The sequence below is a fragment of the Cololabis saira genome, chromosome 3 (genome assembly GCF_033807715.1).
Source record: "Cololabis saira isolate AMF1-May2022 chromosome 3, fColSai1.1, whole genome shotgun sequence".
Lineage (NCBI taxonomy): Eukaryota > Metazoa > Chordata > Actinopteri > Beloniformes > Belonidae > Cololabis > Cololabis saira.
Genome location: NC_084589.1, coordinates 24630181 through 24774359, shown reverse-complemented (window position 1 = coordinate 24774359; position 144179 = coordinate 24630181). Strand labels below are relative to the sequence as shown.

The 144179-nt window shown below is 40.3% G+C and overlaps 7 protein-coding genes across 14 annotated transcripts in view; 6 read left to right on the top strand and 1 right to left on the bottom strand.

Moving 5' to 3' along the window:
• Positions 1-17534, top strand: part of dgat1b (diacylglycerol O-acyltransferase 1b) — a 21090-nt gene extending 3556 nt beyond the window's left edge. For both annotated transcript variants that reach the window (XM_061716762.1, XM_061716761.1), the window contains 15 exons: positions 2222-2262; positions 2647-2732; positions 9195-9247; positions 9738-9843; positions 12712-12840; positions 13241-13309; positions 13417-13520; positions 13974-14012; positions 14210-14251; positions 14327-14371; positions 14867-14979; positions 15438-15503; positions 16002-16089; positions 16249-16311; positions 16680-17534. In XM_061716762.1, coding sequence (XP_061572746.1) covers positions 2222-2262; positions 2647-2732; positions 9195-9247; positions 9738-9843; positions 12712-12840; positions 13241-13309; positions 13417-13520; positions 13974-14012; positions 14210-14251; positions 14327-14371; positions 14867-14979; positions 15438-15503; positions 16002-16089; positions 16249-16311; positions 16680-16829 — 1194 coding nt within the window. In that variant the 3' untranslated portion in view covers positions 16830-17534. The remainder of the gene's footprint in view (positions 1-2221; positions 2263-2646; positions 2733-9194; positions 9248-9737; positions 9844-12711; positions 12841-13240; positions 13310-13416; positions 13521-13973; positions 14013-14209; positions 14252-14326; positions 14372-14866; positions 14980-15437; positions 15504-16001; positions 16090-16248; positions 16312-16679) is intronic.
• A 9365-nt stretch (positions 17535-26899) lies between these two features.
• LOC133440995 (G-protein coupled receptor 20-like) lies at positions 26900-40339 on the top strand. 2 transcript variants are annotated; one of them, XM_061718357.1, is made up of 7 exons: positions 26900-27345; positions 32411-32695; positions 32810-33076; positions 33166-33206; positions 34642-34726; positions 39180-39305; positions 39471-40339. In XM_061718357.1, the coding sequence occupies exons 2-7, from the start codon at positions 32498-32500 to the stop codon at positions 39654-39656; spliced, it is 903 nt and encodes a 300-aa protein (XP_061574341.1). In that variant the 5' UTR covers positions 26900-27345; positions 32411-32497; the 3' UTR covers positions 39657-40339. The 2 variants fall into 2 exon arrangements, with proteins under 2 accessions (XP_061574341.1, XP_061574340.1); XM_061718356.1 differs by having other exon boundaries at positions 33166-33410.
• Positions 40340-43835: 3496 nt separating this feature from the next.
• On the top strand, positions 43836-57342 carry LOC133430858 (solute carrier family 45 member 4-like). Of its 2 annotated transcripts, none has more exons than XM_061716759.1 (14): positions 43836-43985; positions 45150-45169; positions 45657-45949; positions 49396-49584; positions 49672-49851; positions 50748-51388; positions 51558-51701; positions 51840-52079; positions 52288-52407; positions 52599-52698; positions 52811-52891; positions 54239-54369; positions 54770-54838; positions 55018-57342. In XM_061716759.1, the coding sequence occupies exons 3-14, from the start codon at positions 45724-45726 to the stop codon at positions 55315-55317; spliced, it is 2421 nt and encodes an 806-aa protein (XP_061572743.1). In that variant the 5' UTR covers positions 43836-43985; positions 45150-45169; positions 45657-45723; the 3' UTR covers positions 55318-57342. The 2 variants fall into 2 exon arrangements, with proteins under 2 accessions (XP_061572743.1, XP_061572744.1); XM_061716760.1 differs by having other exon boundaries at positions 43859-43923.
• A 3143-nt stretch (positions 57343-60485) lies between these two features.
• LOC133430812 (DENN domain-containing protein 3-like) lies at positions 60486-82113 on the top strand. Of its 4 annotated transcripts, none has more exons than XM_061716757.1 (28): positions 60486-60620; positions 63414-63562; positions 63746-63926; positions 64116-64208; positions 65073-65188; positions 65346-65467; positions 65656-65767; positions 65901-66020; positions 66615-66713; positions 67926-68045; positions 68258-68373; positions 68538-68693; positions 68790-68886; positions 69001-69104; positions 69317-69504; positions 70438-70597; positions 70749-70944; positions 71049-71217; positions 72993-73252; positions 73335-73505; positions 74403-74532; positions 75026-75133; positions 77436-77575; positions 78224-78384; positions 78498-78634; positions 78917-79035; positions 79875-80012; positions 80253-82113. In XM_061716757.1, the coding sequence occupies exons 2-28, from the start codon at positions 63479-63481 to the stop codon at positions 80469-80471; spliced, it is 3816 nt and encodes a 1271-aa protein (XP_061572741.1). In that variant the 5' UTR covers positions 60486-60620; positions 63414-63478; the 3' UTR covers positions 80472-82113. The 4 variants fall into 4 exon arrangements, with proteins under 4 accessions (XP_061572741.1, XP_061572739.1, XP_061572742.1 ...); XM_061716755.1 differs by having other exon boundaries at positions 60514-60604; XM_061716756.1 differs by having other exon boundaries at positions 60516-60620; positions 63477-63562.
• A 2526-nt stretch (positions 82114-84639) lies between these two features.
• Positions 84640-92845, top strand: tbrg4 (transforming growth factor beta regulator 4). Of its 2 annotated transcripts, none has more exons than XM_061716754.1 (11): positions 84640-84692; positions 85772-86261; positions 86369-86689; positions 87060-87234; positions 87432-87589; positions 87850-87960; positions 88713-88857; positions 90917-91156; positions 91264-91375; positions 91503-91617; positions 92181-92845. In XM_061716754.1, the coding sequence occupies exons 2-11, from the start codon at positions 85842-85844 to the stop codon at positions 92280-92282; spliced, it is 1899 nt and encodes a 632-aa protein (XP_061572738.1). In that variant the 5' UTR covers positions 84640-84692; positions 85772-85841; the 3' UTR covers positions 92283-92845. The 2 variants fall into 2 exon arrangements, with proteins under 2 accessions (XP_061572738.1, XP_061572737.1); XM_061716753.1 differs by having other exon boundaries at positions 84640-84705.
• Positions 92846-99965: 7120 nt separating this feature from the next.
• nacad (NAC alpha domain containing) lies at positions 99966-114130 on the top strand. Its single transcript, XM_061716751.1, has 10 exons — positions 99966-100189; positions 103967-104250; positions 104369-111158; positions 111239-111487; positions 111971-112062; positions 112543-112611; positions 112748-112894; positions 112982-113116; positions 113246-113368; positions 113989-114130. Exons 1-10 carry the CDS (start codon positions 100105-100107, stop codon positions 114001-114003), a joined length of 7989 nt encoding a protein of 2662 aa, XP_061572735.1. The 5' UTR covers positions 99966-100104; the 3' UTR covers positions 114004-114130.
• A 335-nt stretch (positions 114131-114465) lies between these two features.
• glipr2l (GLI pathogenesis-related 2, like) lies at positions 114466-120096 on the bottom strand. Its single transcript, XM_061718355.1, has 5 exons — positions 119701-120096; positions 119032-119140; positions 117444-117547; positions 116103-116180; positions 114466-115476 (listed from the first exon to the last, which is right to left on the bottom strand). The coding sequence occupies exons 1-5, from the start codon at positions 119711-119713 to the stop codon at positions 115310-115312; spliced, it is 471 nt and encodes a 156-aa protein (XP_061574339.1). The 5' UTR covers positions 119714-120096; the 3' UTR covers positions 114466-115309.
• Between the last annotated feature and the right edge of the window lie 24083 nt (positions 120097-144179).

Genomic DNA, 144179 nt, shown 5'->3' with positions numbered 1-144179 from the left:
CTTACAGTTCTGTCACTATGTCCAAATATTTCCGAGCCTCTGAAAAGATGGAGGCACTTCCTAAAAGGGCTGCAATTCCTAAATGGTTCATGTAATAATGTTATGAAGCCTCTTAGATTAAAGCTGACAGTCTACAGTTTGATCAGATCTTGATTGTTTTATCCATTGTGGTGTATCAAAACAAAATCATGAAAAACTAATGATCCACTTATTCTGGAGCTAACGGTAGTCGTCACTGAAATACCGTTTACTGGAACAAGTAGGTATGTAAAGTATTGCATCACCGATGTCTTACTCCAAGATGTGGTAATAAAACCTTTGGCCTTGCCCTGACCTATGACTAAGCTGTGGTTGTAAAAAGCCTTCAGTATCTTTGTTTTTATGCCGTGCTTGCTTGTACCAGTTGTATTAGTTTCCAGTGGTTCATGATGACGTGTCTTTCTTAAGACATTACATTGGTTGGTTTTTCTTAAATTGCATAAGCATTAGTAGTTGAACAGGTTTATTTGTTTATTTATTTTTAACCTCACCGGCAACAACAGTATAGGCATGTAAGCCTTTTTCACTGCTTCTATTCCCACTGTAAAAACTGTGTTTTGATACTGATTCTGCTCATTCAGTCCGCTGGTGTGCGCCGACATAGTAAAAGTGTAAACACACTTCTTCATTACTCTGACAGAAACCTCACATAAACTCTGACTGCATCCAAACCTAGTCAACTGACTCCTGTGTACCCGCACATATCAGCAACCTGCTGATCCGTGTTGCTTCATCTTTACCTCAGTAACTGACTTCTTTTCACCTGACAGTAGGTGTAGATATTGTTTAATTATTCAATCTAATTTGAAATTCTTTGAGCTTTTACCTTCAGCTTAATACAAGCAACACAAAGTTAGTGTTGTCAAGGTCCTTTTAGTTCCAGTTGTCAGTAAACTTGTAAGTGAGTAAATGTTTCTCTTTACGTCGGACATTTACCTCATTTACATTTACCTTCCTGTTTCTGAGCCTTTCTGCGATGATATGTTTTATGCCACATTACGGGCAGTTTACGTTTTGCTCAAAAGTATCTGATGCTGGAGTTTCCCTCAACCTTTTGTAATGTAGCTGCAAAAAGTTAACATTAATGCTAATAGACACCTAAATGATATACGGTAATTCTATTTATGGCACTGCACTTTTTATTTTTACTTTTTCATTTCTATTTTTATTTTTATCTTTTTATCTTTGTATGGGTGTTTGGTTTTTGGGGTGTTTGATTTGTACATGACAGTGCTGTGTGAGTGAAATGGGGATGTAAATTTCCCAGAGGGAGCCTCCCAAAGGGATCAATAAAGTCGTCTGAATCTGAATCTGAAATGACCATAGTGTTACTATAGAGTTTTATTTGGGTTTAGTTGATTAATGACTCATGAGTAGTTAATGACTGTTACGGGCATTTTGAGAGAAATAAATACCTAAATGCCAGCTACTGGTTTTCAAGACACTCACTCCGATTTATTCTCACAATTTATTCTCATATACAGTATATATATATATATATATATATATATATATATATATATATATATATATATATATATATATATATATATATATATATAGTTTTAGCATACAGATCTATTCAAGAGTGTAATAACAACGTGATGGTCATGAATCGTGATTGTTCAATTAGAGATTAAAGCTCAACATTGAAGATACTATTGTAGTGTCCATTTTCCCAAAATAGCAGAGCGTATTTTGAAGTATAGTAAACCAGTTTTAATATTCTTGCTTCATTTGTGGAAAGCGTGATATGATTTCCAGCCCTTCCTCATCTGTCTTGAGGGGAAGGGACCGAATATAAAGCAAGATCAGAGAAGATGTAGCTGCTGAGGCCTTCTTGTAATTCAGTCTTTGATCACAGGAGGTTTAAATTCATTCCAAATGACTGAACTCTTGTACATCGCTCAGACCTTTGTCTTTGCTAACGACACATTGTAATCCAATTTGAAAGAGCGGCAATGAGAAGGAGAGAAAACGATTGAAGGGTTGTGGATGAGACGAAAGGCATTGGACACGGGGAGAAGTGGGAAAGGGGAGCTACAAGAATAGAGAGGGGATGACATGGAAGGAGTTGAATTATATTTGCAAAAATGAAAGTGATGTTGGTAAGATTAAGGAAGGAGCATCACTGCGAAGTAAACGGAAAAACATCAGTTTCATCATTGCTTTTTTGTTACAGGTGCTGAGTAATTCTCGTCTCTTCTTGGAAAACTTATTAAGGTGAGTTAATTTTGAAGTGAGTTTATTACACTTATATTTACATGTATTCCTGTCCTGCATTTTCCAGTGTTGTCTGAGAATAAATAAATAAATAACAAAGACAGGAAATTCCTGTTTTTACAATCTGTTTGCAAAAATCTTAAATGTTATTTTTTTAATACAACAGTGACGACTGCATTAAGAGTGTGTCAGTTCAGGGCCATGGTGGTGCGCAGAGTTACTTATTTCGATAGCTTACTGGAACATTTCATGAAATTAGGACTTTTGATAATGTTATTCATCACTCGTGTATCTCTGATTTTCTGAAAAATAACTGCTTTGAAAAAGCTCATATAGGAGATTTTTCAGTCATAAACTACAAGATTTCTCTGTACAAATTGTCAGGTATGGCATTCTTGTGGACCCCATCCAGGTGATTTCCTTGTTTCTGAAAGATCCCTACAGCTGGCCAGCAGCATGCCTGGTGATTGGTACGTAGACCTTTTAGTGCAACATTTCACAGAGGAAAACATCACAAAGTCATGAGGAAAATGTGTACCGTACTCTCCGCACTAAAAGGTGCACTTAAAATCCTTAATTTTTCTTGGTTGGATACGGGTTGCGATGTCAGACAACGTTAGATAACTAATTATGTAGTGCTGACAAGCAACCTTCATCCAATATCTAGTCAATGTTTCCTTACTATAATTAGACGTCAATCCAACATTAGCTTTTTAGCGTAAACCCAATTTTCAAATCTGTATCATAATCCAATTATAATCTAATTTTGGAATACAACATTGTTCCAACTTCACACTAACTTCAGCTATCGCTGGCAACGATGAACCAATCAGAGATCAGTACTTACCTCCAGCACCATTTATTTGTGGATTTGTGGAAGACGAACGATTTAAAGTGTGAGCGCATTTTTCTGTATTAGTTAGTTTTTCACACGACAGGGTGGGGCTTCTCTGGCCGGACGTACAACGTGGAAGTATCACGTTATTCCAGCCAGATCCTGGCCAGAGGGGTCAGTGTGTAGCCCAGGACTTCTGCATGTTTTTGTGAGCTTTTTGGTAGGTCACATTAGCTACCCAAGGGAACCCGCCCAGTGGTGTGGGTGCTGAAGTCATGGGGGGGAGTAAACACGCCCTCAGCACCCACAGCATCTAGCTGTGAGGCGGCTGCACTACCAGCTACGCCACCGTGCCCCATTCTGGGAGGTTTTCATGCGTGAATGGCCTGTTTGCATTACCCAAGCATGCTTGAGTTTAAGGTCATGAGCTGATAGCAGGGCATTCTCCTTCAGCAGTAAAGCAGCCCCAGAGCATCACACTACCACCACCATGGTTGACAGTCAGCATGATGTTCGTTTTCTGATGTTACAGGTCGCACATCTTCCAAAAAGCTCTACTTTTGTCTCTTCAGTTGACAGAATATTTTCCCAACTGTGGGGATCATCAAGATGTTTTTTGGGAAAATGTGAGTTGGGCTTTGTGTTCTTTTTGGTCAGCAGTAGTCTTCACCTTGGAACCATGAATGCCATCCCTGCGTAGTCTCTTTCTTAATTATGAACAATGAACACTGACCTTAACTAGGCTAGGTTAATATTGTCTGATAATAGAATTGGTTTGATGAGCTGAAACATGAAAATCTGTAAGGGGGAAAATACGATTTCACCGCACTGTGATTGTAGGTGGGTAACAAACTGAGAGAGGTGGATAGATAGACGTAAACACACCTTGTGATGGGGAGGACATGGAACTAAGCAGTGATTGACAGGAAAGATCAGAAGAGGTAAAGGAAACATGCCACATAACAAAAACAGTACATGACCACAGCCAAGCTAAAAACCATGCAACAGTCAGTAATATTAGAAACCATGACTGGTAAGAGATGTATGAGTATTATGAGCAGCTTTGAATACCAGTATATACTGATGTGGAAATGAATTTGTCCTCATCCCCAAACAAATGTGTTGAACCACATCAAACATTACACTCAAAACTTCTAAGGACCCAGAGGTGATTTTTTTTTTTTTTTTACCAAAAATTGAAAATAATTAGGTTCAGTAACTTTATATTTCCCATGAGTTGTGTGATCTGCTTCATGTAAGACTCGCCTTGTTTGGTGACGCTCACAGGTGCATGCTTTATTTTTATGCTACATTGCAGTAAAAGTCTGCAGTGGTGCAGCTTGCAGTGTCTCTAGAGGAACAATCACCTGCCCTATATACTCCACACTGGTACTCTCCTGCAGAGAGGGTGAGAGAAAAATGGAGAGCAACAGAGAGAGAAAGATGCGAAGTAGAGGAGTCGGGGAACCATTAAATGCAAGATTAAATTAAGTGAGTGAGTGTGTCTAGTGGGTTGGGGAAAAGTAGAAAAAAAGGAGGGTAGGAGAAGACAGCGCTGAGGTAAAGTGCTGCATCAAGACGGTAGCAGAAAAAGAAGAGGGGAAGTAAAGGAAAAGTGGATTAAGTTAAGGTAAATGACTGCAGAGACAATGATGAAGAGACAGGTGAGAATGGGGGTCTGTTTGCAGGAGCATAGATGTTGCTCATTCCCAAGTGGACACTAAGAACAACTGCAGTATCTGCAGTTGTAACTCTTTTTAACCCTCAAATACCCAGGCTCAGAGTAAATGAGGACCAAGGAAAGTTTGGAAGGCCAGTATAGAAAGTTTTACATTCAGGGAAAAAAACCAATGAGTGTTTTTTAGCACACTGCATTTGTCTCCCTAAAGCGACATGATGAGATATATATGTACAACTGATCAGTGTAAGCAGGAGAATCTTGTCTATGTCCGGAAGTCTTTATTATTTAAATGGTTGAGCCCTAATGATGAACAATAGCCATTCCTGTCCCTGTAGTTTGTCCACTCATTCATTTTGTTAAAGATTCGGACCGAAGTGGTCTGGTTGGTCAGTGGGTCTGAAAGATTTTGGACAAATATCGAATTGAAATTAGTCAATTTATTCATACCTAATATTGAGGCATTCCCAAGTCAGCTGAGAAATAAAATCTCTTGCGTTTCCTGCGCCTGCTGTGGCGACTGCCCCCAGTACAGTTGAACATGCACGAAACACCTCTCCAGGGAGACATCCAAGAGACATCTGATCCAGGTGGCTGCTCTCGATGTGAGCGGGGAGCGACTCCCCTCCGAGTCTCCCTCAAGTGACAGAACTTCTCACCCCATCCCTCAGGCTGAGTCAAGCCACCCTTCGGAGGAAACTCATTTCAGCCATTTATACCTGCAGTTTCGTTCTTTCAACCACTACCGACAGTTCATGACCGTAGATGAGGGAAGGAGCATGAATTGACCGGTAAAGAGTCTCCCCTTTTTGCTCACCTGACTCTTTAATGCAGCAGACTGTTGCAGAACTGACCCGCCTGTCAGTCCCTTTGATCTTTTCAAAGAAATTTATTTTGGGATCTCAATGATTTGGGATGTAATCTTCAGTCAAGTCACAATATACATTTAAAACATGATGAAGAATTAACACTAATAACAACACTGAAATATTAACTGCTAAACTAATACAAAAAGGGACTGATTATAAAATGTATTTGTCCTAAGAGACATACAGAACATACACATAATAAACTAGAACAATCCTCACAAAACATTAAATAAAATAACTAGAAAGAAAGTAATAACTGCATATATTAAGAATAAAAAAATGACTACATAAAGAAACTATGGCGCTGAAATTATTGGGCAGTTATCCTCCCTGTAAAATGGAAGTGGTTACTTCAAATCACATAGAAACAGAAATGAAATGACCCCCGGGAGTTGATTCGGCCAGATGGTCTCTGCAGTGTGCGTGCTTGTATTCACCCTTCTGCATGGTTTGTTCCAATTTCACCATCTCATTATTACATCTGTATAACAAGTAAAAAGTCCTTGTATCTCAGATCCCTCCCCAGACTCTGAAGAAACGAATCCCAGCACTAGGTCTGGTGCCCGCATTAGGGCCATCGAGGACGTGCATATCATTTACATAAGTTATTGATTTATTCAAAACGGGACATCTTTCCTGTATATTACAGCATCCACAAATGTCACTGCCAGCTTTAAGCTTCCTGCTCGAGCTGTTGGCATGTTAGCGGTACTGTCAGAGTTGGAGCGCTCTGCCCGCCAGTTGACTCACCCGAGTCTGTGGATTCCCATGAATCACTGGACTCCGTGGGGCTACAGCTCCTACACTATTGAATGAAATGGCGTGGATTCAGAATGACTGTTCTCCAGGATTCCAGTAATTTCTAGTAACTGCATCTTTGAGCACTCCTTTTTTTATGGCCATATGCTTTATATGTTAATAAATGTTAATAAAATGAATGCAGGTTTCCAGCTGTTTTGGACTACAGATGGAGAGCTTCATTCAGGTCGAGTCTGTGTTTACGTTTGTGTTGGGAAATAAAGTGAAACCACATGAATCTCTCTTTTTATAAAAAGGCTTTATAAAAAGATAACACATTCTTTGCTGCAAAATACTGTTTAGGGTTCCCATCAACTTCAGATGTATTTGTGTTTTCAGTAAAACACAACAGACCAGTTTATTTTTCTAAATGTTATTATAGTTCTTAAAGCAGAACAAAGGAACTTAGCTCAGAGTGCGGATGTTAAAGGGGACCTATTATGAAAAACAAGTTTTTTCTTGCTTTAACATATACAGTATAAAGTGGTCTCCCCTCACCCTGCCAACACAGAGAAGGAGGAAGGCCCAGTCCCAATACACCCACTACCCCTACTTTTCAGCCCTACCCCTACATTTTCCGTGTTCCCGTGAGGGTAGTGGTGTCCCAATTCCTATTTTCATCTAAGGGGAGTGGGGAAAACAAGAATTAGTGGTTATCAATCTAGCCCTACAGAGTGAGGGTTTTCAGATGCACACTAGCTGACCGAGGGCCAGAAAAATTTCCCAGAATGCTTTTCGTCATCATTTGCGGACTGAATAAAAAAAAAAAACATGGCGGACATTTCTTATTTTTTAGTGAATAAAATCAATATTTTGAGTTAGTTTCTGCATAAAAATGCATTTTGATTACATTTCTAGCGAGAAATATATATTTTACTTTCATAATATTCACTCAGTGAATGTATATAATCACTCGCTTGCCCGTTGTTGCAAAGTCTTTTTCAAACCTCGCCAGAATAAAGGCTGATTTATGGTTCCGCGTTACACCAACGCAGAGCCTACGGCGTAACCTACGCATGTTTCCGGTCACAGTGATTCAAAGAGATAAGGACAACTATTGTGCAAAAAAAACAAAACAAAAAAAATCACACATACATGAAGAAAAGAACGCTGACATGAGAGTTCATGACTGCTTCAAACCGGAAACCGGAAATGCGTTGCTACCAAGCGAACCAATCACAACCCTCTCGTTCTGCGTTTGGTCTGCGTCGCCTCGACGCGTAATTACAATTTTTGGGAGGTACGCGTCAGTGATGGCGTCGTTTTGACGCAGAACCATAATTCAGCCTTAACGCGGAAACATAAATCAGCCTGTAGGGTACGCGTCGATTTAACGCAGAACTGTAAATCCGGCTTTAAGATCCCAGGGAGTCGTTTACACCGTGTCTTACTGCATGCGAGTGTCCGACTATCGCGTCGAGCTGCTTGACATCGGACGCTCTCTGTTCACACTGAAACCGTTAAACTCGCGGCCAGTTAGGATAGTCCAATAGAAAATAAAACAATGGAATTGATTTTGTCACCGAAGCTCGCTCGCATCGCATCGGAAACGCTTTAATAGTGTACGGAGCCGCTGCTCTTCTGCCAGAGCGAGGCTTTGTTCCCTCCCCTGCTACACGTCATTCAGGCAGCCAATCAGCACAGAGCCTCATTATCATAGCCTCCCCTCAGAATCCCGCATAGAGAAGGTTAGGAGCGGTAAAAATAGAGACATGGCCCAGAGGCTGAATTTCTGATTTATGTAGAAAAAACAAGCTTTTGATTGTTTTTAAGACATTCAAGGCCTGTTTAAAATATACATTAAATGCCAAAATAGGTCTCCTTTAAGTCACTTCTACGACCTTGTCCACGATTTACTCTTGTTCAGTCACTTCCTCATTTTCTTTTTTGTCCCAGCCACTTTACTTCACTTTAGTCTCCTGGTTGCCTCGGCTGTGATGCCGATTGTAGCTCTGTGAGGTAGTTTTATCGTTGTTGATGTGTGATGTAGTGTCATGACGAGATACGTAATCATTCCAAGAGATGAGATGGACGGGATTCAAAGTGGACTTTTTCCTTTTTGGTTGTTTTTTGCTAATAGTAGCATTGGGGAAACACCTCAAGAGATAGACAGCGTTTCCCAAAAGTAATGAAATATTCTTTCCAGTGAAACTGAAACTGGATGGATTACATGTGAGGTGCTTCAGGTGGATAAGAACCGTTTCATTTTGAAGATAAAAGCTTCCTTTCGTATGAACTTCAGCCTTTGGAACTTTGCAAACCTTTTAAATACACAAGATGTTAAGAGATCACTGAGGAAACGGGATGAAGTAAAAGAAGACATTGTATGATGTCTTTAGGATGAAAAACTCCTTTGAAGTGATATATGATATTCTCCTCTTCTATCACTCTTTTTATCTTTACTCTGTTATTGATGATTACTTTCATCGGGCTTTTCTTTTTTTTCTTTTTTTTTCAATAAATCAACGTATTTCTAAATAAGGATAGCTACACAGGCTATTGTATGTGTTGTTTAGGAGGGAAAAAAGCTGGAAAAAGTCTTAAACTTAACTATGATGCCAAAGCTGAGTATTTGAAAAATGTTGATTAATGTCCTGAATAAAATTATTAACCCTGCTGAATTCCAGTGTTTATGAAACGCTGTCACTGCAAAATATAACCAATTCCTGAGCTTCCTGAACAGCAGGAGAAAAAAAATCTCACATGAATTGTTTAAGAAGAACTGACAGCAGTCTGTCATTTTGTTTTACAGTGTCCAACGTGTTCATCCTGGTGGCCCTGCACACCGAGAGACATCTGTCGAAGGTTAGTGGGGAAACCCTGTTTGCATTTAAACACCAGAGCTCTGTGGATTTTAACTGCTGTGTTTGAATTCAGGGCACTTTGCTGTTCTCAAGAGGGATTATTTTTCTAAAACCAACTGACTAGCCAACCCTCCTCAGTTGCATCTGCACATGTTAAATCGTAAAATGCGAAATTAGTTTCACCATGTGCATTTAGGGCATATTCAGTTATGCTCTGTCTGCTTGGCATGAATATTGAACATTAGGAGCTTTTTCAAACGTAATTAGGCCACCATAACTGAAAGTGTGATCTCTTCAAAAGCAGACACGACAAATGCGTAAAATATTCATTTTTAGTTGTCTTGTACTTGGGTTGTAGAATTAGGTCAACAATGAATGTTAAAAGTTAAAGGCAGCTTATCTGGAGAAGGCGGTGGTTTAAAATGAGGCGACACACTCCCAGGATTTGACGTCAAAACTTCTGCTTCTCTATTATTTCTATTTCTCCCCAGGGTTCAGTCAGTGAACTCGTGGGATTTCTGGTCCACTGCATTAACATGGCAATCATGCTAACCTTCCCAGCTGCAGTGGTGCTTTTGGTTCCCTCCATGACCCCAGGTAAAACGCTGCTCCTTATTTTTTTTTATTTTTTTGTACATAACTGAGACAAATTGTTGACTTAGATATCTGTTTTGCAGTCAAGCAATTATCTATTTAAGATGAAGTCATACAGTATGCATGACATATAAAGTGTACGTGTAAGATTACGAGGACATTCACATCCTCACCCTTCAGAGAAATACTCGACCAGTTTGACGGTGCAGTAAATTATACATTTCTTATACAAAGCCATTAATTGGAGTTGGTTAGCAGTAATGGACCAGTTGGTCATGACTGGGCTGTTTCCAACTGGCTCTGAGGAGAGGAGGAGGTCGAGGAAGGACAGAGGAAAGGAAGCTAAACGAAAGGACAGGACACAAGAGGAGGGGAGAAGAGTAGAGCGATGCCAGAGTGGGTGTGGTTGGAAGCGTAGGGTCATCCAAGGGTCGTCTTCTTCTGTCTTCATCAGGCTGTCTGACAGAAACCATGGCTCCCTTCCATAAAACAAACAGTGCTCTCATGATCTATTGGGTGTACTGTACCACATGAGTCACAAGCACTCAACGTTCCTCCTGAAACACCAACAATGTCAATTCTTTTTTTTTTTTTTTTTGTGCAACTAAATTATTCAAGATTACCAGTTTGTAGCTCATTTGTATTAAGCAGTGAACCTTAACTCTGATCTTAGATGGTAAAAGAAGTAGTTAACACAGTATTCATCTTCTAGGAGTAATAGCGTGTACATGCTTGGAGTGAGACTGGTAGTTATCCAGCCTTCACTGTTTACCCACGCTAACTCTTGTACAGTATGCAGTGTTGTAGAAACATTTCCAGGCTCATTTGTTGCGTAGCTCACAAATGCTCCACAGTGGGAGTGTTTCTAGTCGTCCACATTTCACATGTAGCTCTAACTGCTGTTGCAGCTGCAGTGTAAGGTTTTATGAAGATTTCGTCGATACACCTGCAGCTTTACCTCACTCAGCAAACTGACAGACGTGGAGTTGGTTACCTGTGTAGGCAGCAGTTCTTTGTTTTTTTAACCAACCATTATCTTAAGGCTTTGTTTTCACCCCGCCCCCCCATTTTGGGTGACGTCCTTGTCTCCTCCTCTCATCTGTTCGCTCACTGGGAGGTGAAGAAGTGAGCGAGTCTGTCCATCTGTCTGTCTGTTCTCCTCTCCGCACTGCTGTGCACGCAGGAAGGGCAGTGACAGAGGGCAGGTGTGTGTGTGTGTGTGTGTGTGTGTGTGTGTGTGTGTACAGATATGCATGTGTTTACTGCTCTTGAATTGTGCTGTATGGTGAATCATCTTCTTACACAATCACATCACGGGGGTCCTACTTTCCTTCAGGGGAGAAGCGGCAACACTTCATAATGTACAGTAAATAATTACTGTATTTTATGGGCTGTTTTAATGAGAAGACATTAACTTTTAAACGATCAGTTAGGATTGTGCAAGAAGTGGTTGGGCTAAGTCTCCAGGAAATGGATGCAAGTCTGTAGTTTCCTCTGAAGTGTGTGTGTGAAGGGAGCTATTGCATTACTGGACTCTTAATGCAACCAAAGTACATGTTACTATGATATCAGGCTTCATTTCACATTTTATTACATTTCTTTTGAGGAATACTGTAGCAAGGAGGAGAGACTTTTCCCTACCAGCTGCTGCCAGGATTTCATTACTACCACAGCTTTTGAATGGGTCCTTTTAATGTGCCCTGGTATGGGAGAAAAGATTTCCGTAATTGGAATAATTGTGTATGTCTGGGTCGGATTTTGTGCATATCTCAACATAGGAGCAAGTCAGAAAATCGTGGGAGAAAAGGAAACATTAGCTAATCGTACTAAGTTATACGACCACATTCTGTATGATCTAAACCGTCGCAGTTTCAGTGGGTGTCTTTTCAGATAAGCGATCCACAGATTTAAACGCAGTATTTTCAGTGATTCCGGGGAAAGGAATGCTGAAAAGAACTCGGCAAAGTACAAAGTGAGCACTACCAGGAACATCAGAAGATACACATCCTAGAACCAAAAATGAACTGTTATGAGCTTTGTGGGGGGAAAAAGTCATCACCAACCCTCACAAAAGACTTTAATTCAACAATTTTGGTGGAGAAGTGTGAGGATGTAAGCATTGGTTCCATGTGTGAGGTTTTCCACTCAAGCTCAGTCTCCAGTTATCTGTCTGCGATCTGACACTGAGCAGGAAAGACAGATGGTTAATGGATAGGATCTGCTGTGGTTTCATGCCAGGTGTGGGGTGAACCTCACCCTGCTGGCACAACAGGAAGACTTTACTTCTGCGTTTTAAGAGTGCATAGAAGTGTGTTTGTGTGTATATGTTTGCTCTTTGTTCAGCACCGTCTCTGTTTATTGAGCATATGGTGACTATTGATGAAACTCTGGTGGACAAGCTGCTCAGCTGGTCTGTGTGCTTAAATCTGGAAAATATGTTTATTGATCTCCTTTACAATCAGTTTTACCTAAATGGCGAGTAAACACGGAGACTGGTACAGTTTTATGAGTGATAACACAAATGCACACTCATGAAACCACATGGTTGTACATTACGACCGCTGTAAAAACGTCCTCGGTGTAGCACGATTACTCTCATGCTTTGAGTTGAGATGGTTTGTTTTGATGGATTTGCTTTATTTAAGATCAAATAACAGCCTCTTGTCACTCGACTCCCAGATTTCCCACGCTGCTTTCTTTTTTTCATTTCTTGTTCTCCACACTGTCTCAGTCCTGTTTCAGTTTCATCTTCTCTCCTACATCACATTTTCCTCTTATACCTTACCGTAAATAAGTAGATTGTATGTTCTGGTTTTGTCGGCATGATGAAGATGTTAACCATCACCTCTTCTTGGCTTTCCTTCCCATCAGCTGGTGGTGTGTTCGTACTCGGTATTTACACCATTCTTTCCCTTAAGCTGTACTCCTACAAGGATGTCAACTTGTGGTGCAGGGAGCTGAGCACTGCCAAGGCCAAGAAACTGTCCAGATCACTGTCTTGTAAGTCATTCACAGACTTTCATAATCAATATGGCCTCAAGTTTGGACTGTACTGAAGGGTCAAGTGAAATAAAATTACTCCTAAGCAGCTCTGTTTCTGTGAAAGTTATTTAGTCTCTTCCCAAAGGACCTAGTCTGCACAACGCTCGTGCTGTTGCAGTGACATCCACTGGCAGACACTGTACACCGCAGCTCTTAGATTAAATGCAATTATTTTGTAGCATATCAGGAATTGTCACAATGCTGCAAGCAAACATTGATTAATTGGCAGGAATGTTGTATATCAGCATTTTTCTCCATTTGTTTTCTATGTTTTATGAAAATCAACATCCCATGGCAGTGTGAGGATGACAAACTTGTGTGTTTTGTACAGTATATAAAGTCTGAATTTGTGCCACAGGTCCATCAGCACAGTACTTCAAAGGAGACAACAGCAAAGTGTGTTATCCTGGCAACCTCACCATGAGAGGTACTCAAATGCATCTTGCACTTCTTTCTTGCCAATTGAGTCATGTTTCTGTCTTTTTGTCTTTGTTATTTTTGTCACGTTTTCAGACTTCTTCTCCATCTCTGCAGATATGTACTACTTTGCGTTTGCCCCAACTCTTTGCTACGAGCTGAATTTCCCTCGTTCTGCTGAAATACGCATGAGCTTCTTGCTGAGGAGACTAGTTGAGATGGTGAGGAAATTGCTCATATCAGCATCATTTAGGTGAAATTAAGATCCATAGGACGATTCAAGATTTTCCTTTAATTTAAGTAGCCTAGAAATCTAGACGCACCCTTGGCAAATTTTTATTTGCTTTGGGGGTACCTACATCTTTCTAGATATGGGTCTGATCATTTTAGAGTTTAAGTTAAAAAAAAACAAGAATAAGGAGTGGAGGGTTCCTCAAATCCTCACCTCCTACCTGAAATTTCCTATATATGAATATTCCTATAGTGATTGTGTTCAGATAACATTAACAACACCAGCTGTGAAAAGAACAAACAAATACATCCTTAAATAAGTCTATAGACACATTATAGACACATAACATTAAAAGATGCAGAAGAAAACTTCTGTAGTTAATTCTGCTGATCTTTAAGAGTGATATCTGTCTGAAATAATTCCAATTTCTGTCTCTCTCCAGCTGTTTTTTATCCAGCTGTTAGTTGGACTCACCCAACAGGTACAGTCAACCTATTTAATTGTTTTGATCAAACTTAAATCTTTGTACCAGACCGTAGTTTGATCTGGGTTCATTGCTCTGCAGCTTAAATGTTTGAGGAGAAAGGTACTTGTGTCTCCTACAAATGTACATGACAGCACCGCTCTGAGTGAACGCTTAAGTGTATTTCTTTCCTCCTCCTCTGCTCTCTCTGTTAGTGGATGATTCCCATCATTCAAAGCTCCATGAAACCACTAGAAGTAAGACAGCAAAATGACCGTGAAAAGCCCCCTGTAAATGTGATAATGTGTTAATGGTTTTCTCTTCTCCTCGAGGACATGGATTTGTCCAGGATGACTGAGCGACTCTTAAGATTAGCTGTAAGTAAAAAATACAACAACTTAAAGGAAGTGAGGAAGGTGATGGCTTTATAATGGCAAGGAAGTATATCAAGTGTAGAGGATGACTCATTTTTCCCTTATTTGCTTGTCGTGTTTTGGACGAGCATTCGACACTATGTAATAGTTACCGCTCCTTTACAAAGGAGAAGGCTTGTAAAGCTCTCATAAATGCATCATGTTAATTTCCTAAATCTTGGGGAAACATGCAACATATAAACATTTCAAGCTGCTTAGAGCACTCAGATAGAAACTACAGAATTATGGCATGTAAGCATCTTAAATCAAGATTCACCTCAGTGTTAGGGTTATCTGTAAGTGTGAATCGTTAGTTTTCATTATTAACATGGCATGTTAGAGAAATGAGTATGTGCAGAGACACTGGAAAAGACTGGTCAAAATATTGTATGTGGAAGACCATCAGTTTGTGTTTATTTTAATTTCTTCTCCATGTGGGTTTTAAATGCGTCTCTCCAGGTTCCCAATCACTTGCTGTGGCTGATGTTTTTCTACTCGTTCTTCCACTCGTCTTTGAACTTCACAGCCGAGCTCCTGCGCTTCGGAGACAGACAGTTCTACAAGGACTGGTGGTGAGTGTGTGTGTCGGGAGCCGGATTGTTTTCATGAGTTCTTACCGGGTGGCGTGGACTGTGAGGATGTGGTCGCTGCACGAACTGGTATCTGCATGTGTCCGCATTTCATTTACATACATGCATACCTGTGAAAATTCAGCAAATGTTGAGAATACATTCAGTACTTTTCCAAAGAAGAGATATAAGTTTGCTTTCCAGAGAGATAGAGAGAGAGAGAGTTTGGAAACTAGTTTCACAGTGCGTTGTAAAAGTTTAAAGCCAATGGGGGCTTTTTGTGTATTAATCAATTCATGTGTTGCTGGTACAATTTTGACTAAATCCAGTGTGGAATTGCTACAATTATGACCTATTTTACTGTATAACAGCATAGATTTTAGAGTTTTAGTTTATAATGTTCAGCAGTATTGATCAACCTGCTCATTTCGGGCTCATAATGCTTCTGTGTCTCTTTTCAGGAATTCCGAGACGGTGACATATTTCTGGCAGAACTGGAACATCCCTGTACACAAGTGGTGTCTACGGTGAATCATCTGCTCACTTACGCTTCATCAAGGGGAAATGAACAACTCAACACACGAGGGCTACAATAGATGTGATGCTGGGAGACAGACTTAACAAGACACACTGATGTATTCAGGAAATTGATCCATCTGGCTGTGATTGAATAAGTGGTGGTGAATATAGCGGGCTCAGTGAGCTCCACAAGGGCCGACGCAGAAACGGGAGCAGAGACAGCAATGTTATGTTAAACAAGGCAAAGTTAACATGGTCGGAGGAGAATGACATTTTCACCACATAACAGATTAAAGATATCATCCAGACGTTTCTTCGGTATTTATGAGGATAGTTCTATCTGCTTTGTGAGCACAGTGAACTCGCTTCTGTGAACAGGGTTTTTTCCTGTTAATAGGAAATTCTTCACCCAGTCTCTGCTTCTTGTTTTTTAAGCATTGTCATTCCAGCTATTCATTGATGCATTTACTCACTTTTGCATCTATTTTCACGTTTTTTTTTTTCAGTCACTTTTACAAGCCGATGCTGAGGAGAGGAGTCAGTAAAATAGTCAGCCAATCAGCCGTCTTCTTCTTGTCAGCTTTCTTTCATGAGGTAGGACTGACCTGGCTGACAAAACAGCTTTTTTTTCTGCTCATGGTGTCATAGCAGACAAAAAACATTTTACCAGATGTTCACATCATATTTCATTCACAACGCAACTCATGTTATGATGCATTTATATTTATTTTCCTCTGCCATCTTCTGGGTCAGTACTTGGTGAGTGTTCCTCTGAGGATGTTCAGGCTTTGGGCTTTCGCAGGCATGATGGCACAGGTGAGACCCAGCACGCTGTATATGACCGATAACATTGGTCTCTACTGATATGTTAGAACATATGTATCTCTATCAGCACAGAATTGTAGAATTTGTAATGTGATTTAAAAGAAAGAATAACTTCATTTATGTTAAAATATTTTTTTGTAATTCAGATGTAATGTGGCTATTTCTAATTAACTAATACAAAATGTCTTTATAAATGCAAGTATGATCCTTATCACTTCTCGGAATCTAGAGATATTGTATATATTATCATTCAACTGTGTGCAGCCACAAAACAGACTGCAGAAGTCAGGAAAATGTGAGAATGAAGTTAGTCTTTAATACACAATGACCCACTGTGTTTATTTTTATGGACCTCTCAGCTTCCATTAGCCTGGTTTGTTGGACGTTTTCTGCGTGGTAACTACGGCAACGCTGCAGTGTGGCTCTCCATCATCATCGGTCAGCCGTTCGCTGTCCTGATGTACGTCCACGACTACTACGTGATGAACTACAGTCACAAGGCTGACTAACACGCACACGCACGCACGCACACAAAACCGACAGCTTGGATTGTGTTTGTCTGATTTAATCACATTCTTCCGTTTTTAAACATGTCACAATGAGATGATCACATCAGCTGTGGTACAGTTATATCTTGTTTACATTGCAAAGTTGCATTAATGTGTCTCCCTGATGGAGAAGGTACTGTAAGAATACTTTCCAGATGAACTAACCACACTACTGTAATTTAAGGGAAATAATCAATCCAGTGTTATACTCAGGTATACCCAGAATCCCTGTTGGTCAGTCTTGGCTGATATTATCAGTTGGATCATATCTTATATTTGGGACTAAAAGAAAATCAGTTTTATTCCTGCCTTGCCTTGCTGTAGATGATTTATTCTTCCTAGGTAGCTGAATTTGATCAAGTTCTTGAACAACGTGATTCGCGTCACAAATTATGCAATGTATTTATGATTCTATATGTTCTTTGTAACTAAAGTGTCCGTAGTCTGCCAGGCATAAATGTGAGGTGGAGCGAGAAGACATGTATGCACGTAGGATTTTGTTGATTATTGTCCAAATTTTGCTTTTATTGTGAAAAGTTTATCAATTTTAAAAACGGCAGCATTACTGTAAGTTTAAGTGTATGTTTTTCTTTTGTTTGGATTTTTAATCACCTAAAGTGCCATTGCAATAATAGATACATGTTAATTGTTATCGGATCATGTATATAAATACAATATATATTTATTTTGGTATTTCTTGTCTTTGTGCGAGTGAACATCCATCCACCTCCATTTTCAACACTTGCTTCCTTCTATTCAGGGTTGTGACCGCAGGGTGATTGGAGCCTACGACTATGACCTTTCTGATTTTAATACAGTCCATAAATACACTTTTAAACTAAATATCACACATGGTTTGGATTAGAACTTAAAAGACAGAAATGTCTTTGCTCTCACACAATATGCAAACAATCATCCAGTTACAGAGAAAAGAGTTAACCTTCTTAATCGGTGCAGGGTGAAGTTGATATGTTCAGATGTAATGATACATTTTTTGTAATAGCTTTAAGCGCACGCCATCCCTCATGGCTCAACCGCTGAGTTACAGCGTCAAAGCATCACCTCTTAAGAGTGTTCAGTTCAGTTTTCATTTTGTGCCATGGGTTATTTTCTAGAAGAGGAGGGAATCCCTGACCCTCAACAGGGTTAGCGGGTTCAAATTGGTAAGACGCGTTTTATTTCAGCTTGAGGAAATCTTTGTGGGTTTTTTTGTTTGTTTATTTCTTCTCAAGTCACTGAGCTGCAGGAGTAAATATCAGAGTGCTCGTCCAACAGTCGAACTGCAATGTGCTTAAAATCAGCCATTTTCTCCTCCATTTGAATTTAATGAGCTAAAGTTGTGAACTGAACAGTCTGGGAATAACCCACCCAACAGTTAAGTCTGGCAGCATGTTTTATGTGCAGGTTACAGCTAGGAGACGATACCTGCCACTGCCAAATTAAATCTGCTGGATACCACAGGCACGTAAAATGCAGGAAACAGTAGTACCTTTTGCGAACTCGGGTGAAACTGAAGATGAGCCCGTGTTGTGCGTCGCCCATGTGAAATCTGGACTTATAAATGTATGAATATTTTGTGATTTTGAGGACCTGTAAAACCAGACTTTGCCCCTTCTTCCTGAAGTCCTGCGACCCCCTGCTGCTAACTCCTGGTTATCTCGGCCTGGGTTGAGATAGCCCGTTTACGACCCCCACGGCATGGCCGGAGATCAAAACAAGGACCCAGCAGGGTTTCTGCCAGGGAAAACAGACTTCCTTGGGGGTTTTATGACACCTAAGCAGGGGTCGGGATGCAGCGGAGCCAAAACCAGACCTCAAAATGGTACTGCTTCTTTGAACCCCCCCTTTTCCGCTTTAATGTGCCTCATAAAATGGCGCCGTGCCATGAACCACAATCCCAGCATGCCTTGCGGGATGGGGCGGCGCCTGAAAGCGCGTTCATCCAATCGCAATGAGGCACCGATGACGTCACCGCAGCGCGCGTAGGATCAAAACCCCTGCCGCTGCTCCTCTTCTCTTCCGATCAACCTCTCTTCCTGAGCAGCAGGACCAAAGATCCCACCTCCCTTCTCTCCCCCCGGCTGGGGGGAGGCGGAAGGCCCGCAACGGACCGGGCCTGCGGAGCTCCGGCTCCCATTGACTCTCTTCTTCTCCTCTTCTACCCTTCTCAACTTCATCTCATCGGCGCTGGATCTTTGGCCAGGCCAAAGCATCCCATCTCCTCTCTCTCCCCCCGGGCTGGGGGGAGGCAGGAGGCCCGCACTGGACCGGGCCCTGCGGGTCCGGCCGTTGAAGCCGCGGTCCCCCGGGAGGCTCCGATTTCTCACTAAACTCTGTTCCTCTTTAAGTTCACAGATCCAAGCTTCCGACGCCCACGCGCTCCCGGCAACCAGATCGGGACACAGCTGCGATTGAGTTCTCTGACTGAACCCCCCCTCCCCGCTCCGAGCCCCTGTCTGCGAACCGGCGCAGGGATCGGGGACGGACGGCCGGCGTCTCGCCCGGCGTGAGCTCTCCCGGGGCCCGGACGGCCGCGCGTCGGCGACCGGCGCAGAGGGGAAGCACGGCGGAGAGACCGGTCCCCCCGCCGCGCCTAGGAATGCGTGTGAGCCTCCGTTTTGGTCCGGAACCACGGCCCGGCACGAGGCGGCCCCGCCGCTGTCTAATCCGTTTCAGGGGAAGGGACGGGACGCGATAGCCTGACTGCGAAACCCCAGCAGGACCGCGAACCCAGTCGACGAAACCCGCAGACACCCGATTCCGGATCCCAGAGGAGACGTGAGCCCGCGTAGCAGTGATCAGTAGGATTTAAGAGTGTTCAGAACTGTGTGTGAGATTGTGAGACCTGGGTTATCAGTAACTTAAGAGTGTTACAGAGCTAAATCTGTGTTCAGAACTGAGATTACATCATCATTGTTATCATTATCATCATTGTTATCATTATCATGGTTGATTAATTTGTAGTCACTACTTTCTGCTAGTCATTTCATGTTTTAAAGCGCTGTTTTCTGCAGTTGATCACGGTTTAACACCGGGATCACCATCCGGTCCAATTACACGTGGCCCAGAGGGCGCGCCCATCTTTAAAAGACCACAGGAGCCTCGTTTGAACTGTAGATGTTCTGTATCTTCATTATTATTACATTTGATTCTTTTCTTTTCATTCCATGCATTTAATGTTTATGTTTCATTTTATTGATTGTTGTTTTTCTAGTTAATTAATTGTTTTATGGATACTTAAGCCATTTCTGCCATCAGGTTTATTTGGGTGTTGCGTTTATCATCTTTTGACACCCGTATGTAAATAAATTCTGATTGATTTCTTTATGAGTGGTTGTGTTATTTCATGCAAGATTTGGTCACAAGTTGATTTGTTTAAGCAGAGCCTAGTGTTCGGATATCACGCCTTCACTGTTATTCTGTAAGATTTGCTGTTCTGCAGGATAATTCAAATCATAATGAGACTGATTTTCTGTTGTTAGTTATCGAATTCCACCGGAAGTAAGGCCCCGGCGGTGGTGCCCCTACGAGAATTATCATTTTTGATAATACAATTTGATAAATAGTCAACTTTATTAATTATTAATAATTCTTTAATAGAATTATCATTAGCCTTGATAACTGGACAGCCAAGCTACCTTGAGTTGCACAACATAAATGGTGCCCCGTGTGAGGCTCTCGAAACGATATTTGTGACCAGTTTGTATGAAATAACAGAACATTAATTTTGATCGGGAAAGAAAATATTTTTATTTTTCTTCCCCCCTCATTATCTGATTCCTACGGTTATTTTAAAACATCACTGTTCTAATGGCAACCTCGCCTCACTAAAGGGTGATTGCTTTGTTAAGTTCTTTTATTTTATTAATTTGAACTTTTATTTTTCATCACACGATTATTAATCTTGTGATTGATTTCCTCTGCAACCTTACTTCACTGAAGGTAATGGTTGGGTTTGCTTTAAGTTCTGTTAATTTTATTAACCTGAACTTTTTCTATCACTCAATTTTTGTGAATCTGTTTGAGTAATTTCCTCTTGCAACCAGGTTCCATGGAAACTAATGGTTGGCTCGCTGTAAATTCCTGATTTTTATTAATCTGAACTTTTATTGAGGGATCACTATTTTATTAATCTCTGATTAATTCCCTTTTGCAACCATACTTAACTGAATGTAATGGTTGACTTAATTTCTTTAATTCTATTAATTGAACTGTTGCTGATTACCCCATGTGAGTTATTAATCTTCTCAGATTAATCTCTACTGTGTTTTAAATTGAATCTTTAATTTAAAGTTATTTAAAGATTCCTCCCTGTTAACTCACTTTAATAATTCCTTTCAGTTGGTTCTTGCTTCTAAGGTTATAACCAATACCCCAGTCTCTCAGGGTTTGTTATCGGTTTAATTTCTTCTAATCTGGGTGATAACGTGAGCTGACTTCGTTAATAAGTGTAATCTCTTGCCAGAATCCCAAGCGAAGCGCTGGGGCCTGGATCGTGAGCTGAGGTGTGGTTATTAATGGCAGAGAGCTCATCGCAGTGGACGGAGAACCAGCAGAGGTGACCAGGCTGATGGAGATGGACCGACAGGCAAGTCCGTTCTTAGGCTGGACCCAAAAGTGGTGAGCCCGGTCATCTCATCCCCTGAGCCCCCTGGTCAGACACCACCGTGAGTAAGCCAAAAATTAATTACCCGAAAGGAGCTGCGGCCCTTCCCAGTTTTCACTGTTACTGACGCTGAAGAAGCAGCTCAGCGTTTTCTTAAAGTAAACCAGAGGAGAACAGATCACGATTAACAACCAAGGCGCAGACGCCGTACCTTAGAGCAAGGGGGGTCCCACGTTTGACTTTTTTTAGCCAAAGAACACTGAACAGCTGCATTACCTTGTATGCAGCGGCCCCCTCACAATTTTTCTGACCCAGAAGTGGAAGTCCGCTCCACACCTGAAAGGGGGGTAGGATACTTTGGGGCGTTAAAAAAAAAAATTCACGCCTACACACAATTTCCAGGCTTCCATAGCCGACATAAGTTAATTTGTGTGTTTTTGTCGCCTAGCAATTAATCAAAGAGTGGTTAAATTGTTGGTTTTTGATTTTAGGTACAGTGTACATACTGAAACCTAACTAACCCCTCCTTTTATCTTTCATCTACCGCACTTTAAGAGTGATATCACTGTGTTAGGTAAATGAATGATGTTATTGCTTTGAATATGTTTTTCTTTTCATATTTTTGTGCATTGCTCGCCTAGTGGACTAACCAGGCTAGCCTCACGCCCCCAACCAGAGTTTATGACCACATGGACTGGTGCACCGTTGTTAGATTCGACAACCAGACCCTGCATTCCGGTTTTCGATTCGAAGGGGGGATGTTGTGCGTCGCCCATGTGAAATCTGGACTTATAAATGTATGAATATTTTGTGATTTTGAGGACCTGTAAAACCAGACTTTGCCCCTTCTTCCTGAAGTCCTGCGACCCCCTGCTGCTAACTCCTGGTTATCTCGGCCTGGGTTGAGATAGCCCGTTTACGACCCCCACGGCATGGCCGGAGATCAAAACAAGGACCCAGCAGGGTTTCTGCCAGGGAAAACAGACTTCCTTGGGGGTTTTATGACACCTAAGCAGGGGTCGGGATGCAGCGGAGCCAAAACCAGACCTCAAAATGGTACTGCTTCTTTGAACCCCCCCTTTTCCGCTTTAATGTGCCTCATAAAATGGCGCCGTGCCATGAACCACAATCCCAGCATGCCTTGCGGGATGGGGCGGCGCCTGAAAGCGCGTTCATCCAATCGCAATGAGGCACCGATGACGTCACCGCAGCGCGCGTAGGATCAAAACCCCTGCCGCTGCTCCTCTTCTCTTCCGATCAACCTCTCTTCCTGAGCAGCAGGACCAAAGATCCCACCTCCCTTCTCTCCCCCCGGCTGGGGGGAGGCGGAAGGCCCGCAACGGACCGGGCCTGCGGAGCTCCGGCTCCCATTGACTCTCTTCTTCTCCTCTTCTACCCTTCTCAACTTCATCTCATCGGCGCTGGATCTTTGGCCAGGCCAAAGCATCCCATCTCCTCTCTCTCCCCCCGGGCTGGGGGGAGGCAGGAGGCCCGCACTGGACCGGGCCCTGCGGGTCCGGCCGTTGAAGCCGCGGTCCCCCGGGAGGCTCCGATTTCTCACTAAACTCTGTTCCTCTTTAAGTTCACAGATCCAAGCTTCCGACGCCCACGCGCTCCCGGCAACCAGATCGGGACACAGCTGCGATTGAGTTCTCTGACTGAACCCCCCCTCCCCGCTCCGAGCCCCTGTCTGCGAACCGGCGCAGGGATCGGGGACGGACGGCCGGCGTCTCGCCCGGCGTGAGCTCTCCCGGGGCCCGGACGGCCGCGCGTCGGCGACCGGCGCAGAGGGGAAGCACGGCGGAGAGACCGGTCCCCCCGCCGCGCCTAGGAATGCGTGTGAGCCTCCGTTTTGGTCCGGAACCACGGCCCGGCACGAGGCGGCCCCGCCGCTGTCTAATCCGTTTCAGGGGAAGGGACGGGACGCGATAGCCTGACTGCGAAACCCCAGCAGGACCGCGAACCCAGTCGACGAAACCCGCAGACACCCGATTCCGGATCCCAGAGGAGACGTGAGCCCGCGTAGCAGTGATCAGTAGGATTTAAGAGTGTTCAGAACTGTGTGTGAGATTGTGAGACCTGGGTTATCAGTAACTTAAGAGTGTTACAGAGCTAAATCTGTGTTCAGAACTGAGATTACATCATCATTGTTATCATTATCATCATTGTTATCATTATCATGGTTGATTAATTTGTAGTCACTACTTTCTGCTAGTCATTTCATGTTTTAAAGCGCTGTTTTCTGCAGTTGATCACGGTTTAACACCGGGATCACCATCCGGTCCAATTACACGTGGCCCAGAGGGCGCGCCCATCTTTAAAAGACCACAGGAGCCTCGTTTGAACTGTAGATGTTCTGTATCTTCATTATTATTACATTTGATTCTTTTCTTTTCATTCCATGCATTTAATGTTTATGTTTCATTTTATTGATTGTTGTTTTTCTAGTTAATTAATTGTTTTATGGATACTTAAGCCATTTCTGCCATCAGGTTTATTTGGGTGTTGCGTTTATCATCTTTTGACACCCGTATGTAAATAAATTCTGATTGATTTCTTTATGAGTGGTTGTGTTATTTCATGCAAGATTTGGTCACAAGTTGATTTGTTTAAGCAGAGCCTAGTGTTCGGATATCACGCCTTCACTGTTATTCTGTAAGATTTGCTGTTCTGCAGGATAATTCAAATCATAATGAGACTGATTTTCTGTTGTTAGTTATCGAATTCCACCGGAAGTAAGGCCCCGGCGGTGGTGCCCCTACGAGAATTATCATTTTTGATAATACAATTTGATAAATAGTCAACTTTATTAATTATTAATAATTCTTTAATAGAATTATCATTAGCCTTGATAACTGGACAGCCAAGCTACCTTGAGTTGCACAACACCCGTTTATGTTCAGTTTTGTACTGAACACCGTGAATTTAATCAGACCCTGGCTTAGTGGAGCTCCACTTTGATGGCTCCTAAAAACACCCCTTTCAGCCTTTTCACACAGTATCGGTATTGCAGTAGTCTTACACTTAACTGCTTGTGGCTTCTCATCAAAGACCGAGGCTCTGAAGGAATCATACATTAATGCCTCCAGGCGCCGACGCCACTGTATAAATTTATGGTGATTATGATGTTCTGTGTTTTGTCTCTTAGCAGCAGGATCACTTTAAATCTCCTGCAAAATAATAAAAATTAAACTCATCTCTATCAGGAATAGTATACAATCTCCTCGCCTCAACTGTGACAAAATAACCCAAATATGTCTTCTTATTTATTAAGGTGATAAATTTGCTCTTTTCTACCCTCTTACATACATTATTTCTGGCAGTTTAAGGTTATTCTGGAGAGGAACACGGGCTAAAAGCAGCAACCGTAAACATACAATGTAAATTCAATTTATCATGTCTCTTTTCATAAAGAATCACTGCTATCCTGCACTATTTAGTCACAAGTGGCTCCCACCCCACATGTTCAATGACTTATAACTTCATTTAGAGTTCAGTTACAGGCTACATATTGACTCAAGTTTTTTTTTTTTACAAGTTTATTACTGCATGGGCATCTGATCCAAGAGCATAAAGCCGTGTCACACACCGTGAATGTGTCTGCCGGTGATGTTGGTGGATTTGTCATCCAGAAGGGAGGGGACAAGGCTGTGAACCTGTGCCATGTCAAGCTGACAGAAAATTAAACAGCACGTCTGGGCCAAGTCTCAAGTTTCTGGGGGCACGTATGTGAGTGTGACATTCAGTTAAACAGTCGTTCCTGGGGATTAGAGCGCAGATGTGGATACAAGATGCAGTGCAGAGAATCCCATCACAGTCTGTTTATCTTTTTCCGTAATATCACTGTTTTTGGACAGTGTGGCTGCTCATGTAGGAAGTGGCGATGTATGTGACCGATTAATGTCAAGTTATAGAAATTATAGAGAACATCCTCAACATCACGCGTGACGGATGCTGATTCTTCTAATGATTCCCTACAAAATGCAGAAACTGGCACCAAAACGTGAGCTTTTGCTGTAGCCATAATCTTCAGTTTATCCGCACATTTGCTCCTGACAAATTATTCACTAGAGGACAGCAGGAGGCCAGTAAATAGTGCAGAAACCTCATTGTCTCTCCGATAGCATCCCTGTCCAGAATGGCTCAAACACAGACTCCCTGGTTACTTTTCCCTGCTTCAGGTTCCTGCTCTGTTCTCTGCACTAGTCTTCAGTTAGAGGTTGATCCATGGATCCTCTCTTGACATAGGTTATTCCGGATCTTTCTGAGGAACACTGAAGAGTTGTGAGTGATGACGAGCCGACAGGAAACCAGGAGAGACATGCTTGTCTCATTCTGGAAGACTAATGGAGGACTTGGTTCAGGGACTAGTCGCACTCACAGTCACAAGATACAACTTTCAGTCCGCTGCATCTGTACTTCTATTCATCTTCTTAGGCTTTAAACAGGAAGACAAAAACATGTAGCATGTCACAAACAATTTCCTTAATTGCTTTGATTTGACAAAAATACACTTGATAGAAGCCCTGATTTGTGTGCACTGTTTTGAAAGTCATTCACACAATAATTAAGTTGCAGTATGATAAAGGAAAACAGTACTGACGCCCTCTGACAGCAACATAAATGTGCTATTAACAGTTTGGTTTCATGTTATATGTTTAATACACACAAATCCTGGACGGCATTTTTGCACATATTCTGAAAAAGTCCAGTCATTCCTGTCCTCGATCTAAAATTTAAGTTCTAATATTCAATATAATCGTATCTGGTGTCCCAAATCTGTCAGTGGAGTTTTGATATCACTGAGAAACAACAACAACCACCCCCCACACCCTGTTAAGTTTTTCTTTTCCCCATGACTTCAAGAGGAGCAAGTATCAGGAGGAAAAGAGCATTAAATCAGGTGGGTTTCAGTTTTTCTAATATATGGCTCTTCTAGTAGTCAAAACATGCCATCAATGGTGCTTTACTTTCTGTGTTTGTGTTTCCATACAAATATAGCGAGTTGAACATGTCTGTAGAACCTTGTCCTTATACAAAGGAACACATTCTGCTTGTACAGTATATCAGTTTCAATAAATGTTTAAAAAAATTACCAAAAAGGACATTTATATACTCATGAGAAAGCGTGCAGCATTTTTGTCATTCCTCTTTGTGGTCTTTGTGACAACATATGTCACATAAGCAGTGTGATCTCTAACATTGGTGTGTGTGTGTGTGTGTGTGTGTGTGTGTGTGTGTGTGTGTGTGTGTGTGTGTGTGTGTGTGTGTGTGTGTGTGTGTGTGTGTGTGTGTGTGTGTGTGTGTGTGTGTGTGTGTGTCTTGGACATGGGCACACATGTGTGTCCCTGCAGAATGTAAACACACACTGAGACTTCCTGTCTGAGGACCAAACTGAGGGGGGCTCCAGAATGTGAAGGGACAAAGAGAAAGTGAGAAGGCAGAGTCCCTGAAGGAAGAGACAGACTAAAAATGATGCTAGAACGAGGAGAAGAGAAGAATAAGATGCAATGAAATGAGTGAGTCTACAACAGGTGGAGTTGAAACAGAGGCAGAAGACACGCTGTTAATGGGACGGAAATGATGATATGTGTTGATGCTCAGATTTGAGGGAGAATGTTCATCATTGCAGCCTTCCAGCGTGAATCGATAACCTGAGGAGAGCGACGTGACTGACGCACTGAAAAAGACAAATGAAACCTGAAAAAGCTGAACTATTCAAGTTTAGAAGGTGACATCAAAATGGATGTTTGGCAGTGATTCAAGGATGACGCATCCTTGGACACCAGTGAAGAGTTTTTGGATTTGGACAAGAGGACAGCTTCACCAGACAGAATACCAGAGTTAATCGGTCTGATTTGTCTCAAACTGGTAAGTTGACATCATCAACATGGCCAAACTTATCAAGCTCTGATAAAGGTTACGTAGTCATGTTTCATCCTTTAAACCAGATTTAATACATGCACACACAGAATTTATTTTAAAAACAATAATAACATGATGTATATTATTTCTGTTAAACATGTAAGGCCAATTATAATCTAAAATCTCTGATCAATTAACTGTGTAAGCAGGTACAAATATTTTTCTGATGTTTTTTTTTTCTGTCAGATTTTTTCGTAAAAAATTTACGTTTACCCTTTAATGCTTGACAAATGAAAAGGTGTAAAGTGAATGTAAAGTGTTATATTTTTAAATTAAAAACACCCCCTTAGTATCTCTATCAATACACTGGGTAATTTTATTTATTCATCAATTTATCTTATCTTAATTTCATGGAGCTATTTTTCTTTATTGTTTTTTATTATTATGGAGGTGGTGCTCAGAAAAGTCTCAGAAAGGTGTGTATCAAAGATTGATAGATCAGGCATTGAGGGGTTGGTGGCATATGAAGTCGTGTGATATTTCTGATATTTTACCCGGTCCGGCTGTGGAAACACCTTGCCAGTATTTGTTGTTAGTTAAAATACAGTTGTTGTTTTTAATTGAGAGTTGCAGCCACAACCAAAGGTTCTGTTTGCCTTGAGGGGAACTCTGATGCTATAATTTGATGATGTTCAGAGTTAGATCTCTGCACCATTATGCCGCCCTGTCTGTCTCCCCTTCAGTGTTTTTCTATCTTTTCAAAGTCAACACACACACACACACACACACACACACACACACACACACACACACACACAGGACTCCCACACTGCTGGAATTTATTTGGACAGTGTTATTTGTGATCTGCCTCTAGGCCGTCTGTTCTCTTCGTATCACTTTACAGCTATTGCATCACCACTCTCTTTGATGTTGGCGAGAGGAGCAACAGTAGGATAGAAATGCATTAGATTATATCTGGGTTGACTCATATCAGAGCAAAATACCCACCAGGATTCCAGTATTTCAAGAGGCACTTTGAAAACTGTAGTATATATAGTGCACTACATTAGCTTTTCTCTGTAACTTGTTTTAAGTAGTTTTGACAAAATGATCAAATCTTTCATTTGGTACACCACACAGGCCCATTTGGAAGTAATTACAATGTTAGTCCTATACAATCTTCTGTGATTCTTTACAACATTTTATGCTGTCCTTCTTTGGAGAACCTCTAAACACCATATGTTAAACTCAAAGCTAAATCCCACCCGCCATAACTATTTATGTGGCCCTCTAGAGATTAAAGTCAAAATTGTCTAATCAAAGCAGCTGCTGTCCATCATGCAGCAACCCTAAGTCTGTTTTGACATGTGTGGAATGAATCAATACATGAAATTAAATTAAAGGAAATAAGTACTGCCACAACCGGCCCTTTGAGGTTATTCATGATGCTGATGTGGCCCGAAAGGAAAATGAGTTTGACAACCCTGAAGCTTCCTCACACAAACTAAAATGACATTTTCCGTGTTCTTAATAACCCATTTAAAGTAATTCAATGTAGAAATACTACTTCTGAGTAGTAGTCTCCCGGGGGGCATATAGATTTTCTGGGTGGCCAAAACAAGGGCCAACAATAGGCTGCATAAAACAATGGACGAAGCATTACTGTAGGTCACGTGACACGTGATTATGGATGAGGAAGTGATAACGACTGGCTGTTGCCAGAGCCAACTGTCAATCAATCATATTAGAAATAAATGCATTGATTTATAGAAACTCTCATGACAATAATATTCACTTGCTCATAGTTGTCATGAGTGTAAAATCAAACGTTTGAGACTAAAATGTTTTGTAGAACTAGGCTGTAAATTTGAATCTCTATTGACCCCCATGTTAAAATGTCCAACTCACAGCCTGGTTTGAAACCACTCTTCAGAAAGCAATGGGTCACGTGCCCTAATGCTTCATCCATGGTTATATAAAATCTACGGGCCAATAGCCACTGACAATACAGTGCAAGGGAGTGAATCTGTCCAGTACGTCTTGTAATACCATTTTGTCATTCTAAAGGTACAGTTCCTTTTATCTGGCATGTAAACCTTCCTGTGATACACTTCCCACATGTGGTCAGATGTGTTTCCGCTATATTACGTGGCTTTAAATCTTTAAATAAAAAAAAAAATTTTGATTAAAAAAAAAAGAAACTTGGCTATTATTGTCCGTTGGCTTGGTTCACTATCATACCAACATGTTCTTCAAAAGGTATGCTGTACTTTTGGGCCCCAGATACTTTTTTTTTTTAAGAATCAAATAACTGTTTCTGATCGCTGTTGTTTATATTTCCACTGCCATACCAGGAAAATGAGGAAAATAAGTCTGCTTGCTTCTTGGAGGATGGATCTCGGCCCCAAAGCCAAGGTCTAAACTTAAGTCCAATTTGGTAAAAGGAAGAAGTGCACTTTAGCTTCAGTTAAATGACAAGGTAATAAGGCACATTCCTACAGGGTTGTGTCTTATTTGTGATTGAAAAGTAACTGATAGGAAACAGTCAGAAGGTAATGTTTTATTTTCATTGGGTCTTCTTCTTTTTCTTTTTTTTTTTTTGCATATCATGGTGTCTTCTCCCCATCATTTCACCAGGCCTTGATGCGGTGAGAGGAAATGACTTTTGTTTGATTTGATTGATTTGTCATGTGCATGACCTCCAGTTCCCCTTAGGTTGCTCTACTCAAAAGGGACACTCACTGTTACCTCAGTCTGTCAGTCTTTGCAGATTGGTTGAGATAACATATTCCTGACAGATCAGTGAGGGTCATGGGCCCAACCTCACCCTCCCACAGAGAGGACCTCTACTTCTTGGACTAAAGAAGACAAATGATAAGTTTAAAGGAGCCCTGTGGTGACAGGGAGAGTAACTCCTCCACCTGTACCTGCCGATTGCAGTTTCTCTCTTGAAGTGTGAGCCAACTCATCTGCAGGGTCACATGGAATAAAACTCAAAGTAAATGTATGCATTGCTAATTGTTTGTAATTATAAAAGAATGTGACTAAACTTCTAACCAAAAGTAAATGTTAAAACAAATACAGAAATGCAATAAGCATACTGTTTTTAACATGTGCCTGAACGAAATGTCATGTCACAGTATACACAAACTGACCCCAAACCATTTTGTCCAAAAGCACATATGTATGGTGTGCTATAGAAAATAATGGCATTAGCTTTTATCTTAAGGCTATAAATGACTCCATCTTAATGCATCTAGTAGTTGTTACGATTTTCCATTCCCAGCGCCCTGCACAGCCTGTAGCTATGAACATTAGTTAGGTCAGGATATGTTTGGGTTCAGCATTCATTTTCCCACAGCTCAGCTTTAGTCAGCGAGCTATCATTGAAAACCACTGCAAGTTGATCTTAATAAAGGAAGTATGTAGTTTAACACACAATTTGATTTTCCACAAAGCGATGCTCATGACACTAGTTAGTGGTGTTAATGATGATGAGCTACCTCCAATAAGCGGACTAATATCCGGGGATGTTACTGTGAAACCACCCATTTATTTCTTTCATCAGTCTTAATGTTCTGTGTCTGGACTGGTTTTTGTTCCTGAAGATGAATCGCATAATTCATGCCTCACCCTCAGCTGAGCATATTATTCTCATTAGCCGGAGTACTATATTTTTTATCTGCTGAATGATATTTTGCTAAGAAATGAGTTATAAGCAATGATGAGTATACAAAACACTAGGCTGAGTATCTTCAAGCGAGCAATTAAAGAGCATTTTTCATAAAATAATACACAGAGTACCATCATGTGCACACGTCTGGGTTAACAATCACTGAGAGGCTGGCAGAGTCTGTCAAGAAGTTTTTCTGCATCTCCTTCACAGTTTTAGTCTCATGCTGGAGATCTTCAAATTAAGTCAGTCAAGTTAATGAATCTGTCTGTCAGGTTTTTGAATGTCTTATTTTAAACAGTGCATCGTTACTGTGTACAGTAGATAAAATATGGTGCCTGGCTGCCCTCTGCTGTCTAGTATATGACACCTGAAGGATTATTCTTCACATTTGGATTCATAACTCGAATGTCTTATATTATAAAGGGTAAAAAAAACTGTAAAATGTAAAAGAAAATGAATGTAATTTTCTTTGTTGTCAGCATTTGCATACTTTTACAGATTTTCTCTCTTTCCAGTATAGCAGATGATTGGTGAATGTTTCAAGCAGTGCTCTCTCTCTTTGTGGAAAATCATCAATATTGTAATGGTAAAGCAGCAAAATTGTAGAAATAAGTCAAGACAACTCAAATTTGATCTAGAGATTAGATGGGTCTTTGGACTTGCATTCATAAAACAAATGTAGGTTTAAAGCATGATTAATAAAATATTGTGACACAAAACTTGAAGCTGTAAATATCCTGTTCATGCACAAACAGACTGTGCTTATCTCCACTCTGTTTGTTCCAGTTATGAGAAGAATTCACCATCTTTCTAAAAGGTAAATAAACACGGCTTTGACTCGTGCCAACCTAAAATGACTCAGTGGGGAGAGTATGGTTTCTCTAAGTTATGTAACCGATCTAAGACCAATTAAAACACTGGCCACAATGCAGTAGTTGGATTTTTCTGAATTATTCTTCCTTATTAATTATATCTAGAGCTAAATGTTAGTGCTTAAGTATTGCTATGTAAATAAGTAAAAGCAATTACTTTCTAAATAGCCCAGAGACCTCGGGGATAGTGATTGTGGTGGATTGTCATTAGTGAAGACTGAGTGGAAGTCAAGGCAGAAGAATAAAAAACAAACTACTATGTGGCTGTGTCTCTGATGGATGCTAAAGTCAAATGTAGGAAACAGCCTCATTACCCAGATAATTAAGGAACTATAGACCTGAAAGTGGGTCCAGTTGAAACTCAAACCCCTGTCAGTGGAAAATATGAAAATGACTACAATCTTTAGCACTGGCCAAAAACAGGTCAATTGAGTGAGAAAAGCCAAATACTCACTGAGCTGTTACAGACTGTGGAAAACTAAATATTAAGATACTAAAGTCTTTTTGTTATTGTGTGTTACAGTCTCTACTTCAGCACTGACTCACCACCGTCCCTGTCATCTTTTCAGTCCTCATCATTAACGTGGATCATTAACATCACATCACTATCATGATGAACTTCAACAGTACTGAAGCATTGCTCTTTATCAATACTTCATTTCCCATCATGCCCATAACAGCAGATGAGGCTAACAGAAGCAGCAAGGAAGCATATCTTCAAAGTATGGCCCATTTGGATGAAGGACTCTATAACGACTACTATGGCCTCTGGATCACACTGATGGTTATGAACTCTCTCATTTTTCTGGTAGGAGGTTTCTACCGAGCACTTTTGGGGTCTTTTCTGCTATTTTGCAACTTATATAAACAGTTATTGTCTAATTCTCTACTCTTCTCCTGGATATTTCCCTCTGTTTTCCAGGTGGGCATGGTCCTCAATACAGTTGCACTTTATGTTTTTTGTTTCCGTACCAAGCAAAAGACCACCTCGGTGATCTACACCATCAATCTGGCAGTGACTGACCTGCTGGTGAATCTTTCTCTGCCTACTCGCATCGTGCTCTACTACAGTGGAAGCGCTTGTCTCACCTGCTCCTACATGCACATCTTCAGCTATTTTGTCAATATGTACTGCAGTATTTTGTTTCTAACCTGCATATGTGTCGACCGTTACCTTGCCATTGTCCAGGTGAGTGTTTTGGGTTCATTGACCTATAATACCTGCTGATTTTGACTCAAAAGAAGGAATCCAGGCTTTATTTTCTTTTGTTCTTGCAGGTTGAAGCTTCTCGTCGTTGGAGGAACTCCAGTGTTGCTAAGTGTGTTTGCATTTCTGTCTGGCTGTTTGCAATCGTGGTCACCTACTCCTTTCTATCCACTGCTTTGCAAAACACTGGCTGTGGTATCTTAAAGCTTATCTTTCTTACAATCACTGAGTTCTTCTTACCCCTCATCATCATTGTGGTCTTCACGCTGCGCATTATGTGGGCCCTGACTGACCGTCGCCTAATGCAACAGAGCAGGTATAACCAGTGCTACACTGTCAGATCAAATAAAATAAGGCAATGCAAGTTTATTTGTATAGCACATATCAGAAACAAGGCAAATCAAGGTGCTTTACATATGTAAAACAAAAATTAAATAGAAAAAAAGACTATACTTTATAGTACAGTGGCATAATAAAAGATAGACTTAAGCTGACGTTACAGTGTCGTACTGAAATTGACATTGTTTAGATTTACATTCAGAATGGTTTGTGTTTTTTTTAGGCAGACTTGTGGAGTCATCGTTGCAGTAATCATTTGACTAAAGACATGGATTAGTTTTTTCAGGATCCTGCTGAGGCATTAATCATTTAGTTCTGGAGATATTCTTCAGGTGATAGAAGGCCAAACTTGTAATTGCCTTAATGTGTCTCTGAAGGTTCAGCTCTGAGTCCATGATTACACACAAATTTCGGCCTATCAGTGGTTTTTAGCTGTGTGCTAACTCTGAAATACTTTTCTTTTGATCCTAAATCAACTACTTCACTTTTGTTTTTGTTTAACTAAAACAAATGTGGCATATCCAATCATTGATTTGTTCTATGCATCTAATCAATGTTTGTATTGGTGCATTATCACCTGGTGACATCTTAATGTAAAGTTGTGTGTCATTTCTGATGATATGGTAACTTATCTTGTTGTTCATTATTATCTGAGCTAGCGGAAGCGTGTAGATCTTAGATAATAGGGGCTCTAGGATAGAACCTTGGGGAATTCCACATGTAATTTTGCCAGTTCAGATGTATAGTTACCTATTAACACAAAGTAGTTCCTGACCTTTTAGTAAGACTCAACCAGTCAAGTACTGTGCCAGAAAGTCTGACCTAATTCTCCAGTCGCTGTAGTAATGGTGTGAAATGCTGTGCTGAAGTCCAATAATACTAGCACTCTGGATCTTTGACGGTCTGCATTAATGTGGATGACATTGAACACCTTGACAAGGGCAGATTCAGTGCTGTGGTGAGCACGAAAACCTGACTGGAAGATGTCAAAGCAGTTGGTCAGATATAAGAAGTTATTCAGCTGTTAAAACACAGCTAAAATTGAACAAAATAAAGTTGAACAGCATTCAAACTTCAAAATGTTTGATACAAATATGCAAACAGTTACAAAAACATACCACTGTACAAGTTCAAAAGGAACAAAGTAAAAAACAAAGGCTAATTTCTAAGGCATTAAAATCAGTGTTTTCATATCAATCTGTGCTCAGGGAGAGGAGAAGGAGGGCTGTCCAGCTGCTAACAACTGTACTGATTATATTCACTGTCTGCTTCACCCCCTTCCACATCAGACAGGTACGTAATGCAAGTTTATTTTTTTTATTAATTTATTTTTTGCATGTTGGAAATAAATAGACAAATACATACACAAGTTCACATGCAATCATATGAGCCACGCTCATACCTCCGACCACCCAGGTCAAATACCACATAGGCAACAGTGTAGTTGCACCGTCGATTTTCCAACACTACCTGTTACAATAGTTTTTTTGGAATATTAATCAGAAAGGCTTTCAGTGAAAATTCAGATTAGGTTTGGTGTCAGCAATATTAATTCAAATAGTGAATGGCAGAGAAAAAAGACAGCGGTAGGAAGACAAATTACTGTCAGAGTACTGAACATGAGTATATATTGACATATAACCCTCCTGATATCTTAACATTCTCAGTACTCCCCTTTTCCTCAAGGACATGACCCAGCCTTGCTAAAACCTTAATATGAAGCAGCTACATTTGATGTTAAATTCTAGGTATATTTTGCATGAAGAAAGATGTGATGAATGGCATCTTGGGATGTAAAATCCCCCCTCTGCTAACTGCATCCCAGGACTAGATGCAGCCTCACCCCAGAAACCTGTAAACACCTGCTAAAATGAACACGTGATTCTGTTGGCACACAGGTCAATCCCATTCCTCTTTTTCCAGTTGTCTCCATACTTACAAAAACTTTTTAATCTCTTGTATGATTTTTTTCAATAGTTGTTTGATAGACGGATAAAATGTTGAAATGTCTTGGCCCCGGAATCAACTTTGTGTCATTTTGAGCTGCAATCCCTCCCTGGTTGTCACATGGTGCCGAGGAACATGTTATCTTGCAGTTTTCTGACCCAATTTGCTATGCTCTGGGTTGTAGTCCTCCTCATTTTATTCAGATCTCCTTGTCTTCTACATCAAAGATGTCTTGTCGGACATTTGAAAAAACGGAATCTCTAGGGGCTCTTCAGCATCTACTGTAGGGCTGACTGTTTGTCTACATGTGGCCCAGTGAAGGACTGACAACCTATTCTGGGTGTACCCATGCTTTTTCCACAAAGAGAACGATGATCGGCTCCAGCAGACCCTTACGACCCTGAATATGAATAATAGATAATGTAGGGATGGATGAATAAACACAGTGGTGTTTGGGTCAGTTTTGACCAGAAGACAACAGAGGGCTTACATCTTCTGCGTTATGTCCCAACCAACTGTTATGGTATGTTAAAACTTGGTGGGCAGATTTTGGAACCAAGAAAGTCTACTAATCTTTAATTTCCTCTGGACCTTTATTATGAAACTTTTAAATTTTTAACTGGGGACAAACTTAGTGATTGCACATTTTGGAGTAAAACTGTGTTGAGAGAAAACACAACCCTACTGAATCCCCTGCACTCACTTCTCTGTTTCTGACTGAGAAGGAAAAGTTGAAGAAGAAAAAATGAACCCGTCTCATGAACCTGTGACCAATATTTTGTCCAGGAAAAGGTTGTTTTTTTACCTCCCCAAAGTCAATAAGAGGAGAAGATCAAAACAGGCTGGATCACCATAATACAGGTTCAGTTCTCTGTAGTACAAACAAATGTGCATGGAGCATTTCTTGTCATCTTCTGTTTGCTATGTAGAAGCTTGCAGACTCAGAGCTTCTTTGTCTTGTTCGTTAATCCAAACAAGCAGCTTCTCACAGACATCAATAGATATGCAAATAAACAAAATGACATGCATGAAAATATGAAGATCACCCAGACATTCCTGGTGAAGATTACGGTAACTGTTATGAAAGGGGTCATGTCAAAATACTTTTTTTGTGGTGATGTCATTTTGACTGGATAAGTCCAAATAAGGGCAAGCCATCACAACAGGAAATCAACATGTGCACCTTGTGCACTGTGGGGATAGTAAACTGGTGTCATTAAAAGACAGTTGCCAGCAATGAAAAGATATGGAGACCACTCTGAGGGTCTATGAATAAAACCATGATCATCCAGAGGAAGATAATCCACTAGAAGAGTGCCTCAGGGTACAGTAGCAGAATAGGATCAGAGGAAGTATCATAGAAGACCAACATCCTCCACAGGATGTTTCATTGGAAGACAGAAAAGGGGGCTGACATTTAGAAATCCTAGTGGCTGCAAAAGGTCTACCTATAGGACAGTGCAGAAGGGCTAATCAAAGCTGAGAGAGAATAAGCGATATGCATGAGATCTATGAAAGCAGGGGGTTTTCATAGCAGAGAAGACCTACAGGCTGTATAAGACACCCCTGAGGCTGAGCAGTACAAAGTAGGGTGGAAGTACTGTGTATACTGTCAGACATAACCACGCAGCTGGTATAGTGTGTATGATCATCAAGTGTGGAGTACTTCAGCAAAGGTGGCTGAGAACAATGAAGCCAGGATCCTGGGGGACATCAAGTTCTAGATCAGTGGAAAGGAATGAGAAGCAGAAAAGGGCAAATGTGTTAATGTAAGCAGACACATTATATCAAAAGGAGTATGAGAAGGCTGATAGGGTGCCAAGAAGAAATAATTGATACAGATGTGGAAGGTAAAGTCCAAAGTGGTCTCAGCAGTGGGATCATTACAGCTACTGAAGAGAGAGGCTCTAGCACAGCCTTTCTCAACAGGGGTGTCGCGGCACCCTGGGGTGTCCTCTGACTGCTTTAGGGGTGTCATCAAAAAATTACCTATTATGACATTTCATATATAAATATATGAATGCATACATAAATACTTTATTTTTGCCTATGAATGAATAAATAAATAAATGAATAAATAAATAAATAAATAAGATACCGTATTTTGACGACTATTAGGTGCATATAAACGTCTTTTTTTTTTTTTTTAAATGTGCTGTGCGTCCAATGACGCAATGCGTCCATTGTATTATTGTAAGGCGGACGTAATTGAGGCCACCATAAGAACATTAAAGGGGGAAGGGGGGCGCGTGAATCACCCGTGATTTGCGGACGTGTTAGAGACCATCATCATTAGAGACCAGCTGACTTTCGACATCTCGGTGAATCACATGGTGGAGAGGACGGGGACCAGCACGGTGGCGATGAGAAGTCATCGTTCACTGTTGTGCTTGGCTGCCACGCTGATGGACAGAAACTTTGGTGATTTTTAATAAGAAAGACTTTGCCTAAAGAGACTTTTCCAGCCGGAGTTATTATAGAGGCAAATGAAAAGGGCTGGATGGATGAAGGGATGATGATCGAGTGGCTGAGGCAGGTCCATGTGCGGCGACCTGGTGGTTTGTTCCACACATCCCCATCGCTGCTGATCTGTTACTCCATGCGCGCTCATCTCACAGACAATGTAAAAAAAGAAGTTAAAAATATGAACGCTGTGCTTGCTGTTATTCCGCGAGGTCTGACGAAGGAGTTCCAACCGCTGGACGTCGGTGTGAACCGGCCGTTCAAAGTGAAGCCTGAATTATGGTTCCGCGTTAAATCGACGCGTAGCCTACGGCATAGGGTACGCCGTAGGCTACGCGGCGACGCGCACCATACGTGCGCGTCATATGCATTTACAGCGACACAGTGTGGTTTTTAATTATATTTTACTCTGGGGTGTAGTGAGAATTCACTTTTGAAAGGTGTCATGACTGAAAAAAGGTTGAGAAAGGCTGCTCTAGCAGACTCCTGAAAGAGCATCTGATCTCTGTCCAGAGGTGTGCAGGTAGAGCTCAGAACCTATTCAGCAGCCTCAAAAATGAAATATACATAACACTGTTATCATCTTCTGTAACCATTCTTTAAATGATATGCGCCATCATGTAATTGTCCAACTGGACTCACATCAGTCTGACCAGCACTTATCCATGCTGTACCCTCCGTGATTTCTTCCTTGTGTTGTTCTCTCAGATGTAAGTCGCTTTGGATAAAAGCATCTGCTAAATGACAGTAGTAAATGGTGTTTTCCTTTACAAGATAGTAACTGATGAAACAATCTGAGGGGAGCACGGTGGCTTGGTGGTTAGCACTGTTGCCTCACAGCGAGAAGGCTCCCGGTTCGACTACCAGGCCTTTCTGTGTGGAGTTTGCATGTTCTCTCCGTGCTTGCGTGGGTTCCCTCCGGGTACTCCGGCTTCCTCCCACGGTCCAAAAACATGCGTAGTAGGTTAATTGATGATTCTAAATTGCCCGTAAGTGTGTGAGTGTGTCTGGTTGTTTGTATATATGTGGCCCTGCTATAGACTGGCAACCTGTCCAGGGTGTAGCCCTGCTTCTCACCTGTGATGAGCTAAGATAGGCTCCAGCAGACCCCCGTGACCCTGCAAAGGATAAAGCGGGTATAGAAAATGGATGAATGGATGGAAACAATCTGAGACATAAAACTACTTTCAATTGAACAGGGCATAGTTCATGAACACACAGCTGGAAACAAGGTCGGGAAGAATATGTAGATGATGATTCTTTTGAATTTGTGCAAGATAATATTACTTAGTCATTGTGTGTTATATGCTTTTTTGTTGTTTTTGTTGTGTTCCAGGTTCTGGTGTACTTCTACCCTGATATGCCCCATCATGTGATTGTATACCACTTAACTGTCACTCTTAGCAGTATGAACAGCTGCATGGATCCTGTTGTCTACTGCTTTGTTACAAACAACTTCAAGGTAAGACTTAAATACTTTCCTGACTCTCTTCTTCATTTTGTCCTTTTTAAAAACCTGTCCTCCCTCTCTCTCCCGTCTGTCTCTCCCTCAAGATATTTGTACAGCCATCACTCATTGATCCACTTGGTTATTCACTGAATAATTTACCACCCTTGCTGTCCTCAGGCCACCATGAGACATCTTTTCCGCCGTGCAGAGCCGGATCAGACCAGTGGTGAAATTGTCAGTATGCAGCACAGCTCCAAAGCCTCAGGAGGGCCCGCCAACGCCATCACTAATAATGTGCTCATGATGACCAAGATTCCCAATGCACTGAGGAGAGATTATTTGAGGAAGAATCATACTCTGTAAAACTTTTGTTCTGTAAACCAAAGGATTTTATTTTTTACTTGAATTTTGACAAGATCATTTTTTTTTTTGTCTGAAGCGTAACTCTATTATCATGCTAAAGACATTCTTATCTTATTATACTATCTAGGACTGACAAGAATCTGGAGGAATTATGCATCTCAAAGTTTCTTTGTGAACACTGAAACCCTGTGTACATCATCTTTATTTTAAATTTGTATAATTACCTTTGAGGTGTATTTGCTCAACTAAATGAGAAAGCCTATTTTTTGAAACCCATTTTTATTAATTACAGATAGTTCAAATCAGTAATGCATAAAATAATCTCTAGGGTAAGTGTTAGTGTGTACCTAATAAAATGAGCAGTGATTTCTGCTGTGTCTGTTTTGCAGTATGAAATAACCAAGATGCAAAGCAAATGCACCAACTCTTATAAATACACATTCATTGTGTAACATTTTCAGATTAACAAAACTTGGATTAACTCCTCACGCTAATGACCTACCATCCACCTATCCCACCTTTCCACATTTTTGCCTTATTCGCTTGTAAAGATAGATAAATAAAATCTATAATGTCTATCTTCACACAGCAAAGGGCAATGTTGCACATTATTTAAAAGAGTATTACTATAAGCCACCATGGAAATTGTTATAACTTGGAAATTGGAACATGGAAAGTGTTTAAGTGGATTACTGAACGCAACTACTATGTAGTACTTTGGACTGTAGTGCTTATATATTTTTAATGAAATAAAGAAAATATATTCACAGCTATTATTTCTTCAATGATCACCGAAACTTGTATCATGTAATCAGCAGGCATGGACTGTCATTCCACTGCTATGCAGACGACACTGTATTTAAAAACTGGCTCTAACCACTTCGAACACTCTGCACTCTCCACCTCTTCCACTCTCACCACCTGCCTGGAGGAGATAAAGGCATGGATGAAGCAAAACTTTCTTCAGCTAAACAGCTCCAAGACTGAGGCCATCCTAGTTGGTACTCTGCACCAGGTCCGAACTTCCACCATAACAAGTACCACCTTCTCTGATCAAAACATTCCACTACTTCCAGTGATCACCAACCTTGGGGTAAAAATGGACTCCCATCTCGCATACGCGGCCCACATTCAACAACTCTGCAAAACCTCGTGCTATCACCTCAAGAACATCGCCAAACTCCGTCCTTCACTTACCATGGCAGATGCTGAAAAGTTGGTCCATGCTTTTGTTTCCTCCAGGCTGGACTACTGCAATGCACTCCTTGTCGGGATTCCTAGCAAGAGCACTCAAAAGCTCCGATACATTCAGAACAACGCTGCTAGGATCCTGATGAGGGGGTGAAAATGTGTCATATCACTCCCATTCTCAAAACCATCCACTGGCTCTCTGTATCACTCCGGATTCAGCAAGGCCTCTCTCCTCACCCACCGATGTGTTCATGGAACTGCTCCAACTTACATCTTGGATCTCCTCACTCCTCACTCCTCAGACATCCTCACGCTCCCTCCGTTCCTCCTCCACCTACCTCTTAAAAAACCCAAAAACTAAACTCCGCACAATGGGTAATGGAGCCTTCAGTTCTGCTGCTCCTCGCCTATGGAATGCCCTCCCAGACCACCTGAGGGCCTTGCAGACTGTGGATGCTTTTAAATGTGCCCAAAAACCCACCTTTTTAAAAAAAGGCTTTTCCGGCTGATTTTATTCATGGTTGTTTTTAACTTGCAGCACTTTAAGATTTGTTTTTTTTGAAAAGTGCACTAGAAATAAAATGTATTACATTATTATTATTTATTAATCTTTTACTTTACTTTACTTAGTTTTTTTTCAACTTTGTTAGGAAAAATCTCAGTAAAAACTAAAATAAAATAATTATGTCTAATTATTTATTATGTTTTATTTTTTTTAATCAATTATTCTCTATTTAAATGGCTCAGGACAACATATCATTATCATACCCTTATATCTTATTGCTATTTATATAACTAATACAAATTTTAAAAACAAACATTGTTTTTTTTTTTAATTTAACATTTGCAAAAAGTACAATGATTACAAATATTCACATTATGCAATTTCAAGTTGAATTATAACATATAAAGAGTATAACTCAAATAAAAAACAAAACAAAAAGCACAACACATTATAACCAACCAGGGGGGATGAAATTATAACAGAAAGACAAAACATTTACATACATTTATGGTTTTGATTGCTTTTGAATTAGTAGAAAACTTAATAGAGTCCAGATACTGATTGAATTCACAATGAAAGGTAAAAAAAGAGTTTTTTTTGTGTAAGAATTTGGATTTGTGGATGTGGAATTTTGCAAGGATAATCAACAAATTAATAATAAATGTTTCTTTTGGCTTTGTTCTAATCGTTACATGGTCAAAAACACCAAACAACACATCCTTCCTGTTCTGTTTAATGTCGTTGGGGGAGAACAGTACACTTCCAAAATAATTTGAAATCAGTTTCAATGCTTTCAGACACAAAATTACACATATCACTCCAAAAAGTTTGAACAATGGGGCACAGCCAGAATAAGTGAGTCATTGTTTCCGAATTTGCAGAACAAAAAGTACATTTTGAAAATCGATATTTCTTTTGAATCTTTTTACAATGTGATCATTTGTAGGATAGAATTTATGAATTAACTGAAATGAAATTTATTTAACTTTGTTTGTCACCAGGTATTGGTTGGGTGAGAGCCAGACCTTCTTCCAGTTAATATTTTCTACATATTTATTCCAATATGGGATCACATATGGAACTGAAGAGATATCCCTTTTAAATAAAGTTCTAATTGTTTTATTATTCTTATTATGGCTTCAGGATAGGCAAGTGTTGTCAACTGTCGTATCAATCAAAGGTAGCAAGGCTAATTGTCGGGTTTCCATTCTAATTTGAGACTTAAATAACATGCACACTCCAGATGGGATTGCTCCAAAAACGTTTGCATAGTCTCCAGGTGATATAGGGATATTATATTCTTCTAAGAACTCAATGTAAGAATAGAGACGACCAACCCTGTCAAACAATTGAGCCACAAATATTATGTTATTTCCAAACCAATGTTCAATAAAAATGTATTTGTGTTTAAAGAGTATATCCTTGTTGTTCCATATAATATATTTATGGGGAGATAAATTGTGTTTGAAGATGAGAGATTATGATAGGAAGGCCTGGCGGTGAAATTATGACATTTTTGTTGGGATTTTTTCAATATTGTAGTTGCATGCCAAGAAAAAATTCAGCCCACCCAATTTTGACAGAATATAAGAGGGTATGAAATTCCATATGGAGTGGGGATTTTTATATACATTTTTAAGCCAATTTATCTTAAATGTGTTATTTAAAGTGCAGAAATCAAGAACATTTAGTCCTCCATTTTCATATTCATTTAGTAAAACAGATTTTTTTACATGGTGAGTTCTATTTTTCCAGACAAAGTTGAGAAGCAGCCTGTCTATCTCTGTAATGAGTTTCTTGTCTATATGAAGAGACAGAGAAGCATATGTAAGGCGTGATATGCCTTTGCCTTTGAAAGTAGAACTCTACCCCTGAGAGAGAGATCCCAAAAAACAAACATTGTTTTTTATTTTTTTTATTTTTTTTATTTAAATCTCAAAATACAATGCAAAATTAAGAACAAGGGTAACATACAAATACAGACATTCGAGCACCATATAGAAAAGAAATAAACAAAAGAATATATAAAGAACAAGACAGTTGAATGTAAATTAAACATAAATAATAAAAACAACATAATGTGCGAGAGTAGGTTTCATGTAGTCAAATTGAACAATTTACAGATGCCGATGGTTTTTTGTGCCTTTTTGTTTTTTGATGAGTAAATTGTCCTTATATATAGATCAAGTTCTTTTTTAAGTACAAGGAGTTCAGGTTTTCTGCGGATGAAGCGTCCCTATCTTGGTGATTAAAATTATGAAAACCAAAAATAACATTCTTAAAATAAAGATGAAAATCAGAAAAGACAGAATCAACAATATACTTATGGAAGTCCCTCCAAAATTTATAACTGAATTCACATGACCAAAATAAGTGGGAATATGTCTCAGGATATTTTTATTTACTCTCATATGTAGTTGTGCAGCGTCATCCCGGCGCTGTTGTGGCCACGCCCCTCTGCGTTGCCGTGGAAACCAGTGAAATGGATGTGTAGTAAACCAGACGGTCCTGGAGCCGCTGATGAGCATGTGCTGGATTGCTCTCTTGGACTGACAGTTTTTTGCCAGCAAGGTAGTGAAAAGTTACGGAACGTGGTAACATGTCAAATGTATCAAAGGGGAATAAAACTCCAGGTATGTTAAACATTTTGTCCGTAAAGAAAGAGGGGTCTCTCTCTGCCTTAACTCGCCAACGTTAACTGCGTGAATACATTAGCACAACTAGCTCGCGAAGGTAAAGGCTGATTTATGGTTCCGCGTTACACCAACGCAGAGCCTACGCGTACCTTACGCCGTAGGCTCTGCGTCGATTTAACACGGAACCATAAGTTAGGTAACGATACATGTAGCAGTTCAGACCTCACCTTTAGGAGTTGTCATCTTTTTAAATGAATATATATTTTGTGTTCCGGCACCGACTATCGCCGGAGGCTGAAACCTCCTGAAGATCCTCGCTTTTGTTCTCAGCGAGAGGTAGTTCAGGTAGAAAAACATGTCATAGCAGGTTCAGCGAGCTTTCACACCACATTCCAGGGAACAGCACCAATACAGTGTGTCTCAAAGGAGGGGTTTTATACACACAACACTTTCTAATATGATCACTTGTACTCAGGGGAAATGAAGGGAACTGTTTTACATTGGGGTGTATTCGTTTCTTCATTTAAATGTAAATTATATAACCTACATTTGGGAACATTTAACAGAATTGTCTAGCAGAATGAAATCCCATCGTGTTAAGCAGAGCTGCTTGTTGAAACTTAATCTCTTATTTAACCGTGTTGAAATAGTGGTGTATGTTTTGTGATGGCTTTTGTGCATTGAAGGTTTTATTAAGGGACAATGTTACTGGTTTTAGATTTTTAAACTGCTGTGTCAGGTTCATGCATGGTGAAATACACAGATCCTTTGTGCTTTTATTTCGCCATAAGATTCTCTCCCTTCTCTAAATTGTGCAACAGCATACTTTGTATATTATGTTTAAGGGTAGGGCAGCATTTGTTGTTTTTTTTTAAGATATGAGAAGAAATTTTGCTTCCTATTATGGGAGCCAAATGCACTTGAGTATTTTTACACATGGGAGTCGTCTGGTATTTGAACCCTGCCACCGTCCTTCATTAGAAGGAAAAAAATCTACTTATAGGGTCTCATCTGTCAGCATCTGTAAAGTATGAATGTATAGTTGTCGGTTAAGTAAGATCAAGCAATATTTAATCTAAGAATGTGACATGCTCTGTGCTACATTTCATCCAGACTATAGTAGATTTACTATCTTACTGTTGTCTTTTTTTCCCCCTGCAGCTTGCCGTCTGACAGCAACGGTGGGTATTTGCCAAAAGATTTTCAGATGTCTTAACCCTGAGTTGCTCAAGTCAGTGTTCACCAAAGCTTGCCACTAACACAGCTACTGAAAACAATAACACACTTGTCCCTTTTATCTTTTTTGCTTTGCTTTTATGTTCTTTGTACCTTTTCAGCTGCACAGACATTTTGCCCTTCCTATAAGCATTTAATTTTAGACGCTAGTAGGTCTCAGGAGCACCACTGCTGTCCAGCTTGGCTTCTGAACCATGCAGACTTTTCATATATCCGAATTATGACCATAAGATGAAATTGTTAACCATATGTAGAGTTTTAGACGTATTTATCCAATTAAAGGGAGGATAACTATCTCTTTTGCTCTCATTTACTTTGCATTGCCTATTTATTTTGCTGGAAAACCTTTGCTCTTTTTACACAGTGATTGATCCAAAGGGAAATCATGGACCTTACATATTCTACTGTCTAAATATGTTCTGGCATTTATAGGAACCTTGTGGCATCATATACACTGGTGGTACCAGCCATAACCAGTTGATGTTAAACAAAGAGTAAAATGGGCGGAGAAACGGAGAGGAAAGAGGCTTTGAGCCTTGAAGAAGACAGAAAATCCAAGCAAGATGCAGAAGACAGTGACAGTAAGAAAAGAGTGGAGAAGGATGAGGGGAGAACAGCTCGGATCCCCATGTATCGCTGGGTAATGAACGCTGCGGTGATGTTTGGACGTGAGTTTTGCTACGCCATGGAAACTGCCCTGGTGACACCAGTGCTTCTGCAGATAGGTAAACAATAAAGTCACACACAGACACATCCTGTTCTCCTCATGCCTAAAGATGTTTTAGTCAACAGTTGGTCTCTGTTTATTTTAAGTTTATTTAAGTTTTCCAGGAAGGGGTTAGCAGATATGAACTTGTTTTTCAAGTCGCAGACTTGGATGCACTCTGTAACTTTCTGTCTGCCAGAGACAATCCCTAGCTTTAGATGTGTAGATGAGGAGAAGAGCAAAGGAGGGAGTGCAGGTGTATGAAATCCTCCAACATAGACAGGATTTAGGTGTTTAGGTATGTCAAGCTGCTGCAGCTCTACACTTGCTGTTTTCAGAGGAACGTCAGGCTGATTTGGGAGCAGTGTGACATCCTGCTGGGGAGAATGACACCAAGGCTCATAAAACCCGGGATTAAGCTCAAGCAGCTGATCGCTGCAAAAAGAACATTTTATGTAAAAACAAAACCATTTAAAAAAAAAAAATCATAATTTCTAGTGTGTTTTAAATACACCCTTTGAGCCTAAATTGTTGGGGGTTATCTATCCACACCAAAGCTGTCAGAATTATATAGATAAGGAAAGCGGGACAACCAAAACCAGACTCTCCATCATCTTTATGATTTGTCAGATTCTTTGCATTTATACATGTTGGGATGTTGTCACAGAGCACTTAACTGAGGTGCAGGGCACAGGGATGGCGTGGGAAAATGTTTTGCTGTGCTCGGCACCAACGTGTTCCTGCATCATGTTGCACATAGAGATGATTGAGTTCCACGATGGTGCAAAGTGCCCTTTGCACCATCTGAAAATCCCTTTTTTAATGGAGGTCTAAAAGGGCTTCCAGATTTTTGTGTGTGTGTGTGTGATTAGTAAAAAGGACAGACATGTAAACATACGTTGTGTTGCTATGGACGTGGAAAATGCACGTTATCAGATTGTCTGTATTAACCTTTGAGTATCCTTTGATTGCTTAATGTATTAAAAACATTGTTTTGGGTATAGTTTGTAGTAAAGACCACCACTGTTATCCAAAAGAGATGCTGGTCGGTCTGCATTTGTAACAGAGGTCATGTGACACTGGACAGCACTGTGGAATTTGATCGTTAGTCCAATAGCTTGGCTGGATCCATTGATCTCCCTGGCTGCACCTCTGTGTTGTGTAAACCATAGCCTTAGCCACTGAGAGGCTAGAGTATGCAGTTAGATGTCAAGTTTGCCACGATAGCAAAAATAGAACAAAGGCAAATTCCCCAGGCCAGGTATGACAAGAATGTGTAACACAGCACATTTTTAGGCTTACAGTTTTACACTCAGTTAACAAAGTTGTTTACTTAATAAATTAAGTAACATTTACAGTATATTGGAGCTCTGTTAGAGGCATGTAGTCTGATGTTTACACACTCACCAGTTTATGGGGTATGCTGGGTGTAACTGATAAAGTGGTCAGAAAGAATATATAGTGGTGGTTATACTCACTAATTGCCTTCTGACATGAAATCATGGGATTTTTATGTCATTATTTTTTGTGATCTTCACATTCAGTGTTACAGAAGTTTGTGAACATCAGCTTCAGAAAGGTAAACATATTAGGTTTTAGTTAGATATGATGGACAGGTGATGAAAGTATGGAAAGAAAGCATAACTTACTACTATTCTTCTCCCTAAGAAAAAAATCAATAAGTACTTTATTTTTTAATCAAATGTTTAGTTTTTATTTACTTAATCACAAAAAAATGTACAACAAAAAAAGTCCTATATTCTCATCTTGCAGAGTTGCACAGCAATCTGAAATCTTAGGTCACGCTGGGGTAATCTCTGTCATCCAGGTCATGGGAACTCTCAAAGGCTTGAAACGAGGCCGCCAGGCTTCTTTCTTTTGCTCTTGAAGACGTTCAACTTTCCATCCAGAAGGCATCTTTATTTCAAAAGTTAGGTTACTCTCAAATAGCAACAAAAATACACTTGTCCTTTGGTGTGACTTGCTGTCAGCTCACATGCACAACTATAATTTTACAATGTTGAGGTCTAGTATTAAGCACAACCAGATGAATTTGTAGTAATTCTGCTGACTAACCTGAGGAGCAAATGATAAATATGTTAACGTGCAGTATGTCTTCTGTGCAGAAAACCTTGTTTGTACTCAGCATTCCCATCTTTGTGCATTCTCCAGGCACGAGAGTCATGTCAAAATATTTGCTAAGATTAAACCAAATGTTACTGTAAACTCACTGAGGAACGAATGAGCCACAATAGGAAAGATGGATGGAAAGCAAGATATTTTTACTTCTGTGTGAAAGTCGTCTTCTATTTTGACTTAAGGATGACAAGATAGCAGCAGCTGAGCGATAGATGCATGTTCTTTCAGGCTGCACAGCGAGGTGACAGAACTAATCAGCTTATTAAAATTAGGACTTAGTCTCTTCCTTTTAAAAAGAACACTTTAACTTCCAATTAAGGTTGTTGGTCTTTTATAAATAAAAAAATGACTGTCGTTTTATTTTAAAAAGTATAACGAGGACTGTTTGCTTATTTAAGTGTGTATTGACTGTGTATTGACTGTTATTTCTGTCCATACAAAAGCAGCCAAGGATGATTGCGTCACCTTCCTGCATGGTTGACTCATGTTTTAGTTTGTTGTTTTTGTAACAAGTCACATTCATGTGTGGTAGAGAGGGAGGGACTGTTCAAATGGCTCTTTGATTCTGTATTGATATGTAAGAGCTATACTGTGCTATGATTTGATAAATAAGGAAGCGTAGTGGGGAAAAAAAATACAGTTTTTACGAAGGGGAAAAGAATGCTCGGTCTGTACTGCCAAGGTTGTAGTTTGTCCTGACATGACAAGGATGTAAATAGATGGTATTTTAGTTGATTAAAACAGAACCGGGTAGATGAGTAATTCAATTCAGAAAATGTTAAGGCTCACAAGTTCAGTCCCATAGCTGGTTGTTGTTCAGTCCAAGCTGAGCAGAGGGTGCATTAGCATAAAAGATAACAGTAAATGCAAATGTTTAACACATTTCTGTACCCTTTAACATAGTATGTGGCCAATGAGTGTTGTAGAAAACTATGGTCGCAGCCTTGGTCGAATGATGTTGAGGGTCCAAATGAGTAAAACTATGGAAACTGGTGTTAGAATTTTCCTGTTTTATATTATCCTTATTTATTGGAATTGCCATTATTTAGAAATATAAGCAAGACTCCATTGCAATATACTGTATTGTGAAAGGATAGGCAGCAGTCTTGCAGGATCTTGCTGTAATGGTGGAATTAACAGTGCTATTAAAGGAAGTGGAGGTATATAACAAGAAAGACATTTTTGATAACAATTCTCTCCAAATAGAACTCAACATTCAAATTGCAACAATAACACGTATTGACTATTATTGACTACTGTCTTTTGACTGTGATGTCGGTACATATTTAGATATCTCTGAGTGATTCTACCGTGTGTGTGTTCTAGGTCTTCCCGAGCAGTATTACAGTTTAACCTGGTTTCTCAGTCCTGTCCTCGGTCTCATCTTTACACCTTTGATCGGCTCAGCCAGCGACCGCTGTACACTGCGATGGGGCCGCAGAAGACCATTCATTCTAGCTCTTTGCTTAGGTGTGCTGGTCGGGGTAGCACTTTTTTTAAATGGATCATTGATAGGTGAGTTAAAGGTTTCCCAGAAGCTCAGAATTTCTGCATTTTCATTCTTGCATGCTAATCCAGTCTGTTTTTTTTCTTTTCTTTCAGGCCTCTCCGTCGGGGACAGCCCAAACAGCCGGCCAATTGGGATTGTTTTTACTGTCTTAGGAGTGGTGGTGCTGGACTTCTGTGCTGATGCTTCTGAAGGGCCAATCCGAGCCTATCTTCTTGATGTTGCTGACACTGAGGAGCAAGACATGGCCCTGAATATTCATGGCCTATCAGCGGGTAAGATTCACAAATATGAGCAGTCAGACCTTGCATATAGAAGTGTTCTGTAGTCTTTGAAACACACCTAACACTCCACTGGGTTTTTGGATGTGACTTTTTTCCCACATCCCATTTTCCCACTGATTGGGCTCCACCGTGGCTGCCCTTTGTCTTTCTGTTCATAATTTTTATCGACTAAATTTTGCAGTCAAGTGGTTCCACTTCATTGGTGTCAGGATCTCATCTGTTTTTTGCAGATGACGATGTGGTTCTTAACAGCTTCATCTCTGCCCTACGGCTCACGCTTGAGTTTGCAGCTACATGTGAAGTGGTGGGAATGAAAATTGTCACCTCCAAATCTGATACCATGGTTCTCAGCTAGAAAGCTTAAGTCTTCTCCCCTTCTCCAGGGGTCTTGTTTGTAAGTGAGGGGAAGAATGTAATAGGAGATCGGCAGGTGGATTGGCATAGATGCTAAAGCAATTATATTTCTCAGATGGCTAGGAAAGTCCTTGGTGTTTTCCGGTAGAGTTGTAGGAGGTGAGTGGGGAGGGAAGGTCTGGGCTTCTCTATTTATACTGCTGCCACCGTGACCTGAACCTGGATAAGCAGAAATGAGTAAATGATTAATGCTTATCAAACAATATTCATAATGATATGAATGTTCAAACAGGATAATTGAAAATATAGCAAAAGTAACAAGCAAAATGTGAGTGGAACACCTGCATAATGTCCATGAGCATGTTTTTTTTTTTTTTTTTTTCCTCCCCACCTTCCCATGATTGTCCTAGATATTTATTACTTTTAAAATGTAAAAACAATTTAACACAATTCTTTTTGTATTCCCAAATGTGGATACAATCATAAACCACACAGTAACACTACTAATTATAACATGATGCCTGTCTTTTTAGGGCTTGGAGGTGCATTGGGGTACATGTTGGGAGGCCTTGACTGGACTGGCACGGCTCTGGGCAGAGCATTTAAATCCCAGGAACAGGTTCTCTTCTTGTTCGCAGGAATCATCCTCATCATTGCTGTCACACTGCACATGCTCAGTATTCCCGAGCGACCGTTCACGTCACTGAACCCGCTTAATGACGCCAGTCAGTTGTCTTTAAGGCCACTGGGCGACACACCACCTCTTCTAGACGTAATTGCAGAGGAGGATGCTTTTGCAGCCGCCCCGTGCCGAGAGGACAAGGAATTAGATCGCAGGGCAGAGGAAATGGACTTTCTTTCTGTGGATAAAGTGCGGAGTAAAAGCGACTCTATCTTAGCCATGCCAGATGCTACAATTAAGCTGGATGCCGACCTTGACATAGAACCACAGGTTTTCTTTCCAGAAATGCATGGAGCTCTAGAAGATGCTTTTAAGGCATCCGACCACAATCCTGGCTCCTCGTCCCCCCCTGGTGAGCCACCCTCTCTTTCTGATGGAATGGCAGATTTAACGCCTGCAAATACAGTTTTACCTGAACTCAAAGACTCATCAAATGGTCAGCCTTCTCTCCGTCTGACCAGCGACGCCTCGGAGGATGCACATCTACAACAGGTGATGCCATCTGACATCTCGATCTTGTTTAAATTATTTGGAGAATATGAATGACTGTGCTTTTAGTTGTGGGTAAAAGACAATATTATTCTTAGTTTCAAAGATAGGAAACTTCTATACTCTGATAGATAAGATTTGTTGGCAACTAATTGTATTTCTGTCCCAGCAGGTCAAAGAACCAAATGGCGTCAATGCTAGTTTGCAGCCCTCCAACTATTCCGCTGTCAAAGGCCATGCCTCTACCAAGCTGGGGAACCGCACAGCCATTCCATCTGTTTCATCACGGCCTCACCCACCTACCTTCTACAGACAAGTAAAACCTCATTTATAATTTAGAATAGTTTAAAATTATTTTTCTCTAAGAGCTGTAAACATCCTCTGGCATGAGCGATTTTTATAAAAGTGAAATTGCAGATTTTTAAAATGTATTTATTTATTTTTCTCTCTCCAGCCCTCTTTTACATTTTCATATCATAACCGTGTGGGATCACAACGCTATCGAATACGACGGACAAGACCTTTAAACCCACAGCCAATCACCACCTCCCGCAGTCTGGATGATCTGCGAGACATCCAGCGCATTCCAGACTGGGAGTTTTCCGTCAGCAGTCTGTCGTCTGAGGGCTCCAGCAGTGATGGAGGACCAGGTCTGGGTACAACTGTCCGCCTGCTTTGGCTATCCATGTTCAAGGTGAAGGATACTTCTGAAAGCTTTTTTAAAATTTTAGTTATATTGATTTATTTTCTTGCTGCTGTATTGTTATACAGTATGCTGCCTTCTTAATATTACAGGTTTATTCTTCTGCTGTTGCAGAACAATAAACCTGTTTTGTGTGGAATTTCATTTTTCTGTTCACATCCTATTTGTGACTTCCTGTCTTTATTACACTCTTCCACAGATGCCAAGGCAACTCTGGAGATTGTGTGTGTGCCACCTCCTTACTTGGTTCTCCATTATAGCTCAAGCAGTGTTTTACACAGATTTCATGGGGCAAGTCATTTACGAAGGAAACCCCAGGGTACATAAACACACTCACATACACACACTCCCTCTTTACGTTATATTATTAACTTATGAACTGACATCATTTGGTATTTTGTATACTAAGGAAACATCACTTAAAAGAAAACAGAAACATGTTGTAATCTTGTGTTTCATTTGTTCATCTTCTGCAGTAACATTGGTACAACGTTTTTCTGCTTTTGTTAGGCACCAGCCAATTCCACAGAGCTACAAAACTATCACAAAGGAGTACAGATGGGCTGCTGGGGACTGGTGATCTACGCTGCTACTGCTGCTGTCTGTTCTGGTAAAGCACAAACTCTGTTTGCATATTTATGAAGTGGGAGCATTTTAACCTCTGTATTGATTTTTCTCTTTCCAACAACATTTCCAGTAACCAATAACTTTTCTCCAAATAGCAATCCTTCAGAAGTCTCTGGATAATTTTGATCTGAGCATTAAGGTCATCTACATCGTTGGAACGCTAAGCTTTTCAGTAGGTCAGTTGATGGAGAAACACAGTAAAGTTAATTTTGGAACACTTCCACGTATAGTGATGCTTGAAAACATTAAACTTTCCTTTCTATTTTCTGAACTAAAACCAGATGTGACGTCAGTTTCAGTATCTTAATATTTGGTGCAAACCATCGGCAAAAATGAATTCTAAAATTACTATTAATTGTATTTAATTTGATAAATATTTGGTGAAAATGGTCTTAGAACAAGCTATTTATATCCATATATGGTGTAGCTCGCCCTCTAGTAAGTTGCACCACCATGTTACTACATCAGCACAAAAGAACACGTGAAACACTTCCTTTACTGTTTTATGTGGCTACTTTTTCCTGAAAGGGAAGGTTGGGTTTCAGAAAACTGCATTACTCTCTGAGATTAGCACTTGATTTAGTTTGTTGGTTTTAGTTATAAGTACAAAAATCAAGTAGGAAGGAAAAAAAGTAACATGGCACAAAATGGGGATTTCAGCCAACCTAGGAAAAAGAGTTGTTGATGATGTTTATTAGGTTGGAAGATGTTAGAAAACAATTTTTTAATTTTTTGGACTCTGTTATTTGATAATAAGATCATGTGTTGTATTGAAGGAACTTGAAGGGCGCTGTTACCCAAGCCAGATGTAGTCTATCAACAAATATCAATACAAGATCACCAGCTATAGTTGTCTGCAAGGTCACCCAGAAGCCAGAGATTATTTTTGAGCAGCTACAGATGTTAATGTTAATGTTCATGAGTCTCCCATCAGAGCAACACGGAACTACTACAGTGTGAATGGCAAGGCTGCACAGAACAAACTACAGCTTTCCCAAAAATATACTTTTACCTGTTTCATTGTGCTCAAGGTCGTATGGACAAACCAGAAAGCTTGTGAAAAAAATGTTTTGGGACGGATGAAGTTGCATTTTATTTTGGTTTAATAAAAAAAAAAAAAACGAACTTTCGAGACAGGAAAAACACCCAATATAAGAACTTCACTCCTTCAGTGAAACACAGTGGTTGTATCATACTTTAAACCTATTGAGCAGTGGCTTTTTAAAACATTTTATTATAGAGTGAATTTTTAAGGAAAGACTTCTTTTCATCACAGACAAATATCTAAAAACGCAAGTCGTTCTAGTAAGGAAAAACTAATTTCATACTTTGGCCAACGTGAAGTTGTGCTTTTAATCCAACAGTGAACTTGTGGAATCATCAAAGCTGTTCTGCTTTAAGGAATGAGTGCAAATTCAGGTCATATTTATGTAGAAATACAGGAGATTATTAAAGGATACACAGATTCATTTAAATTATGTTAATGTCAAATTACATACAGACTGTATTCTTGTTTTTCCTAGGAACTGCAACCATGGCAATCTTCTCCAATGTTTACGTTGCTATGGTGATGATAAGTGGCATGGGCATCATCTCCATGAGTATCTCCTATTGTCCCTATGCATTACTTGGGCAGTACCATGAAAACAAAGAGGTATGATCGCACAATAATTTATTTTCCAGTCCTGTTTTATCCTGTTCAGGTTTGTGGGAGATTTCAGCTATCCCAGCTGTCCTTGAGAGAGGTATATCTTGCACTGGTCAACCATGTTTCGATCCACAAAAAAGCTTATGACTGGAGCTTGGAAAGAAAACAAGCAAAAAAGATTGTACATTTAAGAAATATTGTCAAAACTGAGAATCACAAACCAGGTCCAAATTTCCAAATTTCATGATGCATCATACTGCTAAACTTATCTATTACTTTATTAATGCCAGCAGGTGTTTTTCAGCATTTGGCAGATCCACAACACCTGTTGAAATTTAACTCAATTTATTCCACATCAAATGCATAATTATAGTAATAAATGGTTCTCTTGTGTTTCTTTCCTTAGTACATTAACCACAGTCCAGCAAACACCCGAAGAGGTTTTGGGATTGATTGTGCCATTTTATCCTGCCAGGTCAGTTTTTGCTCTGAATTCATTCAGAATTTAATCTGCATTGGTAGCAGCCTAACATGATCTTTAAAATTAAAAGTGTCTAATTATTTGCTTCGCTTGACTGCTTCTACGGATATCTTCTGTTCTGTGGGCTATTCTAATAAGAAATGTTAATGTATATTTTTTTGTTCTTTTTCCAGGTTTATATCAGCCAGATTTTAGTTGCTTCCGCACTTGGATCTGTGGTAGACGCAGTTGGAACTGTGAGTGTTATTCCAATTGTGGCCTCTGGGGGCTCCTTCCTTGGCTTTCTGACTGCCTGCTTCCTTGTCATTTATCCCGACTCTGAGCCCAGCAGCTCCGAACAGGACCAGTGCTTGGATAGTGCACGTGTAGACGAGGACCAGGATGGAGAAAACAGCAGTGATCAAAGACTGACTCTGGTGAACCCCACCGACGGCGATGGCTTGAAGAACACAGAGAATGACTCTGTTGCCTGAGCATAAAAATATATCTTGAGACTTCGCTCATCAACCAAAGGACATGTGATGATTATACCAAATGCACTTGGTCGGTGCCTTCTGGAGGAGCAAAGATAAGGGAAGAGGAAACATGAAAGTTGACATTCCACCTTTAGAGATGTGGGCAGGGTATATTATATGATCTGGGGTTAGGTGGGGGATTGACTGTCAGTTTCGGGCTGCTCTGATGGTGCTGTTGTTACCTCGACTCATTCCCGTAAATCTTAAGTTGGTTTAATAACTACAAGTAAGCCATCAAAACATTAAAAGACCCATGTCAGCAAATTGATCAAACTGTTAAAGGTTTGTGAGTTCAGGGCCCAGAACTAAACACACAATTAATTACTAAAACACAAATGGGAAGCACAGAGCACTTTGTCCCACTTCTGAACAGTGCGAGACGCTGCAAAGTGTGCCATTAACTCCACGAGAGCTGCATCCTAACTGCCAAGTGGACAATCACGAATGCTGTTTTTGTAATATTGCATAGTTGTTTGCTCCATTCAGATGTAAACATGTGTTCCAATTCTTTATAGATTGCCTTGACATTTTTATCATAATTGCCAAAAAGTACAGATAATGCCCTCTTACCCTTGTTTTATACAAAACTGATTTTTATTCATTTTTCTAATGTTACAACCTGTTATATTGCAGCCAAGTTGTGACACACAAGAAACATTATTTGAATAAAGTAATCAAGAAATTAGGCCAAAATGGTACAGATAATGTTCTTTTCAGCTTTTATTCAGATGTGTTGTTTTCTGTAGCCTCTGAAAAGTTACCTCTGCAGTTATGGATGTCAGTGTGACTATTGTGGCAAGGCATTTGCATTTGAAATGGTTAATGGGAATAGATTTCGTTACTTTGTCCTTGCTCACACATTGTTGTGTCCCTGAAGTTAATCTTTCACCTTTTTGGCAGACAGAATGAGTCTCATCTCCAGGAGAAGCTTATCACTCTTTATTGTGGTGTCAATTCCTAGAATAGTTTTCAAGCTTTGTAAGATATTTGGTTTCACTGTGAAATAATGTCACATATTGAGAATTGTTTCTACAAAGCCGTAAAGTTGCTTGCTGAATGAAAGTGAGGACCTCATCTATGCATGGTGCTGCTAAAGATCTGTGCCACTTTAGATTCCTTTTATGTACGTGTCATAAACAATTGCTCAGGAAGTTCACACATATGAAAAGGTTTCACAGATTACTTACTGAATGAAAGTTTTAATGATTAACAAGAAGGAACTTTCCAGTACGGAGTCTGTGAAAAGGAAAGGATTCTGTTTTCTGCTTTTTATTTATTTTCTTTATTTACTTTTTAATCTGAGAAAACTAAAACTTGGCTTCTGATGCTTTTACAATAGTTTTTGTTGAATTTGATTATCAAGGTCTAAATATGGTCTAAATATAGATAAAGATTATATTTTACCAATAAGCTTTTCTGGAGTGAGTCCCTTTATGGTGCCAGACTACAGTGCTGGAAAAAATATTTTGTGTAGGGTGACCTGAGGTATTAGAATGGCTTCGTCCAGACTTTTATAACATAAAATCATATGTGTTTCAGCTCGACAAGTTGATACCTGGCGTGTTAAGACTGGTCAACTTCCCTGTTTGCTGCTGTACAAGTTTTTGTAAATTTGATGCAACGTGTTTTTGTAGCATGTATTTTCAGGGGGGGAGGATAAGAAAGTAATGCAACTTTGATTCTGTGTTTTCATTGGAAACCTGTCATGACACACACAGCACCAGTCAAAGGTTTGGACACGACTACCCTTTCATATATCATTTGGGTATTTCTGCCTGTAGTTTCTGATCTGGTTATACAAAAAAAATGAAATTACTTCATCCGTCATCCGTCATGGTCAGATACATTCCTGCCTGAAGTTTATCAGGATGAACAAAAGTGAGACATCCTGCTGTGTGGTCAGAGACCATTAAAACTTGAAATTCCAATCTTTTCAACAACTTTTCTTTTCATGTATGATACTGATGAACTAAACACACTACATATACAGTTGATACTACTAGTATGAACAATCTTTTAACTAAAACTGATTTTCAATATTGTCTGGTTGTGTGGACGTGTAAATAGAAAAAAATTAATAAAATGGTCAACTAACTCCATCTTCAGGCCAGGATGGGTTGATGCAATCCACTATGCATTCATTGTACAGTGAGAATTTGCTCCAACAGAGTGAATCTCCTAAGACTGAAAATTTTAAAAGTGACTTTTTGTAGCCATGTCTTTACATCTCTTTAACAAGTGAAATTTACAGTTCAAAAATACTTTATTAATCCCTGAAGGTAACTTATTTACTTATCACGATTTCAGTCTCCTCAATGATTCGTGGTAGAATGATGCTCAGGGTCGTCCATGGTGCTTTGCACAATCCGCTCCTGATCAGTCCCCAGAACCTAGCAGGCCTCCCTTTGTGTCTGTTTACAGGAAATCAAATCCTGGCTCTCCTCCAATTTTCTCAAGTGATCAAGTGATCTCAGTGATAAAACTGAGGTCCTCCTTGTTGGTTCAAAATCCGCTTTCAATAGGACTCCCAGTTTCACCATCTCCATTGACACCTCCTCTGTTTCCCCCTCCACTCAGGTTAAGAGCCTGGGTGTCGTCTTTGACAGCTCGTCATTCCAAACCCACATTAATAATGTTACCCAGTCAGCCTACTTCCATCTTTGCAATATTAACTGCCTCTGTCCATCCCTCACTTCCAACAGCGCTACTATCCTGGTCCACACTCTTGTCACATCTCGCCTGGACTACTGCATCTCCCTCCACTTCGGCCTCCCCCACAAGTCCATCTAGAAGCTCCAACTGGTCCAGAACTCAGTCTCAGCCGCTCGTATTGTCTCCAGAACTCCATCAATCACATCACTCCTGTTCTCCAACAACTCCGCTTGCTTCCTGTCAAATTTCATATTGACTTCAAAAGTCTGCTCCAAACTTTTCAAGGCCATACTCAACCTCGCCTTGGTGCTTTTGATTTAAAAAAAATGGATTGTGCAGTCAAAATTCCTTCTGAAAACTTGAGCATGACTGGCAGATTAAGTATCCTAAACTTCATGAAAATATCTTGACTAGGCCAATCTCAGGCCATAAACTGGGGATACTTTGTTTTACATTCACTTGCAGTCTTTTGAAAATGGTGCAAATGAGTGAGTTTGATCTGTGAGTTTAGAAAAAACGAGGGGCAAGAAGATCTTTTGTCCAATAGTCAATATGGTTCTCAAAATATGAGCCAAAATGTAAATATTGTTATTGGTCTTATTGGCTAAACGTTATTTTCAATACAGTCCAATCACAGACAGTCCAGTTCAGTTAAATTATATTCCTTTTTTTCAGTTCATTGGAACTCATTTAATCCAATCCATTACAACAGAGTCCAGATTCAAAGAATAGACTACTGACTTTCTCTGCAGTAAGGGACAGTAATACAGCAGTTTTGATGGCAGAATTGATACCTGGCACTGATGCTTTAGAAAAGAAAACATTAATACAGAACGTTGCGACTTTATTCATTAGCTACTAAACTGACCCCACTTTTAATTGAACTGATCAATGCATGACCTTTACTACTTCGACTGTGATAAAAAATGTCCATCACTGTTATGCAAGTAGGCTGAAATCAAAACAGATCAGTGTTTTAAAACCAGAAATGTCACTATATGCTCAACAGAGATATATTTGGGTGGATTTACAGCGCACCTTCTACGGAAGAGTATTAAGGCCATGCAGGAGGAAAAATATTTGAGAGGAGAAGATTTTTTTTTATTGTGCACTTCGAGAAAAAAAGTTGAAATGTTGAGAAAAAAAGTCAAAATGTCGAGAATAATGTTGAAATACAATTTCAAGAATAAAGTCGAAATTTTGCCTTTTTTCTCAACATTTCAACTTTATTCACGAAATTTTGACTTTTTTCTCAACATTTCGACTTTTTTTCTCGAAATTGTACTTCAACATTTTTCTCAACATTTCGACTTTTTTCTTGACATTTTGACTTTTTTCTCGAAGTGCATAATGAAAAAGAAATCTTCCTCTAAAATATTATTTTTATTTTTCTCCTGCCTGGTCCTAATACTCTTCCGTACACCTTCACCTGCTTCATCTTTCCACAATAAAATACAGACGATAACTGCCTAAAATATACGGAAGAGTAGCCTATTAGGGCCAGGCAGGAGAAAAATAAAAATTATATTTTAGAGGAGGTGATTTTTTTTTCATTATGCACTTCGAGAAAAAAGTCGAAATGTTGAGGAAAAAAAGTAAAAATTTTGTGAATAAAGTTGAAATGTGGAGAAAAAAGCTTTAATCCTGTAAAAACTCTTTTGCGCACCGAATGAAACGGATTGGTCAGAGGACCAGAGGCTTGGCAGGGGGGAAAGAACCAATCAGATGCCTTTATTTTAAGTATGCGTTCATTGTTGTGTCTAAAAATGATGTGCAGTGCCCACCCAATCAGAAACGGTACAGATATTCTGTGATATTTTTTTATATTTATAAAAAAATAAAATTATAAAAAAATAAAGGATCCCCATAACTTTTATTGGGTGGGCAGGACGCACGTTTGGGTGGGCTTAGAGGAGGTGCCACTTTCAAATCTTGCTAGCTCTCCAACATTACAGACTATACCTTTAATCTCGACATTTCTACTTTTTTCTCGACATTTTGCATTTTTCTCGAAATTGTACTTCAACATTAATCTCGACATTTCGACTTTTTTCTCGACATTTCGACTTTTTTCTTGAAGTGCACAATAAAATCTTCCCCTCTCAAATATTTTTTCTCCTGCCTGACCCTAATACTCTTCCGTTAAAATAACACAATTCTAAGCAGGAAAGTATTTATTATACCTATTTATTTATTTTGTTGCCATGTCAACAATCAAATTATAGTGCTGAGTGCTGAGCCTCTATAGTGGCACATACCACTTTGCTTTTGATTCTAAAACAAAGTTATTCCAGATTATTTTCTACTCGCATATCGACACTTGTATAGCAATGTATAGATATGATACTGCACAATTGATTGTATAAAGTTATAGTTGTGGCGGCAACGAGGCATTGATTATTCCGCCAGGGGTCCGCTGCACTGTGATTAAGATCAATGCGCTGGTCGGAGCAGAGAAGGAGGAAACTGGTGAATATGGGAACTGCGTCCATTCAGCTGCTGGAGACAGCTGAGGCTGGAGCTGCTGGAGCTGCGAGGGTTTCCCAGACTGCCGTCATGAACGCGGAGGAGCCGCGCACAAGTCTGTGACGGGGTGAGAGACGCGGAAGGCAAGTAGTTTACTAAAGGCTTAAAAAGTCTGAATTATGGTTTTTCGTTAAATCGACGCAGAGCCTACGCCGACGACCCGCACCCTACGGCGTAGAGTCTGCGTTGGTGTAACGCGGAACCATAAATCAGCCTTAATTTAGAGAGTTTATGTGATCGTTTTTGTGTGTCAGCACTTCAGCTCACCTGTGCAACGCGTCCTGCATCACGTGCCACAACAACATGAAACAATTTTTACTAAATTACAAACTGAAGTTGACAATGATAGTTTTTATCTACAAAAGGTTATTTTTACATCACTTCAGACTCCACTTCAACTCACCTTTTCAAACTGGCATACTCTCTCCGTGGCCACAATATCAGTTAATGTTGTTTGGATTATATTGCCTGTTGTCATTTTATGCTTGCTTGTCATGCCTATGCTGTATGTTATGCTTACGCTTATATGTATGCTCTTATTCTTGTAAGGTGACCTTGGGTGACTTGAAAGGCGCCACCAAATAAAATGTATTGTTATTTTATTATTATTTATCACATGAAAGGAGTATTGTTTAGAACAGCAATGCTGCATATTCTCAATTATCTATTTTTAACTACATGGTACCAGTTTTATCACAGAGCTGTTTGCACTAAATTGAAATAACTGGACAGAACATTTACAATTCTTCATGAAACCTTGATAAACAAACATTTCTGTCATGGCATGCAGACTTGTAAACCTGGAGACATCACGTGTCATGTGTTGCTAGGCACACATCTCCAAAGCTGTACATTTTATTTCCAACTAATTGATTCTGCAGGTCAGATGTTATCTCTCTCTCCCTCTCTCTCTTTTTTTTGAAAATCATGGTTCGGTTGGCCAGCTTGATCTCAAAAAGACAGTCACCCCTTTCATATGCTGATGTTTCTGTGAATGCCTGTCTGTGTCTGTTTGCCCTCTTTGCCTTCACACTAGTTTCTTGTGTTTCAAAGGCACAGTTCCTTCAGATGGTGCAGAACTCCAGTCTGAATGAAAGCTGGGCCAACTCAGCTTCCAGAGATTTAAAGTTCATGTAACTTTATGACATATTATGAACATATTCTGGTTCAAATCTAAAACTGTTTGTTATGGTTTGATGTGGAAATGTTCTTTTTTTTTCTCCTTCAGCATCGTATGACTTCATTGTATGTTATGGTAATAATATCACATTCATGGACAAGATTTATAGAAAAAAATCCATTGCAAGTGTTTAATGCTTTTATAATGGGTTATTTGTTGTTATATTCTTGACACTGAAGGTGTGTGTTTTGTTCAGTTTAAATGCATGAAGGAAAATCAGTTGCATTAAGATGAAGCCATATATTTACAAAGTTGCTCAAAGGTGGAATGTATGTTTGCATGTCTTTATATTTAATAGACCACCTTCTTGTGGAGTTTTTGCTCATGTTTGCATCTGCCTTTGCAGACATGAGCTTGATTTTCCAAGAGCAGACTGCATTTTGTGGAACATCAGGAACATTTGATCAAAAGTCATTTTCTCCTTACTGCGGATACCAGGCTTTAAGGAAAGAGGAACAGGGCATAGAAATAAAGGGAAGGAAAGTGGATACCACTTAGCCATTGGTTTTCCAAGCACCAAAAGTAGAAATGTCAAAACGTGTACTGTAGTATCAGAGGTACAGTAAATATTTGTCATGATTTTTAGGCAGAGATACTGTATCTCTGTCTAAAAATCAATTAACCTATGAATATTTTTATGCACAGCATCTTTATTACTTCCAAACTTCCCACTTTACTTTTTGTTACAATTAACTGCTTATATTGGCTTTGTCAACTATAATGAGGTTGCAGGATATATGCATCACTATCTTTATTTTTAACATTTAAGCCTTTGTTGGCTTCACACTGAACATGTTTGCAGAGTGATACTGTTTTAAGTGTTGCATTAAATGTTGTCTTAAATATTTTAGTTACTTTTCCTCCACCATTAATTTATAGTTCTTAGCCTGTACAGATGTTTCTTTTGCTTTTCTCAGTATTCTAAGCTTCTGAGCTGATGCATATGCTTTGTTTATTTAATTTAGAAAACTAATGTGTTGTGGGAAGAAATGATTGAATAGTTTATAGAGATGCTTGATACTTTTTGAATTGCAGTCTGTTGGTGGCAGATTTATTTTGGAGTTCGTCCCAAGCAACCTCTGCACCTGAAGATGTTGGCTGGTTGTATGTTTTTAGCCCAGTAGCTATGTGCAGCTTTTATATACAGACTGTGGTTTTCATAGATAAACTTCAGCCACGGTGAGTATAGATAAAGGCAGCCATAGAGAGATGTGCAAAAACAAGTCTACTGCGGATATCTCAAGTAACTTTTGCAGCTGTTGCAGGAACAAATGTGGAACTAATTTTAATTCGACCATAAAATCTCTGATGATAAAATCAAATTAAAGTCAGCCTGTTATTCGAGGAACATTTAGTTACTACAATGTGCCAAGAGGCCATTCTCACACCCTACGGTTTGGATTCTTTATGTGGTGAGGAATGTAACCGCAGACTTGTTTTTTTTTTCCCCTTTCCTATCAGCAGCCATTTCCATATTGTTGATGGGAACATCTCTGATAATAAGTTGGAACAGCTATTCCATCACGTGTTGTGACTTTATGTAGCAGATGTTTTCACACAGTTGAGATGAAAATCAAAGACAGTACACGAGTGTCGGTCTTGTCAACACAAGAAAAAGTACAGCTACAATCTATTTTTTCCTCTCCATAACTCTTCTTGCATATTGAAATGTACTTTTTTTTGTGGTCATTTTCAGTGGTTGTGATCCAGCAAGTTTGAGTAGGCCAACTTCTTTGACGGGTTTCTGGACTTCTTTCAGTGATGGCGGACTATCTGGTTCCTGCGATACTGGAAGCCTGTGTGGTGGTGGGAGCATCCGGGGACAAACTTCAGGAAGTCTGCCAGGTGTGTCCAAGTATACGTTGACTCATATGAGGGGCTGATGTGTTTTTAGGTTGAGTTCTGCAACCTTTTACGGATCATATTTATTTTAGAGTCTTAAATAGTACATTTCACATCTTCTACTTAGACACACTGAATGAATGTCAAAGCTTAAAAAGTAATCCTTCCATTCTGTTTGTCCCTTAGACTCTTAACGATGCCGGAGGTCCAGAGCCGATGCTCTTGGAGCCGGAGGTTCTTCATGTTCTGGCACCTCCCTTCATCAGCAGACCTCAAGCTGATACTGATGTGCCGAAACGTGCCAAGCGACGACGCTCCTTTCTTAGGAAAAAGAGGGAACAACCTAATTTAGCTACAGCAACTCAAGGTCCGGTAATTGCAGAGCAAGACATCACTGCGCCTGTTACATTAAAACCTGTTTGTTGTGAAGTACTAGCTATTTGCAGAGCCTCAAGCTTGCTGCTTTGTGATTTCTCCATCTTAATTGTTTCCAACTCCGCATTATTGTTTAATGTTACTTTGTCCTATATTATTTTAGTCACTGTTGTTTCTGCAGGTGGGGGTGTGCCAGAAGGAAGAGGAGCGAATGAAGATGTCAGTGTGCCAAAAGACATCGACCTTATGGCTTTGCCTCAGCTCTGCTTCCCTGGTATAAGGTTTATATATCCACATAAACAAAGACACATTAACAGAAGTCAGTAATTACATCTGAATGGAAAGAATTTGAGCTCACCGTTAGTGGGACAAAGTACTAGCTTCTGCATTGTGAATGGTGGGAAAAAAAAAAAAGAAAAATCAAATTCTTGGAACAGGCACAGACAATTGGATTTATAGAAGCATCATGCAATATGTGAATTTACTATGTATATTGAAGTTTCTTTTCTTACTGTTATATTATTTGATGTGACTATTAATGTAAGATGCCTACATTGCATTTCTTATCATAATATAACCAAGTGTTGTGTTTAAATTTGGTTAGATTGTCAATAAAAGTGAAATGTGGACCATCACATTGACATTAGTGGAATCATTAATCCTCTGAAAAGCACATATCCATTTGTTTAAGACTAGTCATAGTTGAGGAGCTCAAAAATATGTAATAAGTAGAGGCCAGCTGTTTTCATCATCATCTTCCACTTCCTTCTTTGTCATTTCATTCAGTAGGTCAGTAGGTTTATCTTTTCATTTATTCATTCTGAGCATCTTTTCACCACTTTTTTTACCAGAATATAAATGATCTTCTCACCAAGTCTCACAACATTTGTCAGACAGAATTCAGTTTTTCAATTAGTTTGTCTGTTACAGCCGATCGAAACTGACATATGAACTGTTCCAGATGGTGAATCAAAGAAATGCATCTCTTGGCCAATTTATTGCTGCTTGTAGCCATAAATCTGCACTCTTGTGCTTTTTAGCTGTGTTCTTTTTAGATGTAAAAAGAGAATATAATTTGATTATATTTCATGTTTGTGTTTTTAATTGATCTTATTCTTTTTTTTTTTTTTGTCATTAGGTGGCCTGCAAGTGACCAATGAACAGAAAAATGAGCAATTTCACTACCTTGTTTTCACGGATGTCTTCGGTAACAAGACCTATGGAGTAGTAATGCAGTACTACCGTCCAATACTGGTAAACAGGGTTACTATACCTGTAATACACAAAGTAGTTCACTTTAATATTACAATCCAAGCCAACTCTGTAGCCCATAATGTTGTAGTAAGCTAAAGAAGGCTCAGAAAAGCACTTGAATGATGGTCAGTAACTATTTGATTGTCTGTTTTCACAGGAAGGAACTTCCTATCAAAATGGAGCTGGGTCTTCTCAGATTTCAAAACTTTTCTCTGCTTACGGTTTCTGTATCATATCCAAGTATCCTTACTTCACTGCTCTAAAAGACTGTCTGTCATGGTGAGAAACACAGCAATGGACCAAAGTATTGATTGTTTTAATTAAAGTGGCTTCGCTCGTCTGTTGTCAGTTTCAGTCTGACAGACAGTGGTTGTTGCAGGTTAATTTTTAGCATAATTTAATATATTATGTTGTCATTCCCCTTTTGTCTTTTACTTCATCAATGTTTTTCTTTGCTTATTTACTAGTCTTTTGAATCAGCTGAGAATTTGCAGGTTATCAGACATGGAGGAGAGAGTGAAGGAATTTGCAGCTAAACTGACACTCGTGCCAATTCCACCACCTGGACAACTACATTTGGTGTGTGTGAAGTGTAACTGAGACACAACTATCTCGAAAGACTCTTCTTATAAATAGATAAATCATGTGTTCACTTGTGCTTGTACATGTATTTTCACCAACTCAACACAGACTTGTTTGTTCGGTTTTCCAGATGTTTACGTTGCGTCCTTTGACCATCACGTTACCATCCAGAGAGGACAAAGACCACCCAGCGATAGACTTGGAGCTACACCTGCCTCTTCTTTGCCTCAGGCCGCAACAGCTACTGCAGGTATACACAATAGCTTTGTGTTTACATTCTGACTAGAAGAAGTTCACATTAAAGGGGACCTATTATGGAATCTAATACCTATTTTAAACAGGCCTTGAATGTCTTAAAAATAAGCTTTTTATTGTTTTTGCTAAATAAATTAGAAATTCAGCCTCTGAGCCATGTCTTTATCTTCCCAGTCTCTAACCTCATTATCTATGAGGGATTCTGAGTGGGCGGGGAGGCTATGATAATGAGGCTCTGTGCTGATTGGCTGCCTGAATGACGCGATACACCGCTACGAAAAAATGGCGAAAGCTCCGGCTGGCGGAGTTAGTTGTGGGCGTGGTTTCACGCATTGGAGGCCAACCGATGTAAATCGCATTTTCATTACGTAATGAAAGGGAGCAGAATCTGAACGGCTCGTAGATCCACATCACACTGGATGGCTCATCCGGGCGGCTGTACAGACACTGCAGAATTTGGTTGCTTTCCTCCTTCTCTGAGTTGGCAGGCTGAGGGGAGACCACTTTATATATGTTAAAGCAAGAAAAAACGTGTTTTTCATAATAGGTCCCCTTTAAATGTTTTGTGTTTTTCTCACTGTCTCTGTAGGTACTATCCTGTCTCCTGCAGGAGCAGCGAGTTGTGTTATTTTCTGCTGACTGGGCCAGACTCACTCTGGTGGCAGAGAGCTTGTTGATTTTCCTTCAGGTCAGTTTAAAATCATCTGCAGCTCTGTTATTGGAAATTGGTGATTCATTTCAAAAAAGGGTTGTTTTTGTTTGTTTGGCTGTTTGTTTTTTGGGGGGGGTTCAGAAAATTTCAAATAAGTTATAACGTTAAAGTGCGTTGAGGCCTCCACAATTCTTCTTTAAAGGAGTTTGAGACCCCGTCCACACGTAGCCGGATATCTGCGGATATCTGCTAAACCGGAGATATTTTCCTACGTTTTGACCTGTCATCCACACGAAAACGCAAATAAACGAAGCTTTAAAAAAACTCCGGGCAAAGTGAAGATTTTTGAAAACTCCGTTTATGTAGATGCGTGTAGACACACAACCGGAGTTTTGCGTTTTCGAACGTCACATTATGCGCCAAAACAACAACAAATCTGCTCTGACGTGCGCCTTTTGTTTACTACAGATGATCCAGCATCTGTTCTCCCAGCTATTAAATAAATGGTCTCTGGTCTTGACCACCGCTTACTGCGTTACACCGACACAGAGCCTACAACCGTAGGGTACGCGGCGACGCGCACCCTACGGTGCCCGCGGAGCCGCGGTGCCCGCAAAGGTGCAGCTTCCCGGGAGCCGCAGATGATCTACAGGTTATGAATGTGGTCGAAAACGCAGATCTTCGGTTATGTGTGGATGCAAATTTTTTTATAAACGGAGGGGGGAAATATTCGTTTTTAAAAATACCCGGCTACGTGTGGACGGGGTCTGAGGCTCCTTTTAAGAAATGAGACTCTCTAGCGCCACCCTTCACCACGACGGCCGTTGGGGGTACTGCAGCCAACAGTGAAGCCGGCACGGGAGAACGGGGAGAACGCGCATGCAGCGCCATGTGACGTCACATCCGCAGGACAGCGCGGGAAATTCGGGACTGAATTGCAGCACATTTTGCAGCACACAGCCTGTTCAAGGCAAAGGAGAGATACACTAGAGGGCTCATTCTTTTGGGGTTGGAACGCTTCATCTGACATTATTACTAGAAAACTTAAAATGTATACAGATTTTTTTCATAAATCCTGCCACAATCCGGCCTCAAGCTCCTTTAAGTCGTATGAAGCTGATATAACATGGGTGTGCTCGTTCCCATGTTTAGGGGGTGTCTTGGGTTTTAATGGGTTAAGCAAGCCACCCTGTTATTTTTTGTTTTCTTTCTCTAATTTCTCTGCCATGACTGCCTGTTGTTCTCCAGCCACTGTCATGGCAGCATCCTTATGTCCCTGTCTTGGCCAGAAGCATGCTGGACTTTGTTATGGCTCCAACTGCCTTTCTCATGGGATGCCATCTCAGCCATTTTTCAGAGGTTGCTGCTGTGAGTATATAGGATATTTTTCAATTCAAATTTCTTTTTCTGTTTTCTTATAATGTTTGGAAATAATTTCTTCTTTTGAAAAGACAAAGATAGGGAAACCAATGTACATCAAGTTCAGATGTAGGTGAATAGTTTTTTGGGCTGTTTGAACTTGAATTCCTGCTCATTTTTTCATATTAACATTCATTTAATTTGTGTTACTCTTTATCCAGGAAACCGATGATTTAATCTTAGTTAATATCGATGATGGAAGTGTTTCCACCTCATCTTCTGATACTGTTGACTTACCTGACATTCCTTCATCAGCTGCAGATTGCTTCACACAGAGGTACAGTTTTTACTGTGATGTCAAGACTTATAACTGTAATCCAAAAATATAGTAGTAGGAACTTAATGAAGACTTGAACCGTGTGTCTTTTTCGTCGGCAAGCTTCCCTCAAATTTGACAAGAGGTGGGTTTTTTTTTTTGATGAATGTGAATCTTTTTTGCAGATGCCGGTCACTGTCGATACATTTTGACTTGGATCAGTGTCACAGTGCGAGCTGCACTGACATCAATGAGCAGCGTGCACAGAGAAGAGCCTGGCAACACAGCCTCAATCATGACATCCAAAGGATTGCGCTGGAACTGATTGTCAACTTATTCAGGTGACATGGATGCTAAGATCAAGTGGGTTCTCAACCGGGTTTTTCTAAAAGCATATAATCATGTTTTGTTATGGCTTCATGTCTGGATCTGAACAGGGATGTTAGCAGTCATCTGAATTATGCACATCGAGTGTTTCATAGTGAACAGTTCTTAAAAACAAGAGAACCAGCTGAGCAACTTTTCTACAAGAAGGTAAATACTAACTTTGTATCACAAGTGGTGGTTTGGTTGGATATGAAATGAGATGATGTCTGTGAGATGCTTGGAAGAGAGCTCATCTAAAAAGTGTACCTGGCTTTATTTCAGGTGTTGGAGACACACATCTTCCACTCTTTCCTCAGGGATCGTCTCAACAAGCAGATGGATAACTTCACACGAATGGAAGTTGGCACTCGTTCTGCGATTTACAAGTATGTATTGATCTTAAGTAACTGATAATCTTCTTGACATTTACCATACAGCTAACAGCTCAAGAAGACCACTTAACATATTCACTTAGTAAGCATGAAGTGATTTAAAATATGCAGAAGCAGTAGTTTAAACATAAACTCATACTGTTCACATTGACAGAGTTGAAGCAGCTATTGAAGTTGAGCATCTGTTTGTTTCATGTGTCCTGCAGAATGAAGGCCATGATTGAAGTACCACGCAGGCCCACCATGCAGGAGATCCAAGCCAAGAGAAAGACTTCCAGCATGGAAAACAAGCTCAGTAAGAGACTGGGGATGAGTCTGCCCAACTTGGGGGAAGACCAAACCCTCAGCTTCCCAAGAAACCCACTTCTCTCCAGAATCATGATGCCGGACACGGGTGAGATTCAAGAGAAATGGAACCAGTCTAATGCTGCTTCAATTGAGACTAAAACTTAAGGAAGTAAAGATATTGCACTTGGATTTTTAATGAGGAAAGTAATTCAGTATTTGAGAGGCAAAAGTGTTTGAATATTTTCTTTGGTATATTATTTAAAATAATAAGTTCATCTAAATATTTCTGTTAACTTTTGATTAGTTCTGCCTGAATTTGTTTTTCCTCTGTAGAGAGCAACATCCGCTTTGGTGTTTTATGTAACATAATAAGCTCAATTCAAGTCCTATTTAAATATTTTTATTGGGCTAAGGTCAGTACTTTGAGCATTGGATTGTATATGTGATATTAAACTGCAGACGGGCAGCATTTTTCTTTTTGGACCATTAGCTTTCACCTAGCAATACGTCATTGTTGTCTAGTGTTCTCAGAATGGACCATGAACCTTTTTCATGATTAAAAGTTACTCTGGTTTCCTTTGTGACCTTACACACTATTTAACGTCTTGCTCTTAGTGATCTGAGTAGCTCAGTCACATTTGGTGAGGGTAAGAATGATGGCGTTTGCTCCGTCTGTATACAGTGCCATGATGCACTTCCACATCAGACTGGTAGTTCCCTGTTCTTTAAATAAAAAGAGGCGACTACTCACATCCGACTGTTATCCCACTGGTTTAAAATGTCCATCACAACTCTGACCCTCACCTGATATCACAACATCATATACTTTTGGCTGTCAAAAATATGTAACATTGGATAATCCTCCTCAACATTCAAAAACGCGCTTTATAAAAGCACATGTTGTTAAGACCTAGGCAAAGTGACGAGGAAGAATGTATTTCATGTTCTTATTTTCCACTTCTGTTTCCGGACCCTTCCCTTCCCCTGCCAACATTTTCCTGTGTTTCTTACACTGCATTTCCTCTTTTCTCATTTCCAGCGTTAAGGACAGCTCCTAAGCCCGTAAAGGTGTTTAAACTTGCGGACTTCCCCGTGTCTCTGTCTTTCCACTCTGTCCAGAGTTACTACAGTGAAGTCATCCAACAGCTTGGAAAAGATATTTTTTCTGTCCAAAATGAGAATTCCTCTCTCCTTGCCAGGTATTAAGAGTTTTATTGTTCCTTTTAACATTACTTCCTTGACCATTTTTTTTTTTTTTTTTTTTTAAAGAAAAATAAAAACTGAAAGTTTTATATTTCACTACAAAGCTTGCCTTCACTAAGGTAAAACATCATCATTTTTTCTCTATAGATTTTACTACCTGCGTGGTTTCATCAACATGCTGTGTTCGAGGCGAGTGGACGCTCTGAGTGATTTCCAGAATCTGTACAAGACCGACACTGCCATTTTCCCCACACACTTGGTCACACTGCTTGTGGACTCACTTCACCGCGATGAGAGGCAGCAAGCCCAGAGACGACCCGAACTCAAGAGACTCCTCTTCAAGGTGTGTGTCGGCTCACACATCCACTGGTCCTGTAGATATGGGCTGGTTATCGCCACTTCTGTCACCGATCAATTTCAGTGATCATAGGCACTTTTCTTCATCAGGTGAAGACGGATAATGAGAAGCCACTGGTCCAGACTGACAACCACGTCAAGAAGTTTCAACTTCCACGAATTCCTCTGCATCAGGATGAGTTTGTGCGTTGCATTCAGGAATGTGGAATTGTTAAAGATGTGGCAACAATACGGCGTTTATTTGATGCTCTCACTGATGGTAAGAGAGGCTGATGTTCTTACTTTTAATTTTTTCCTTCATGTTTTTATGAGTCGCATATAGCCATCTATTATCAGACTTGAGTTATTAGTGTCATCTCAGGGTTCGGTTTGTTGTGTAGCTGTCGCTTGAAAATGTTCAAGACATTTTCCTCAGACCCTTTTCTTAGATTTACTCTGAGTTGACATGTTGGACACAGAAGTGACTCCCCATTATAACTTGCAGATCAATTTCTCCACCGCCGTTACATGATAGACTTTTGAATCAATTACAACAGTCGCTGGATTCAAGTCACTTTTACAGTAGACGATCTGTTACCGTCTGTAAACCTGAACTCAGTCTTCACAGCACTTTTCTGCTCCCACACAACTGAAAAGAAACGACTACTAAAACCTTTACTTTGATCATATTTTCACTTTCGTCACCCTAATCAGCTGTTTTGATTAAGAATCTTTCAAGACTGCACATTTAAAAGCTGAGTGTTTTTTTTTTTGTTTTTTTTTTACATTAAAAAAAATACATCTTGAGTTGAGAATAAAGTTTGTTTTCAAATATTTTGCACTAATTTTATACTTTTTTTATTTATTTTTTATTTAATTATCACGGCATGTCTGTGCAGGTGTCATGAATGGATTTCTGAATTGTAAACAAGTCTTCCCTTTTTCTTTTCCCAAACACTTACTTAAGCAAATAAGACATAAGTCTAAATGTAGAATGGACGCTTCCAGCATTGTGCCAAATTGCATATTGGTCAGACTGGATGAACTAAAGATACTCAAACACAGCTAGAAGTAAATGTTAAATGTACAATCTCTCCAAACGCTACTAATTCTGTTTACTAGCAGAATGTAAGAGAAGTGACTGCTGCAGTTTCTTAATCTATCAGCAGACTCAAGTGGTCTTTTCTGCAGTGTGTAAATCAGTTGGTCATATCATCAGAGTTAAGATAAGGAACTGTAGTGAGTTTCAGAGGAAAATTACATATGACAAATAAGCCATTAGTAGAAAACCCTTTTTTTTTTTTTTAAATGAGCTGACAGAGAATGCAAGAGAGAAGGTCATAAAATAAATGTAATTTGGAGTAAACCCACGGTGAAGTTGGTCAGGTAGTCTATACTGACCAGTGAACTATTCCACATTAAACATCTGAACTGTAAAGAAGAGTTTTTTTTTTGTTTTTTTTTTGTCTTTTCTCTTGATATTTTCCCCTAAATTGTTGTGGTTTTAATCTGATGTGAAAGGCAATCAGGCATGGTTGGATGGAAGTAAAAACAGGCAGCTGTGAATGGCTTGTTAATATTAACAGCAGGTTTTTTCCCTTAATTGCTTCATGGATGCGCACATGAAGAACAATGGACACTATTTTTAGACCAATGTGGAACTAAATCTGTTCTTGGGAATGGGGTTGTGCAGTTTTCCAGTTGGTACTTTTTTAAGGTGTTTTTTTTTTCTTCTTTTTTTTAAATGCTATTGACTCCCTTTCAACATGCGTCTGTCTTTCTGCCCATTATGCTCCAGGAACACAATGTAAATGTTTCTTTTAATCTGGTACATTGCACTGTGTTCTGAGGAGAAAAAAGATTTAATGAGGTTAAAGGTCAGTTTTGCTGACAAGTTATAAAGTTGCACAGAAGTTTTTTTTATGGCCATTACTTAAAGTTATAACTGTGAAAAGAAGAATGAGAGAATGGTTGGTGTTGTTGACATGATTTGTCAACATGAGTTGTTTTTTATTGCTTACATTATTCAATGCAAACATCTCTTCCTGTTTCAAGGCCAACTAAAGGAGATAGACCCTGAACTTTTCAGAGTCTTCTACACTTTCTGGAAGGAGGCCGAAGCCGAAGCGCAAGACGTCAACCTGCCCTCTGAGGTCATCAACCAGCTTGACAACAGTGAATGTGTCTACAAGTTATCGTCTAGTGTCAAGACCTCCCATGGTGTTGGCAAAATCGCCATGACGCAGAAACGTCTGTTTTTGCTTACTGAGGGACAACCAGGGTTTGTGGAAATCACAAAGTTCAGAGAAATTCAGGTAAAGTGTTTTTCATTACTTTTCTCACTTCTGTGGGATTCAGACTCCTGTTTCAATGAGTTCCTCTTCCAATTTTTTACAGAGCGTGAAGATTGCCTCTGCTCCTTTTCTACTTGTTCGCATCCCCTCCCTTCGTATCCAGACGGCCAGCAGGCCTGAGGTGTTTGAGGCCAATCTGAAGACGGAGACTGAACTCTGGAACCTTGTGGTCAAAGAGATGTGGGCTGGACGCAAGATGGCAGACCAACACAAGGTACAAAGAACTAAAGATCTCATCACGTTCTGGCAGATCTGGCATGGCAATGTGTAGTAATATGGACAAAGAGTGCTGAAGCGGCCGCCAAGAGTCACAGGAGCTATTCTTTTTTGTAATGTAGTAGTTTTACTTGATGAAGATAATAATCTGTCATCAGAAAAGTTAAATCTAAAACTTTTCTCATATCTTCCTGCACATTATGCATTTTAACATATAGTGGGTCAGAGCAGATGTCCAACTGGGCCAAAAGACTCCGGGGCTTGTTCATTAATATAACCAGAACAAATGTTTGTAGGCTTGTTCAGAATCCATGAAAACGTTTCACTGGTGCAAACAAAATCTATGACTGTGCGTAGAGCTTGTGTCAGACCTCCAAATGAGGAGTGAACATAAATATCACTTTACATTTACAGTTGATTTCAATGTTTTTTTTTTCACATTACCTTCTAAAACACATTTTAATCATAACAATAATTTAAAAACATAGTACACTTATTTTAATTCAGGAGTATTTCAGGAGCCAAGTCCATAGAGACATGTAGACATGCAGGTTGAGGGTGCACCTACACATCCCCTCAGGTGGTGGTCCCTGGGTCAGGAGTTTTACTAATTAATGCACACAGGGAGAATGCTCACAATCTGCAGGTGATTCACATTCATAAACACGTTGTTACGATCAAGTCCAAGTTTTAGGCAGCAGTCACGTATCCGGAGCAGGTGTTTAATGAGGAGGTGATTGCTGTGTAGTTCTATTGTCAGATTTATGAGGATGTCATGAATGAGGCCGTCTGTCTTTGGGCTTGCTAAGCCATTAATATATTTTTATTTATATTTTATTGTACAACTTATTGGTTTATTTCTCTCCCGACATGAACTCATTTTTTGCCTCTCCAGGACCCTCAGTACATGACTCAGGCTCTGACCAATGTCTTGTTGATGGATGCTGTTGTTGGCTGTCTGCAGACTCAAAGGTCCATCTCTGCTGCCACAAAGCTCGCTTATTTTGATAAAATCAAGTATGAAGGTCTGGTTTGATCCTTTCCCTGCTTATTTTGTGTTTTTATTTGGCATACAATATATAATTATATTTTTATGTAATTACCTTCTGATTTTAAATCAAGTGATCGTGACCCTTTAGGATCATGCAGCAATTCTAATTGATGTATTATATCTGCATATTGTTGCTGTCGTGGACATTAACATATTAGTATTTTTGTGCCTTTTTTTTTCTTTTTTTTTTTTTTTTTTATAATTAAGCTATCTTGTCTTCAAAATGGAAGACACATATAGAAAATGTTCACTATGCAAACCACAGCTGCATTTAGTCGATCAACAGCCCAAATCTGAAGAACATGCAGTTTTCTGTCATCGTACAAAAAAACATCTCACCACTCTTGGAAACTAGTACTTGCTTTTGGTAAAATAATTTGCGATTTATTATGATTATGCCACTTAAATGTTTTTTTTTGTTTTTTTTTAAGGAATTCATACAATTAATGGTTCTTGTCTCTGACCAGTGCCCATGATGGTGCCTAAAACTACCTCAGAGACTCTAAAGCATAAGATCAACCCGTCCCTGGACCTGGTTGAACCTCAGACGGTACATGTGCTGCTATACACACCAGGTATCTCACTTTAAAGTATGTGTGTGTCACTATTATATGTATTATTTTTTTATTTATTTTAGCCACTATTGTGTATATAAACCTGAAAATGTTGTAATATGTAGACTGAGTCACAGACATGGCTCTTCGTTGTGGTTTGCGTCTCAGATTTTATTCCAAACAGTAAATAAGCTAAAACAGAACAAGTGTACATTCCTGTATGTTGTCGTAGAAAAGGCATATTGTCTTTAGATACATATAACTCGGGCAAAATATTTTCTACTTGTCCAGAGCTTCAAAGATGGATGCACTTAACGGTAAATCAGTCTTAACAAATTTAATTAGTATCTCATCTCGGAAACTGCCATGTGTCTCATGCTACTTAAAAAGTTTTTCTGTCTGTTTATTAGACAGTGTAGCTATGTATCTGTTGCAAATTGCTGAAGTCACAAGACACTGTCTTCTAGGGATACATGGTCCTAATGAGCATGAATGCAATAACTTATTTTTCTTCCCAGTTTAATGTATGTTAGTAACAGTACTTTGAGTAGTCATTTCCTATATGACATCAGTCTCTCACATGGTTGTGGAGGAATCTTGGTCCATTCTTCCTTAAAAGATGGTTTCAGTTCATCGGGGTTTTGGGGAATGTGCTTCTGCACATCTCTCTTAAAGCAGCACAAAATAACTCTGGTATTTTTAGCTTGGTGACAAGATTTGCTTACGTTTGATCTCTTACTCGGTCACTGCTATATTCTCTTCCATACTAACTTTATTGAGTCTCTTCGTCACCTCTGCTGTATGAGTGAGCTTCATTGTTGCTGGCGTGTGAAATATGGCCACAAGCGGTGCACAGTTGTTGCAGAGCTTGTTCCATAATGTGTTTCCATAGTCTTTTTGACAGAAGAGGCTTTCTCCTGGTCTTCTTCTAACTATAATTGATTTTTAACAGTCTGCATGCTTGCTGAGGCCCGTAGGCTCTAAGATGTAGCCCTTTGACTCTTTTGTATGTCTGACCTCGGGGAAAATCTACTGTGACATCCACCACTGGGGAGATTGGCACTTCTATTGAACGGTTTCTTACATGTGAATAATCTTTAACTACTCAAGACTGATATCCAGCAGCAGTTGTTCTCTAAGACCATTGTTTATGCGTTTCACCTGCTTCACACCAGGTAACTGGTAAAACATGTCCTGCTATCGGGTTCTGCACACCTGCTGTTGATCAGTTTAGAGACTGATGATAGCAGCATTTGGTTGAAACTTATGCTCCTAAATCATGTGGAAACAGGGGAGTACTTGGTGTTGCTGATATTATTACTTTTTTTTTTAAGTAAATAATGGCTTTGTGGAAAGAAGTTACTATTTTTATACATCTGAGGTTGTGCTTGCCTATTACTAAGACCCACTAACATCATCATTAACATGTTTTTTTTACAATGAAGGATAGATTACAGGAGAGGGCACTAACTTTTGCACACGATAGTAAATAAGAATATTGGAAAATAAAAAAAGATTGCCACAGCACTGGTAGGAATATTTGACTGCACTGTGATGAAACAGAAACTAATCGTTCAGCATCTACATGACTCATTCTTAAAAAGTCATGTTCTGTATTTGGATGGTCACAGAAGATAAATTGTCAGGGAGAGTTTATAGTCTTCAAAGGTGCATAGTTGTGTCCAAAGTTCGTAGCGTTTAATTTAACAAGCTTTTTTTCTTTTCTTTTTTTTTGTTTAAGTGTGGTAGTTGACGTACTTTGTGTATTTTATGTATTTATTGCAGGAGATAATGGTCACAATGCTCTTAATTTGGAGAAACAAAAAAGCAAAATTCATATGCTATAAAATACATGTTTTCACTGTCATTCTGGTAGCATTTATATACGTTGTCACTGTTTTCTTAAACGAAGAGGGTCCTCGTTGATATGATGGAGTCTAATATTAAAGTGGCACATTGTAAAAATCCATGATATACCTCTAATAATTCCTCTGTTTGTTTAAACTGAGAGCACTGTAACTATTGCTACTGCAAGGAAGTCCCTATCTTAACAACCACAAAAACAGAAATATCTCTGCAACAGTTGGTTTGTTGAATGGTCAACTGTGAAAAACCACATGGTACACGAAGGAAAATGATGAGAGACTGCAAAGATGATGAAACATCTGAATACCTGAAGGTCTACCTGTATAATCTAATGAGACTGATGGTTTAAAAAAAAGAAAGAAAGAATGCAATATGAAGGGGTGTGAACAGGTGAGAGATTTCCATTGCTACCTGCCATCTACTTCACGTCAAATTTCACCTGTTTGTCTCTTTTCAGGTCAGCTGACCTGCAATGATTTGCAGGGTGAGATGAACCCTAAACTGTGGGTGGCTCTCAGTGGTGGCAGAGTGGTGGTATTTGATGCAGCCAGTTGGTCGATGCTGCAGGACTCCATCCAGGTTGGAGAGACACAAGTGGTGAGAGCAGACATGTCCTCTGTTACTGGGAGTTTTTCAGAGAATATCCAAAGATTTGTACTCATAATCTGTTTGTATATCTTTGAAAACAAATGTAGAATGCTCTATTCAGTGTACTTTGAAATTTGCTAATTAACATTTTAGACAGGTTTTATGTTAACTTGATACGTTTCCTACTTTCAGAATGCTGTAAAATTGGAAACTTGGAACTTCTAAAGAAATGACAATTTACTTTTTCTCTTCCTATTTGGAAATTCCAAGTTCGTATCTTGGTCATATGACATTATGGTTGCCGTGGCTGTATACAATTGTTTATAAATAAAAAATGTATCAAATTAATCGTAGTTGTACAATAAAGGGCACTACGTGTAGCTTCCATGTGTGTTTCACAATATCCTTAATGTGGTTTGTGTGTTTTTAAATTGGAGCATTTCTCAGACTTTACTTCACAGGTAAAACTCTGCAGATATCTTTCACACCTTTTGTTGAATATTCTTGCAACTACCATTATGAGATACAAATTTCATACATTTCTACCATGTGTTTGTACTTGTACTTGTACAGACCCATAATTTTAGAAAGTGATTTTTGGGCCTGTTTTTGACTGTGCTGAAACTGAAATTTTATATCACACCATCTTCTTTGTAGACCTGCATGATTGGACTGGTCCAGGAGCAGGTGTGGATCGGTTCTCAGGACTCTGTCATCTACATCATTGACACTCACAGCATGTCCTGCAATAAACAGTTGACTGATCACAGAAATGAAGTGACAGGCCTCTCAGTGGACACCAGGGATCATCACGGCAGGTGCAGACATGGTTATCTGATAATGAAGTGCTGATGGCAGTCTTCTAAACATGTCAAATGTGTAAATGAGCCTCATGCAGCACATTTTAACGAGGCTTTTCTCTGTTTCGTAGTCAGTACACGTACTCCTGCAGCTGTGATGGAACAATCCTGCAATGGGACTCGTCCAGTCTTAAAGTGAGGAGACAGTTCCACCTCAGCTGTGACCGTCTCTCTTCCATGCAGATCCATGATGGCACCCTGTGGTGCTGTGAGTAAACCCCTTCAGTTTGTGTTTTCCTTGCATAACAGTATTTCTCACTTGCTTTAAGTTCTTTTAGGCAGTTTGGTTGGTGCATTCAGATAGATGCGCTCACTCAGAACCATAATAGCAGTCCTCAGTAGCATCTTGAGCGTACCTTTTTTGTTTATTCCAGTTTTGTAAATGGCTCTTCCATTAGGGTGCTCTCAAATGTATGAAGACACAAACGTTAGTAGTAGTCTACTTTCCTTGTAAGGACACTTCTGATGCCTTTTGTCTGTGTATGTGCAGGCTGTAGTGACAGTATTGTGGAACTGAGAAAGAGTGGTGCACCACACAGGAGAATAACTCTGCCTGATGACCTGCGGAGCATGCCCAGTAGCTTCAGCTGCTTTATTCTCGTCCCGGAGGTAAGGTCACTTAAGGATAGTCACAGCCAGAGCCGCCGCAAGGGGTGTGCGAACCGTGCGACCGCACGGGGCCTCGCGCCCCAAGGGGCCTCGCGCTATGGGCCGTTTTTGAAAAAAAAAAAAAAAAAAAAAAAAATTTTTTTTTTTTTTTTTTTCGTTTTTTCCCTTATAAATATCAACAGTCACATTCCATTACAGACCTAAATATGTACTAGTCTGTGCATATCAATAAATATATGTGCAATGATGCGCGTGTCTGTTGTTCAATACAACTGATCAGACCAAGCGCAGACACAAGCTGCTCTGATACAGACGGGGGAGTTGGAACAAACTGTCACACAATGTCGAGAGAACGAGACAGATTCAGGAAATTTCCATCAGGGGATGAAAAAAGAAAAAACTAAAGAAAATGGAAGAGTTTAATGTCTCTCTGAAAGGCTTGTTTGATAAATTTGTTACAAAAATCACCAATCCGACCGGGTCTCAAGCAGCCGTGGGGCCCCGCGTCGAGGCAAGTCAAATGATGATGAGGCAGGGGAAGGTATCCAGTATTTTGCTAATTGGAGAGTTAAAATTGCGCATATGGACACCCGATCCGACCCAAAAAACCCAAAAATTTCGCGAGGGCCCCCCCAGGCCGTTTCGCACAGGGCCTCGCAAATCTCCCAGGCAGCTCTGGTCACAGCCATTCAGTAATTTCATAAATCACCATTCAATTGTTTCTCCTATGCTCCCACTGGGACCACTGGAACTTAGACTTTACTGGCAACATTTTTAAATACATTTTTTTGAATATTTTTGTCTTCTGACCTTTGATTTAAAATGATGGTATGTTGCAGCGAGGGCAGTTGTGGACTGGCTGCTCAGACTCGGAGGAGTTGTGTCTCTGGCAGGTGAACAACCACAAATATCCATCCAAGAGAATCTCCCTGCCCGGCTGCTCAGGAGTCACCTGTATGATTCGCGTCAAAAACCAGGTGACCTGTTACTTGACAGAGAAATAATCTGAGTGTTCTTCCTTTTTTTCAAACTGATGAACTGATCTACAGGTTAATTGATGAGAATTGTCTGACTGTTGCATTATTGTTTTTTTGATGAATATGAGCCTGTAAAGGATGTGCTGTTTTCTGCCCTGAACTGATGGTACTCATTAATCAACATTTTAGCTTTGACTTTGGTTTTTGTCACTTATTAATTTCTAAATGTTATCTTCTCAGATCTGGGTGGGCTGCAGAGGACGGAGCGGTGTTGGAGGTCAGTGTGATGATCAACTAAGAAGCCAGGTGTTGGTGGTGGACCCAGACAGTCTCACGGTGGCAAAGGAGCTACAGGCTCATTCAGACACCATTCAGACGCTCTGCTCTGCAGAGGATCGCTATGTCATGAGTGGCTCTGCGCGGCGTGATGGCAAGATCGCCATCTGGAAAGTTGAATAAAGAGCATTCAAAAAGCACATTGATAATAAGGACGGACAACATATTGTGATGAATAAAAGAAAAACAAAAACTTTCTATTAATTTCTTGCAATTGGAGAATGAATATATATGTAGTCACATCCTAAAGTTAAAGCAGCCCTTTTAAGGAGATTTAACCTGTGCCTTCTGTATTTCAATACATTTCAAATCGTGGTATTGGATGTGAATTAACATTTTACTATGTCAACTTAATATTTTGTCACCAAGTACTATTAATTAAATGTTCTGCTATTTTCATATTCATTTCTGTGAGTTTTTAAAACATTTTGTCTTTTGTATTGTAAAGACTGTTAAGATTCAAGCTCAGTTTTTCAGTTGAAATCATCCAGTTGAGAAATGTTGTCAAACAGTTGAGTGCATGAAGGGCCACTACAGCTCCAGCTTTTCATCCTTGTACAAATGTTACGCTTTTATTTCCAAAGGACATGTCATAAAATGTTTCCAGGTTTGTTTTCTGCCGAACATCAAATGTAAATGATTCATTAACATCCAGCCTTGAACAAACATATTTAAAACAGTTCACAACACAAAACAACTGTGAGGTTAAAATGCTCTACAGTCACACAGCTGGAGCTTAAATTTGACACTAAAGGTTATCTTTTGACTATTAAAATGAGGCACTGTTGAGTTTTAGATATTAAATTGTATTAAGTCACAAAAACATTGATTCCAATGGTCTTCTGGATTTCTCGTGGTCTACATGAGTAATGTATTCACGTTCCAACCGAAAAAACGAGCCTCTGGTCTCAGTGTTTCCTTATCACACTAATGAGAGAAATGGTCCTGACTGTGGATATATTAAGCCCTTTGAAACCTGACATGAAATAACAAAGAAATCCCAGATTTCTCTTTATTTAAAGTGTTAATTATACATTGGAATCATGAACACCTCATTTTGTATTAAAACCATTTCTAAATTATTTTCCTTATCATTGAATACAAATTTACATTTTTTTTTTTTAATTATATATTTTTTTTTTTCCTGTTTTAAGAGGATGCTACAAAGGTCCTGAAATTCATGCATCAAATATGATATACAGTATCTGGCATTATAGGGTTACGGAGATTAAACAGGTGTTAAAGAAAAGTTAAAAAACAATATGGAACAAGAGCAAACCACCACTGGGTTCCAGAAAGAAAACCAAGTCATTTTCCTCTACTGACTGGCATTTTTCTGGTTGTCATGCGGAAAAATCCAGAAATTAAGTTAACTTTCTGTGACATGGCAGCCACTTGTTTTCCCTCGAGCCAATGTGAGGTTTGATTTTCATACAGCGGCTGTTAAAATGAGGCTCTGTGCTTTTACCCCAAAGGCATGAAATCAAGCATATCTGGCATTCCAGGAGAATAAAAAGAACTCTGTTATTGATGCTCAAAGCACTTGTTGGAATCTTGTTTCCTCCAACCGTTAGATCAGCTTGCATGGTTAATGGCCACGCTTGATCAGCCGCTGATCAATGACGGTTCCTGATGCTGTCTGAAGGATGGGGAGTCACAGGTACCAGGCATAGGCTTGTACCCTTAACCTGTTCAAATGATCAGATAAAATGTTAATATGTAGTGCATTAACATTTTATCTGATCATTTTTAATTGTGAAATTGTTCCCAGTGTAAGGAGAAAATATACATATTCATTCCAATTTTTGTTGTGAGCAACTTTATTTTGGAGTTTCTTGTTAATAAACCAAGACTGTTTAGTGGGCTATATTGGGCCGGGGCTCAGCTTCTCCAGAGTTACAGGTGTTGTTTTAACTCTTCTGCACGGATCTGTCCCATAAATCGCCAGATACAGTCAGCTAAATGCTTCCTGTCCTTTTCTTTTCTGGGTGAAGTAAGTTTTCACTTTATTACCGAAGATTTCTAGTGAAGTGGAACAGTTATAACACAGTATCTCTTGTCTGGATATATAAGCATAAAGGCTGAGCTTCATTTGCCTTGAGGTCACAACATTCCAGGGATTCACTTGCTCAATGCCATGTTCTGCTTTGTCATAAGCCAGAGACACTGAGGGGAAGTACAGTAGGAACAGGAAAAAATAGATTCTATATTACATATTATAGTGAGGAGAACAAGGGAGTACTGTATATCCAACCAGAGTGTGGTGGTTCTCACAATGTCAACCAGTTTGATGAAAAGAATGGTGATCATTTCTTGTGGAAGAGGCATATTGGCAGTAACGTCGATCAAATATGGCCCAGCCCTTCAGTTTGCATGTGGATAACATATAACGTTTGAACAAACCTACAATAGTTTAGTTTTCATTATAGCAATTAATTGAACCATGTAACATCCACTGAATGTTTTTTTTAATATAATTAGTTTTAATCTTTACAGTATAATATTAATTTGTAACATTTCAATAAACAGAAACAGGTGTCACAGTCTCTTCCTCCGCTTCCCAACATTTTTATTTCATCAGTCAGAAGTCATCTCCTTAATGTAAGGATCAACTGGGACTGTGGACATAGAACTAGGATGGATTTGTTTCTTCTTAGTTTGTTTTTGATGAAGGATTTCAGTCATCCAGGTCACGATAATCCTCAAAGCCTTGAACAGAAGGCAACTGGACTTTTTTTCTTGTTTCCTCAAGACTTTTGTTTTGCCATTTATCAAAAAGGCTTCTGCTCTTCAGAGCCTGACACCATTGAAGCTTGGTTTGGAAAATAACCTTTCATCACATTTTTCATGTAACAGAAGTGCCTGGGAAACCTAATATCCTAGTGCACAAAAGAACCCTAACCATGTAGACAAACAGAAACCGTGTGTCATCGTCCAGTGCAGCAAAGAGCGAACAGACCTCTATACAGGAGAAATTTAAAACAAGCACTCAATGCATGGCACAATTCAGGGGAACCAGCTCCTCGGGCCAGTGGTCTTCCTGCATCTCAAGGATGAATGACACTCCTTAATGTGCACTTTTAGTCAGAGAAGACAAATGGATCAGTGAATGAGTCAAAGGAGCCATCAATGTTAATGGGAAAACCGACATTATGCATAGAAGGTCACCTAAGGTTTCATCTACCTAATGTTTATAAGACAACCTTGAATGTCCTCCCCAGGTGGTTTCACGTGACCGAAACATCTCAGACTGATAAAGCATATGATACACTTGAATGCTAACCTACAGGAGGAAAGGTTGAGTTGTGAGGTTAAGAAACAAATATCCCAGTTACAATTTATGAGTAAACCTCCTGTCCGTCAGCACTAATGAAGCTTAATTAAGGTTTTTATGATCTCCACTACAATCTTCAAACAAGCCTTCTTGAGGGCTGGTTGTGGGCTGGGGGGCATTCATAACATCTCCTGCTACAGCTGCAATAAATAGACATAGACAGAGTATTACTGAATACAGCAGGGCACAACTGCAGGAACGTATGCAAGTGTGAAGTTAATGTTAATTAATTATACCCACAGGCCTACGCATCCCCAACACACTGCACACTGTCTGTCCTGTCTCTCACTTTTCTAACACAACACATAATACATCACTCACCAAACTGCACTCATCACTGTCCTGCCTTTTTTTTCCTACTTTTTCACGTTCCACTTTCGGTGATCTTAGTCCTCTTTGGCAGAATTTATTTATTTATTTTTATCAATTATATTTCCCTTTTTTCCCCCCTTTACTTGAGGGAACAATAAAATATAGTAGACTGCCAAGAGGGCTGGTGAAGGAAACACCACTCACGCACACACACACACACACACACACACACACACACACACACACACACACACACACACACACACACACACACACACACACACACACACACACACACACAAAACACATTTGTTTGAAGATTAAAATGCACATATATGCTTTATGTTTTACCAAACTTGGTAATATATATGCAGACAAGGGAAGAAAAAAACAAAAACGAAGTTAATGTTAAACAAATATAGCTTATATATAAATAAATAGATGTTTTATTTAGATTAAAAAAACGTTTAAAAAACATTGACATATTTTAACACCTCTAACTATAATAGCAAAAACATTCTTTAATTTTATTACGAAAAAAACAAAAACTATTTTTACACGCTTACATGCGCTTCTTTTTTTCTTAAAAAAAAAAAAAATTTAGCCAATGACAGCTTCGACGGTAGATCACGTGACAGCGTGTGATGACGTCTATTGCCTGCGACGACTGCTTGAGAACACACCACAGACATTTCCATGTGAGAAAATTGGGTAAAATCAGTATTTATACTACAAGTGAGGGGTGGGTGAATATTGCAGCCGGTACTGCTCTGTTTCTATGTGTCTATACTGTGAGTGAGAGTCAATAGCATGTGGAGAAGGAAAGAGACGTTGCAGGTTTGCGGCGTTTCCGCGACAAGGTCAGGATTTAACGTTACGTGACAGGAGCAGCATGATCTGCAGCAGCTACTAAACAATTAGGGTTGCCAACATTCCCTGGAATAACGGAATCGTCCCGTATTTATAAATTAAAGTACGCGCCCGGTATTGAGCTGAAAAGGGACGCACTTTGTTCCGTTTTACTGTAAAGAGTCAAAAAATAGTCATAAAATGCCATTGGAAAATGTCATTGAACTGTTGAGTTCATAAGTTATTTTTTTCTGTTTTACTACAACTGTATCCTACAGTCATGGCCTTTGAGGCACAAATATGTTTACAAGTTTTCTACAGACTTTCTGTTTGCACTTTTGTTATTGCACTAAAAATGTGCACTATTACAGGATGGATGTTCTGCTTGCTTTCTATTGTTTTATATGAATTTATACAATTTTAAGTTAAGCAGGACAGGTTTCTGTTTAAGAAAGATACTTATTTTATTCAGTTCATATTGTTATTTTGTATTAAAGGGAATTGCTGTATAATAATTTGTTTTCCATGTGTTCATGGCATTCAAAAATATGCATCTAATTCAATTCAGGTTCGAGTCAAATAGTTAAAAAATTGTTTCACTCACAAAAAAATTCACCACACCAGGAAGGGTGAAGGCAATCAGGTTGGAGGCCCTGCTGACGAGGTGTCCCTTATTTATTTTACAGGGAGTTGGCAACCCTATAAACAAGTTTACTACAATAACCGAGCTGTTCAGTGCCAGATCACGTGTGGCTATGAACGTGTTTCAGAGTCAAGTACCAGCAGCTTACATAACTTGTGTTTATTCGGTTTAAGAGTTTGGTAACCTAACGGTGGATATCTGGCTAGTCAGCTTATTATCTCTCTATAACGTGTCAACATCTGGCCATAACCGAACTTGATATTACCTCCTGTGACACTCTCATAGGTCTAATGTAGGGTGGTGACACAGGCCACTTTCCTTTCCCACCTGTGGCTCCTGTCCCATCTCCGAGCTGATGGCCTGCCGTCTCCTGGGCAGATGTGGCCGCCTGCTCTGCAGGAAGTCTCAGGCTCCAGCAGCCGTTACAGCCCGCCTGCTTCCGTCGGTGGCTGCACCTCCAGAGGCAACGCGAGCTAAGGGCTGGCCATGGATCACAGAGAGGTCAATGTGTGAAGGAAGGACAATTACCAAAGACGACCCATTTCTGTCCATGCCTACACGCACCCAGCTGGATGATGTGGTGGAAAAGGCAACAGAGCCGGAGGAAGTATTGTCAGCGTGGGAAGAGTACGGAGGAAATGGTAATCAAGCTGCTACTGCCCTCATGAAGTGGACTCAGTTGGTGGTGAAGACAAAAGGCAAGTTTAGAGGACAACAGCCGGAGCTGTTGATGGATCCAAGGCTCCTGGATATGATGAATACCATATCTTATCAGGTAATAAAGCCTTATCACATTGAGGTGGACCAATATGTAAAGTCGGCACCCTAAATGTTATAATTTTTTGAGTTTCATTTTTCCTTTTATCTGTGCCTTCACTCCAGGTGGCTTTGGTGTGGAATAACAATCTCGTGACTGTTTTACGGACTCTTTGGATTATGGGTGTTCCGTCCACCAATCCAGTACTGGGTTCTGTCCAGACAGAAGTCCTGTGGAGGGTCCGCAGGCTGGCATACAAGCAGCTGGGCCACCTAGTAGACTGGGGAGCAACCAGGAAACTACCTCAGGATGTGGCAATAGTGAAATCTGCATTAAAACAACTGGAGCTGCGCTGGACTGAAATAGCTGAGGCTAGAACTGTCAGTGCATTGATCTCCAAAGGAGATCACATGTCGCCTACCTTGATGGACAGACTCGAAGACAAGGTACCACAGTTAAATGAGTCATTCACCGCTTTCATCGTCAGTCCGGTTAAATATTTTGGTCACAACTCCAGTGCACAGAAGCACGGGGCAGTCAGAAACTATGTTATTTGAATGCACCAGACTCTGTGCTGAAGAAATGTAAATATTTAGTCAAATACTTATTGTGTTGGATCAGAGTTTGGGATAGAAAAGGCTAAACTATTGAATTATGTACTTATAATCATGTCATTGAACTGCTTACAGAGAGGTTTACATGATAGTAGAACTATCACAAATGAGACAGTTATTTTGGAAGACAAATCTAACCCAAGCTTGGTGAATGTGGATAAAATTCCCAAATGACACTGACGACCTTCTGTCTATCTTGAAGGCCTTGGAGCTTGCTGAGAGCTTTTCAGCTGAAGACATTCGCAAAGTCTTTGTATCTCTGGCAGCTCAGAGACGCAGAAGTGTCCCGCTGCTCAGAGCTCTGTCCTACCACCTCCTCCAGAAGCCCTCAGCTGAGTTCACCACACCACTCATGATGGACATGGCTTTTGCATATGGTAATGACTCTCACATGTTGGTGAATTTACATTTCATTTTCATATGTATTTTTAAATATGACTATTTAAACCTGAATAATGAATGAGGCAACCTATTATCCTTCACCTATAAAAGAGCAGGTCAGAGGAGATTGTATTACTGCTGGGGAACACTACAAAGAATGAACAGTGACAACTTTGTCTCTGTCCTTCTGTAGGGAAGCTCAATTTCAACCATTCACAGGTTTTTCAAAGAATAGCCAGTGAACTGTTGCCCAGAGTCCCTGAGCTCAGTGCTGCTGATGTCACACGCTGCGCCAAGTCACTGGGCTTCCTCAAATGGCTCCACATCCCTCTGTTTGAGGCCTTTGCTGAGGTCAGTATGAGCAAAGAATCACTATTTTCAGGCTTGGTACCTGTATATGTTATAAATCTGTGTTTTATATGAATTCATAACATTGAATTCACATCAATAACACTATGTTTTCATTTACATGTTGTACATGTTATAATACCATTATATCGCCCGGCCCTAGTCAGTAGTTCACAAGACTGTTTTTATCAATGATCTTGGATTCACTTGGTATTATCTTTTTTCTTTTTTTTCTGCTTTCTCCCTCTATATGTCTTCATTAGCATTACACAGCGAACAGTCACAAGTACAGCACCCTCCAGCTCTGCAATCTGCTAATGACTTTTGCCAGATTGGACTTCCAGCCCAGCAAAAGTGAGGAGTTTTATAGCAAGGTAATAAGCACATTAAAGGTTGTTTTTCATTTTGCACAGCTGGATCCAGAAACGTTGGGATGCTGTGTAAAATATTAACAAAAATGCAATGATTTTCAGATCTCATAAACACACATTTACAGTAGAACACAGAGTAATAACAACTGTTAAACCGATGAAATTAACCATTTCAACAAAAAGGGAAATGTATTTGATGGCAGCTACACGTCTCAAAAGCTTGGACTGTGTAGTATCTTCTCTACTTTTAACAAGACCATTTTGATGATTTCTGTTTTGGCGCCAAATGGTAATAGAAACAATGTAAATGAGTAAAAAGTAATGATTCGATCTCTTATTATGTCTTGTCTCTGAAACAATGTACTTAAGGAGACTCCTTCGAGCCGTTTTTGTAAGTAACATAAAGTAATTTATTTAAGTCATATCCAGGTTACGTTAGTTGTTTCTGTCTCAGCAGCTCTACCAGATGTTGCTGTGTTGGCCTGAATCATTTTTATTTAGTCTAAAAATATATTTATTCTGCAGTCTAAGTTTGCCATCGAGATATTTTTCATGAAATGCTAAAATGACTCTCCCACTTTAGGGATTTGACAGGTCTGATGTGTTCTATTGTGAATACAGTAGGGTTTTATGAGGTTTGCACACCATTGCATTCTGTTTTGATTTGCATTTTCCACATCACCCCAACTTCTTTGTAATTACAGTTGTATTTTATACCTTAAATGTATTTTCTTGTGTCCCATTTTGCATCAAAGGCTCACGTTGTGTTGGAGAAATCTCTTGCCGGCCTGGAGCCTTTTCTGCAGACAGACGTGGTTTGGTCTTTATGTGTGCTACAACAGGCCAAGCCTCAATATTTCCCCCTCGTTATTCAGCAAACACATGTTGCCAAACTGGCGGGTAAGATGCCTGCGTGCGTGTGTCCTTTCTTCTTTATACTTTACTGTTTTTGATTTCAAATGCATAAAACATAGATTCACATCTTGGATCAGTACAGTTGACTTCAAAAGTGTTACAAAATACAAATATACAGGAATTTAATTACCACATCTCCAAGTTTGTAGTTTCTTAAAAACAATATTGATTGTGGAATATATATTGATTGATTTGTTTTGGTGATTTTGTATTGAGGGGGAGGATTTTTTATAAGCCCTTCAGGCTTCTTTTCCTCTCCTGCACAAATTATTTGTCCTTGTATGATTAAAAAAAATAAAATAAAATAAAATACTGTTGTCATTGTGCAAATAAATAAATACATTAAAAAAAAATATAGGTTTAAAACATTAAGGTATTAAGTTGTCATGCAGTGGACAGAAAATTGGCGATGAACACTTGATATTTTTTCACTAACCTTGAACAGAGCTTTATTAGTTGAAAAGTAACTGCAAAAATGATGAAGACAATAAAAAATATTTAGGTATGTTTCTTTAAAAAGTTGACTTGTGAGTGATCAGAAGGAATGAAATCAGGACTAGAGAACCCAGCTGTGGATTGTTAGACATGGTGGTAGAAAGGTAAAGCAGCTGAGAGGTGGCTTGGATGATTGCTCCAGAGATAGAGGAGATTTACAATATACAAACTCAGTTTTTAGCCGGATGATGGACTTGGCGACCTGTTCTGGGAACAATCTGCATCTGGCCCTATGACTGCTGGGATAAGATCCGGCTCTCGGACAGCACTGACCGGGATAAATTAGGTTTAGAAGATGGATGAGTGGACCTGAGTTTTCAGACCATTACAGAGTGTGAGTGATGCAGCAGAATAAGAGAGCGAGGAAGACATTTGGAAAGAAAATGCTCAGGAAAGCAGCAGCTTTTGGAGATTTCTGTCCATTCAATGTGGATCTTGATTGAGTTTTTTGAGGAAAAAGCCAAAGTAGAAATTTTAAACGGACCGCTCTGAGGTCTGATAGAGGGTAGCATCATACATTTTGGCACGTCACTTATAAAATGTTGTTGAACCTGTGTTAGTAAGGAAATCATTAAATCTATTAACCACCTGTTCAGTTAATACTGAGGCCCTTTTTACAGTTCTGACCTGAATCCCACAGAGCACCTTTGGGATGCCAGGAAGAGACAAAATAGCAACGTATCAGTGTTGTAGTGATTAAAACCCAGATTCCAAGCTGAAATGTCATCAAGCATTCATTTAATGTGAGGGATGATGTTTACTGTACCTGTAATCTTTAGTGCAGCTACCTCTGGGTGTATGAACCTTTTTCTGTTAATGTAGATGTAAGTAACATTTGTTTGATCATTCAAAAAAGACTTAACTTTTTCTATTCAATATCACTTCCATGGGCTAGTATTATAATTATTATAATTTTTTTATTATTAATATTGTTTTTATATATATATATATATATATATATATATATATATATATATGTGTGTGTGTGTGTGTGTAACTTGCATAAATATCCTGTTGAAATTATTTTAAAAAACACATACATTTTTATTATTTTTGAATGAAATGTAAAGGATAAATAACTGTGTCACATGATATTATTTAAATATTTGAAGTCCTGAAGCCTTATTATTGTTTCCAAAAGGTCTGAAGGCTCAGTGGGTTTTGTTACCTTGTTTATGTCTTTTTGTCTTTGTGTTTAATTTTTTTTCTTTTCCAGTCCATTTTCTTTGCATTAGCCATTCTGATACTATCACGCCCCAGTCATTAAGCCACAGACCAGAAGCTGTTTTGTGTGAGACTGTGGGCCTGATCTAGTTTTCTCTGGCGTTTGAGCTTTTTTAGGGCTGACTGCCAAAATCCCTCCCTGGCTCTGCAGGGGGCAGCACAGCACCAGCACATTAGATTCACAGTCCCGTTTTCACCTTGAGACGGAACAGTGCCTTTATTGGCACAGTATTCTTGGAAGGGTTGTTGAAGGGCACTGGTGCGGGTCATTTGCCAACATGTGTCAACATGCATCTGTCTTTTTTTTTTTTTCTTCTGTTTTTAGTGGGAACGCCAGTTCGAGTGGAGAACTATAAACTGAAACTGTTGCATATTGCTGCAACTCTTCAGTTGGATCCAGGCTCCTCAGATGCTGCCTCCTTTCCCAGTGTCCTGTCTGTCCCAGCCAGCAGCTCCTCCCCGTCTGCCCTGCAGAGCAGTGTAAGAGAAACGTTACAAAGTTTGGTGGGAGGGAAGACTGAGGCCCTTCGCACTGGTGTTGAAACAGTTTATGGATGGACTATTGGTAAGTGAGCAATGTAGTCAACAAATATACGGTTAGACTGGAGATCTCACACATGAATTAAACTTTTAGGAGATTATTTTTATGACGTGTCTGTTCTTTTCCATCAGATGGTGAGATTGTGGTGGATTGTGATAATAAACCTATTGACCTGTCAGTGCTGAAAGCCCCTCATTTACCAGGCGGAGGAGGTGATCAGGATTTGCCCGTGGGGGCACGGAGGTGAGTCATAGAGAAGAATCATGAGAGTTTTGCTTGTTAAAGATTTATTTTTGCTTTTTTGCATTTGAATATCAACAGTTTCTCTTTCATTGTTTTTATACTATTATCTGTTTTTTTTTTTTTTAAGGCTGGCTTTCCTGGGTTGGGAATTTCCCAATTTTGGCTCCAAAGGTAGAGAACTTCTGGGACGTTTTGTCATGTTGAAGCGACATCTTCAGTTGGCCAACTTCATCATAGTAGAGGTAAGGAGAGGCAAGGGATGGACGAAGCCAGCACCTTGGCAGTGTTTGTGTTCATTGCATCAGTTTTTCATCACACACTTGCACACTAAAGCCCGCTGGAATCGGAATCGCCCAGTGAGTTGTTTGCTGTGATAGTGAACGTTGTTTCAGTGAGCGGAGGTAGAGAAGCAGCTCTGCATCTGACAGGCTATGGGCCTGCACACAATGGACCTAATATTCTGGTAGAGCTGCAAATCAGGTGGGCCCTGCTGCAGTCTGCGGTATAAATAGAGCCCCAGCCGCAGCTCTGCCTCATCTAGGCCAATCTAAGCTCCGTCTTTTTCTCATCTAGGACAAGCTCCTTAGCTACTAGAAGCACCAATTTCCTATCAGCTTTGCAGTGTTGCAGGATATTTAAAATAATATCTTGAGACTTTAACCACGATTATGTGCTTTTTTTTTCCATGGCTTGTCTCTTTAGTGTATGATGATAAAATGGGTTTTTACATCACTTTCTTTCACTTCAGCTGATTCATTGACTGGGTCATGAAATATGGAAAAACTGTCCTTTTATTCTCTTTCAGGTGCCGTATTATGAATGGCTGGAGCTGAAGACCGAGTGGCAGAAACTGGCCTACCTAAAAGATAAAATGGGGAAGGCTGTGGCTGAAGACATGGCCAAGTGATCTTGGCGACATTTGCAGGCTCAGAGCTCTACCCAATCAAATGGGACCACAGGGAATACACACATCCACCCACGTTCACACACCGAATGGAGCAGCATCGCAAAGACAGAAAAAAAAAAAACCTAAACAAAACATATTTTCACTCTGGTTCCCTTGGCAACATGTGGGGCTTTCCCTGTTTCCATGGTGATGACAAGTAAGACTTCTGGAGACAGAAATAAGCAGAACAGTGAGATGAAATGATCAGAGAATAAGTCGCTGCATCTGTGGGTGACTCGTCGGAAGAGAAGAGCTGGTGTGGGCAGTTGTTTCCAAATTATGCTTGATATTGAGATTTGAATAAATATAAGTAACTTATGTCAATATGTGTCAGCTTAAAATGTAATAAACAGATTTATTGTCATTTTTTTCCCTCTGTATTTTGATTCTGATTTGGGTGGGGAGGGGGTTATACCTTAGTGATATTCAAACAGATGGCTGTTTCTGAGTGTTTCAGTTGTTTATTAAGTTTTTCTTTTTCATTAAATGAGCTTTGATTTGTAGAAGGATCCAAGAATCTTCAATTCACTTGTAAATGTCTTGTCTTTCAAGATTGATTGACGTTTTGAGTTCATGGCTATGTGTGTGCTTTAATATCCTCGTGCTTGTGGGAAGCACTGGCATGAAGAAACAAGGGCAAGATAAATACTGCTGACCTGAAACTGCTTACACAACTTCATGGGCAGCTGCTCTCAGACAGCACAGACTCTTAAGAGCCACAATAAATAAGGCTGACAATCTCAAACAAAGGCACTAGAAAGGAACTAGAACCAAAGGATAGGATAAATATGGTAAATGAAGCAACAGAAAAGGAAATGCACCATTAGCTTTTTTTCTGATAAGCTGTCACATGATCTGCAGGCCTCCTGCCTGATTCATGATTGTCAGATGATCGATTGCTGGACTGCTGAAAGCAAGTCTTACTTGCACTTCCAGTATTGCATTCGTGATTATAATATCTCTTGTGATGAGTTTGCTGTGTGCAGATTGAGTCAATATTTCCTTAAAAAAAGCAAACGATAATCCGTTGTGGCACAATGGTCATATTTGTGTATATATATATATATATATATATATATATATATATATATATATATATATATATATATATATATATTTGTTCAATTCTGCCACAAGCTCCCGCCTGAAACACAGACAGGTTACTTCTGAAAACAGAAACATCCTTTTCTGATAAACATTATTTAGCTTTGACTCTAATCAGTAGCTATATTTGTAGAGGTTGTGAGGTCTGTACTGAGGCTATAAGATAATATCCAGTACAGCAGAAATCTCCTCTGCTGAGCTGGCACTCTTGTCATGGGAAGTTTTGGGTTGCCATGGAAACTACAGTTGCTGATCTTTTTGATAATTTGCTGTTTTCCCTTTATGGTTCCTGGCATCTATTTTTTCCCCTAAATTTGTCAAAAATAAAAGTCGAGAACAAGCATTTTTAAGCATTACAAAGAATTCAATTATTTATTTTGTTCACATTATTATTTTGTTGTTTTCCAATAAAAAGTAATTGGCACCAAACTTGGTCCATAGTTTCCTAATCAGTGAAACGACTTGTGCAAGTGAAATGACCCATAGGAGGCACTATAATAAGGTGGTTCACATTTTGACTGGTATCTCCAGAATGACATAGGCTATATGACATGGGAAAAAAAAAATAATAATAATAACCACGGCCATTCCTGCTTTTTAAATTTTCCAACTATTTTCAAAAAACCTTGAAAGCCAAATAAAAAAAATATGCTTCTAGGTGTTTGACCCGATTCGCCCTAACTAAGGCGTACATTATCTACAAACAATACTGGTGAAAGGTTTTTCATACTTCCGTGCATTTTAAAGTGATAAACTAATCAAATTTGATTTCTTGACCAATTATAACTAAAAGGCCAGTATCTTCCAACTGCAATGCTCAAACGTAATCAAACATGGTACTACATAGATGACAGTTTTTGGACGCTTCTGAAAGTTTGCAGAGATCCAACAGTCGGGGGCACTACAGTTACCACAATTTCAGTGTCTCAAGAGCCACTTAATATAGAAATATGAAATTTGATCTGCTCACACTTAGTGGACGTCATATCCTTGATGGCTCATCCATCAACATGCTGCCAGCTGCCAATCACATTTGGTGATGAAAATGGGTGATCTTCATGAAACTTCATGAGCTCATTCACAGACATAGAAGTTATGTCCAAAACATGGTACAAACCGAGGGGCTGCTGTTACATTGTAACTCATAAATCAGCTAACTCAGATGGTGGAACAAACATTCTTCTTCCTCATTTTCCATGGAAAACACCAGATCCAACACACCCATAGCGATCCATTTCTGTTCTAAAAAATTGTAGCCATCTTTCTTTTTTAATGCACTCACACACACACTAATTGAAGGAACGCAATTAAATGAGAAATACATCTTGGGAATGGTGGGAAAGCTGGGGATGCTGGGACCTTCCACCCTGCACACCACATCTTCCTTTTTTTAATGCATTCAAACACATTCCAAAACAATAACACAAATTCAAAATGAATGTGTGTGTGTGTGTGTGTGTGTATATATACAGTACTCGAGTTGAGGGGGGATGAGGGGGGATGGCATCCCCCCTGAAATAAAAATAAAACTGCCATCCCCCCTTTCCATCCCTTATGTCATTTCATCAATGAATGGGGTATTACTGCTATTTCAACATTTAGAGTCATCACCAGAAAAATAACTTATTTGACAATTTTCACCTGTTTCAAGTAAATTTTCACTTGAAATAAGTAGAAAAATCTGCCAGTGGGACAAGATTTATCTTCTCATTACAAGCAAAAAAATCTTGTTCCACTGGCAGATTTTTCTACTTATTTTAAGTGAAAATCTACTTGAAACGGGTGAAAATTGTTGTTTTTTCCAGTGATGAGTCTTGTTTTAAGTGTGATGAGATTTTTTTTTACTAAAATCAGACATTTTAACTAGAAATAAGACAAATATTCTTGTTAAGATTGTGAGTTTTTGCAGTGATCCATTTTACTTATTCTGTGAAGGACAGAGTCATATTGATAAGTTCAGAAAACTGTTTTTTATTTTTGTGTTTTGATGTATTTGATGTAAGCCCAGTGGATATTTAAAGCTTACAGAAGGCTGAATTTAACTGCTGCTATGTCATTCCTGCAGTATTTCTGCAGGTGTTTTGGTCAGTGCTCTTTTTTGTAATATATTATATTATTTGTAATCAGCACAAATTATCTGTCCCCATATGATACAATCCACCATCCCCCCTGATTTTTTTTTACAACTCGAGTACTGTATACAGTATATATATATATATATATATATATACAGTATATACATATGTTACATGTTATATTTGTATGTATGATCATACATACATGCATGCAAACGACATTCAAAAAGACCTGCATCCATCTCTCTCTCTCTTACACACACACACACACACACACACACACACACACACACACACACACACACACACACACACACACACACACACACACACACACACACACACACACACACACACACACACACACACACACACACACACACACACACACACACACACTCTGTGTCTGCCTTATGTTGGCATGTCTGTCTTTTTTTATTTACTGCAACACATTTGACCACCAAGACACATCTCCCAGACATTACAGCAGTCACCAAACTACACACTCTGCAGCCATCACTGTCTTGTCTTTCTACCAGTCTTGTCTTTTCGTGTTTTATTTTGGTGATTTTAGTCCTCTGTCAGAATATGGATCCAAATATGAATAAAATATTTTACACTAGACTGACTGACTAGAATAGAGTAATGGTGAAGGACCCACACACTCACACACAGTCACACGGTTCAAGAAAACTAACACCTGCTGCGATATTAAAATGCAAGGTTTTTACCAAATCATGGTACTAACCACTAATATAGACGGATTTTTTATTCTTTTTAAATCTACCATGTTTTGGGAAATTCATCTGAAGACTATGTTATCAAAAACTTTTTTTTCTGGATTTTCATGTTTTAAATTGTTTAAAAGTAATGTCCATATTAAATCTATGGATGTGGCCCAAAGCTGCTTTTAGGCCTATATATGGTAATACAATTATTCAAACTTAACAAAATCAATAAATCTAGTGATGTAGGAGGTGATACAACTCACACATGTTAATATCTCAAGAATAAATCGAGATAAAAATCTCACATGTGGTAAATTGGATGAACTGATTGCTGGTGGAAGTCGTGCATCCTTGGGTTGTGCCCAAGTAATTGCTGCGTGCATCTATAATTGTGGATGGTGTTTAAATATCCACATATTCGAATAAACTCTGGTCTATATAGTAAAACTCAAATTCCTGCTTCCATTAGTAAAAAAGAAGAATTTCAAACAGACAAATGCAAATCTTCTGTTGACATATTAAAGGACAGTCTGTAATTATGGTGCATCACAGCATGACAAGCCCTTTTTGTCGGGCATCCTCTGTGGGAGTAGATTCATGTACATTGTTGATTACAAAGCTGACTAATCCTGCAACACAATTTTCCTCTTACTTCTATTTGGTCCTTTTTGTTATCAAAAACATTTTTTTTATTATGTCTAACAATGGAACCTGGTGAATGTGATATAACGAGGCATTTTAAAGGGGACCTATTATGAAAAACACGTTTTCTCTTGCTTTAACATATATAAAGTGGTCTCCCCTCAGCCTGCCAACTCAGAGAAGGAGGAAAGCAACCAAATTCTGCAGTGTCTGTACAGCCGCCCGGATGATCCATCCAGTGTGATGTGACTTCTACGAGCCGTTCAGATTCTGCTCCCTTTCGTTACGTAACCAAAATGCGATTTACATAGGTCGGCCTCCGCTGCGTGAAACCACGCCCACAACTAACTCCACCAGCCGGAGCTTCCGCCATTTTTTCGTAGCGGTGTATCGCGTCATCGCGTCAGGCAGCCAATCAGCACAGAGCCTCATTATCATAGCCCCGCCCACTCAGAATCCCGCATAGATAATGAGGTTAGAGAATGGGAAGATAAAGACATGGCTCAGAGGCTGAATTTCTAATTTATTTTGCAAAAACAATCAAAAGCTTGTTTTTTAAGACATTCAAGGCCTGTTTAAAATAGGTATTCGATGCCATAATAGGTCCCCTTTAAGTCATTTAATTGCATCTTGACTTCATGATTGCAGACACACAATGAAGTTAAAAATCACTGGTGATTAAATTCATTTTCAATTTGTAAATTGCCCTTTGGTCAGAGGGTATAACTGAAAGCCAGAAAACCTATTTAAAAACCTCTAGTTTTATAAAAACATTTGTGATTTGATTTTCATACGTTTCAGAGTTGCAAGGCAGAAATTAGGACAGCTAAAGAGTTGATTCTGGATTTACAATAATCTAGAAATGCTATCAAAATTCTCCAAGGTTCTCCAAGGCTGAATTCTTGGACCGCTGTACACAAATGGTATAGACTTCTTGTAGGATCAACCTTACTTGTGATGAATGATAATCACAGCAAACGGCATTTACAATAACTTTTTTTGTTTGGCAGTAAATACATCTTTGGATTCTATTTAATGTCTTGTGATTTAGATAGATATTCCAAGTTTAGACGAAAGCTACCACTGCACAAAACTGGTAAACGATAAAGTGCCGGACAAAATTTAGGCTAAGTCATGCTTTCATCTCCATCTACCTCCGTTTAAAAGGTATCTGTTGAAGTTGTTTAAAAATCATTATTGTGTTGCTGTAATTCACTCAGTAATGTCCTCATCTAAATGATGGAGGAATCATTTTATTTTTATTGCATACTTTAAACTTGTTTTGGTCTGTTTGAAATTTGTTTATACCCGCAAATCCACACACACTTTACAGCATGAATCTCCAGTTGCCGATCAAAGGAATATTTTGGTAATAGACACATAACCTGGCATGTAAAGCATTATGTCAACAACACAGTCGGGTGCCTATGTAATCATTATATTAAAAAGTAATATTCTCAGCATAAAACATTTTTCTGGATGTACGGTGCCTGCTCAGCCGGTAACATAAAACTGCAATGTGGAAAATGTCAGTAAAATAGTCTGCAATAACATGTATTTTGTTGTGTAATATATATATATATATATATATATATATATATATATATATATATATATATATATATATATATATATATATATATATATATATATATTATATTTATATATTATATTATACAAAGGATTGTTTCATGTTTTTATTCTTGATTGTGTAAAACAGGTATCTCTTGAAAATAAGACTGTGTCAATGAGTCAATGAGACTAACTTTGATAAATAAATAAGAAAATGGAAGTGAAAAATCGCAGTCTCAAAGTTTAAATATGGTTTGATTCTTATGCTTGGGATTCAGATAACTGTCACCAAAGACCCATCTGGCCTCCTTATATGCTTTGAGTCAACTTTGTGTTGTGGGTGCTTCACTAATATGTTTTCATCAGTCCATATGGAAAGGATTATGGTGATTTAGTATGCATTTTGTTGCATTTGCGAAAGTTGAAGAGGGTTCCTAAATAAACAATTTGTACTGTCCCACTTTTGACACCTTTCTGTTTCTATACCAAACCACTGGTATAGTGGTCTGGTACACTTAAACTGGAGCTACAAACACTGCAGTCTATTAGGTGACTGACAAAGGATCATCAAGTATGCAAAACATAGTAAAAAAAAAAACAACCCAAAACCCAAAACATGATAACATGACAAATGCACTGTTGATAACCAAGAAGTGAAGACTGTTTCTTTTAATCCAGAAACAATCGTTGCACAAATAGGACTTGGTGAGGAACGAGGAAGTATTCTGATGAATTGGTAAGGATAACTGCTGAAGGGCTCCAGCAGAAGGTCAAGTAGTGCCAGGATAGATGTAAGAAGCTGCAGAGCAAGAACGGAAACTTTCTATGATAAAACCTGATTAACATGCTATGACATGGCAAAAACGCAGACAGGGCTGTATGTGCTAAGTCATTGATGAGCCCTTAAGTAGTGATTAGTGTTAACTTTGTATTGAAAATGGACATAAAGGAGTCTTCACATGAGTCTGTGGTAAGTATGGTAACACGAATGTGTATGGAATCGTGATTATGCTTTTGAGTTTCACGTCTGCCCCTTTTGATTCGCTTTCTTTTTTCATTTCCTAGAATCCCCCACCTTTTCCCCTTATCTCCATATGACTCTTGTTTTTGCATTACTGGTTCTTCCCTTTAAGGGTGGGGGCAGCACTGAGAGATGAGCACAATTTTGCTGACATCATCTCCCAAGATCCAGTCATTGCTTGGCTGGGAGCTAAAGGGGGGAGAGGGCTACAGGGAGGATGAAATGTAGAGAGGGGGAGGGAGGAAAGCAGGAACTGGGCATTAAGAGAGAATACTGCAGCTCCCTCTCAGATTGTGCACACACATACACACATATTCAAATGAATGGCATCATGAGCCTTTAAAACACACGCCCACAATGGTAGCATCACTGTGCTGCACCACAGAAAAGGACCAGCCTTTGCTCCTATCTCCCTCTCCCTCTTTCTCTCGCTTACTGTCTCATTCTGTCTCACACATGCAAACGCACACGCACATATATAGAGAGACACGTGCTGCAGGGAAGATCTGAGAGCTGGGTCGCTGAGCATCCAGATTCCCCTCCCCTCCTTCTTCTTTCTCACTCCCTCTCCCAGTTCACCTTGTCTGTTCTGGCTGTGTGGTTTATTATTGCGTCAGAGCCAGAGAGAGCCAGCGAGAAGCATGCCAGGGGAGAGCTCTCACAGATCTGTCCCCGCCGACAACCACCCGGAGCAAGGAGCCGAGCAAACAGGGCTTCCAGGACCAGGTAAGACCTCTGGGTTTGGGGTTACAGAGGAGAGACTGAGGCAGTTATTTTGGACTGAAGATGGAAACTAGGTCATAGTCCTGACTGAATGTTGTATTAAGCAGATGGCACAGGGGCATGAGGAGATGACAAGTCAGTGAGACAGACAGCATGGAATAGAAATAAAGATGTTGATCGGTAAACACTACCTGCCCAGATTCACCATGTGGACAACACTCATTTTTGGAGCTGGGTAATTTCTTTCCGTTGACATGTGCACCCTGATTAAGCTCTGATTTGGCTGCACATTTGCCTCCTAATTTCCTAAACTGCATGCGGTTTAAACTTGGAGAGATTAGTAGCCTCCGCTCCTAGAAGTCTAAGCTCACCTTTATTAATCCTCATCCTTATCCAAAAGTAGAATGTCCTAATAAAATGTGCCAGTGGACTTCAAAACCCTTTCTTAATCACCTTCGCCCAGCACCCTACCCCCATTGCTATTAGAGCCCACAGCCCTCTTTTTCCCCACCCTAAACATGGCCTTCTCACCCCTATCCCTCCTCCCATTGCCCCGTCTCCATGCCACATCCGCATCCACATCTCTACATCAGTTTGATGAGCTGGAAGGGTAGAGAAGGGCCGTGTAGCTCCTCCCTTCCCCCAGCCTCATCAGGAACATGACACAGCAGCATGGCAGAGCACTCTGCAACACACAAACACAATATACAAACAACTTATCGCCTGTTTCTGCACCTGCAAATCATGAAATAAATGACTGCATATGGAGGATGATAGCGATAGAGTATATTGTATACTCCCTGTCTAGCTGCCAGGCTTATTTTTATGTATTTTTTTTTTCTACTGTGGCTTGCTGGTTTAGATATATTACTGCTTAAGGTTTACCATTTCACCCAGGCACTAAAAATTATTTTTGCTTTACATCATACCGAACAAAGAGAACTGATTCATATTCCAGAATTTAGTGAATAGAAAATGACAAAATATGTATGTGGATAGACTTATGCGGATAAATATGCATAAAGTACAAAGCAGAGTAAGATGAAAGAGCATTAGGACACCTTGGGTTGTCTCTTTTTCATTACTTAACGGGAGCCTTAGCTGCAAATCCAGGCTCCCCTTGGGGTCGGCACTGCAGCCTTTGTGACGCAGCTCCAGTTTGCTCAACTTGCTGCGGCCTGCTTCTCACATGGAAAACCTGCTGCTTGATTTTGAAGCGTTCCTTCAGTCAGAGCTTAAAGGTAGCCTGATGTAATAATGTACATCACTGACTCATCTACTTTGTAGGATCCTAGCAACACATTTGTCATGGTGTAATTTTAACGCCTGAACCAACAGAGTAATGTCAGCTTGCTCGATAATATACTGAGTCAGACGTTGTTTGGTGTAAGTGTAATTTTTAATGTTTGCCTGTGAATATGAGGCTCGGTGCCTTTTGCAGGACAGTGCACGAGGATGCCATTGCACTGATGTTTTTGTGCCAGACTATAGTGCACATGTAATCGTAGCACATGGATCACCTTTTGTTGATATTTAACTGTTTCTCTTTCACTAGTTTACCGGTAAAAGACATGACTTACTGTAGCACATAAATGCACATTTAGCATGATATCGAGGCAGTGATCAGGCAAGCCTGGTAAGTGCCAATGGGTGCATCCGTCACCACCCCAGGCAGGGCAAGCAGGCAGCAACAAAGGGGGTATTAAAAAAAGTATTTGCCAACATAAAAGAGTTTGAGTTTAGATATAATTTGAAAGATATATCGTATCCATGTTCTTGATGGAGCAAAGCACAAATTTAGGTATTTGTGTGAGCGTGTGTGTGTTTGTGGCTGGCACCAAGCTTAGCCACTTGTGTGTCATTATAGCCAATCAGCATGTGGATTGAGGTCACAGTGGCAATAGCTCAGTTGAGAGAATAAATGCAGCTTCTGTTCTCTCCACAGAGAAAGGGACTTACAATACATCCTCTTGGGATACTTCAGTGAATGTGTAGTTTTGTGTCCTAACACTAACAGCATGAAAAATGATTAAAGATAATAAACTGAACTGCAACAGATCATGAACGAGGTCTTTTCTTCTATCTTTGCTTTTAACTTATTCCTACCAACGACTAACCAACCTAAGCCCCTGACCCTGTTTTGCTTCATCTACCCTGCCATTTCATGTCAATGAGTGTGAGGTTTGGAAGGATGAGAGGACAGAGCGACTCTGTAATGTGATAACAGTTCATCTGCCACTGGCCAAGTTTAACAGAGAAGCTAGCAAAGGTTAAATATTGGGTAAGGAATTGTTTGCTGAAGCCTTTTTGCATTTTTTTTAACATTTTGTTTCACCTGACATTCCCTTTACACACCACTGGTAGACAGTTGTTTAAATGCCATTTATGTGAAAACAAACATCATTAATCTCCAGTGGAAGCGGCGAGGGTCTAAAATGACCATCCAGTAATTCTGAGTGACTTTACTGGGTCATTATAGAAACTAAAATGGTCTGTCTGTCAAACTCTGTTTCTTCAGAGATGTGTTGTCTGTTTGTGTGCTTTGGAGGTTTAGCCTTGGAGACAGGGTGAGAGGAGCATTGTACTTTTTGTTTTGTTTTCAAAATCTTGCTGACTCTCACTAGTTTATCCACCATCTCTGATCCAACTTTTGAGTTGTTATCCACTGTTATCCACATGTTGAGTTATTGTTTCTAATTCTTGCCTTAGAAGACCACAGAAACAATTAAATTGTTAACCAAATTTTCATATTAGTACTAAAAAAAGTTTGTTTTTGTGACTGTAATCATTTCCAAATTCATTTTCAGTTTCAGAGTAACAACATTGAATTGAATTGAATGCCTTTTATTGTCATTATACAATGAAAATTGTAGAACATAAAGATATTATTAATTTCCATCTGGCATTTTGATTACATTTTTCAAGGTCTATAGTTAAATCCAGGAGAAGACATTCCTTTTTTTTAAATATCTTCTTTCAGTTTATTCAACAAAGAGTTGCAGCATCTAAGACAGAAATCCACACGATCACTGCAATCACTGAACTAATTTGTCAAAAGCAATAACAGATAATTTACAAAATAATTAGTGATGAAAATCAGACATTGCTTTTGAATTGTGGTTCAACAAAATCATAAAAAAAACAAACAAAAAAAACAAACCAAGAAACAAAGACAAACCCATGAAACTGGTCTTGACAAATTAGCTGGTACCCTGTTATGCTAACTAAGTTCGGGGGCAGCAAAGTAGCCTCAGAACTTAACCAAGCCTCCTCATTGTTTCACGTTAGGTATAGAGTTATTTTTAGTTTGAATGCTTCATTTTTAGATTTGAACATAGAGCAGAGGTAATTAGTCAAAAAGCTCCAGTTTTATCTCCTGTCTGAAGGACATTCTCCCAGGAGCCTTGTGGCTTATTAATAAAAGTGTTGACAATTCCGGTCTGGCTTTTTATGATTTACTTTCGACAGTTGAGTCCTTCTCAGTTTTCCACTTTGGCTCTAACAGTGATGGATGGTGTGATCTGACACTGATGTACCTTGACCTTGAAGTTCACTTTGAATCTCCTAGGAAGTTGTCTGACCTGTTATTATTACTTTTGAAAGTATAATGCAGGGGACATTGTGGGTTTTTCTTTCTTAAATGGAAGGGTACTGAAAAATTTGTCCATGCATGTGCTTATGTTTCATTTTTTCACTTAAATTGGGATTTTTTTTTTACAAATGTTTTTGTGTCATTTGAAAGCTACGCTTATTTTATTTCATTGTATATATTTTTTCTAGATGTGAGCAGACACCCATCTACAGACTCCACCCCAAGTGATAGTGGCTCCTCCCCCAGTGACAGTTGTTCTAGTCCTTCTCCCAGTACTCCCCAGAAACTTCTCCCAGCATGCACTTCTCCATTTGGACCACGAATATTTCATGCAACACCCAGATCCTCTGGTTCTCCAAGGCCTCAACCTGAAGGCTCAGATCATCGGAACAACACAGCCAGAACGTCTGGTAAATTAGGTGGTCATGGACCATGTGGCCGCCATGTCCCTATTAAGATGGAAAGAATAAAGGTATGTATGTGCTTGTATATTTTAGCATGCATGTTATTTAAAACATATTTACTAGATGACTGTTCTTTAGTGTTACATTTATATGAACTTGTATATGTATGTTTATTGATGTTGCCAGGTCCTGACTGGTTCAGAGGTGGAGAGTGACTACCAAGAACCTCAAACCATTGACACAAGGGTGGTGATGGGGGAAGAGACACTGTTAAAAACAGCAGAAATGCAAAAAGGGAATCCTCCAGGTGAACTAAGTGGTCAGGGTAGCCCTTTACCAGCTATTCCAAGTTTATCTCGTCCTCAGGCACAAGCAAATGAGACACAGCTGGAAATCTGCAATGAGGAAAGCCAGTTGCAAATTGTTCAGAGACCAGAAGATGAGGAAAAAGTTCCTGTACAGCCCTTAACCATACTGCCTGCCGCCTATTCCACAGAGCCACTCACAACAGATGACAATTCAACGGACAACAAAAAAGAGGATGAGACCCTCTCTCAGGATGAAGTGCCTTCACTGTCTTTTTCTGAGCTGACTTGTCCCGTTGCTCTGTCCTTCTCTGAGCCAGCCTATGGCGTTGACCCCCTACGAGTGGGTGTACCCTCATCTCTTGATCCAGACCTTTTCTATACCGCTCCTTCCACTCCCATCAAGATGGCTTCTCACTCTTCGCACCTTAAACATCATTCATATCCTGGCTCTCCATCCTGCCCTCTCTCCCCTGGCTCTCCCTCTGACAGTGAGGACCTCTGTTCTCCTCTCACTTCTCCTTCTGGCTCTTATATCACAGCAGAGGGTGGCAGCTGGACTTCGTCTTATACTTCCTCCACCTCCCCTTGCACTTCTCCAAACCTGCTCCTTGCAGAAGAAACTAAGGAAGCCCCTGCTTGCTTTGTGAACTCCTTATCAGAGATTGGAGACGAGGTTGGAGAAGAAAAGGGGCGATTGGGTCCAGAACGGGAAGAGGAAAGAACTAGGGACTTCTGTCTGTATCATCCTGGGAATTTTGTAATGAACTCACAAGTGGGTATAACAGACATAGTTATCCCTGAGGAAGATGAAGCTATAAAAGGGGAGGAGGCTAATATTTCCAGACAAAGTTCTCATCCTTGCTGGGTGACTGAGAATGTATCACCTGTAAGGAGCAGCAGTAGTAGCAGCAGTGACTCGCAAGAGGATGGGGGGGGGTCAGAAATTTCACTCTGCCCGCTATATACCACTGCAGAGAGAACAGACTCCAAACCCATGCAGACAGGCCTACGACTGCAACTGGAGGCTTGTATATCAGATCATCAAGGACAGATGGATGCCCACCCAGAACTTGCTTCCACTGCGTTGACTCCTGACATAGAGAACATGACAATGGCCTCTTCTAGCCTCAGTTCTGACTCACCAATCCTCCCATTGGATGCCTTCTGTACTGGAGCATTTGATCCACATGACGCCAGTTCTTTCATATTTGCCCAGGCAGCATGTGCTGATGATATACCAGATGAGGAAAGAATGATCCCTGCTTCCCTCATCCCATTTCCACTTCACACCAGCTTGATCTTCAGGGCTGATTCAATGGAAATTACCCTCTTCCCTACAAAAGAAGAAAATGAAACAGAAGTTAATGAAACAAATGATGTTGATGCATATGCTGCAGGAGAGGAGGAGGCAGATGTAGAAGATGATGATGATGATGAAGAGGATGATGAAGAGGATGATGATGATTATGAATATGATGATGATGATGATGATGATGGCAATGAAGATGCTACTCCTAATAGCGATGAAGATGAGGAAAAGGATAAAGATGAGGATAGCAATTTGTTGGACGAAGCAGGCAAAGAAGCAAAAGTAGAGGTAAAAGTGGTAGAAGAAGAGCAAAAGGAGAAAGAGGAGGAGCAAGAAGACGATGAGGACGATGATGAGAGTGATAGCAAAGGAGGGGAAGATCCTACAGATGAGGACAGCTCTTCATCTTTCCTTCATTCACTTTCAGAAACATCTATCAATGAGGGACTAGATGAATCCTTCTGTTTCCAAGATGATACAGATGAATCATTAGATTCTGCCTCTTACAATGGGGAGGAAGATGAAAAGCTATATAGCACTGAGAGGCATGCACAATCACTTGAACCTTTACCAGCAGATGGACTTGATCTTACTAAAATCCAACAACCTGAAGAGGGGTCAAGTCAAACTGCACCTTTGCACAGACAACAAAGTGTGGATAAGCTAGTGGATCAGTCTGAAACCGCCTGTCTTTCTGAAACCATTGATGCCTATCCTGAAGGAAACAATGCAGAAGTCAAAGCTCTTGGTGTACCTCCACCCCCTGAACGACAATCAGACCACACATTGGAATCAATCAGGGAGAAAGGAGAGAAAAACACCACACAAATGCAAGTGAACTCCAATACACCTATGGATAACCAGAAACCGCCCTGTCCTTCAGAGACAAATTCTTGCCAACCAGAGTCCCTCTCTGACTTGAATGAGACAGGGGTGAAGAGAAAGATGACGAATATAGCTCTTTCCTCCACTACCCTTGAGAAGCTTAAGGAGAACCCTAATCAGTCCACTACTCCCACTTTTAGTCTTACATCACCTATTTCTGCAACTGAGTCCGAAACTATTCCTGCAACTGAGTCCCATACTATTCCTCCTGTCATTTCAGTGCCAGAGACAACAGCCCTGAACAGTTCAGTCCTTCCAGAACAATTGTCAGAGGAAAATCCAAGTGTTAAGGATGTTGCATTGAAATTGCACTGTGATTATACAGACGCAGAGCTCACAAAGGAACCTGAGAGAGATTCCTTCAAATTGCTGATCAAGCCTCGTCATAACCCCCCGGAAAGCAAAAAGGCTGTAGGAGCAAGCAGAATTGCATTATCAAAGTCTTTTTCTAGCAAATACAATGTGCCTCTAGGAGGAGAAGCTGTGAGCAAGTCAGGAAGTAACAATGAATCAGACCATGAAGTTGACCAGAAGAATGGGAATGCCTCTGCTGAGTCTGTGACTGTGGAGTGTAGAATTAGTGACTCTGGTCCTTCGCTGAATATGGTCACACCTACCAATGACTTAAATAAAGGGGTTCTTCTTCTGTCCTTCCCTAAAGAGCAGAGTCCCAACCCCAGTAATATCCCTGTGTCTGCCTTTCCAGAAGTCATCTCAGAAGTTGGTGACAACTTAGCTTTGACTCCTGAACACTGCCCAGGTGATTCTGCCCAAGAGAACCTAAGGGAGAACTCTCTGACCACTGATGAGGGAATCCTGGGAGCTGTTGGATCCTTACACTCTCCCCTTGCTATTTCACCTAAAAGAGAAAATTCAGAGACAGACACAAGTAGAGAAGTGGGTCTTGGAGCTGGAGCATGGTGTGATGACAGGATGGGGCTGGGTTTTGGTTTAGGATTTGAATCAACAGATGAGTTTGGTGTCTGGGGAGCAGGAGAGTCACTGTCTTTGTCTCTTGGCAAGAGGTATGAGTTAGAGGCAGAGGGCCTTCTCATGTGTGACACAGAGGACCAAAGTACACAGAAATCCATGGTTCCTAATATAAGCAGCAAAGTGTGTAAAAATTATGACAATGTCTTGGCTTCTATTGTGGATGAGAAAGATAGCAACAGTTTGAGCGGAGAAAAGAAGCAAAAGGTGGATGAAGAACTGGTTACAAAGGCAATTTCTGAGTCCAACTTGGCCACGTGGAAGTCTGTTGAGGAGATCTCAGAAGCAGGCGGAGGAGAGGATGAAAGCTTGAGATTCCAAGAGGATGTCAGTAATTTGAATCCAGACAATGAAGATGATAACACAGACACACAAATACAAGGCACTTGGAGGAATTCAAACAATTCTGCTTTTGACTATTTGGCAGTGGGCATGTTTGGAAGCCTGAATGCTCTTTCAGAGGAAGTGAGACACCAGGGTATGAGTGCCAGTGTTAGAGAGTCTGTGTCCAATATTCCACTAGAAGAGATGCCTACTCAGGTCTCAGATAAGACTCCTGGTAAGGAAACAGAGCCAGCAGAGGGCCCCATAAACCGAACAATAGACATAACGCAAAAACAAGAATCAAAAGAGGGTGTTTTCAGCATCTCAGAAACAGTGGTTGATACTTACACAGATGGATCTGCTGTAGCAAAAAGCATTGATTCACCAAGTATATGTGACTCAATAAGTGACACTAGTCCAGAATGTCAACCAGTAACAACTCAAAAAGAAGTTGCAAAAGAGGGTGTCTCTAGCAACTCACAATCACCAACTGATGCTAACCTGGCTCCAGCTACGATAGCGAAAAACACTGATTCTCAAAGTAAATCTGAGTCAACATCTGATTCTAGTCCAGAACAGCCAGTCACAACTCAGAAAGATGTTGCAAAAGAGAGTGTCTTTAGCAACTCAGAACCAACAACTGATGCTAAAGTGGATGCAGCTACAATAGTGAAAAACACTGATTCCCAAAGTAAATCTGAGTCAACATGTGATTCTAGTCCAGAACAGCCAGTCACAACTCAGAAAGAAGTTGCGAAAGACAGGGTTTCTAGCAACTCAGAACCAACAACTGATGCTAAAGTGGAAGCAGCTACAATAGTGAAAAACACTGATTCCCAAAGTAAATCTGAGTCAACATGTGATTCTAGTCCAGAAAAGCCAGTCACAACTCAGAAAGAAGTTGCGAAGGACAGGGTTTCTAGCAACTCAGAACCAACAACTGATCTTAACGCGGATGCAGCTAAAAAAGTGAAAAAGACTGATTCCCAAAGTAAATCTGAGTCAACGACTACTCCAGAACAGCCAGTCACAACTCAGAAAGAAGTTGCAAAAGAGAGTGTTTTTAGCAACTCTGAACCAACAACTGATGCTAACGTAGTTTCAGCTACAATAATGAAAAACACTGATTCCCAAAGTAAATCTGAGTCAACATGTGATTCTAGTCCAGAACAACCAGTTACAACTCAGAAAGAAGTTGCAAAAGAGAGTGTTTTTAGCAACTCTGAACCAACAAATGATGCTAATGTAGCTGCAGCTACAATAGTGAAAAACACTGATTCCCAAAGTAAATCTGAGTCAACATGTGATTCTAGTCCAGAACAACCAGTTACAACTCAGAAAGAAGTTGCAAAAGAGAGTGTTTTTATCAACTCTGAACCAACAAATTATGCTAACGTAGCTGCAGCTACAATAGTGATAAACACTGATTCCCAGAGTAAATCTGAGTCAACATTTGATTCTAATCCAGAACAACCAGTCACAACTCAGAATGAAGTTGTAAAAGAGAGTGCCTTTAGCAACTCAGAACCAACAACTGATGCTAATGTGGCTGCAGCTACAATAGTGAAAAACAATGATTCCCAAAGTGTATCTGAGTCAACATGTGATTCTAGTCCAGAACAGCCAGTCACAACTCAGAAAGAAGTTGTACAACAGAGTGTCTTAAGCAACTCAGAACCAATAGCTTATACTAACGTAGATATGGCTAGAATAGCAAAAACCATTGAATCACCAAAAAAACCTGAGTCACGATATGATACTCGTTTAGAGTGCAAGCGAGCCACAGAGAGTAAAATCTTTTCTTTACCACAGGGAACATTTGGACATTTCCCTGCTAAGAGTAAATCTAATACTTCCCCACCAAGCTGTGGCCATGAAAACAAAGAAGAAAATACTGTCACTCTGTCAGATACAGAGATGGTTGAGTGTCAGACTGAGGACCAAAGAATATCTGATGCCAGTCCTGTAACCGTTGAAGAACCAAAAACTGAAGATGCCTTTAGAGGACAGCATTGTGCTGTTTCTAACTCAGGGGAAAAAGATGAAGAATGCAAAGAGAAAGAGAAAGATGACAAGAAAGATAAGAAGAAAGCAAAAGATGGAAAAAATATTTCTGCACAGAATGGTTCAGAGCACTTTTCATCTCATGCCCTTAAAGGGGGACTTTGCACAGATATACCGGCTGCTGCTACGAAAGAGAAGAGGAGAAAGCAGAATAAAAACAGAGTGTCTCAGACAGGAAGTCGAGCTGACTTCAGTCCTGAATCTGTTGATTATCCAAAACCTTTGATTCCATTTAATACCACAGCAGATGGGTGGTCAAAGGGGATTGCAGACAGTTCTAAAGCTAAGAAAGGGTATAATGCAAACAGCAACAACTTTACATCACTGGATTGTCAACAGAAAATATCTGGAACAGACAAAATTGAATCTGCTTCAGAGATGCTGGGATACAGTCCCCGTCCTGATGCTGAAAGACAAGAACAATGCAATTCTACCACGAGAATGCCAGACAACCTCAATATAGTGGTTTCAAAGAACCAAGACTTACATGAGAAGCGGGAAGTGCTTGATAACAGACCACTATCTGATACTCCAATTGGAATCACAGTGGACATTAATGATAACAACATAGACACTGGGCCCAACCAACACTCCCAGAATATCATGCCATGCTCTCTGACTCCTTTCTCCTCCACCACCTCCTTTATATTTTCCACCAACTCCTCCCCTTCCCCACCTTCTGCTTCAACAAAGCAAGAGAATGGCCTTTCTACACCTGTACAGGAATCCCAACCTATCCTCTCAGCCCAACAACAATCTTCATTGTCTACATGTCACACAACCCCTTCTCCTTTCTCTGCCTCCTCCACAACACAGCGTTCTCCTGATTCTTGTTCTCCTTCAAACAACAACCTCAAAGAGGTCACTGATGTATTTTCTGCCAAAACTGTCTCTTCACCTTCCCTATCCACTACTATACCTTTAAACCTGTCCAAGGCTACCCAGGAGACAGGGGCTGTAGACACAGTATGTGTTCCAGACTCATCTACTCATACCCAGTCTCAGTCTAGCTCACGTCCTCAGGCTAATGTCAGTACCCACCCTCATAAACAGATCAAGCAAGATCAAACTTGGATAACCCAAGACAAGGCCAGAGGTGAGTAGATAAGTGACTGAATGTTAAATATGAGCTTCTTGACATACATATATATACATTATTTAAATGTTCTATGTCAGGTCCAGTTTTGGCCAGAGAGGAGACAGACAGTGAAGAGGATGGTGGACAGCCTCCGCGAGGTTGGAGATCTCAGCCCAGAGGCATTGCAGGAAGCAAAAATGGATTGTCACGGAATCAGTCTGGTCCAGTCAGTCAACAGGATATCCAGCCCTTCTTTACCCACCAACGGACCGAGAGACAGTCAGGCTGTCCGATCAACCACAGCCACAACATTTCTGAAGAGACTGACCTATCCCTCAAAAATGACTGTGAGTCTTTGTCTCTTCTCATATGAAGCAGAGAAATTCCCTACATTTCCTAAGCTCTCCATTATTCACCCCATCCCCTCTCTGCCTGCCCGTTGTTCTCTCTCTTTGACAAAAGTTATTATCTTTCATGTATGTGTATAAATATAAACTAATGCTACAGACTACCAGAAAGATGACTGATTGGATTAACCTTTCTCTCATTGTTAGGTGCTGGTTGTACACAAAGTTAATGTTTAATTAGTGGTAAACCTCAACATGTAACTAATCAAATTTATTTTCCATTAGTGGAATACAGTCCCCTAAAATTCCCCTTCATTTATTAGATTTGCTTTTGGAATTCATAATGAACACTTTTCATTTGCACAATATTTAATGGAGTCACTGATGTCCTTATAGCTACTGGTTGTTAGGGTCTAAGTCAATAAGGATTGACCCATCACTACGGTATGTTCCTGTGTGTTTCTGGAAAACATCTATGTGCAGGTTCTATGTTGGCTTCCTGTAATGAGTCTGAGAGTGAAGGGTCAGTGCCTGAACTGGAGGAACCAGAGCCCCTGAGACCATCAGAACCACAGGCGAGTCTGTTTTCTTTCTTGCTAATAACTTAACACCACATTTGAAGAGATAGGATAGAGAAGTACCGCTTGCTCCTTATATAGTAATAAATGAGATGGAGAAATTCTGTTCTGGAAATGGAGAATCTGTATTTAAACATCAGTATATTTCTTTTTCTAATGTTATATTTACGTTATACCCATACTGCTCCCCATCTGGGGATTCTAAATATTTTTTTAATTTGGCCATACTGGCTAAAAAGTCTATGTGTGTGTGTGTCTGTCAGAGAGAGAGAGAGGGAGAGAAAGAGCTATTTAAAGAAACATACTGAGCAAACTGTTCTGCTTTTACAAATAAATTAAAAATCATCCAATGCTTGTGTTATGCTTGTGTTATTTTAATCGAATTAGCAGCGCCGACATCTAGCAAATTAACATATTAGCCAGTACGTCTGAGATTATTTGAGTGAAGTTACTGATATACAGTATGTACTTTTTCAGTCTGTCTCTTCTGCAGATGAAGGACTGAACAGACCAAAGCAGAGCCGCAGTGAGAAGAAGGCCCGCAAGGTCAGACGGCTGGCTTTGTATGACTGTAGACTCAGATAAACATTATCTCAGAATTGATTATCACAGCAAGCTCCAGATTTTATTTGGGTGTTTAATTTGCTTGTTTCTGTCGCTGATTGTCACTCTGTGTAAACAGGCAATGTCTAAACTGGGTCTGAAGCCAGTCCATGGTGTTACCAGAATAACCATTAGGAAGTCCAAGAGTATCCTGTTCGTCATCAGCAGACCAGATGTATTCAAAAGCCCTGTGTCAGACATTTATATTGTATTTGGAGAGGCAAAGGTTTGTCTTCTTAGTTTCTTAATTTTTTGAGCATCACTACATGTTTAGTATTGCCTCTCACTTACTACCCTATACTCCTGTCCTCAGATCGAAGACCTATCTCAGCAGGCTCACAAAGCAGCTGCAGAGAAATTCAAGGTACCTGTGATGTCCTCTCCTTTAACCCCACCTGTCCCACCCAGCCTCACCATCAAGGAAGAGAGTGAAGAAGAGGAGGAGGAGGTATTAAGTCTTACTATTGTTTCTGAGCATGCCCTGCGATGGTTCACTGTCAGTACCTTTTGTTTCTAAAATCTGCTGAAAAATCTAAATTTTTCTATTCCTTTCTGTGCTTTTCTTTCTGCATATCAGGTGGACGAAGGAGGCCTTGAGCAGAGAGACATTGAGCTAGTGATGGCTCAAGCCAATGTGTCACGAGCCAAAGCCGTCCGAGCCCTGAAACACAACAACAATGACATTGTGAATGCTATCATGGTGAGGAATGATGTGGCGGGTGAAGGGATGGGGTGGGGCTTGAGGGAGAAACGGCATGTGATAAACAAAGTCATGAGTCATCATAGCCAGTAAACAGAAAGGGGCGGGGTGGGGGGGGATAAAGGCAAGAACATCTCTTTAGTGCAGGGGTAGGCAACCCTGGTCCTCGAGTGCCACTGTATTCCATGTTTTAAATGTTTCCCGGTTTCAACACACCTGATTCTAATTAATGGTCCTCATTAGCTTGTCATCAAGATCTGAACAACTCTGTTGATGACACAGCTACTTGTATCACGCTGTGCTGAAGCAGGGTAGGATCTAAGACATGCAGGACAGTGGCACACGAGGACTAGGGTTGCCTACCCGTGAAACGTCAACACAGCTGCAGTACGAATTAATGACCACCAGGTGGCAGTAAGACTTAACTTTGGGTTAAAGTCTTGAGTTGGTGAGCTCTAGACACGTTTTTCAATGTGTTGAATAAAGCTTAATGAAAAGTACAGAGGACACTTGAAACGCATCCGTAATCGTTTTAGTTATAAATCTAAATTCTTAATTTTGTTTGCAATCTTAAATTTTGTTTGTTCCATCTCTTTTTTTTTTTTTTTACTGTTTTACAGGAGCTGACCATGTGACTGAGGTCTGAGGACACTTTTACTCCCAACTCCTTTCCAGCCTATAAAGCCTAAACACCACTGACTCTTCTGTATCGCTGCCGCTGTATCTTGCATCCCCAGTATCTGCTAAATAAAGTCTGTTCCAGCGTGGGCTATGACTGAACTGTGAAACTGACCAAAAAAAAAAAAAAAGGCAGCTCCACATACACAACACAAAGATCACAAACATGTTTAAAACTGTTTTGCTAATTTACTGACCTACAAATGACTCATAGGTTAGATTGACATTTTCTATAAACTTATATATGCAAATAACTTAATGCAGCAAAGGAGAACAGAGTGGGTATTGTGATATATTATTACAATCTGTACACACATATGTGTCTCCTCTGTCTATGTGATCCTGTGATGGTCTGACAGCCTGTCAAGGGTTCCACCCACATCGCTCCTGATGACAGCTGAAATTAACTCCAGCTCCTTGCCAAACAACCCTACCATAACCCTGAGCAGCACAGAAGCAAGTCCAGAGAATGGACGAATGAATCTTCACATGCAGGAGATAACTGGAGCTGCTTGAAATAAATGAAGCAGCTTCTTAAATATCTTTATATTTTGGAGGGGCCATTTACAGGCTGTATTATGACAAAATTAAACTCTGTTTTGGGTCTCACTTTGTAACAATGTCACACAGAACTGATGGTACAAATATACATGGACAGATGTCAAACCCATCTATCAACTTTATTGCAGGAAAACTGACAGGAGTCCAAGACACAACGTGGGACCGCTGGGTCTGGACACAACAAAAACATTCCAAGCACATTCAGTCATTAGCTTCAAATTACAGCAGCGTCTACATGTTAATGCGTTCTTTTGACTGAATTAGAACTCACTCTTTGACAAAAACAGATGTGAAGACATGTTGTACCTCAGTATGTAAAAACATATAAAAAGAACTTTAATTTGGGAAATACTGTCAGAGTCAATGAAAGCTGCTATCGTAATTAATATAAAACAATCATCGTGATCAGGGAAGTCTTCTGTTAGAAACGTCAAACAGCAGTAACATTTTCAACTTTAACATCGTGACAGCTCAAATTTTCAAATGTAAAAGGAAAATGTTTAAAGCTGGAGCACGCTTTGTCTTTTAAAATCCATACAAAATGTGGTATGGCTCTCAATGTGGCAAGATTTGCTGCTCTCCAGAGTATCCTCCACAGCAGTGCAGGCAGACAGCCCCGGCCCCGCCACCACCACCCCCATGCCCAAGAGAATGGAATAAATGCCTTTGGACCTAAATCAAGTCAAGGGGATCAATATCTCTTCAAGAGCTGGTTTTAGCAGGGAGGACATTATTCTCAAAGTGTCCCTGGTTGGTGATATTCCCCGCTGGGAAGTATCTGGCCACCACAAAGGAAGAACCATCAGAAGCTATGGCTTTACCCACACCCAGCTTGTTGCTGTTCTTCCACACCATGGCAGTAAAATGACCTACGAGTAAAGAGACAAATCAAAACAAAGAGGACATTAAAAACGTAAAATACAGGGGGATATGCAGTTAGACGACCGACCATACTGTTAAGAAATTACTGCAGCTGAGTGCACCCATTCCTTAGCTCATCTAAACATTTACAGACACAGGAATCTTAATTCCTGTCTCTGCCATCAGTCCTAAACACATCCTCATCCCTGGTCCTGTTTATACCTTTTTTTTCTGTGAGGGAATGTGAGATGAATCGGTGTGAATCACTGCGATGACCCACACGTGATCTGCTTCACATTTGATTAAGTTACCCTGACTCATACGCGCTTGTGTCTGAGGTTATGGGAAAACATCTGGAAGAATTAGAGTTGAGTGGCTATGGCATGTGGGTTCAGGAGTGATGTGCAGAGCTGTGAGTTCCCAACAGTTTCCCCTTGGCTGCTCACTGAGTCAGGAATCACACGCTCACATCAACATAAGAATAATAGCGACCTTCCCTGTGCCAAGGAAAGTGTGACAATGATTGACAACAAGCAAACAGAAAGGGACAAAGATGCAGAGGAAGCAGCAGACGAATTAAGACTGAAAGAATAAGATGAGACAAGGCAGAAAGACGAGAGACAGGAATTCTTACCAGTGCCTGAAGAGAATCCTGGACGGTTGAAATTGTACTGCTTCACTTCGTCATACCAGCGGTCTGCCACATCTTTCCCTGCAAGAGAATTTGACGGAAACAGAGTAAAAAAGTTTAAGCAAAATCAGATTAACCTTTTAAGTGTGAGGGAAATGCAAGAAGATGGTAAGTATGAGCCACAAATCGCTTGTGGGAACATGTTTACATTGGAATGCTTTTTTCCACCCACTATCGAGCTGTTTTATTAACCACATAGGCCTGATGTTTTTACGGTGAGTCATTGTAGCTGAAGTGGGGGAAACAGATCCCAGCTGTTCAGCTCGATAGGCCTGCAGTCATTACAAAATATTTACTTTAGGCCTCACATGTGGACATACCTTGTCTGCAGAAAAATGTTTTACAGTATTAGAAAATCATGTCCAATTTCAATCATCCTGAACCTTAATTATATTGTACATACAATCACTAAATAATTGATCCCTATCTTAGGTATGGTCAAAGGCGATGTGTTCTTTCAGTTTTAAGATGTTAATAACTTAATTTTCTACTTCTCACCAAGTCTTCAAATGAGCTAAATCCAATCTCAGATGAACAATAGCACGTGAAACATCAGAGACTTTATGTATTTAACTAAGACTAAGCCAAATATCAGAAGCTAAGTGTTTAAGAAAAGTAAGCGTTGCTCCCCATCTATCTGGGAAAGGTCATTTCCAAACTATTTAGTCTATTACTCTATAGTGAGAGAGGACGTTCACCACCAGATTATATACATTTGGACTGTTAAATATTCATGATTGCAATTAGAGAAAGACTGAACAAGTATGGCTTGTTTGGGAGATTTGCCAGGAGAGATCTTGCTCTTGCTCTCAATAGAACATGACAGCAGGGCTTAAGTTTTCAAAGTTGCATCAGAACTTCTGAAACAAAGTCATCTGAAGAAATATATTGGTTTTAAGCTATCCACAGAGAGGATAACAATGGGAAACTGTGGGAACTAGTGAACCGTTATGTGTACATTTATCTTAATTAATTCATCAGAAGCGAATCAAAATGGTACTCAGCTCTGATGTTGATAGTAATGAAAAGGACAGCATCTGAAATACAAAAATTACCTCCAATGAGGTAACTACAGATTTCAGGATATGATAACTCTTGAGCCCTTGGTGGCATTGCTCATCCACTTTGACAGGGACAGATTAAGTGGGCATTCCTCTATTAAAAAAAATTGTTACGTTCTTGGGTAGGAACTCAGAATTTAAAGAGTATGTATTTTCTTTTTCACACAACTATGTGCAGGTTGTCACTCGTGTTTTCAGGCAGAGCTTCACAATTTGTATGTACCTGTTTGGTCATAGGAGGCCCATGCAAGGTTCTCACCACAGCTTCCTCTGCTGGACGCCTCGCTGTGTTTCAGGATTCGTGTGCTGGCCAGACTTTCAGCATAACTGAGAAAAGAGACCAAAAAAGAAAAAAAACCCTTTACAAACTTGCATCAGGAGATACTGCTACCAAGAGGAGTTGTGCATGAAAGGTTTAAAACTATTTCTCCTTAAGATTGAGAGGGGTATTAATTTCTAAACTGTATTTCCAAGAACTAATCGGATTATGTAAAGCAGGAAGTCACTGCCTAAAGCTACGTTTGCCCAAGTATCCTATAGATTTTGTTCAGCTTGTAATGACATGAATGTTGTACAGATTAGCGTGATTTACAAACTGTACTAGAGGTTTAACATGTTAATGTTTGAGTTAAGGATAACGTTACATTGTTTTCCCAAATCCAAAACTGATATAAAATAGCTCACATTTACATATAATAATAATAATAATAATAATAATAATAATAATAATAGGAACTGAGGTTTTTGTCAAATGCCATTCACACCATTACACATGTTCTGATTCAAAGGTATACATGAGAGAAACGGGCTCCCTGAACACATAAATAAAATATAATACCACATCCAACTGCATGCTTCCCAGCTAACAGGCAACTGGTAGAGCCTCACGTTGTCTCAGATCCTCCCTGCTGTTCTGTTTATTTGTACAAAAGTTGCACATTAAGTTTAACTGAGAGAGACAAGTTTGTGCTCACACAGAGGGATGCTTCAGCTCCCTGCTGAGTTGATTAGCAAAATCAAGAACGTATCCTCATCATCCAAGTTCTCTAATGTATGGCTCTGATCATTTGTAAACAGCGAACATCTACCACAGGGAGACGGTATTTAGCTTCTTTGATGAAAAGACAAACATCTCCACGCCATGAATTACAAGTGGCAAGGTTTCTATCAATCTTTTTGACTTTTAATTCAAAATGTTTTTTCTATTTTAAGTTTCTGGACGGGCAGAACTGGGCTGAAGCAATCCTGACATTTGGAAATCTGTTAATTGATAGAAATTAAAAGGCACAAACATAATTTCCACATTACAATGAAATGTGTTGTATCTGATGTCCAAATCAAAATTTACCTCCAACTATGAGGAGTCTGCAGAATTTAAACTAAATCGACACACGTGTTTGTGTGGGTTCTTGCAATCCAAATTATTATACAGCTTGTAATAAATAGCTGATGTTCCAATGTGCTTTAAATGTTCAATCACATATTTGATCAAGCATCGGATATGAATGAGGGTGAAAGACTTAATAAGTCTGCTGGGCTTCTTGGGTCATATTAACTTGAAAAGTCTCATGGAAATCCATTCAAACTTAATTTGAACAATATTATAATTGGGCTGAAGTTCGCAGCACCAGTATATCAATATAACCTGCAATCAAATGCAAACAAACACGCTAGATATATAACATTTTGTTATTGCAGGTGACAGGCACAGCTGGTGCTGTCACACTAATCCCCAGCTATTTGGCAATGACTGATATACACGGTCCTTATTTATAATGTTTCTAATTTGATCTGCGTGTACAAAAACCCACCGAGCAGCCTCTCTGTTCAGCTTGCTGCTCATCTTCATCGGAGGAGCCTGATGCTTCTTCCTGTACTCATTATGGCATTGCAGCACCTCCTCAGCAAACTGCTTTGAGGCTGAAATATGAAGCGGACAGAGACGTAAAGTGTTAAGAGACCTATGACAGAAAAGACATAGTGATGCAATGCAAAGACTCATGCATGATTGTCCAGTTGAAGCCTACAGTCTGAGTGACTTCAGACTGTGAGTAACAATACAATGACAGGTGTTGGAGAAGAAAACGTCATCCAGAAGCACCCCAACCCCCAGGCCTTCCCCTGCTGCCTGGTGCCGATCTCTCACTAGCCTATTCATGAACCCCTCGAGTGCTCACACAATAGGCACATTCAAACAACCACACAGAAACAACAGATGTGTAGATCCTGCCAGAGTTGACAAAGCAAGTTGCAAGAATCAAGTCCATTAAAGACTTAAATTGTTCAATTCAAACCTGGATTCAAATGGTAATACTACATGTGCTCTGGATTTATTTAAGATATTCAAAATATTATAAAAAATCAAAAAACTACCCCGCAGGAATGTACACACACCGTTACACGAGGACAGGCTCTACCTCAGGCAAAAAGTCAGACGGCATACGAAGTTACACAATCCTCAGAGTGCAGTTACAACTCACCTGATTTCCCCATAGTGCCGACACACTGAGTCCTCAGTAAGTTCAGTAGTACAGAGTGACAGCAGCCCCACCTCCCTTTGTTACCTGTACACCTTGGTTTTTTTGCTCCCACTCTTGTCCTCTGTTCCTTGAACACAGCCACTCTGAAACAGGAACCTATGTGTTCATTTCAAGCTATTTCCGTCTCTCTCTCTCTTTTTCAGTCCCACAGAAATTTGGCCAAGTTCCTCTTTAGACTAACATCTGGATGCAATGATCATTGCACAACATGCTTCTTCTTAAAAGTGCATTTTATGCTATTTAGGACAACCTGCCTGGCCTGCCTCTCAACCCTACATCTACTATCCATGTGCCAGCACTACAGACTGTAGGTCAGTTCACACACAGCCTCTTTCGATTTCAGAAAATGAAAGGGAAGCCCTTCAGTCATTAGTGACATCATCTCTGTGAGACGCATGCCCATATAAGGCCCTGGGAGTTTTCTCCAACTTGGTAGCCTGGGAGAAATGTGCTCTTAGCAACTGTGGCGGGGGCAACTGTGCCCCACATTGTAATGATGCAGCATTTCACTGGATAAAGTGCAGGACAAAGACCTCTTTTCACTTCGGCTGTATGGACATTTCCACAGCTGCCTTTCAGTTTCTTTACTAACTATTCCATAAATAAGTTATTTCCAAAACACTGAGATGAAAATATGTGACTCCTTTGTCTTTATCCTGGATAAAAATGCAGTGATTGAGCAGTTTGCCTATCGCTACTGACACACAGGAAGATGAAAAATCAATATTTTTCTTGCTGCAGAGCAGGTCTCTACTATTTGTTTTCTCAACATGAGCTATGTTACCTGGCGTACATTGATTGTATTTCTAGGCTGTAATATTTATCATTTCGAAAAGAAATAAATGACATGTGTTTTAACAAAAACAGGAATGGTTTGCAGCTACACTTCAGAACAGAGCAGCTCATATTTCATCTTAAATCTCATATCTCACACTGACAAAAAACGTTTCTGCATTTGTTTTTTTAATTTTTTGTGAAGGCTATTGCTTCTATTAAGAATGGATGGTTATATACAACTTTATTTTGCAATACTAAATGCTGGGTCTTGACTGGATTATTTAGCAGTGAGTGTGAGTTTTGCTTCCCTTCGGGTACACCTTTTGGTAGGCTTGAATGATTCAAGGTCAATAAAACCATTTACAAAAGACATGGCATTAATGTCATAGACTATATAACAAAGATGGATGTAGCCTCTGGGTCTCATTAAAGAAGCCACTGGTGAAGTGCTTTAAACCTGCACTTCTGGGCTAGCACAGTGCAGCTTGTGTCCTTGCAAAAGAGGTCAGATTATATAGGAGCAAAAAAGAAAAATGGTTCTGCTTTACTGAATTGCTGCCTAGTTTGTAAGGATTTTAGATAGTATATTCAGTAGTTTGAAATAGTTTCCTTTTCTTTGCTGAATAGAGTTTCATCTGCACTCGAGGGGCAACAATGAGACGACCGAAAAACTGGAACGGTTTTCCCTCCTCATCTTTTCGGACTTTTTCACTACCGGTAGTTTTGTATTTGACCAAGGTAAGTGTCACTACTGGTAGCATGAGGCGATACCTGGAATCCTACATACGTTAACAGGCAGTTTTTCTCCTCCACGATTGCCAGGATGGGTCCTTAACCCACCAGCAGGACTGGTGTCTGTTCCTTTGTGCTTTTCTTATTCCAGCCTGCAGGCAGAGCATTAAATATGCTGAAACTTTAGGTAGGACAGGGAAGAAATTGACCAGTGAACAACTTCGAACATACTAACAGATACTAGTCGTGTTTCCATTTGCCTTAGATTTGTGGAAAACCTAAATATCAAAAAATAACTCCTGTAATTTAAGTGGCTGTAATAAAAAAACAAACGGAGGAGGTAAGGAGGTAGTTTTTCAGGTAATTGGATGATCCAGTTTATCGCAAAAGTGTAATGGAAATGCTTTTTGTGCATTTCCACGGTGCTAGATGTGATGTAGCCGGTCAATCCAAGCTGTTTTTGGGTTCATTAATATGATGTAGTTGTGCTGTAACACTACTTGATAATTATACATGACATAAGGGCTTTGCCTCTGAATAATAATTTGAGGATCATCCTCTGAATTCATCATCTGATTTTATCAACAGCGGTAGCAGAAATCGCAATAATTTGACAAAGACTAACATGTTTCTGTCCATCTTTTTCAAGATTGGGATCATCTTTTTTTGTTTGTTTTAACAGGAGTCTCAGGAGCATCACACTTTCTGTAAAACACTGACGCAAAACGCAAGTAGTCCGTGGTTTACGTGTTTCTTGTTCTTTTCATTCTTCTGTTGTATTCTTCTTTTTCGTCTCCTTTTATGCTGTTGGCCGTTTGCGAACAGCACAAAAAGCACATTACTGCCACCTCGGCTGTGCTATTTTCAGTCAAAGGTTCTTGTGTGGCGCTACAGTGTAATGGAGACACGCTGGCTGAAGGGCCCGAGGAGATGGTCCGCCCCGTCAGTGGAACGCGCCTAATGACTACAGACGCTGGCGCTGACATCCGCAGTCATGAAGTTTCTTGAACGCCTGGTGCTGGCCCATCTGAAGTCCTTTATAAGAGACCTGCTGGACCCCCTGCAGTTTGTTTACTTGGCAAACATCTCTGGGCCATGGTCAAGTGGTAGTCTAGTTACAGAAGAGGGCTAGGAGGAACCGGGTTCAAGTCCCTGAGATGGCAACCAAGGTGAACCCATGAGCAAGGCCCTTAACCCTAATTGTTCCCTGGGCGCTGGGAAAATGGCAGCCTAGTCAAAGCAGTGATGGGTTAATAGCAGAGAACTAATTTCAGTGTGTTTCGTAAGATCTAGACTGACAAATAAGATTATTATTAAACCGGCCAACATGCAACTGAATTATATCCTGCAGCACCTGGATCATCCCGGAACTTATACATTGCCCCCTCTGCTCCAAACTGTCCCAGGTCATTTTCCCACCTGGCCTCTGTGAGCAGCTCTGCAGCTTCCTTACTGACAGAAGACAGCAGGTGAGTTTGGACAATTTCCACCTCAGAATCATGAACCATCAGCACCGGTGTCCTCTCTCCATTACTCTTCTCCCTGTACAAAAAGACTCCTCAGAGCCCTCTGTGAAGCTCTTGAAGTTTGCAGACAACACCACTGTCATCAGCCTGACCCTGAATGGTGACGAGTCTGATTTACTTGCTGCATATGGACAGAAAGTAAATCACCTGGTGCAGTTGGAAGAACATGGAGCTAAACACGATCAAGACAGTGGAGATGATAATGGAATTTTGTTCACCTGAGAAACAACAACTGCTGGCAGAGTTGTATGAAGCTTGAATAAAGATTAATCTGATTACTGTATTTCCGCACTATAAGACGCACCGCATTATAAGGCGCCCCTTCAATGAATGACGTATTTAAAAACCCTTTCCATATATAAGGCGCACCGCATTATAAGGCGCACTAAATATATGGTTAAATACCGTACTATAGTGGCTGGGGTTGAGTTACATATCTACCTGATGGAGCTGCGCTACAGCAAATGCTACAAAATCCTACAGAAAATGCAAAAAAAAAAAAACAAGAAGAAAAGTACTGTATGTCAAACTTTATTAACAAAATAAAAACCAGCTTTGCTCCGTCTCGTCAAAGTCGCCATTATGCGAGTCAGCGTCGCTGCTGTTGTCTTGAACGTCTGTGACGATTCCTGACGTTTTTAGCGCCATTACTTCGGCGACACCAACTACAGTACCCACAATCCCCCTGACATTACCGTAATGATCATATAAAAAGCGCACTGCATTATAAGGCGCACTGCCGGTTTTTGAGAAAATTAAAGGCTTTTAGGTGCGCCTTACAGTGCGGAAAATACGGTATTGATGAAGGCTCTTAGTGTCTTTTTGATGTTACACAGCTCTAAGGATTCCAATATCCAGTAGTGTGGCACTGAGTCGTGAGCTTTCCCATAGTTGATTCAGGCAAAACACGTGGTTTGTCTGATCTTGTAGTCTTTGACGACTGTTCTTTTGATCAATAGTTGGTGCTTGGCTCCTTTGTGGCTACCTACAATTTCTGTGTATTTTGGACTGAGATGGTGTTGCTCGAGTGCACCCAGTGGCTATATAAGATGGAGTGTTTGATCTTTAGCTAACAGGAATTAGGGGCTGATTGACTTGGAACTGAAGAGCAAAAAGGTCATTCAAAAAGAGAAACTGAGAATGGAATTGTTTTGACAAAGTGGTAAAGCAGAGGTGACGAGGATAACAGTGTAGTGGGAGCACTGAACTCATGCGTGGGCCTTATTTACAACAGAAAATGAATGCACTCTTGCATTTAAGGTTTAGCAAGGACGCCAACACAAAAGCTGTTGATAAATAATAAATATCAGCATATCTTTATATCACAAGCATTTAGTGTTAATGTAAAGTACTGTTGTGTTCCCTTAGAAAGCATGGGCAAACCATAACTGAATCATTTCTTTTTCTTACAGTTTTGCTGTCATGGCAACGGATACAGCAGTTCATGATGTGAATACAATCATGATCCCAAAGACAGCTTCATAAATGAGTCACTAATTAAGCTGCGTGTAAATTTGCAGTGTAGGCGTAAGTCCTAAAAAGAGAAGTCAGTAAAACAATATTGCGAATCATCATTCAGAATTTTAACATCTTTTGTGAGGAACAGAGCAGAGAGAGAACCCAAATGCAAGCTCACAGATGGAGGCCTGCTGATGCAAATAAAAACAGGAACCTAGGAACTTCTATATAAAAGATTAATGCAGTCAACCTTGTGGAAAGCCAAAAGATGGTAACAAGACCCTGTAAAGCATAGCAATTCTGTACAATGAGAACATGGGTTATAATCATGTTATGTGACAAATGCATCACTCTTGAGTTGACATCATGGTGCTTCAACATATTGTAGAAAAAATGAATAAGCATGGGGATGATGTGGTGAAATAAGATTTCATCTTGGCTGGTGATATTTTCTGTGGGTTCAAAAGAAAACAAACTGTAATTTATTTACATTTCCTGTTCCCATCTATAAGTGTAATTACCCAACTTGCCACATGGTGGGACTGTTAGCAAAGAGACCAAAGTAGGACATTTAGGCCTCTTTGTCATACTGAACTAATGGCCTCCTGGTCTCATAATAGGAGTGGACATGATGGGATTCATGTGAAAAGTCAAGCCACTTGATTTCTCATTAGCTGATTATTGCTATCTTAACAAATTGATGTCATCCTCGCCTCCTCCTACCATCTGCATAGTGATGGAAATGGACAGCTGGAGGAAGACACTTACAAAGTGGTCTCGAGGCATTCCAACTTCACAGCCATGTATCTTAATTCACACTAATTGTGGAAGGTGTGTATTTGAGTGTGTGGTGTCAATGTGTGCATTTCTGTGTGTAGTGGGAACGATACTCATGTGATTTATTGAGAGGGTCCCTTTTAGATAGACAGTACAGACATTGATCCATGCAGATATTACATCATTTATCTCTGCACATTGGCTACGTCTGCTGTAGTTATTGCTTGGCTCCGCTCCCTGTCAGCTCTGACAGCGTTCCTTCACTTCTTCTCTCCTCCCAATCACTTTCTCAGTGCATCTAACCCCCTCCCTTCCTTTAAATCTGTATTTTTTTATTTTCCTCACCCAAAGACCCTTATGAAAATCCTCCTGCATATCCCCTATAAAAAGAAAAATATGACAAATTCTTTCTGGACTAGTAATAATTTTCCACTCCAGTCATGACTGCAGTGGGATGTGGATTTATAGCAACAGAAATGTGAAGTAACTCTAACTGGGGGCTGTAAGTGCACTTGGTTGCATATAAATTCTCTTCAGTGGCCTCAAGTGGAAGGTGAGGACCTTTTAATAACTCCTTCTATTCACCTCCATCCTCATTAAGAGTGGTAGTTGAGCAAAAATGGAGACATCCACAGATGGGCCGTTGAATGGATTGATCTTAGCTGAGAGAAAGAGAAAGTGAGGGGGCTGCACTATTTCAGGGGAGTTGTTGGAGCTCTCTCTCCAGAGTTCTGCTCCCAAATTTGACACATCAAGAAGCCTGTTATGGAGTCATTAGTGCAACTGTTCCACCGAGAACAAATAATTCAGAGGGTTAAGAGGAGTTAATCACCTGCCAGTCAAACCTCATCAAGACGCCTCTACGGATGAGTCGCTGTACAAATCTCCTCGTATTAACAGAGTTGCAATTAAGCAGACGCAGAAAGGAGACACATGCAGAAAGAAGTAAGTGACAGCGTGAGGAGAGAGAAAGCTTGTGGGCGGTAACAGAAATAGAGGGAGATGGAGACAGTAAGCAGAGCTGGATGACTCCTGTCTGACACTAAGCAGCAGAAATGTAATGTCTTAAAAGGCCATCAAAGCCAATAAACTTCCTAATGTGCTTAAAGCAATTACAGTGTCCAGAGAGGAAAAGAGTGCATGCAGGATATTAACCTCAGTAACCTGCTTTATCTGGTCCATAATTAAATTACCCTTACATCCTCATTCTGATACAGATGCACATGCACACACCCAAGCCTCGCACACTTGCGCAACCATTTATTTATTCATGTTCACAGGAAGCATTTAAACACTGGGTCTGCTGGTTTGGAGCTTTAACATGTATGGTGGAAAAACACAGAGTGACAGATTACGTGGGAATAATAGGATCATTACTAACAGCACACATGTTTGACCTTGATGCTGACGGATAATTTATGCTTTGATGGCTGTTATAGCAGGAGGATTGTCCCTCATCAAAATATGTTTCCATTTGATTTCCTCAGTGGTATCCCTTTCACTATTTAATAAAACAATGATGTTGGATGCAAGGACAGATAGACAAAGGCATGATATGGACTGATAATTAAACGTTTGATTGGTGTAAGATTTTTTCCTAAAACTTTCAAGACAAGATGCCTGTTTCATGATATCTGGACATTAACTAACTTTGCTGTATCCCTGGTCATCAAAATCGGCTCTTTTGTCAATTCTAACGGGCATTTTTGAGTTACATACACAGTGTCCATGATATCACTGCCTTGAGGTGCTGGCTACAGCAATATTAGCCACCTACAGCCAACACTTTATCATCATTGAGGAATATTTACTTCAGAACAAATGACAAGGTCCTCTTAACCTGACTAGAAGAGAGGCTGTGGAGAGTGACAGGCCTTTAGGTCATAAAATCAGAGTTCAAGACCTCTCTGAGACTGTTCTTTTCTTTAGTTTCTTTTTTTTTAACTTCCCATGTTGTGTACCTAAGTGTAAAGTGTTACCCTAGAAATAATGAAATCAGTGGGTGTGAAATTAAAGATACGTCCCTAGAAATGAATATTACATTTAGGCAAAATTCTAAGAAGAAAAATAATTAGGTATGATTTCATTTCCAATTGCAATATATTATGTATGTATGTATGTATGTCAGTATAGAAGCAGCTCATTTAAGGAATTTGCTTATGAAATACCACAGTAATGTGCTTCTGTTGCATTTTCTTTATCCAATTACTTCTAAGGAAATGCTAAGACAATGAAGCTATTACAATATGTCTCTCCTCTTTTTCACCTATTTGTGCATAATTTACATATTCCTATTTGCTCTCAATGTATGATGATGTTATCTAATTCTCTCTGACATTTGGCTCTGCTGCCCATTTTATCCCCCCCCCCCCCCCCTCCTTCTCCCTCTGTATTATTTATATTTAAACTCAAATAGTTATGTTCAAGTAGTAAACCTAACAAGCTCTTCAAGCTGATTTAATACAATTTAATGGATGTCAAACAAAATGTTATTTGCAAAGGGAGAGAGAAATCCTGACACAATGGACCCTAATTATTGCTTCTGAAAATAACTACCACCCCTAAGCATGGCACATGGGGCCCGATGGAGCTTATCTCAGCATCTAGGGCAGATTTTGTGGTTGCGTTGGGCTGCATGCTAATTTTGTAAATGTGGATGATGCCTCTTTGACATATTTTGCAGTTGTGTTCATTAAATAATATTTTCTGACCTTGCCTTGGGAATCCTATGATGTTGCTTCGCGTCAGCCTATTTAAAAAAAAGTAAGAAAGAAAGAAAGCAGTGAGTAGAATTGTTATTATTAATGTGTTCTTGTGTGTGTGTGTGTGTGTGTGTGTGTGTGTGTGTGTGTGTGTGTGTGTGTGTGTGTGTGTGTGCGTGCGTATTTGTGGGCATTTTTGTTACCTGATTTGGACCGTTGTTTCGGTATGATCATTGACCTTGTAGGGACCAGTTGTCCTCCTGTGTATTAGAGAGCTTTCCTGATAAGGCAAAATGTCATTTCTGAGGTCTTTGTTAGTGTTAAGGCTAATGTGTGAACTAAGATCAGATTAAAAAAGATGCTAAACATGAACTAGATGTTTTTTGAATTATAATTTTTTTTAACATACACTGTGGCGGTAGCAATTGATATTAAAGAAAACCTCTTTACCAGACCTCTTCATTGGCATAATACGCCAGCAAGGCCTGAACCTCCTTGTTGGTCCATCTATCGTTTTTTTCTTGTAATGGTCATCTTAACCAAATGTACTTGGAGCAAAATGTCTAAGGTTTAAATTAGTTGTGTTCACGTCATTTATGTTCACATGAGGGGGCTCAACGTAATATAGAAAACCTGATCAGCAGAGATGCCCCTGGTAGACACCAGGGTAGTTTCTCTTGGCCATTACGAGAACAACCCCCTCCCCAAAAGGTTCCTGAAGGCCATTTTTACAGGGCTGTTCCTGGTAATGGAGAAGTGCATCAACAATCCCACCCCGAAAAAACTACCAACAACCCCCACTAATGGGGATGCCTATAGAGCAGGAGTTCTGCTCCATAGGTGCGTAATAGTGCGTAATATACCAACAAGACCTGAACCAACTTTTTGGTCCATTTATTTTCTTGTAATGTCCAACTTCATAAAACGTATTTTTAGCAAAATGTCTCTGGTCAAAATGGTTCAAATGAGTTGTGGTCACATGATTTACCTCTCGTGCTACAGGGAAGGTTTCTGAAGGCAACTTTTACAGGCCGTTCCTGGTAATGGAGACACCCGCAAACGGCCTGGCCCGAAAAATCTACCTGGAACTGCTTGTGGAAACGTGCCTATAGATCTGGTCTCTGAACAAAAGAGCCACAGACAATACTGAGTGGGAACAGTCAGTATGTATTGTAACACCACTACTTCCAACCAGATGTGCTCTTCATTGTGTGTCACGGCAGCGGATGGCACATGAATGTTGTTGTGACCAAATGGGGGATCACAACAAATGACCTTAAAAGTACAGATATAGTTCAGGTTAAGCGAGATCTATGCTTTTACATTGAAGCAATGATGTACTACTCCATAGTTGCAGAGAACCCGACATCATAACCTCAGCTGTAGCCTCTCCAGGAATGTAACTATGTATCAGTGCAGACTGCAACAAACGGGATTGGTCTGCTTGGTTTCGTTCTGGGTGTTGCTACAATTCCTTCTTTGTCATTTACAAGCCAGCTGGAAAATGGACTGCTGCTGTTTCAGTGAAAATTAAATTAACTGTGCAACAATTATCAGCACAACATCACATAAGATATGCTTTATTTGTTTCACAGGCTCACAGCTATGTTTGAGCTACGTGCAGGAAGTAAAGAAAAACGACACTCAACACTGCAAGCCACAGCACAGCAGAACAAAAACTACATCACCACCCAGTGTTTGGTTGTAATTCCAGAGTGACACAATGGACAAGCATACATGTCAACTACAGTGCAAGTCCCATACGTAGGCTAACTGTGTAGTGGCTATCTACAGCTATGGATAATGTTTTAGGATGCAAAAAATTAATGAATGTCAATACGATGTCATAATAAAGATAGATGCACAACACATTCTCTCTCTCTTTTTCTCTGTGTGAGTCTGTGTGAGTCTGTGTATGTCTGTGTGTGTGTGTGTGTGTGTGTGTGTGTGTGTGTGTGTGTGTGTGTGTGTGTGTTTGTGTGTGTGTGTGTGTGTGTGTGTGTGTGTGTGTGTGTGTGTGTGTGTGTGTGTGTGTGTGTGTGTGTGTGTGTGTGTAAGAGAGAGATGGGGGTTGGGGGTGGGGGTGTGGGGTGTGTGAAGAGGATACTATTTGTCCACATTGTTTATTATGCTGAGGAGAACTCAGTGGTGAAATAGTATTGGAGCAAGTCTGGAAAGAAGGTATTAGTGCATCAGCAGATTGTCAAACACACACACACACACACACACACACACACACACACACACACACACACACACACACACACACACACACACACACACACACACACACACACACACACACACACACACACACACACACACACACACACAAATAATGACATAGGGAAAGGTCTTGTCTGCCAGAGCTCCCTACCACTCTGGTAATCCAGGCAAGTACAAATATGCACTTTTTTTTAATATGAGTGACAATGTGTCACTCTGCAGTGTTTAAGCTGTCATGAAGAATCGGGCTAAATGTTTAAGAGCTAAGTTTGTGCACTGAATACAATCAAATGAACTGCTGCAAACGCAGCAGGAACATCTTGAACCACATCACAGCAAGTAAGCACTTCTCAAAAATTAATGCATACGTCCTTGAGGTATATGAATATCACATGCTAATGAATACTTAATGATAAAAATAGGAACCACTAAGCGGCTTTGATTTTCAAACATGCATCATTGCACATTTGAGGTTTTTTTCAGTGTGTTAACTAGTAGAGAATGATGAGTTTAATCAGTAGATGTGAAGCTGTGTCTGTGTATCACTCTGCTGCTCCTCAGAGCTGTAAACTGATTACTTCCTTAGACCACTGAGGTGAATTAAGTATGTAGACAATGAATGAAAAGTGTTGTTGCATTTGCAGCCTGATGTAATTTAAACAATAACTGTAATTATATCCAATAGGATGTGAACCTTGGTATTATTATGCCACTCCTTGTCTATTACAGAAGGCTATAAATGATGATTGGAACAAAACTATTTCAGGTTGATTTAATTGATTCTTGATAAGGGTACAATCTACAGTATAGGGCTGGACTGTACATCAGTGACACCAGTTAACCTTAGATTCAACCTTCAGGAGGCTATATGGGTGGATAAATTAGCCTGAAACTATGCTGATGTTAATATAATTTCATCAAAGAAAAGGCAAGGACAGTTTTGGAGTCAAACTAGATTCTCCATACAGCTCATAATATACATTCAGTGCAGGAGTGTATAGGAGTAATAAAATTCAAGTGCAGACAAGTGTGTCCAGCTTAGGAAAAACAAACATTAAATGTCTTAATAAAGTGCTTGACCATAAAATTCCTCCCAAGCAGTTTTATTGCTTCTTATTGGCATTGATTCAAACAGTCCATGGAACCTAACTGATCTCACAGTAAGAAGAGAAATAAGTTTGACGCCTCAAACCGTGTTGAGGTTGTAGCACAGAATCTGATGAAGTTAAGGTGCTGGCACTGGATAAACAATGTCAAGGTAAGTCAGCATCCTTTTAGGTGAATCCTATCAGATGTGTCAAACTCAAGGCCACCAGGAGAGGTGATGTGGCGGATCCACCCCCGGTTTATCTGGTCCACAACAACATGCACAGGTAATAATGTATTTACAATACAATTCGAGGTTCAACGTTATTTTATTGGGCATCATAAACCAACAGTCCAGGCACATTGGAATTCTTATGCAACTCTATACTGTCTTAGATACATGTGTGGTCCTTTGTGACATATACTACAATACATCTGGATTTTGCTCCCTGCCCCATGATAGCCTCTACCCATTGGTTGGCTGTATTTTAAACAAAGTCATTTCCTACAACATGGCTATAGTGTATATTAATAATAATAATAATAACAACAACAACAACAACAACAATAAATAATTAAAGCTGCAAGCAGCGATGAACGAGCCCTCGCACGCTTGTGCACGTTCAGGCGTGCTGCAGTGGAAGCGTTTGTATGACTTGCATGTAGATTCTTCAGGCCTGGACATTTAGCAGATGACACCAGCCACGACTCTCTATACCAAACCATTCAAAAGTTATGGCAGAATGTAGGAACTATCAGACATCGACCAATCAGATGAAGGGGCGGGGCTAATTTGCAGCAATTATGTTCAAGGACTCAAAACTGAGTCCGATGACACCACCCACAAGTCTTTATGTCAAACCATTCAAAAGTTATTGCAGAAAATCGGATCTATAAAATATCAACCAATCAGAAGAAGGGGCGGGGCTAATTAATGCCAATTATGTTCAAGGACTCAAAACCGAGTCCGATGACACCACCCACGACTCTTTATATCACACCGTTCAAAAGTTATGGCAGAAAGTAGGAACTATCAAATATGGACCAATCAGATGAAGGGGGGGCGCGCTTTTCGGCGTCTAGCGTCGCCACGGTAATGCTTTTGACTGAGAAAAGTAATGCACGTCGTTGCAGGATGGAGACGCACATGGCCGACTTCCTGTTCGGTTTCGGCCATGGCGTCAAGAGACTTTTCTTTAAGTTGCGACATGATACAGGTGTGTAGCGATTTTTGTGCATGTACGTCAAACCGTATTGTGGGGCTTGAGGCACAAAGTTTCCTAGGGGGCGCAGTTGAGCCGTTAGGCCACGCCCATTAATGCAAACCATGAAATATCAAATTTATCGTCAGGCCTGGCTTGCGTGACCTTTGGTGACTTTTGGGGAACTATCAAATATGGACCAATCAGATGAAGGTGGGGCATGCAAACCATGAAATATCACATTTTTCGCCAGGCCTGGCTTGCGTGCAAAATTTGGTGACTTTTGGGGCACGGTTAGTGGGGCAAAAAGGCGCTCATTTCGTCAGAAGAAGGAAAATAATAAAAACATTTTCTACAGATACAATAGTAGGGCCTTCGCACTGTAAGTGCTCGGGCCCTAATAATAACTAGAAAAGGCTGCATTTCCTTTGAAAATGCAGGGTTGAATGCAGAATGATTACATTTAGCAGGTGGCCCAAAGTCATAAAAGGAAATCATTGATAACTGAAGTAGTGCTGACCTTACATAAAATTGTTGGCATGCATAAGGAAGGTGAAAACCTTTTTTAATTGGTAAAAAACTGAAAATACAACAAAGATTAAGAGGAAGAAGAAGATGAAGAAGGGGAAAGGATGGGAAGAGGAATTGTTCTGTCTGAGGTTATTCTGGTTCTGGCTGAATTGTTTCTGGTTCTGTTCAAAGTGGTTCTAGTTCTGTCTGAGGTTGTTCTGATTCTGTTTCAAATTATGGAAGAAGAGAAATATTAGTAGAAGATAGGACAAGACGTTGAAAAGAGGAAGATTAGCTGAAAAGAAGAAAAGCAGCTGCAGACAAAAAGATCCCAAGTACATTTATCACATAAAAAATTATATGTGAGCTCCAAATGTCAACCACTAGACTACCAGTTAATGTACTTATAGAACAGAGAAGGGAGAGTAGAGAAGGGAAGGGTCCAGTTGCCACAGGGGCAGCATGTGTAAGGGCCGGGACACAACAACACGATGGCCGACCGTCTGCAGAAAAAGCAGTCGGATTTTAAAGTCGTCTCTTGTCTCCCCAAGTTGCTCAAAAAAATACTCCCAAGCACACCAACCCGATGCCGACTGGAGCATATGATCTGCGCGTGCGCGAGACGTAATATTTCCCCATAACTGCAGGTGGTTCTAATCTGTGATGTCGCCCAAAAAGAAAAGGAAAGAAGAACAACCGGAAATCACGGATCACTCTAGTGTAGCTTTCTAAACAGTCCACTGTCTTCAGTCAATGTTGTCATTTTTAGAAGTCAAGAAGGATCGAAAATACGATGGCTAATGATGAAAATATAATAGAATCAAACACAATCCAAATCCAAATTGATGCAATGACAGAGTCTAGGTTAGTGTCTGTGCTGTCGCTGTCTATCGAGTATGTTTACCATCGTCATTTCCAGTTAACTCTGATTCGCTAGTGAAGGACAAGCACTCCACCAATCAGACTGGTCATAGAGGCTGACGGCTAGTGGTCGATTCTACATGTCGAATCGGTCAAAATGAATGCTGACATAGACACCAACAGACGCCGAAAACTCCATGGGACACACCAACCTGACTTGAGTCACCGATCTGGACGACTGGTCGACTGCCAAACGGCATCCGACGGCCGATAATGGGGTTGGTGTGTCTCGGCCTTAAGGCGCCTCTCGATTCCCCTATTCTAGAATTCTGAACATTCCTCAGCTGAAATCCATTGGAAGTGCTGAATTTTCATAAAATATAAAGTATAACCTTTAAAAAATTACAAACGATTTTAAAAATCTGGATCACTTGTTAATAGTTTAAAGTCTTGTGAGTCGTTTAAAGTTTGAATGGTTTCTCTAGCTGAAAGTATGCTGAACGAGTAAGGTCTCAAAGACGACTACATTTTTTCGAGTCTTCAAGCAACCTGCCTTCCTTACACTCCTCGCCAGATCATGCCATAGAATCACCTGGCCAGTATCAGTAGGTGTTTTCAGCATTTTCTGACTGTTATTCTGACTGCTTGTTTCCCTGCTCTTTGTTGTGCAGAGGAGCTGTATGCATCTCGAATGTTTACACAAAACAAATCCAACATTTTGTTTTCTCTGGTGGAACACAAGTATGGAAGAGAGAGAGAGACATGGTTGAAATCACCAGTGATGGCAAAAAATGCACTGGGTTGTTGTGTCTGTAGCTTAGCAACAGCACAGCTGAAGACGTCACATGCAGTGTCTGTACCAGATGATGGCGGGATGTAAACTGCTACTACAATAAAACTGGTGAACTCTCTCAGTAAATAATAAGGATGGAAACTCACAGCTAACAGTTCAATCTCTGGACTGCAGAAACAATGTTTTACAGAAGCATGTCCTGGGGTCTCTTGCAGGAAGCGGGTTATGTAGAAATTCTACATAGGCCTATTCTAGTATACTGAACCTGAATACAGGGAAACTTGGACTTTTCTATTTCACAAAAGAAGGTCACCCACCGAGCAAGAGGGTTCAGGGTTCAGTTAGAAACTAAGGAAAGTCATAGCCAGAGTCTGTTACTACAGTGAAGGGACTCTGTAAACTAAACCTGGTCAAGAACATGTCACATTTGTGCCAGGATACTGATAACCCACATCCTGGACAACCGGCCATGGCTTGAACTTGTGACTAGTGCTTTCAAGCAATTAAAAAAATTGAGACATTAAGATCTGTAATTAATTAATCGAATTCATCTCTTTTTTAGCCATTTACATCCACTTGGCAAGAACATTCTCCAGCCTCTCTGTCACAGAGGTGCTCATGCGCGTGGTGCTCTCCTCGAGTTTAGTTTGGCAAAGAGCGTTGCTGTGGCAACATCTTTGCTGCTAACGTTAGCTGTGGCTGCGCTTGCGACCGGGTGCTTTGCGTTTATGTGGTAGACTAAACTTGAGCTGCTTCAGTAGGTATATAAGTATATTCCCCATTTACTGGACTGACAACTTTCACATGCTCCTCCATTTTCACTTCTCTTCTCCACTACTCACCGTTCTTCCCCAGGCCTGTGCAGCTACAATGGGATCTTATCAGCTTATGCTAAACAAGCCCAAACACAAACACACTCAGTACGTTCACATGCAGCGATTCAACCTGGTTGCAGATCGGTTTGAGACTTTAAACCAACTTTAAAACTGCATGTGAACACCTCAACCTGGTCAAGTCAACCTGGTCAAGCCGGATTCATCAACCAGTTTGGAGCACCTAGATAAGCCAGTCGCAACCAGGTTGTTAATGCCATGTGTACGGGGACATAGATATTGCAGTCTGCGCATGCTCAAGATTTTCCCCCGGGTGGGGTTGATTACATTAATCAAACCCATCGAAGTCCTCATCCTCTGTTTCTGCATTAAAGAGCTCTGCTAAATCAGCTGTGCCAGTCCGAAATTCCTCGCTGTCAGAGTCACGTTCCGTGCCGTGCGGCGCCTCGGAAATGCACGCTTTTGCAAAAGCTCACAAAATAATCCCAGCAAACACGTTAGCCCACGCATCAACAATCCATCTGCAAACTGTGGCAGAACTTGGCCGGCGCTGCCTTCCACTCCTGGAGAAACTTTTCTCCCTCTCAGTCATCCGTCGCTCACACGCCGCTGCAGCCTTAAGTCTGATTTATGGTTCTGCGTTAACCAACGCAGAGATTACGCCGTAGGTTATGCGGCGACGCACACGTACGGTGCGCTTTGCCGCGTACGTTACGGCGTAGGCTCTGCGTCGATTTAACGCGGAACCATAAATCAGGCTTCACACGGTTCACACCGCCCGTTCAAAGTGAAGCCGGCTGGAAAAGTCTCTTTAGGCAGTCTTTCTTTTAAAAGTCACCATAGTTTCTGTCCATCAGCGTGGCAACTAAGCACAACAGTGAACGATGACTTCTACTCTGGTGCAGTTAACGTGTTCAAGTTATTGCTACAAAATAAACGGGACTTATGCATTTACAGTCAGAGCGATGCAGTGCGGTTTTTAATTATATTTTACTCTGGGGTGTCGTGAGATTTTATTCACTTTTGAAAGGTGTCATGACTGAAAAAAGGTTGAGAAAGGCTGTTTTAGACAGATTATTAATAGGAAAGCAGTTAGAATGCACTTTTTCCTTTCCTTGTTGTTAAGCGGAGGTCAACCGGAAGTGGCTCTTTGTTGAAATTGTTACCATGGTTACCTCGGGTACAGCGCAACCCTAGCGTCACGGAGTCAGCCATGCTCTGGTTACAAGTGGGTTATTCAATCTGATTCAGTCTGATCTCTGAACAGCATGTATACTCAGACAAGTGATCCGATCTTCTGCATGTCATTATCTGATCAGATCTGCAACCCGATTGAATTGCTGCATGTAAACGCACTGACATAGGTCCCAACTAGATCAGGTTGAGGTGTTTACATGCAGTTTAAAAGTCTGAACGATGTCTAACCCGATCTGCAACCCGATTGAATTGCTGCATGTAAACGCACTGAGAGACAGCCGATCAATGTCCACTTCAAGGTGTGACAGACCATTGTTTTCCACCCACAACTCAAACACAAGAAGCCCACCGCATAAACACAGATTTCATAATAAAGGCAACGCAAGCAGAAAAAGTAAAGTTGCAGATTAAAAAAATAGATTAAGCGATTAAAAAACATAACGTGCTAAATATGCCTGTAATTAATTAATCGCATTTAACGCGCTAATTTGACACCCCTACTTGTGACATCATGAGGATTTTCAAGACTGTTCAACTTCATGAATGTGAGGAGACACAAAGTATGTTGAAGGTTTTGTGGTAGTTACTTTAACATTTTATTATTGTTTTCTGTTCCTGTTTAGGAAGGTTTAGGCAACCACTTTTATTTTTCTGACTCTGTCACCCAAGAGAGAGTCTAACAGTTTCGTGGCTAAAGCTCTTGCCATTCGCATCTTCAAAATTAGCCTTTTTAAAGTCACTTAGATCTTTTCCCTTTTGCGAATTTGAATCAAAATTCCAATCAGCTGGATCTGCTTGGTATTTTCATACTCACAGAGCCTGAGTGGTTCCGTGTTAATTTCACCATGCAGAACACCTGCCTGATGCATCTGTGCTCAAAATGTACAACTCCATTACCTAAATGTAAAAAATGGCAAGTCCAAAAGTGTACTAGGCACTCGTGAGAAGTGCCAGCTAGCATTTCAGTGAGAGACAAAGCCACTGTGCAGCTCAGCTCTGCATGTCTTCACTGCTAATATCAATTTTATTTGCTCTCACTGTTCGTTCTGTCTGTTTGCCATCGTGCATCATAGAAGGGGCAAAAAAAAGAAACAAGAAAATTAATTTGAAGTGAAAATCCATGACTGTAGCCTTGGGGATGTAAGGACAGAGGAGTCTTGTTTCTTTGAGTGAGCTAGTGACATAAAGTAATAGTCTCAGTATTTCCTAAAGCAAAAAGTAATATTGGGGAGTTGGACAAAGCACTTCTTGTAAATAAAAGTGCCTTCTCACATTTTTAGGAGGACACACAGTATGTATTTTGAAGCAAATCCATGGAATGATATGGCTTCATGTGCCTGAAGAGCTGACAAGAGAGAGAAAGAGAGAGAAAAGCATCATTTGGAGCAGCTGTTTGGCAAACCTCTGCAATGGTACCACACTAAACATAAAGAAAGGTCCTAGTCTGTCTCAACCATCTAAACAAAAAAAGCCAAGTTTCTTTTAAACACTGATGGGCTATACAGCTTCCTGTCACAGCACAGAGGATATTATACAGTGTTCACCTCAGCTCACTCCATCACTGTGAATGTGCTCCTACACTTAGGCCAGTACACATGCAGACATCACATCCACGCCACACACACAGGCGAGCCAAGGTGGCAGACAGTCAGTGTGGAGATAGATGGAGGAGGTAAATAGGGGTGTCATGGTGGTGTGATGGAATGAGGTAGGGGAGAATTCATCCTGTGTTTCCTCCAGCCTCTGTCCCCCTGCTGACAGCATCCTGAAATAGGGCCCTCTGTGTCTGTATATACCTGTGAGTGTGTCTGTTCTCTGTTTCCTTCTTTTCTCTCTGTGTGTTTTTGTAACTCTAGTGTGTGTTTCTCTCTCTGTTGAGTTTTGTATCATCTCAGCTCATGATGAAAGGAGCCAATGTGAAGAGAGATAACAGAAGGGAATGAGCAAAAAGAAAGAGAAAGAGCCTCCCTCGGGTAAAGGAAGCATTTTTCCTGTTTCGTTTTCATGTTCAGTTCTGGCTTCAAATAAAATCCCATTGGGCCATTGGTCAGTAAAGTCTTATCAGATCCCACAGGATATTTGTCTTTCCTTTGAGGTGCTGATAACTTGGGGTAATCATGTAAAGGATGATGCTCTATTCTTATTTTCTTTAAACTTTTGCCTCCATAAGATATGGATAAGACAGATATGGGTTATCTGAAAGTTGTCTGTGTGAAGAAAACTAAGATTATATCCTTCAGGTAAGAGTGTTTCATTAGTGGTGACGGCCACCTGCTGCTGCAACTTTTTAAACGATGATGAAACAGATTTAGTTCTGCCCTGTCTTTTTCCTTCCTTTTTCTTCCCACTCTTTATGACCAAGGCCGATGATTGGCTTTATACGTTGTTTCAAGACTGCGCCCTCTAAAAGCATGCATACCAAAAACAGCATTAGTGAAGCAGAAAAGAATTTAATAGAACAGCCACAAACTGTGTATAAGTGAACCACCCAGTAGAGAAGAAAGCAAAATGTGGCTTTGGGGATCAGTAAGATATTAATGTCCTCTAGTCTAGAGTGACTGATCGGCTACCTGTATTTTTAGAAAATGCCTGAAAGCGTTTCTCAGAATTGGTTTGTCAGAAACAATAATAACAGGAGTAATTTGGCTTTAATTATTTTTGATAAAACCTCTATTCCTGTTGATACAAACATTTTCTGAAAATTCACTCCATTCAGTCACTTGAAGGTTCTTTCATGTGAACTTTATACTGGGCTGAGGGTGAATGGCAAAAGCCCAAGCTTCTCCGGGGGAATTCAATTCAATTCAATTTTATTTGTATAGCGTCTAATACAACAGGTGTTGTCTCTAGACGCTTTCCAGAGATCCAGAACATGAAAATAAACATAAATATAATTATAAATATAAATATAATCCCCCGAGCAATTATTACATAAACAATGGCAGGTAAAAACTCCCATAGTGGGAGAAAAGCCTTAAGCCAAACAGTGGCAAGGAAAAACTCCCCTTTAGGAGGGAAGAAACCTTGAGCAGGACCTGGATCATAAGGGGGGACCCTCCTGCCGAAGGCCAATCTCAATGTGTTCCCAGGCTAGCAAGATAACACAATCCTTCCTGTGTGTCCTGGGGCTCACATGGGTCTCATCCATGTGTGAAATGCCTGGGAGACCTCACCAGGTAGGCATCCAGGAGGCATCCTTAAAGGAGCTGTATGTAAGAGCAATAATAAAACGAATCATAAAATGACCCCGATATGTCAAAAGACATTTCAAAATCATGTTCATTTCAAATACTTATGTCACTGACAAAAGCACTCAAGCCAGGATGTTCCAGTTTAAAAAGAGGAGTTGCAGCCCTCAACTGATGTTTATGTTGTCATTTTTTGTTTTGGCCTGAAGCTCCACCCTCCACCTATCTCCCAATCACCAAGTCAGTATTGTTTCGGCATCCGGGTTGCCAGCTCGGCTCTAATTATCGCAGCCATGGCAGCCTATGTTCCTGCTGCATTCTGCAGCCTACCTGGCAACCTCTGGTCGGGGTTAGGGGGGGGGGGGGGGTACACGCCGCTCAACAGTATTTTGAAAGTGACTGCAGTACCAGTTTTGGCCATTTCTTACAGACGGCTCCTTTAACAGAACCTCTTGCCACCTTATCTGGCTCCTCTCAATGTGGAAGAGCAGCTACTCTGCTACTCAGCCCTCCTGGATGACTGAGCTTCTCACCCTATTTCTGAGGGAGAGCCCAGACACCCTACAGAAGACATTCATTTTGGCTGCTTGTATATTGTCCTTTCAGTCACTACCCACAGCTTGTGACCATAGGTGAGGGTATGAGCAGGTAAACTGGAAAAGGGGAGCTTTTGGCTCAGCTCCTTTTTCACCACAGTAGACCAATGCAGCATCTGCATCACTGTGAATGCCGCACCAATCTGCCTGTCACCTTCCTGCTCCATTCTTCCCTTACTTTGAACAAGCCCTAAGATACTTGAACGGGCACTCCACCCTTTTCAGGCTGAGGACCATGATCACGGATTTGAAAGTGATCATTCTCATCCCAGCCGCTTCACGTGTGGTTGCAAACCACTTCAGTGAGAGTTGCAGGTCATGGAAGTCATAAACTCAACAGAACCAGATAATTTGCAAAAAGAAGAGACTCAATTCTGAGGTCACCAAACAGGACCCCCTCCACTCCTTGGTTGTGCCTAGAAATTCTTTCCATAAAAGTAATGAACTGAATCAGTGACAAAGAGGAACCTTGGCAGAGTTCAACCCTCACTGGAAACTAATTTGACTTACTGTAGTGCCAAGCTCTGACATTAGATGTACAGGAATTGGACATCCCATATTTACGGGATTCCGGAAGCCCATACTCCCAGGATACCCCCACAGGGACTCCTGTAGAGGACGGTCAAATGCTTTCTTCAGGTCCATAAAGCACATGTTGACTCTTATGAACCTTATGAACCAACCAAAACCCTCAGGTTGTCAGGGTCAGGCATACTTTCTGTACCCAGAGTTAGAACCAAACATGGTGAGACAGAATTCAGCTTATATGCCCCTCACCTGTGGAACAAACTCCCAGAATGCATCAGGGCGTCTGAAACTCTCAATTGATGTTGAAAACCTTTTTATTTACTGATGTATTTCAGTAAATCTCCCACAATGCTCTTACTTTTAAATGTACTTTTTAATGTTTATGTAAAAGGCCCTTTGAATTTTCTTGTATGTGAATAAACTTTCCTTACCTTCTCTCTCCGGTACCTTTGAATAGACCTCAGCAGGGAGGCTGAGGAGTGTGAACACTCCGTAGTTTAAATCATTCTGGTCTCCGTTCTTGTCAGATTATTGTGGTAAAATGGATAAATAGCAATCATCAAACAGTAATTGTTGGTAGCATTCACATCTGTGATTGTAGCTGTTATGCTGTGTATTGCTGGAGTTTGTTTCTTTGCTGAATTTCTGGATTCAAGCCAATCGGTATGGTTTTAAATTCATTTTTTTTTAGTTAACATTTGGTTAGAGCTTCTTTTGGTTTTCAACCAGCCAATTTTGAAGGGCATGTTTTTGTTTTTGCTGCCATATATGCCCGGCCAAATGCCTTCAACTTGTTTCATGGAGCACTGTGGGCTTTTCTTGCGCCCGTCATTTATAAATCTAAGAAACTAAGTCATTACTGTACAGCAGTGAAAGTAGCAGTGCTCTTACCCTCTCTTCACTTTAACTTTGTTTCTCTCTGGCTGCTTTTGTCTACAGTCACTGCTTTATTCCTCTCTCAAAGGAAAAAGACCCGCCCAGTCTGAAGCTTACTGAAGCTTGTGTGGAGTAATTAGAATTAAAGTATTACAGTTTAAATGGAGGATTTGGGTATGATTATGATGAAGGAAAAACTCTAATCCACACACTCTCCCATGGGTTTTGTGAAATTCCAGTGTGATCCTCTCTCAAACATTTCAATATAAACAGACAAAACATGTTTCTAGTTTTAAGAGACACTGTTAGTTAATGTATGCATTTTTGCTTTTGATGTACATGAGCATATATAGTCTCCATTTGAGTGACTGCAGTAAACATGGCTCATCAATCTGTCTTTCACTGCGGTGAAGCCAGCTTTTCCTCTCTCTATCATATTTCCCCATCTTTGCTTGTGCTTCCCTTTTTTCTTTCCTCCAATTATATAGATAGATAGATAGATAGATAGATAATATAGGGCCCATGGGACTGATGGCAACTTGCTTCGAAAGTACATCAGTGTCAGACTGTACCATCCATTGTTGTTTGACCAAAACTTTGACAACAGAGGAGGAATCCACTGTTGAAAGCAAATCATAAAAAAGCCTGACAGGAATTTGTCAAAAGGCGTGTTGACAAGCTACAAAGTAACAGGGAAATGTCCTTTGCACACATGAGGCAAACCTGGAGCTTTTTGATAATTAGGGCCCGAGCACTGAGGCCCTATTTTATCTGTAGGAATTTTTTTTTTCTCTCCCACGCCAAAAAGTGGGCCCCCCCTTCATCGGATTGGTCCATATTTGATAATTCCTACTTTCTTTTGAGTCCTTGACTTGTATTGGTGGAAATTGCACGCGCGAAGGCCCGTTCATCGCTGCTTGCAGCTTCAATTCACATTGGTTCTATGTTCACAGATGCAAAAATGAAGCATTCAAAATCTGGCTTTACCTGACCTAATACACCACTCAGTTGATGGTACAAGCAACAGTCATATCCCAGTGACTGGTCTACTGCAATGCCCTCCAGGCTGGCCTACCAGCTTGATCAATAAAACCTCAAAAAAAGTTCCTGAACATGATGGTGCATCTGGTCTTTAATCAACCCAAAAGGGTATATATCAACACTCTTACCACTGACCTTGTGGTTACCCGTGGCCACTCCAATCAAACACAAGTCGCTGACACTCACTTACAAAGTGACTTTGGTGTCTGCACCTGCTTATTTAAACTCATTCTGGTCTTGCACTCTCTTCACACAAGGGAATCTCCTTAGATTGGTCTTCTATGTGGTTCCTCAATTGTGTGGAACAAGTTACCAGTAGCTACAAAAGCAGGGCTGACCTTTCTTAGGTTCAAGAAACTCCTGGAAGCATTCTTTTTCCAACAGTTACCCTGTTGTAAACTGCTTTACTTCTTACTTCTTAACCCAAGGGACAACATCAAAGATCTCTGTCCAGACTCCTGTCAAGTAGAGGGACGTCTACTGTGAGAGTGAGACTTGAAAGAAGAGAGGACTTGAAATAACACACAGTTCTCTTTCTAACTCCGTTCGGTAAGTCAGCCTATAGGAGAGCGCTCTCATGCGGTCGAACTACGGAAGCTCCAATGACACTCAGTCTGTCGGAAACAGACCAATGACAGCAGTGACAGGAGAGCCCGCCCCCCTCCCTTATATTCTCACTGCCGTCAGTGCACGATATTCTCGCTTTCTTCCCCGCAAGTGTTACTACAAGCTCTCAGCCCGACCAGATTCTGTCTCCTGCTTCAGCTCACAGACGAGCCGTAAAGGACGTCGTCGCCGAGCGCAGGCCTTCGGCTCTGCTGTCGGCATTCGCTGAGGAATATTGTGTGTCATTATGCGATTTCAGACTGGTAGGTCGCCCTGTCAGTCTGCAATTTTTAGCCCGGGTGAAGCTTTTTCCCCGGTGCCCGCAGCTTACACCTGCTAACTTGAAGTTTAAGACCAGCTAGTAGCCCTTATCCTCTACTAGCCCGTCTGTCGGGGATAGCTAACGCGTCGAGGCGAGCTCACCCCATCGGTCTAGCAGCTTACACCTGCTAACGCGAGTTTAAGACCAGCTAGTAGCCCTTACCCCCTACTAGCCCATCTGTCAAGGGGATAAGCTAACGCGTCAAGGCAAGCTCATCCCGTCGGTCTAGCAGCTTACACCTGTTAGCTCCCTCCCGACACGTTCACCACCGGGAGCCCCGTCAGGGCGGCTTTTTTCCCCGGTCTCATGGCGGCAACCTCGGGAACGAGTGCCGGGAAAACCCCAGAGTCTTCATCTCGCTCTTGCCCAGTGGCATGTGGCTGTTACATCTCGGGCAGAGACGGTCACCCTCTCTGCATCGCGTGCATGGGGGTGGGCCATGCTAAAAACGCTCTCGCTAACCCTGAGTCGTGCGTGACCTGCTCCGGTATGCCGGCTAAATCCCTGGAGAGGAGACTGCGCGTTGCTGCCGCTCCTAACTCCGACCCCCTCCCCTCACCGAGTGGCGCGGGGCCGAATGAA

Coding starts and splice junctions, on each gene's coding strand:
- tbrg4 (XM_061716754.1), top strand. CDS start 85,842: ATGGCCTGCCGTCTCCTGGGCAGATGTGGCCGCCTGCTCTGCAGGAAG. Junction 86,262..86,368: donor TGAATACCATATCTTATCAG/GTAATAAAGCCT, acceptor CCTTCACTCCAG/GTGGCTTTGGTGTGGAATAA. Junction 88,858..90,916: donor ACATGTTGCCAAACTGGCGG/GTAAGATGCCTG, acceptor TTCTGTTTTTAG/TGGGAACGCCAGTTCGAGTG.
- LOC133430812 (XM_061716757.1), top strand. CDS start 63,479: ATGGCGGACTATCTGGTTCCTGCGATACTGGAAGCCTGTGTGGTGGTG. Junction 68,046..68,257: donor ATTTTTCAGAGGTTGCTGCT/GTGAGTATATAG, acceptor CTCTTTATCCAG/GAAACCGATGATTTAATCTT. Junction 73,506..74,402: donor AGATGGCAGACCAACACAAG/GTACAAAGAACT, acceptor TTGCCTCTCCAG/GACCCTCAGTACATGACTCA.
- LOC133430858 (XM_061716759.1), top strand. CDS start 45,724: ATGGGCGGAGAAACGGAGAGGAAAGAGGCTTTGAGCCTTGAAGAAGAC. Junction 49,852..50,747: donor TATTCATGGCCTATCAGCGG/GTAAGATTCACA, acceptor CTGTCTTTTTAG/GGCTTGGAGGTGCATTGGGG. Junction 54,839..55,017: donor GTGCCATTTTATCCTGCCAG/GTCAGTTTTTGC, acceptor TTCTTTTTCCAG/GTTTATATCAGCCAGATTTT.
- LOC133440995 (XM_061718356.1), top strand. CDS start 32,498: ATGATGAACTTCAACAGTACTGAAGCATTGCTCTTTATCAATACTTCA. Junction 33,411..34,641: donor CGCCTAATGCAACAGAGCAG/GTATAACCAGTG, acceptor ATCTGTGCTCAG/GGAGAGGAGAAGGAGGGCTG. Junction 39,306..39,470: donor TTGTTACAAACAACTTCAAG/GTAAGACTTAAA, acceptor TGCTGTCCTCAG/GCCACCATGAGACATCTTTT.
- nacad (XM_061716751.1), top strand. CDS start 100,105: ATGCCAGGGGAGAGCTCTCACAGATCTGTCCCCGCCGACAACCACCCG. Junction 112,612..112,747: donor GTGAGAAGAAGGCCCGCAAG/GTCAGACGGCTG, acceptor CTGTGTAAACAG/GCAATGTCTAAACTGGGTCT. Junction 112,895..112,981: donor TTGTATTTGGAGAGGCAAAG/GTTTGTCTTCTT, acceptor TCCTGTCCTCAG/ATCGAAGACCTATCTCAGCA.
- glipr2l (XM_061718355.1), bottom strand. Junction 116,181..117,443: donor GGCCTCCTATGACCAAACAG/GTACATACAAAT, acceptor ATTCTCTTGCAG/GGAAAGATGTGGCAGACCGC. Junction 115,477..116,102: donor AGGATTCTCTTCAGGCACTG/GTAAGAATTCCT, acceptor CTTTACTCGTAG/GTCATTTTACTGCCATGGTG.